Below are 144,179 nucleotides of genomic sequence, written 5' to 3'. Positions count from 1 at the left end.
GTCAGTGTGAATCTCACCACAAAGGACAAAGTACAGCACAGGAAGAGGCCCTTCGGCCCTCCAAGCCTGCTCCGACCATGCTGCCCGTCGAAACTAAAATCTTCTACACTTTCGGGGTCCGTATCCCTCTATTCCCATCCTATTCATGTATTTGTCAAGATGCCCCTTAAACGTCACTATCGTCCCTGCTTCCACCACCTCCTCCGGCAGCGAGTTCCAGGCACCCACTACCCGCTGTGTAAAAAACTTACCTCGTACACCTCCTCTAAACGTTGCCCCTCGCACCTTAAACCTATGCCCCCTAGTAATTGACTCCTCTACCCTGGGAAAAAGCCTCTGACTATCCACTCTGTCTATGCCCCTCATAATTTTGTACATCTCTATCAGGTCGGCCCTCAACCTCCTTCATTCCAGTGAGAACAAACCACGTGTATTCAACCTCTCCTCATAGCTAATGCCCTCCATACCAGGCTACATCCTGATAAATCTCTTCTGCAGCCTCTCTAAAGCCTCCATATCCTACTGGTAGTGTGGCGACCAGAATTGAACACCTTGACCACATCACAGAATCCGACTCTGCCTCACCTACCCAAACCATTTCTATGTGCTTTAAATCATCTCCAAACCACCTTCTCTGCAACATCACCTGTCTCTCCTGTCCCCAAAACCACCACCCCTCCCCCTCCAACCCCCACCATCCCAGCTCTTCTACTGCTGAAAACCTCGCGCATGTTTTTGTTACCTCCACACTCGACTATTCCGACACCCTCCTGGCTGACCACCGCCTTGCACCCTTCATAAACTTGGGATCATCCAAAACTCTTGTGCCTAGATCATAACTCAAAGCTAGTCTCATTGACCCAACACTCGAATGACCTATATTTGCTTCCAGAACAGCTGCACCCCAATTTTGAAATTCACATCCTTGTTTCCACGTTCATCCATGGACTCGCCCCTTCCTATCATTGTAACTTCCTCCAGCCTTACAACCCGCTGAGCTCTCCAATTCCAGCCTCTTCCACGCCCCTGATTTTAATCGTTCCACCATTGGCGGCCTTGCCTTCAGTTGCCTGAGCCCTAACTTCTGAATTACCTCCCTGTACCTCTCTGCGTCTCTACCTCTCTCAACTCCTTTAAGGCATCCTTTAAAACCAACCTCTTGTTGTAGTGTGCCTTTAAGAGATAGCAGCACAACATCGCGAGAGCGGATGTGTGTCATGAAATCCAGTCTCAGTTTCACTTCTATCTTTGGGCAGAGCACCCACACACAGATCTGCTGCGAATGTCTTCAAGCTTCCTACCTGTTGGGTTTGAGGAAGCAACCAAACAGGAGTGTAAGGGAACTAAAGGTTTATTGACAGAGACTGAAGACTCTATGTACACTGGTCCCAGAAGGAACTACCCACATGTAGCCCACACTCAGGCCGAGGTTTTTATGTCCTGATTTCTCCCCCGATGGTGAAGGATCTCTGCCCCTCAGCAGGGAAGCTCGTATTCCACGAGACTCAGGGGGAGCCTAATTGGCCCGGCCCCGTGGGCCTTGTGTAGGTTACAACACTACCATTTCTTTTTTTTTTCTTTTTTAAAAAATAAATTTAGAGTACCCAATTATTTTTTCCAATTAAGGGGCAATTTAGCATGGCCAATCCGCCTACCCTGCACATCTTTGGGTTGTGGGGGTGAAACCCACGCAGATACGGGGAGAATGTGCAAACTCCACACGGACAGTGACCCAGGGCCGGGATTCGAACCCAGGTCCTCAGCGCCGTAGGCAGCAATGCTAACCACTGCGCCACCGTGCTGCCCACAACACTACCATTTCTAAGGTGTTCTCATGTGCCTAGTTTATATCAATGAACCCAGAGCACATTTACATAATCCCTTATTAATAATAATAATAATAATAATCTTTATTGTCACAAGTAGGTTTACTGTGAAAAGCCCCTAGTCGCCCCACTCTGGCACCTGTTTGGGTAAACTGAGGGAGAATTCAGAATGTCCAAATTACCTAACAGCACATCTTTCGGGTCTTGTGAGAGGAAACCGGAGCACCCGGAGGAAATGCACGCAGACACGGGGAGAACATGCAGACTCCGCACAGACAGTGACCGAAGGCGAGAATGACAGAGAGACGACACTGTCCTGGCGTCTTGATATTTCACTTTCTCTTTGATTTCAATGAAGAAAGTGTGGCTGAAATATACAGGTGTTTGTCGGAAATAAATTGGGGAAAAAAGTGATTGAAGCAGAAATAAAGTAAAGCAGAGTGATACAAAGGTGTTCTTAATCAGGAGCAACAACTCCAGGGAGAATGGGTTTCAGAGCAATAGTCCCACTGAGGTTTTTGTTCATTTGTTCACAGCATGTTGGTGTCGCTGGCAAGGGGCAGCGTTTATTGTCCAGCCCTAATTACCCTGGAGCGAGTGGTAATCCACATTCTTGCTAACGGAATAGTTTTCTTGGCTATCTCAGAGGGCAATCAAGAATCAACCATGTTTCTGTGGACGTGGAGTCACATCCATGTCAGACCGGATAAGACCGACAAAGTTCTTTCCCGAAAGCACAATCGTGAACTGTGTTTTTACTGCAAACCAGTCCATGGTCACCATTACAAATACTTGCTTTTTAGCTCCAGATTTCATATAAGTAACTGAAATTAAATTGCCTGACTGCCATGATGGGATTTGAACTCATGAATTGAATTAATAGTTCAGTGACATAAGCACTGTGCTGCCATTCTGACCCAGTTACTTACATTTCCCAAATAATCTGTCAATATCCAAAGCCAAGCTTTATATATATTTGTTCGCATTTTTGCAGTGTTCATATGTTCTAACCAATTATCCAATGCATGCTGCAAACAAACAAATAATATCAATATCATATAATGATATGTTAATTATCAGTTAAGTTCTTGTATAGCTCCTCAGAATCTGACTCCTCAACTATTGAAAATTCCATTGACTATTTCATCAGTATGATCAGATCTCATCATGCCTTCCTTTCCACCCCACAGGCAGATTCACTGACCTTGACATTCCATCTATCCCTGCAGCCAACACTGCTGTTTACATCAATAGTTGCTCGACGATTCCACTAGGTAGTGAGGCTGATCAGGAGGTTATTGGTAATTGAGAAGGTTAAATGGGCACAACTTCTCTCACTCCGAGTGGTAAAGTCAGCAGCTCCTGGTTGAGAAGTGAAATTTGAACGTTTCCTGTAGCTTATAGCAAGAGGAGAGGCGAGGAAGAAAGGAAGAAACAATAAATAGGTAATAAATAGAGTAAAGCTCCCTCTACACTGTCCCCATCAAACATTCCCAGGGCAGGTACAGGACGGGGTTACATACAGTGTAAAGCACCCTCAACACTGCCCCATCAAACACTCCCAGGGCAGGTACAGCACGGGGTTAGACACTGAGTAAAGCTCCCTCGACACTGTCCCCATCAATCACTCCCAGGACAGGTACAGCACGGGTTTGATACGGAATAAAGCTCCCTCTACACTATCCCCATCAAACACTCTCAAGACAGGTACAGCACGGGTTTGATAGAGAGTAAAGCTCCCTCTACACTGTCCCCATCAAACACTCCCAGGACAGGTACAGCATGGGGTTAGATACAGAGTAAAGCTCCCTCTACACTATCCCCATCAAACACTCTCAAGACAGGTACAGCACGGGTTTGATAGAGAGTAAAGCTCCCTCTACACTGTCCCCATCAAACACTCCCAGGACAGGTACAGCATGGGGTTAGATACAGAGTAAAGCTCCCTCTACACTATCCCCATCAAACACTCTCAAGACAGGTACAGCACGGGTTTGATAGAGAGTAAAGCTCCCTCTACACTGTCCCCATCAAACACTCCCAGGACAGGTACAGCACGGGTTTGGTACAGAGTAAAGCTCCCTCTACACTGTCCCCATCAAACACTCCCAGGACAGGTACAGTACGGGTTTGATACAGAGTAAAGCTTCCGACAATCTGGACCTACCCTGTCACCTTCAACAATTTATGCTCATATACGGTACCTACAAATCTCCAAGCATAGGGTGGTCCACTGGAATCTGACATTCTGAATCTGAATCAGGAAAAGCTGAAACCTGACCAAGTGAAACAAACGTTAAAATACTACTCAACTAAAAAACAAAATGGTTTTCCAATATCCCTCTGGGGCAGTTAGGCGGATGTCCTTTTCTTGTCTGGGAGTTTACTCCAGTCCCATCCCAACATGTTTGTTGTTGAACTATCTGTGAAGTGACCTAGCAGATCATTCAATAGCTTCATTGCTACCTTCTCAGGGCAGCTAGGAAAGGGACAAGCCAATAAAAACTGGGCTTCCTGGCGACGTCCCGATCCTGAGAATGAATGTTGAAGATCCATTTAGGTGAGGGGACCACTAACCTATGGGGTGTTGAGACCGCAAAAACCAGTTCTGGCACAAGTGAAGAGACGCAGCTTTCTGCAACACAAACTGTTAGGTTCTTAACTGGTCACAACTGGAATGGAATGTATCAGGACTGTCAATTCTGTATGCATTTCCAGCCGCTTTCACCGCCTGATTTCCTGCTTTGAACCACCTACGCCTGGTCAATCAGCCTTTCCCTGCATCCCCTTCCCCAAACGCCACACCCCCCCCCCCCCCCCCCCCAACCCAGGGCTCCCCCCACCCCACCCATCTGCAACTAATAAACAAGGGAGATCAAAAAAAAGCATAACACACACACACATCCTTTAGAATGAGATATTCCCCCATTGGTGCACCCAGCATTGCCCTAGAGATTAACCTTTAAATCTCAGAGAATCCAGAACAATCCTGGTGGGATACTGACTGATTGCATCTTGATTTACAAGACGCCAAATTCATCCATCAGCCAACATAATTTACCAGATGTATTTGTGCGAAAGTCAATCTTGTGTAAAAGTCGACTAGCTTTTCAACGATCAACCCACATTGTGATTGTTAATATCTAACAAGTAATTACTCCGGTTCATTAATTTGATGGTATACAGAGGAACCTTTGGATTTACCCTCTGCTAATTCTAGTGGCAAACTCCCGGCCGATCGACAAGCCGAATGTGCACCACATGATATAGCATGGCGCCTTTGGTAAAACATGCCAAGTTTGTAGCTAGATTTTAAAAATGCTAGTTGCAGCATTCGCTGAGAATACTCATAATTCTGCAGCAACAGGAGAGTTTAATGTTTCTGAGAAAATAATTAAAGGCTGGGGAAAGATACCCAATCAATTGTAACAATCTTTATTCGTGTCACAAGTAGGCTTACATTAACACTGCAATGAAGTTACTGTGAAAAGCCTCTAGTCGCCACACTCCGGCTCCTGTTCGGGTACACAGGGGGAGAATTCAGAATGTCCAATTCACCTAACAAGCACGTCTTTCGGGACTTATGGGAGGAAACCGGAGCGCCAGGAGGAAACCCACGCAGACACGGGGAGATCATGCAGACTTCGCACAGACAGTGACCCTTCGAACCCAGGTCCCTGGTGCTATGAAGCAATGTGTTGAAGATTAAATGTGCCACCAGAGGAAAACCGAACAATTAGCTTTGCCTGGAGAAAATAAAGGCAGATTAGATTCACGAGCATCAGCAAAATGGCCATCATATCATCTGCACGCAGAGCCATCCGACCCAATGCTTTCGGAGAAACAAAGAAAAGATGGTATCCACGAATTCGAGGTCAAGTGACAATGGTGCGCAAGATTCACGAGAAGGCACAATTTAGTACTCTAACAGAAAAGAAATGCAGTAAGAAGTCTTACAACACCAGGTTAAAGTCCAACAGGTTTGTTTCAAACACGAGCTTTTGGAGCCTGAGGAAGGAGCAGCGCTTCCTCGGGTGAAGGAGCAGCGCTCCGAAAGCTCGTGTTTGAAACAAACCTGTTGGACTTTAACCTGGTGTTGTGAGACTTCTTACTGTGCTCACCCCAGTCCAACGCCGCCATCTCCACATCATAGAAAACAAATGGTTCACAGGAACTGCCCGAGAACCCAGGGATCATGTCACAAATTCCATCATTCAGTCATCTGACACCAGAAGAAGAATGTGTATCAATTGGCTTACATTGGAAACATGGATGAAATACTGATGAATTTTGACCTGCCAGCAAACTAAACTATTACCAAGGCTGGGGGGAAAGCTCATGCTTGTCAAGAGAGCTGACCATAAGAAGACATGGTTCACAGTGGTTCCCCCTGTATGACGAATGGCACAAAATGCAAGCCAATGGTGATATTCAAGGACAAAGCTCTCCCGAGACAAAATTCAGAATGGTGTTGTCGTCCACGTTCACCAAGACGGCAGGATGGATGAAGGCAGTTGCACAAAATGCATCAAAGAAGAGTGGAATTTCAGACCAGGAGGAAGAGGCAATGAAAAAAGATTTTTCATAGAATCATAGAATTTACAGTGCAGTAGGAGGCCATTCGGTCCATCGGGTCTGCACCGGCCCTTGGAAAGAGCACCCTACGGAAGCCCATACCTCCACCCTAACCCCACATCTCCACCCTATCCCCGTAACACCTCCTGACCTTTTTTGGGCACTAAGGGCAATTTAGCATAGCCAATCCACCTAACCCGCACATCTTTGGACTGTGGGAGGAAACCGGAGCACCTGGAGGAAACCCACGCAGACACGGGGAGAACGTGCAGGCTCCTCACAGATAGTGACCCAAGCCGGGAATCGAACCTGGGACCCTGGAGCTGTGAAAGAACTGTGCTAACCACTATGCTACCGTACTGCCATTCGACCCATCGAGTCTGCACCGGCCCTTGGAAAGAGCACCCTACTTAAGCCCATGCCTCCACCCTATCCCGTAACCCAGTAACCTCACCTAACCTTTTTGGACACTAAGGGCAATTTAGCATGGCCAATCCATCTAACCTGCGCGTCTTTGGATTTTTTTATTAATCAAGAACCTATCTATCGCTGTCTTAAAGACACTCTAGTGATTTGGCTTCCGCAGCCTTCTGTTGCAATGAGTTCCACAGATTCACCAACCTCGGGCTGAAGAAATTACTCCTCATCTCTGTTTTAAAGGATTGTCCCTTCAGTCTGAGACTTTGGCCTTGGGTTCTGGTTTCTCTTACTAGTGGAAAGATCCTCTCTGCGTTCACTCTATCTTGGCTTCTCGGTATTCTGTAACTTTCAATGAGATTCCCCGTCATCCTTCTAAACTTCATTGAGTACAGGACCAGGGTCTTCAACCACTCATGTGGCTAGCAGCATTGTGTCAATAGGGCAACACGGTAGCATAGTGGTTAGCACAGTTGCTTCACAGCTCCAGGGTCCCAGGTTTGATTCCCGGCTGGGTCACTGTCTGTGCGGAGTCTGCACGTTCTCCGCGTGTCTGCATGGGTTTCCTCCGGGTGCTTCGGTTTCCTCCCACAGTTCAAAGATGTGTGGGTTAGGTGGATTGGCCATGCTAAATTGCCTTTAGTGTCCAAAAAATGTTAAGTGGGGGTTACTGGGTTACAGAGATAGGGTAGATATGTGGGCTCCAGTAGGGTGCTCTTCGTAAGGGCCGGTGCAGACCCGATGGGCCGAATGGCCTCCATCTGCACTGTAACTTCTATAAATAGTCCAAGTGGGCAAATACTCCCGGAACACCTTGACCCACTTCAATTCGCATACCGTCGCAACCGGTCCACATCAGACGCCATTTCCCTGGCCCTACACTCATCCCTAGAGCATCTCGAAAACAAGGACTCCTACATCAGACTCTTATTTATTGACTACAGCTCCGCCTTCAACACCATAATCCCAGCCAAGCTCATATCAAAGCTCCAAAACCTAGGACTTGGCTCTCCACTCTGCAACTGGATCCTTGACTTTCTGACCAACAGACCACAGTCAGTAAGAATGAACACCAACACCTCCTCCACAATAGTCCTCAACACCGGTGCCCCGCAAGGCTGCGTACTTAGCCCCCTACTCTACTCCCTGTACACACACGACTGCATGGCAAAACTTGGTTCCAACTCCATCTACAAGTTTGCTGACGATACGACCATAGTGGGCCGGATCTCGAACAACGACGAGTCTGAATACAGGAGGGAGATAGAGAACTTAGTGGAGTGGTGCAACGACAACAATCTCTCCCTTAATGCCAGCAAAACTAAAGAGCTGGTCATCGACTTCAGGAAGCATAGTACTGTACACACCCCTGTCAGCATCAACGGAGCCGAGGTAGAGATGGTGAGCAGTTTCAAATTCCTAGGGGTGCACATCACCAAAAATCTATCCTGGTCCACTCATGTCGACGCTATCACCAAGAAAGCACAACAGCGCCTTTACTTCCTCAGGAAACTAAGGAAATTTGGCATGTCCACATTAACCCTTACCAACTTTTACAGATGCACTATAGAGAGCATCCTCTCGGGCTGCATCACAGCCTGATATGGCAACTGCTCGGCCCAGGACCGCAAGGAACTTCAGAGAGTCGTGAATACCGCCCAGTCCATCACACGAACCTGCCTCCCATCCATTGATTCCATCTACACCTCCCGCTGCCGGGGGAAAGCAGGCAGCATAATCAAGGATCCCTCCCACCCGGCTTACTCACTTTTCCAACTTCTTCCATCGGGCAGGAGATTCAGAAGTCTGAGAACACGGACGAACAGACTCAAAAACAGCTTCTTCCCCACTGTCACCAGACTCCTAAATGACCCTTTTATGGACTGTCCTCATTAACACTACACCCTGTCTGCTTCATCCGATGCCAATGCTTATGTAGTTACATTGTATATCTTGTGTTGCCCTATTATGTATTCTCATGTATTTTCTTGAATTCTGTTCAACTCCCTTTTCTTCCCATGTACTGAATGATCTGTTGAGCTGCTTGCAGAAAAATACTTTTCACTGTACCTCGGTACACGTGACAATAAACAAATCCAATCCAATCCAATCCAATCCAATCAATGGCAGGCGCAGTATAATTTGGATAAGTATGAGGTTATTCACTTTGGAAGCAAAAACAGGAAGGCAGATTACTACCTGAATGGTTGTAAATTGGGAGAGGGGAGTGTGCAGCGGGACCTGAATGTCCTTGTGCACCAGTCGCTGAAGGTACGCATGCAGGTGCAGCAGGCGGTAAAGGAGGCGAATGGTATGTTGGCCTTCATTGCGAGAGGTTTCGAGTACAGAAGCAGGGATGTGTTGCTGCAATTGTACAGGTCCTTGGTGAGGCCATACCTAAAATAGTGTGCAGTTTTGGTCTCTTTTCTGAGGAAGGATGTTCTTGCTCTCGAGGGAGAAAGTTTACCAGACTGATTCCAGGGATGGTGGGACTGTCATGAGAGGAGAGATTGCCTAGGTTGGGATTGTTCTCGCTGGAGTTCAGGAGAATGAGTGGGGATCTCATAGAGACTTATAAAATTCTAACAGGACTAGACAGGGTAGATGCAGAGAAGATGTTACCAATGATGGGTGTGTCCAGAACCAGGGGTCACAGTCTGAGGATTCAGGGTAAACCATTTCGGACAGAGATAAGGCGACATTTCTTCCCACAAAGAGTGGTGAGCCTGTGGAATTCATTAGCACAGGAAATAGTTGATGCTAAAACATTGAATATATTCAAAAGGCGACTAGATCTAGCACTTGGGGAGAATGGGATCAAAGGCGAGGGGGAGAAAGCAGGATTAGGCTATTGAGTTGAATGATCAGCCATGATCGTGATAAATGGCGGAGCAGGCTCGAAGGGCCAAAAGGCCTCCTCCTGCTCCTATCTTCTATGTATCTATGTATGTATCTATGTGGAAAGAACTTGATCCTAATATTGTCAAAACATCATCTCTAAAATGTAGAATATCAAACCCACTGATGATTGCTTGTGGAGTGATGATGCTAAACCTACTGTATACCAGTGATGGAGATGTTGATGAAGATCTATATGATGATGTAATACAACCAGGGTGAATTATTCATTGATTCAGATGGTGATCACGGCAATTTAGAAGGATATTAATGTGAGGTGCCGCAGTTAATTCGTTATGGTATGTATTTATATCCTGTTAGATGAAATGTATGCCGTTTGCAATGTTTAAAAATAAATAAATATTGGAGAATTAATATGAATTATTTAGTGTTGTTGGTTTTTTTTACTTCATTCCACTGCAATGGTCTTTTTTGGGCTCAAATCGAGCGCACATATCAATCCCTCAAAAACACTACCAGCTGAAAAGTTGACTTGACATTTGGTCTCAAGATTAGCCTCAGAAATTCAAATTTTTCACAATTATATGGAATATAAAACACAGGTGACCTGCTCATTTATCTCTCTGCTGTTTTTGTAAACTGACTGTGAACAAGTAGGCTGCCACCTTCCCTGACAGCACTTCGAAAAAAGTTCAATATTGGCCGTGAGCACTTTGGGACATCGTGACGAAGCTATTTAAATGCAAGTTATGTCTTCTTAACTGTTTGCCCTTCATGTGAGAATTAAAATCATCCAATTGTTCTGATTTTCTGGAGCAGAAAATTAAAATTAAAAACATGCAAGGAATCTTGGCAATACCGAATATTTGAATGAATAATGAATGCAGCAAATCCTGCTGCAAACTGCATCATATGCAATTAACGTACTGGTCACACATCCTACGGTTCAAAAACACGCAGCTGCAAACTGTTCAGTTCACCTTCTTAACCAATTTTATACTCAGCCTACATAAAACTCAGAATCTGAGCAAAAGACTGAAAGCACTTGATGGATTTCAAGTAATAGGGCATTGAAGAAGTATGCATCGTAACATTAAGTTATTGGAATATTTATTAAAGTTTTCTGATGTTAAGTATTTTCTTTTATAAATTTAGAGAACCCAATTCATTTTTTTCCAATTAAGGGGCAATTTAGCGTGGCCAATCCCACCTACCCTGCACATCTTTGGGTTGTGTCGGTGAGACCCACGCAGACACGGGGAGAATGTGCAAACTCCACACGGGCAGCGACCCGGGGCCGGGATCGAACCCGGGTCCTCAGTGCCATGAAGTAGCAGTGCTAAGCACTGCACCACCTTGCTGCCTTAAGTTTATTGACATTAAGACAGAACCGGTGTTTATAAATCACATCTTACAGCCTCAAGCTGTCCAAAAAAAACTCAATAATGACTCCCTTGAAGTGTAGACGGGGCAGCCAATTTGTGCACATCGAGCTGCCAGAAACAGCAATGTGATCATGACCAGATCATGTTTTTGGACGGCTTTTTGGGCTGGTTTAGCTCACTTGGCTAAATCGCTGGCTTTTAAAGCAGACCAAGCAGGCCAGCAGCACGGTTCGATTCCCGTACCAGCCTCCCCGGACAGGCGCCGGAATGTGGCGACTAGGGGCTTTTCACAGTAACTTCATTGAAGCCTACTCGTGACAATAAGCGATTTTCATTTTTCATTCATTTTCATTTCATTTTAGGTGAAAGATAATTCTTGCTCAGGACACCAGGGGGAATGACCCTGCTCGTCTTCAAAACAGTCTTCGTTCGACCCTTTACATCCACTTGAGAGAGCGGGAAGGGCACCGGTTTAACACCTCAACCCCAGATTCCCGCGCAAAGTAGTGAGCCTGTGGACAACATTGGAAGCTAGCATTGTGGGTGCAGACTCTGGATGTCTTCAGGGAACTGGACCGGTTCTTGATGGAGGCAGATCACTCCATAAGGAAGGAATTGGATTCACAGAGAACAAACAAATGGATTGACAGATTAACAGAGGTGGCCCAAGTGACCTCCTGACCCCAGCTCCGATCACTTGAGGGAATCAGAGAAAAACGTCCCCGTGTTTGTTTTCTCTCACTGGCCCTGGGGTTTCTCCGCTGGATTTCTCTCCCAGGGGACGATCTGGAGAATGGGGTTGGGTGGGAAGTGTTTCATCATAAAGCTCTGGCCAACGTGTTTTTTGGGGAGCAACTTGGTTACGAGCCCATCAATAATGCTTGTGCGTTTATACGTGTGTTTGGGTATGTTCCTATGACATGCCACTGTACCACACGGTCACCTGGTTGGCACAGATACTCTGTGGGGATGGCTATCCCCTCAGCTACAGAGCAATTTAATAGCAAAGCCAATTCTGGCCTGCTGTGCATCCCTGATTTTAATTGCTTCGCCATTAACAACCATACCTTCAATTTACAAGGCCCCATGTCCTGGAATCACCACCCCCCTCCCCCCTGCCCTGCCCCCCACCAACCACCCCATGCTACCACCCAAAATGTCTCTGCCCCTCTCTCTGCCCCTACCTCCTTGGCCAAGCTTGTGTAAGCTCTCCTAATAACTCAGTGCGTGCGCTTGGTGAGAAAGTTTGATTGAGAATGCTGCTGTGAAGAATTAGGATCTTTTATGACTTTGGAGGTGCAATGCAAATATGCACAATGTCGTTGCTGTTGGAACGCACGCAGACCACAAATTAATTCATTAATTGGAGGGGATTGGAGCGTAGAGCAGGGATGGCTAAGAAGAGAAATCACAGCTCCTGATCGTTGAAGAGGAATTCTATCTTTGCTGAGCAGTGAATAAGTGAAAGGATGTGTCAGCCAGTTGACATGAGCCCCCCGCCCCGGGCAGCCCCCAATCCTGGCACCCTCTCACCTTTCAGCAACGAGCTGACAAGAGGCAGATCCTGATCTGCTTCAAGAGGCACTGACAGAGACCACATTAAAACAGTCAGCGCCTCCTCCGCCTCAGTCTCCTGTGCACTCTGTCAGGCATCAAACAGAGCGAGGCATTAACAGAGGTCACAAGAGCAGCAGCAGTTCCTGAGAGTTCTCCCAACACAGCGTTGCACGTCCCTTTAAATTGTGCATTGATTAAAGAGGCAGTCATACTACAGACTGAAAAAGAAAGCGAGAAAGACTTGCTGTCATATAGTGCCTTGCAAAACCTCATGATGTGCCAAAGTGCTTTACAGCCACTGAAGTATTTATGAAGTGCAATAGTTATTGATGTTAAAATGTGTTGGGAGTATTTTAGGGTTTAGGGAGTTAAAGCATTGTGCCATTTATGAGGACTTTAGAGCATTACAATATTCATTAGAACGTACGGGATTTAAGACAGGTCTATATAGCACCTTTCACAATCTTAGGAGTCCCAAAGTGCTTTGCGGCCGATGAAGAGTAGACACTGTTGTAATGTAGGAAACACAACAGCCAATTTGCACACAGCAAGATCCCACAATGCGATAATGATCAGATAATGTGGGCGCGATCTAGCAGCCACGTCACGGCAGGCACAAAACCGAGCGAGATAGCAGGAGAGTCCGAAATCAGGAATTACGTCGGGTGTCGATCAGTTTCCGATATAACCGGTAACCCCCCCCACCCCCGTTGACGAGATACAGATCACACCATGGCACGGCGAGAAAACAGGAATCACCAATTAAGACCACTGCATTAACGGGAAGGGCCCCCTATCGAACGACCTCCCGTGATCTAACCGCCTCCTCAGCGAGTGGCTACGTGAACATCCTTCAGCTCCCCGATTTAAAATTTAAAGCTCACGCAATGGCTGCTGTGGGGATCCACGAAGTGAGTGGCCATCTTCAAAAATCGGGCAATCAGCCCAGAGGCAGGGGGCTCGGTTGGGAGGTGAGCCTCCATTGTTGGGGGGGGTCACCCCTGGCTGGGAGGGGCCGGGGAGGTGCAAGGGGACTCAGGACCACCATGCCACCCCCTCTGAATCGTGCATACCGATAACGGGGACAGCTCCCACTGGACACCCCATGCCAGAGCCCCTCCTGTGGTAGTATGATGAAGGCCACTGTAACCCTCGTTAACCGTGGTGGCCGCAGCCCACACAGCTGAAGATTATTGCTGATGGGGAATTGGCAATTCTAATAATATGAGCACTTCACAGCTCCCAAGTGGATCCACATGGGTCCACGTGCTATGGCGCAAGGGGTTCTTGCTGCCTGGCATCCCAATCAGGCTGTGAGGCCCAGACACTTATCCTGAACTCGGGAAGCATCAACACCACAGAGGCAGCTTCCCAACATCCGAGAGCTGGGCCTCTGTACTGGAGACATCCCTGCGACCAGAGGGTGGGTGTGTGGACAGAGGAGGGAACCAGCGTCCAGTCCAGAGTACGTACCTAGCGGGTGTCTGGAGTACAGGGTCTGGGGTCTGGTGCCCAGATGCCACTGCTGCGGCTGAGGACACATGTGCAGGGCGTGTTGGGTGGCACCCTGAGGGATGGTAGAGAATGTGAGGGTGGGGGGGGGGGGGGCGCATTGGGTGACCCAAAGGTACAGGGGTGGCAGCCATTACCGATTGTCAGTCTCACACCCTCTCCAGTACCGTACAGATATCACATTATGGATGATATCTTGGACCCTGGGAAAGTTGCTCTTGCATTGGTGTCGGTAAGCCAGGCGGCGAGATGCTGGCGAAGGCGGTGGCGGCAGCGTCGACAGAGGCTCGGGGCTGCCAATGTGCAGGACCCCGCCCCTCGCCCTGAGGACCTGGCCGTCCATCAGGCCAGGGAGGGACCCCGAGGGCGAGGCTGTCAACGGCCCAAGGTGTACAGGCATCTCTGGTCTTTCGACCAGATGTCAGACAGCGTGTGCTATCAACAAGGAGACGATACAGCACCTGTGCCATCTCCTTGCGGACCGACACCATGTGGAGGAGGAGAGGCCATCAATTTCACCATAACTCTGAAGGGTTATACTTCGTGTTCATTCCAGGGCTCAAGCAGGGACTTCTGTGGCCTTTCCCAACAAACGGGTCTCCACAAGTGCAGCCGACTACATAAACTTTAACATGGGCCAAGCCTATAAAGATGCCAGGGCAGCAGGAGTCTCTGCCATGGCCGGATTACCCCAGGTCCAGGGGGTAATAGATGGCATGCAAGTCGCCTTGAGCACACCAGGCAGTCTGGGTGTACCCTTCATCAACAGGAAGGGGTTCCACTCCCTGAACATCCAGCTCATGTGTGACCTCCACTTCAAGATCATGCATGAGGGTGCACGCTTCCCAGAGAGAATTCACACAGCTGTGTCCTGAGGCAGACAGAGATCCCTGGCATCTTCGAGGGTCACCCCAAGGGGACCAGTTGGCTCTTGGGGGATAAGGGGCACTTGCTTAGGACCTAGCTAATGACGTCAGTATGGAGACCCGATATAAAAGGCCAATGTGGCCACCCAGGCTGTCACTGAGCGGTGGATCGGACTGCTGAAAATGCAGTTCGATGCCTTGACCGTTCCGATGGTGCACTGCAGTACCCCCCCCCCCGAGGGTCACCCACTTTGTGGTGGTCTGCTTGGCCCTCCGTACCTGGCATTGCAGCAGGGCAACGTGCTGGAGGTGGGGGAGGAGGAACATGCGGGCACCGAGGAGGAGCATGACGAGGAGGGGCTGGAGAAAGAGTCCAAGGAGAACGTACGGGACAAGCTAAAGGGTGGAGAGCAGGCTCCAGCGGTGGTGGCGATCCGGCAGGCCTGGAGGACCAGGGAGGCCTTCGTCCTTCCCTGCTTCTCACAGGACATGGCAGGAGCTGGGGGAGGGTGATGGGTTACTTGGGCAGTGGGGTGCAGGCCGGCCCACAGTGCTGATTAACATGACAGAGGCATTGCATGTATCAGGAGTACCATGTTTTAATGTTGCACAATCATAACCCCAACTGCGCCTAGCTTCCAATAATGCTATTTCCGCACCTCCCCAACCCCCGTAGCCCTCTGTGCTCTACTGCTACATCTAGGTGTGTTCCCAGGATGCACATCAGAGGTGGAGGCAACCTGCTGTGCACCCATGGCATCCTCAGGAGGGCCCCGTCCAACTTTGCGGTGCACATGCCTTGCCGTCTCACTGTGTTGCACGCGCTGACCCCGTGACGTGCCGTTGTCAGGGTGGGTGGACTCGGGAGAGCTGGGGACTGCCATCATCACCCCGTAGACTCTAGGTTGGCCTCCAGTGCTCCCTACTCCCAATCAGTGCAATGGGGCCAGGGGGTCACCCCGGGACGGAAGGGCAGCTGTGTTCAGAGGCCCCTGCATCAGCTGGCTCTACCCCCAATGTCTGCACCATGGTGTCAGCGCCTTCAGCAACGCCCCTCTGTGAGCGGGTCATGCTCTGCAGTGCCTTGTCAATGTCCACCTGTACCGGGAACACGGTCCTCACCAACCAGGACATTCTCCGCAGCGCCTTGGCAATACCCATTAGGCTGGCACATGCTCCGCAGCATCACGGAAAGATCCACCTGTGTCATGTTCTTAGTGACTCAGACATGCAGTCAAGGTGCACAGTCATGGCTATCACTGACTGAGTTACGCCTTGGATACCACCACTTATGGTGCTGACGTCATGCTCCAGGCTGTCCTCTGCGGTCGCCACCCTAGCTGTGTTGGGCTCAGTGCCACGGATCGCTGGCACAATCTCCTGAGCCCATAGCCTTTGGGACTCCTCCAGTTGGCCAAGCACCTGCTGGAGTATCATTGATACCCCCTCTGAATCTCAGGGCCGCACCCTATCGACTGCATCATCTCGGGAGTCCAGAGGCTCAGCATCCGACTGGGACTCAGGTCCTGGGATCCAGCAGACCTGTGACTGCTCTCCCCCCCTGGATGTTGCTGCCTCCACTGAGGCGCATCAGCAACTGTGTGGCGCCCAGAAGGCTGCCCACTACCTTCACCCATCGAGATGTGTGTCTGCGCTGGTGGAGGGTGGGGCTGACAGCCGTGACGCATCGATGGTGGCATCCTCGGAGCTCTCCTCCGAGGTGTTCTCTTGGACAGCAATTTGGGGGGGGAGGGGAGCCCAACGGATTGGCCGGTGACAACGGATGGAGATCTTGCAGGAGAACGGACAAGTGGTCAGTCAGAGGAAAGGATCATCACCCTGGAATGAACAACTCACGTGCGGCAGGTCATCTGGGTGGGGGCCGATGGAAACTCACCGCTCGACGCCGGTCAATGATCTGTCCTCGGCCACCCCTGTGACCTCCAGGGACAGTTCCTCAAAGGGGGTGAGGACCCTGTCTGATGTGGGCCAACTTCTCCTGCATAGTGGGGAATCGTAAGTCCCGCGCTTCATGCATCGCGGGTGGGGGGGTTGGGAATGGCAGTGGACAGGCAAGTGTACCACGGTTGACCATGGCAGAGTGTGATGGTGGATGCCGGGTGTGCTGGGGCACGTCATGGTATTGTGCTCGGAGGGGGGTGGCAAGCGCAGGGTCCCAGAGAGGGGCTTGGTTTAAAGTTACATCTGAAACAGTTGAGGTCAAGACTTTGTGACCAAAATCTAACGTCTGCTCCGCACCCGGTAAATCCCGTGAGAGGTTACCTGGCTCACCACGCCTTGTGAGATCTAACAGGACCTCACAACACATTGCGATCTGGATCCCCCCCCCCCCCCCCCGCTCCACAATGGAATAAGCATCACTTGGATATGCATTCGCTGGAGTTACTCAAGGCGCGGGATCTAACCCCCTCGCCTTGAAGACCCTGAGCGAGCGCCGGTTAGTGCTGGTCTCCACAAAGGAGGACCAGGCGTACTGGCACTTGGGGGGTCTCCTCGGAGATCGGGGGCTACTGAGTGGTCGGGCTCTGGGTAGGCTGGTACCCTGGCACCCCCGATGCCACCCAGGCACCCTGGTACTGCCATCCTGGCACCCTGGCAGTGCCAGGAAACACCTGACTAAACACGCCCGGCACGGGACTGTTTCACTACCGTTAAATCGCACCCCATATGTCTTCAAGAAGCAGTTAGATACAGCCCTTGAAGCTAAAGGGATCAAAGGGTATTGGGAGAAAGCGGGAACAGGTTACTAAATCGGACGATCAGCCACGATCATAATGAATGGCGAAGTGGGCTCAAAGGGCCGAATGGCCTCCTCTTTCTACTATTTTCTACGTTTCTAAAATGTTATCGCTTAAGGGACATGGTGGGGTAGTAGTAATGATGTTGGATTAATAATCCAGAGGTCCAGACTGATGCTCAGGGGACAAGGATTAAAATCCCACCCCGGCAGCTGGCGGAATTTAAAAGAAATCATTAAATCTGGAATTAAAAGCTCGTCTCAGAAATGGTGGCCGTGAAACTATCACTGATGGTTGTCAATGGCCATCTGGTCGAATAATGCCCCTTCGGGAAGGAAATCTGCCCTCCTTACCCAGTCTGGTCTACAGCTGACTACCAACATCGTTGACTCTGAAGTGGCCGAGCAAACCACTCAGTTCAAGCGCAATTAGGGATGGGCCGCTTAAGAACGACACCCACATTCCGTAAAAGAATAAGGAACTTCCAACAGTGCAGCAGCCCCTCAGCACTCCACTGGGAGTTTCCATCTACATGTTCTCCGTGAACATTCAACCTTGAAGACAAGCTGCGCTGCGGCAGGCACCGCCGATCTCCGCGTGGCAAATCTCCGCTGCTGAGGAGCGGTGCCCAGATTTGGTCCCAGCTGAGGCCCACTGATTTATAACAAGTTCTATCAGGGAAGCCAGGCTGATTTTCAGATTCAATGGTTTCACACCTGGGCTGCAAGTTCAAAATTTACTTCACTAAAGATCGCTGTTGTGAAATATTCTTGCAGTTTTTCTGACCTCGTGTTGGAAATGTGGCAAAATGTTCGGACAAATCAGCTCCACAGTGGCACCTAGTGACTGGAGAGTGAAGCTACACAATCGCACAACAGGAAAACAAATATGACAGAATGAGTGCGCCTGGATTGAAACTCGATTAATATTTGATAGATACACTGAGTGCTAAGTGAAAAAAAATAACAAGACAGAACAATTTGCTAATAAATGTCATAATATGTAACTATATTGATATTAATTGATGGGGCAGGATCGTAGAATAGAAATTGGTTAAACCTTTTGGATAGCTAGCACAGATGAGAAGGGCAGATGGTTTATTAAAAATTCATTTATGGGATGTGGGCGTTGCTGACTAGGCCAGCATTCATTGCCCATCCCAAACCCCCCTCGAGAAGGTGGTGGTGAAATGCCTTCCGGAACCGCTGAGGTCCATGTGGTGTAGGTACACCCACAATGCTGTTAGGGAGGGAATCCTAAGATTTTGACCCAGCGACAGTAAAGAAAAGGCGAAATATTTCCAAGTCAGGGTGGTGAGTGACTTTGAGGGGAACTTGCAGATGGTGGCGTTCCCAGGTATCATCTGCTTTTATCCTTTCAGATTGCGGCTGTTATGGGTTCGGAAGGTGCTGCCTTAAGAGCTTTGGTGAGTTCCTGTGGTGCATCTTCCAGATGGTACACACAGCTGCTAATGAGCATCGGTGTGAAAGGAGTGAATGTTTGTGGGTGGGGTGTCATTCAAGCGGGCTGCTTTGTCCTGGATGGTGTCAAGCTTCTAGAGCATGGTTGGAGATCCTCAGCTGCTGTAAAATGGCTTGATTCCAGTCTATAAACAGGGGCTGATTTCCAGTCCAGAAATGAGAAGCGCTGAGGCCAGGTTTGGATGCCAAGTTTGGATGCAGGAGGCACAAGCTGAGGCCAGCTTGTTGTGATCATGTGCATCAAAATCTCACCCATTGTCTCGAATAAGCGCAGAGACTTGCTGGAAAATCTCAACAGGTCTGGCAGCATCTGTGGAGAGAGAAACAGATGTTTTAAGTCACAATTGGGTGTCCATTTGTGATGGCAGTCACGGGCCTTTGGCACCTACCTATGATTGGCAGGTAGTTGGAGTTAAGAAACAGTTTGTCGCATTCTAATTGAATCCAGAGCAGTTTCAAGGTGCTTAGTGGACGACATTAATTTTATATATTTTTACAAATGCTGATAATTCCAATGCAGCTCCTTTCCCATTTTCCGACATTCCCATATTCCTACATTGGACCACATCGGGCCTGGGACTCCTTGAAGCTCTTACTGTGTTTGAAAAAGTTCCATTTTCTGGACTCTCTTTAATGAACACATAAATATCAGCACAACAGATGGTGGATAATCCAGCAGTGTTATTATCCAATAAACAATTATTAGCCCACACAACACAAAATGATTCAAAAGTAATCAAATTATATGAAAGCTGACGGATGCCAGGGGACAGATACAGGGGACTTCTGAACGATTGTGTGATCAGTATCTTTGAGGAGCTGCAGGCCAGCGTCGGAATCAGGGATTTATAGCTGTAAAAAAATAGAACAGGTGCATTACGAGCATCATGGAAACAGGAGAAGGCCATTCAGCCCATCGGGTCTGTGTCTGACTTATCAGACCACATGAAATTATCAAAGGTTCCAGACAAATGAACCTTACGTAAATCAAGATTGGGTGAATTATTTTCATAGAATTTACAATGCAGAAGGAGGCCATTCAGCCCATCGAATCTGCACCGGCTCTTGGAAAGAGCACCCTACCCAAGTCCACACCTCCACCCTAGCCCCATAACCCAGCAACCCCACCCAACAATAAGGGCAATTTTGGACACTAAGGGCAATTTGGCATAGCTAATCCACCTAACTTGCATATCTTTGGACTGTGGGAAGAAACCGGAGCACCCGGAAGAAACCCACGCACACACAGGGTGAATGTGCAGACTCCACACAGACAGTGGCCCAAGCTGGGAATCGAACCTGGGACCCTGGAGCTGTGAAGCAATTGTGCTAACCACTATGCTACCGTGCTACCCAGGGAGGTCTGGCCAACAGCCTCTTGTATTCGAGCGGGGGGCGGGGTATGGAGTGCTCATGGGGCCATGATTCTCAACAATGACACTGGCGATAGAGCAACTCCCTCAATCGATACCCCTCCCATGGGACTCTGCATTGACCCATTCCCTTACCGGAGTACCGCATCGTGTGTCCAATGTACAGGATGCACAGCAGAGACTCCCCAAGGTCACTTTAAGTAGCACTTCCCAAAACCTGTGACCGACAGCACTTGAAGATGAGAGCAGCAATGTCGTGGGAACAGCATCACCTCCAGGTTCCCCTCTGAGTCACGCACCAGCCTGAGTTGGACGTGGACTGTCACTGGCACTGCTGAAATCCAGCTCACGTTGACACAGTCTCTTCTTTTCATCTTAGTCAGAACTGTATTGATTTTGTTCTGGGAATTAAAAGCGACCTTAGCCTTTTGAATCCCTTAAATTAAGACCTGTATTAAACGGTTTGCCTTTGGACTGATGAAAACTGACTGTTTAATCCTCTCTGTGCCAAGGTAATGAATCATCACTGAGAGTTGATTGAAGTCTTTAAGATAGGAGGAATTACAGACTTCCTTGTCACAGATGCTCCACTCCTCTCACTGGCTAAGAAGGGAAGAATTCGTACTCAGCGAGTGGTTGGGAATGGGCTGTCAGGGGTTTCATAGGATCACAGAATTATTACAATACAGATGGAGGCCATTCGTCCCATAGAGACTATGTTAGCTCTCTAAAAAATAAACATTTGGGGCCTCACGGTAGCATGGTGGTTAGCATCAATGCTTCACAGCTCCAGGGTCCCAGGTTCGATTCCCAGCTGGGTCACTGTCTGTGTGGAGTCTGCACGTCCTCCCCGTGTGTGCGTGGGTTTCCCCCGGGTGCTCCGGTTTCCTCCCACAGTCCAAAGATGTGCGGGTTAGGTGGATTGGCCATGATAAATTGCCCGTAGTGTAAGGTTAATGGGGGGATTGTTGGGTTACGGGTATACGGGTTACGTGGGTTTAAGTAGGGTGATCATTGCTCGGCACAACATCGAGGGCCAAAGGGCCTGTTCTGTGCTGTACTGTTCTATTCTATTCTATTTAGCCTTTTCCAGAATTGTTTTTTTCCCTTTAGATAATTATCCAATTTCCTTCTGAAAGCCACAACTAAAACTGCCTCCACCACACTCTCAGGCAGTGTATTCGAGATTCTAACCGCTCACTGTGTAAAAATGCTTTTCCCCATGTCGCCGGTACGTCTTTGGCCAAGCACTTTAAATTAGTGTCCTCTGGTCTCGATCCTTCTGCCAACAGGAGCAATTTTTCCCTGCCTGCTCTGCCTAGACTCTCCCTGAGTTGGAACACCTCTATCAAATCTCCTCGCAACCTTCACTTCTCTAAGGAGAACACCACAGCTTAGTGAATCTGTTCATGGAACTGAAGTTCCTCCTCCCAAGAAACAGTCCAGTGAATCTTTGAAATGAAGGCTCGAAACCTGAGCTGATGGGAAGGGGAGTTGGCAAATCGTAGCATCAAGGCTACGCAGCTGATGAGGGAACTTCCAAAGTAAGCAGGAAAAAAAATCCCTGGGGCAGACTGAGTGGTCACATGATGATGTGGTTCCTTAAAAGGTCACGTGAAGGGAGCGCGGGAGTTCTCCCTGAGAGAGCGCGGGCAGAGCACAGGTATGGAATCGCTGCTCAACTCGTGAATAAAGTATTGTTTGTTACAAGTCTTTGGTCGACAGTCCTTTGGAGCCCAGCATTTCTGCATAGTGTCAGGGATTAGTAGCATTGGACAAGGACTTTGCCACATCGACCAGTTTTGTGGACAACTAGGCCAGGTTTGCAGAGGAGTGGCACATCTATTACGCTTCTGGATTATCGGATAAATCTAAAAAGATACAAGCTTACACCTTACTGAATCCAGCGGCCCGGAGGTCATCGAGAAGTTTGTATCCTTTGTATTTCAAATGGAGGAGGAGAAAGAGGGCCCCAAAATAATTCTAAATAAGTTTGAGAACATTTGCCTGCCAGTGAAGAACATAATCCTCGAAAGGCAGGTGCTTAACTGTACAAACCAAAGATCCGGGGCTGGACTCTCTGCTGTCGGGACTCTCCGTTGAGCCGGCAGCACACCCACTCCTGGAGACTTCCCGACGGAGTGGGGCTGCCCACAATGGGAATCCCATCCCCGATGAATCAATACAAACATAGGCGGCAACTTTAAAAATCATAGCAAAGAAATGTGTATTTGCTACCCTTACTGATGAGCTGGTCAGAGATCGAATAGTCTGTGGGGTTCACAGTGATCTTGTCCGCCAGCTGCTGCTGCGAGAGAAAGATTTAACCCGGCAAACAGCCATCAGCATCTGCACTCTAAATAAACAGTCTGGAATAAGAGGCCAGGAGTTTAGACGGGGTGCAGAGCACGCCCTGACCTAATTGCGATGGCCATCACTCTCAGAACAGCATGTTTGGCATTTGGTTAAGGCTACAATAGATGTGGCAAGTGGAACCATTTTGCAAAATGTGGCAGATGAAAAGCACAGCAGCCTTCCTCTGCCACCAGCCACGTTGTAGCTGGTCAGTACTCCAGGGTTCGGAGTGTGAGTAAGGTGAACAAACTGGAGCTCAGTCAGAGCAACAACAATAATAATAATAATCGCTTATTGTCACAAGAAGGCTTCAGTTACTGTGAAAAGCCCCAAGTCGCCACATTCCGGCACCTGTTCGGGGAAGCCTGTACGGGAATTGAACCCACGCTGCTGGCATTGTTCTGCATTACAAGCCAGCTGTTTAGCCCACTGTGCAAAACCAGCCCCATGAAGCCCCCAACAACACTCTACTGTGAGAGTGTCAACACCGTCACAGAGAAGGGTGAGATTGTCACCATCCTGAACATGATTTACAGAAAGCTGAAGGTAAAGATTGACACTGGAGCAAAGTGTGATGTACTGCCCAGGCGAATACTACGGGAACTAGACCCATAGCAGCACCGGACCCGTACACCCAGGTGGACCGCGTGGCCTATGACAGACAAACCATCTGCACTGAAGGTGCAACTGGTCCAGAGGTACATGCTCTGCAACACCAGGCTGCAGAAATGAGAGAGTACAAAGATCTCTTCAATTGAGACTTCACTGGTAAGCTACCAGTACTTTACCACACGAGGCTAAATGATTCAGTACTACCGACAGCCTGTGCCCCGAGAAAAGTCCCAGCAGCCAAGAAGCGGAAAATAGTCAATAAGCTGCATCGTATGATGATGACACTGGGTGCCATAGACCAGGTTTCAGCAATAAACACCATAATAAAGCTGGATGGTGAGGTTAGGATACGCATTGATCCAGTGCACTTGAACAAGGCACTGCTCAGGCCTCATCACCCTATGATGCAAAGGCTACCAGTGCAAAGGTACCAGTGTAGCACCCACTACTTTGACAGTCGAGCATTCGTACTCATATCAGCAGACGCCTCCCAGCACAGGATTAACTCAGTCAGTATCCCGAATGGCAGACCAATAGCCTTTGCTTCAAGGGCCCTCACTGACACTGAGACTCGTTATGCTCAGATCAAAACTAAACTTCTTGCTTTAGTCTTCACCTGTCAGAAATTTCATGACTACATATATGGTCGTCGTACAACTGTTGAAACAGATCATCAGCCACTCGTAACTATCTTTAAAAATCCTCTTCACACTGCGTCTGCACGGCTGTGACGCACGATGCTAAAGCTGCAACGTTACAATCCCAGCGTCATCTACAAACGTGGTAAGGAGCTGTACCTGACTGATGCCATCTCGAGAGTCTTCCTACCCACAACAGATCAGGCAAATCATGAGGAAGACATAGACTTCATGACAACAGGAGCTGCCCTCTCAAAGATGCCTTACAGACGGACATCACATGCAGACAACCTCACAACATCATCATGGAGGGCTGGCCTGAGTTCATAAGGTAGCTTCTCCATGAGCTTTGTACATTCTTTGCCATCAGAGATGAACTGACCGTACAAGATGGATTGATACTGATTCATCATCCCTATTGCTCTTCAGAGGTACTACACCCAATAACTTCACCAGGGGCACCCTGGGTTGGAAGCAACCAGATACAGGGAAAGGAATCACTGTACTGGTGCTCCATGTATGCAGACATGGGTAGAAAAGGTTCCCGATGTGCATCATACAATGCACCCGGACCAAATCAAGCAAAAGAACCATTGCATTTATATGAGGTCCTGGACATCCTATGGTGGCTTACTGAAAGCTGACATCATTGAGTGGAAATAAAGAAACATATAAACCAGGAGCAGGAATAGGCCATTCGGCCCTTCAAACCAGCTCCACATTCAATATGATCATGGCTGATCCTCGCATTCAATGGCTTATTCACGCTTTCTCCCCATACACCTTGGTGTCATTAAAATCTAAAAAGCTATCTATCTCTTTCTTTGATATATTCAGTGGCTTGACCTTCTGTGGTAGAGAATTCCACAAGTTCACTACCCTTTCAGTGAAGATAGTTCATCTCAGTCCTAAATGATCCAAACTGTGAACAACATTTGGTCTTCGTCAATTTGTATTGAGGGTGGTTTGAACTCGATTGCCCGCCAAACGTGATGGGTTAACACAGTCATCAACAAGTTCAAGAATCACTTCAGCAGACCCAGCATCCCATAGAGACTCATGACACACAACGCTCGCCCATTCATCGCCACTGATTTAGAAAGTTTGCACCCACATGGGACTTTGAGCAGCCTCCGATATCTATAGTCCAATGGTTTGGTGGAACGGATGGTTCGCTCAGCTAAGCGCTTTCTAGAGAAATATGCCCGGGATCGCACAGATTACTGTGCTACACTCCTCATGCTGTGAAAAATGCCACAACAGGGTCTGCCCTCGTCAGCACAGTGACTCTTTACCAGGCAGACCAGGACCACAATTCCTATTGCCAAGGCTCTGCTGCAGCCCAAATTTGAAACCAATGTGAGTGATACTGTCATGGAACGCTGATGAATAGGGAAAACGCACTATGGTTGTAATGCTTACAGACTCGGCCTTCTAACACGTGGTCAAACGACCAGAATCCAGACCACACACGGCCATGACAAGTTGGCAATGCTACACAGCGTGTCCCACAGCCAAAGAGTTACGTGATAGCCTCAGACGGTACCCACTACATATGAACCCAGCATTAACTACTACAGGTATCGGAGTACCAGCACCAGTAGGAGCCACAGTACCCCAGCCATTAAGCCTGCTGCACAGGCCCCTACATCAGTGGAAATGGAGGCCCCTCCGGAGGCCTACGCAACAAGCCCTGAATCCGTTGGGTGCAACAAAGGAGCACCCCAGGTCGTCCACGGAGAGGACACCAGTCCAAGAACATCTAGAGCACAGGCAACTGTCACAATCACACGCTCAGAGCGTATGACCAAACCAAGTACAGGTTCCGGGACTGCGTGACGAACAGGTCTACAACTGGCCTTCATCTTTCTTCCACAACGAAGCAGGAAACGTGATGGGCTCTGGAACAGCTGCAACTGCTCAATCCATGTCTCACCACATGTAAATAGTTATGTATTGTTAGCCTGTTCAATCTGTACATCATAACATGGTTCATATACAGTTACTGTTCACGCACACTCACATCTCAATAACACCGGTTGTCCCAATGTAAACCGAGTGGTCCTGTGATGATGCGATTATTTAAAGTGTCATGTGATAAGAGTGCAGGAGTTCTTCCCGGGAGCACGGGCAGAGTACAAGCGTCGAGTAGCTAATCAGCTGGTGAATAAAGTATTGTTTGTTCCAATTACTTGGTCACCAGTCTTTGGCTCTGTCAGTGTGTTGGCTCACAAATGGGATTGTGTCAAATGTGAGACAAGAACATTAGCAGGAAACTGATTCATGCTTCAGTCAGAAATTGGCCATTCAGAAATCAGCAAATCTTTCTGTTGCTCCATCGGTCTCATCCAAACTGGACAGTAATCAATTCAGGAATTTCAACCAGCTGACTGCTAAAACTGATCTAGAACAAAGAACAAAGAAAAGTACAGCACAGGAACAGGCCCTTCGGCCCGCCAAGCCCGTGCCAACCATGCTGCCCGACTAAACTACAATCTTCTACACTTCCTGGGTCCGTATCACTCTATTCCCATCCTATTCATGTATTTGTCAAGATGCCCCTTAAATGTCACTATCGTCGCTGCTTCCACCACCTCCTCCCGCAGCGAGTTCCAGGCACCCACTACCCTCTGTGAAAAAAAAACTTGCCTCGTACATCTACTCTAAACCTTGCCCCTCACGCCTTAAACCTATGCCCCCTAGTAATTGATCCTTCTACCCTGGGAAAAAGCCTCTGACGATCCACTCTGTCTATGCCCCTCATAATTTTGTAGACCTCTATCAGGTCGCCCCTCAACCTCCATCGTTCCAGTGAGAACAAACCGAGTTTATTCAACCTGTCCTCATAGCTAATGCCCTCCATACCAGGCAACATCCTGGTAAATCTCTTCTGCACCCTCTCTAACGCCTCCACATCCTTCTGGTAGTGTGACGACCAGAATTGAACACTATACTCCAAGTGTGGCCTAAGGTTCTATACAGCTGCAACATGAATTGCCAATTTTTATACTCAATGCCCTGGCCAATGAAGGCAAGCATGCTGTATGCCTTCTTGACTACCTTCTCCACCTGTGTTGCCCCTTTCAGTAACCTGTGGACCTGTACACCTAGATCTCTCTGACTTTCAATATTTTTGAGGGTTCTACCATTCACTGTATATTCCCTACCTGCATAACCTCACATTTGTCCGGATCAAACTCTATCTGCCATCTCTCCACCCAAGCCTCCAAACGATCAAAATCCTGCTGTATCCTCTGACAGTCCTCATCGCTATCTGCAATTCCACCAACTTTGTGTCATCTGCAAACTTACTAATTAGACCAGTTACATTTTCCTCCAAATCATTTATATATACTATGAACAGCAAAGGTCCCAGCACTGATCCCTGTGGAACATCACTAGTCACAGCCCTCCAATTAGAAAAGCACCCTTCCATTGCTACTCTCTGCCTTCTATGACCTAGCCAGTTCTGTATCCACCTTGCCAGCTCACCCCTGATCCCGTGTGACTTCACCTTTTGTACCAGTCTACCATGAGGGACCTTGTCAAAGGACTTACTGAAGTCCATATAGACAACATCCACTGCCCTACCTGCATCAATCATCTTTGTGACCTCTTCTAAAAATTCTATCAAGTTAGTGAGACACGACCTCCCCTTCACAAAACCATGCTGCCTCTCACTAATACGACAACTTGCTTCCAAATGGGAGTAGATCCTATCTCGAAGAATTCTCTCCAGTAATTTCCCTACCACTGACTTAAGGCTCACCGGCCTATAGTTCCCTGGATTATCCTTGCTATCCTTCTGATACAAAGGGACAACATTGGCTATTCTCCAGTCCTCCGGGACATAACCTGAAGACAGTGAGGATCCAAAGATTTCTGTCAAGGCCTCAGAAATTTCCTCTCTAGCCTCCTTCAGTATTCTGGGGTAGATCCCATCAGGCCCTGGGGACTTATCTACCTTAATTTTTTTCAAGACGCCCAACACCTCATCTTTTTGGATCTCAATGTGACCCAGGCTATCTACACACCCTTCTCCAGACTCAACATCCACCAATTCCTTCTCTTTGGTGAATACTGATGCAAAGTATTCATTTAGTACCTCGCCCATTTCCTCTGGCTCCACACATAGATTCCCTTGCCTATCCTTCAGTGTGCCAACCCTTTCCCTGGCTACCCTCTTATGTACGTGTAAAAAGCCTTGGGATTTTCTTTAACCCTATTTGCCAATGACTTTTTGTGACCCCTTCTAGCCCTCCTGACTCCTTGCTTAAGTTCCTTCCTACTTTCCTTATATTCCACACAGGCTTCGGCTGTTCCCAGCCTTCTAGCCCTGACAAATGCCTCCTTTTCCTTTTTGACAAGTCCTACAATATCTCTCGTCATCCAAGGTTCCCGAAATTTGCCGTGTTTATCCTTCCTCCTCACGGGAACATGCCGGTCCTGAATTCCTTTCAACTGACACTTGAAAGCCTCCCACATGTCAGATGTTGATTTATCCTCAAACATCCGCCCCCAATCTGGGTTCTTCAGTTCCCGCCTAATATTGTTATAATTAGCCTTCCCCCAATTTAGCACATTTACCCTAGGACCACTCTTATCCTTGTCCACCAGCACTTTAAAACTTACTGAATTGTGGTCACTGTTCCCGAAATGCTCCCATACTGAAACTTCTACCACCTGGACAGGCTCATTCCCCAGTACCAGGTCCAGTAGAGCCCCTTCCCTCATTGGACTGTCTACATGTTGTTTTAAGAAGCCCTCCTGGATGCTCCTTACAAACTCTGCCCCGTCTAAGCCCCTAGCACTAAGTGAGTCCCAGTCAATATTGGGGAAGTTGAAGTCTCCCATCACAACAACCCTGTTGTTTTTACTCTTTTCCAAAATCTGTCTACCTATTTGCTCCTCTATCTCCCGCTGGCTGTTGGGAGGCCTGTAGTAAACCCCCAGCATTGTGACTGCACCCTTTTTATTCCTTATCTCTACCCATATAGCCTCACTGCCCTCTGAGGTGTCCTCCCGTAGTACAACTGTGATATTCTCCCTAACCAGTAGCACAACTTCGCCACCCCTTTTACATCCCCCTCTATCCCGCCTGAAACATCTAAATCTTGGAACGTTTAGCTGCCAATCCTGTCCTTCACTCAACCAGGTCTCTGTAATGTCAACAACATCATATTTCCAAGTACTAATCCAAGCTCTAAGTTCATCTGCACTTCAGGCCACCAGACCCGCTGTGTTCAGCAACATGTACTTGTCTGCTCTGCCTCAGAGCCATACTGGCCCTATTCCATAGTTCTCCCTCAATGCTTTCACCTTCTGACCTACTGCTCCGGTGCCCACCGCCCTACCATACTAGTTTAAACCCTCCCGTGTGACACTAGCAAACCTCGCGGCCAGGATATTTATGCCTCTCCAGTTTAGATGCAACCCGTCCTTCTTATACAGGTCACACCTGCCCCGGAAGAGCTCCCAGTGGTCCAGATAATGGAAACCCTCCCTCCTACACCAGCTGTTTAGCCACGTGTTTAGCTGCTCTATCTTCCTATTTCTAGCCTCACTGGCACGTGGCACAGGGAGTAATCCCGAGATTACAACCCTAGTGGTTCTGTCTTTTAACTTTCTGCCTAGCTCCCTGAACTCGTGCTGCAAGACCTCATGCCCCTTCCTGCCTATGCCGTTAGTACCAATATGTACAACGACCTCTGCCTGTTTGCCCTCCCCCTTCAGGATGCCCGCTATCCGTTCGGAGCCATCCTGGACCCTGACACCAGGGAGGCAACTTACCATCCTGGAGTCTCTTTCACGTCCACAGAAGCGCCTATCTGTGCCCCTGACTATAGAGTTCCCTATGACTATTGCTCTTCTGCGCTTTGACCCTCCCTTCTGAACATCAGAGCCAGTTGAGTTGCCACTGCTCTGGCTGCTGCTGTTTTCCCTGATAGGCTATCCCCCCCCGACAGTATCCAAAGGGGTATACCTGTTCGAGAGGTGGACAACCACAGAGGATTCCTGCACTGACTGCCTGCCCCTTCTGGTGGTCACCCATTTCTCTGCCTGCACCTTGGGTGTGACCACATTTATGTAACTGCTATCTGTGACGCTTTCCGCCACCTGCATGCTCATAAGTGCATCCAACTGCTGTTCCAACCGAACCATGCGGTCTGTGAGGAGCTCCAGTTGGGTGCACTTTCTGTAGATGTAGCCATCCAGGACACTGGAAGCCTCCCGGATCTGCCACATCTCACAGTCAGAGCACTGCACCCCTCTAATTGACATTGCGTCAATTAATTAGTAAATTAAATTTAAAAGTTTTTTAAAAAGTTACTGTTAACTATGTTTCCTATCACTGGATTTCTACTATAAATGTGAAAGCTAAATACAGTACTCTCCGATCTCTGACTTAGATACTATCAGAATCAGTAAATCTTTCCATTTTCTCTCAAAATGGGAGGAGGAATAAACGAGAATTAAAATGCAATATTATAAAATGTCAAATTCCCCACCAATTAAATACAGAGTTGCACACTCGCCCAATCACAGAGCCCGCACACTCACAGAGCCGATTGCAGAGCCCGCAAACACACACAGCCAATCACAGAGCCTGCACACTTGCCCAATCACAGAACCCACACACTCACAGAGCCTACCACAGATCTTGGACACTCACAGAGCCTATTACAGATCTTGCACACTCGCAGAGCCTATCACAAATCTTGCACACTCACAGAGCCTATCACAGATCTTGCACACTCACAGGGCCAATCACAGATCTTGCACACTCACAGAGCCTACCACAGATCCTGCACACTCACAGAGCCTATCACAGATCTTACACACTCACAGAGCCTACCACAGACCTTGCACACTCACAGAGCCTATCACAGATCTTACACACTCACAGAGTCTACCACAGACCTTGCACACTCACAGAGCCTATCACAGAGCTTGCACATTCTCAGCGCCTATCACAGATTTTGCACACTCACAGAGCCTATCACAGATCTTGCACACCCACATAGCCTACCACAGACCTTGCACACTCTCAGAGCCTATTACAGATCTTGCACACTCACAGAGCCTACCACAGATCTTGCACACTCTCAGAACCTACCACAGATCTTGCACACTAACAGAGCCTACCACAGACCTTGCACACTCTCAGAGCCTATTACAGATCTTGCACACTAACAGAGCCTACCACAGACCTTGCACACTCACAGAGCCTATCACAGATCTTGCACACTCACAGAGCCTATCACAGATCTTGCACACTCACAGAGCCTATCACAGATCTTACACACTCACAGAGCCTACCACAGACCTTGCACACTCACAGAGCCTATCACAGATCTTGCACACTCACATAGCCTTTCACAGATCTTGCACACATAGATTCAATCATAGAGCTCACCCACCTATGCCCGCCCAATCACAGATCATTGTGATTGGCCAATACTGGTGGACTCTGCTCTTTCTTCCTCCTCCATTTCCAGCCTTTATTTCTACTAATCATTTATACCAGTCTAGTTAAAGTTGAACAAGCTCAAAGGACTGAATGGTCTATTTCCTTTTCTTTATGTTTGAGTTGAGGATGAGTTAATAAGCAAATTGCAACAGCGCATTAATCGAGCTAATTCTGCTCTTACTACAAATGAAATTAAATGAAAACACTGCAGTCCAACAGAATATTAATCAAATGCAGCAACAAATTAATCATTAGTTGTTTGTTTGTTACAAGATCGTAATCAGTCATCTGTAGATCTGCCTCAATAATAGAGTGCATACAAGAAAATTAATAACCATATTCATTACACTTCTAATTTTCTTGCCCTTAAATATGAATATTAGTTGTTAAAATAATATCAAATCCCTCATTCACACGGATTTATTACTGTTATTCCAAATGAATCGCCGGCATTCTGTCATCTGTGGTCCATTTCCAATGCCATCCATGTATGCAGTTTTAAAGATAAGCTAATGTTTAATAGACTGTGATGAATGGAGGAAATGTTTATATAGATTGAAGTAATTATCTGTTGCAGTAATGTTATTAAATAACCTAGGTTCAGGTATCCAGATTCTGGGCCTGTTAAAGCTGCAATTAAGAGGTCATAAAAGGTGAGATCGCGCTTAATTTTAACCATTTGTTTGTTCACAAAGTGATGCGCAATAAAACTTTGCTTTGATTGCTGGTGATTCCCTGGAGAGTTAATGATTTGAGACATTGTGTTTAGCCAGTCATGGGACATCTGAGAGGGATAGAGATGATGTAGTTAATGGGCGAAGTCGGGTCTGTAGTAAGCAGTTTTGGATTTTTTAATATGACAAAGACAGAAAGATCTGCAAGCTGTTCCTGAAAGGTCTCTCTCTCTCGTCAAGCAGCCTTTCCAAGAAAGCTCTACATAAGATTACAGCAAGTATCCCTGTGTTTGCTAGCTTTACTTACATCTGGCTTTTGATCTGTAATGGGCTTAAGACCATAAGACCATAAGACATAGGAGTGGAAGTAAGGCCATTCGGCCCATCGAGTCCACTCCGCCATTCAATCATGGCTGATGGGCATTTCAACTCCACCTACCAGCATTCTCCCCGTAGTCCTTAATTCCTCGCGACATCAAGAATTTATCTATCTCTGCCTTGAAGCCATTTAGCGTCCCGGCCTCCACTGCACTCCGCGCCAATGAATTCCACAGGCCCACCACTCTCTGGCTGAAGAAATGTCTCCGCATTTCTGTTCTGAATTTACCTCCTCTAATTCTAAGGCTGTGCCCACGGGTCCTCGTCTCCTCGCCTAACGGAAACAGTTTCTTTGCATCCACCCTTTCTAAGCCATGTATTATCTTGTAAATTTCTATTAGATCTCCCCTTAACCTTCTAAACTCCAATGAATACAATCCCAGGATCCTCAGTCGTTCATCATATGTTAGACCCGCCATTCCAGGGATCATCCGTGTGAATCTCCGCTGGACACGTTCCAGTGCCAGTATGTCCTTCCTGAGATGTGGGGCCCAAAACTGGACACAGTACTCCAAATGGGGCCTAACCAGAGCCTTATAAAGGCTCAATAGCACATCGCTGCTTTTATATTCCAACCCTCTTGAGATAAATGACAACATTGCATTCGCTTTCTTAATCACAGATTCAACCTGCATGTTTACCTTTAGGGAATCCTCGACTAGCACTCCCAGATCCCTTTGTACTTTGGCATTATGAATTTTCTCACCGTTTAGAAAGTAGTCTATGCTTGGATTCTTTTTTCCAAAGTGCAAGACCTCACATTTTCTCACGTTGAAATGCATCAGCCATTTCCTGCACCACTCTCCCAAACTGTTTATTTTAATACACAATATCACTATTTGTGGATGGAATTACTCCTGGAGCGAGGTATCCTTTCCTCACAGTCTTACATATTAAATATGGACCAAGCTGAAGTTGTGGAGGGTGTTATATGAATGCAAAGTTTTCATAATACCCATAAACTAATTGTGGTAGCCTGGCCCCTTTAAGGGGCAATCCTTCACGGGGCACCTGGCCCGCCCAGAACCTACGGGGACGGAGCACCCGAGCTGCACCAATCGGCTGCCAGAGAATGGAGCCGGGTAGGGGGGATCTTCAGAGTAAGCCTGGGCGTCGAGGGAACTAGCCCTGCGTTGGAGTTGTGGCGATCAGGAAATAAAAGTTCTTCCTTTGTTAATAAATAACTATTGTGATTTAACACCACCTCATTGTACTATCTCACGTTACAACATTAATAAATATCCTAATACTGTATGACGATGCCCAATAAATGGTAGAATACCGTAACATTTTAATAACATAAAACCCTAAAACTTTATATAACCTAATACTTCTTACATATAGGTATCATTAAGTATTACCGTAATACCTTAATTTTGTCATAATATTTATACCCTAAGCCCTTACCATAGTATATTCAATTATATTCATCCTTTAATGCTGTAATAATAAATCACCTCAAGCTTAATTGTGCTGACATAGAAATAATTATTGTCAATGGAATATAAAAGAGACTCTAGCACAAACCTTTAAGAACCACAGGTCCCCCATCAAAGAAATCCCTGTTCACCTCACTCAATGGGCAGAATTGCGCAGTCCCTCCAAGGCAGGTTCTGAGGCAAGGTAGAGAGTAAAATTGAATGGACAGGGTTCCCCCCGGGGAATCCCCTGTCCATTCAAACCGAGACGCAATTTCAAGCTTGGGTAGGCAGGGCCTCGGGCGGGAAATCCGCCCATTCACCTATTAAGGCCCTGAAGTGACCATTTATTGGCCTTTTCATGCCCAGCCTCAATTTTTAGGCTGGCAGGAGTGGGTAGGGGAGGGTGGGGAAGGGACATTAAAACTTTTCCCTCCTCTAGGGTGGGAAGTGGGGAGCGCCTCGTTCGGGAGGCCCCCTCAGAGTTGGGGGAACCCTCCCTCCCCCACCCATTCCATCCTCTGGGACCCCCCCTCGCATCTCAGCCTACTCCTCATTGTAGTGAACGCCAATCGCTCACTATCCTTAACATTTTACCCAATAATGTTCTCCATCACCTTTCAATCCTCTATCCGTGTGACTACATCTCCATTAAAGCCAGCTTCCTTCATCTTCCTTACTATTCTCTAATGTGACACCTTCTGCAAGACCAACATTGACAAAAGTCTCTGCATTCGAGCACAAGTGATACGAGAAAACCTTCTTCACGCATCCAGTGTTTCGGGTCTGGAATGCGGCTGCCTGAGAGAGTGGTGGAGGCAGGTTCAATTGAGACGTTCATGAGGGAATTTGATGATTATCTGAAAATAAACATTCTGCAGGGTTACAGGGAGAAGGCGGGAGAATAGCGCAAGATGAAATGCTCATTCTGAGAGCCAGCGCAAATCGATGGGCCGAAAGGCCTCCTTCTGCGCTTTAACAATCCTGTGACTCTGTGATTTCCTTCGTCTATACGTTCGCCACAGTGAGTAATGGAGCTGCTGTGAACTTGTTCGACCAGCAGGTGTCAGCCTAGGAGTGGTTTCTCTCCCGGCTCCAGAAGCGGCTCCACGGGACACTCGAACAGAGCTTCAGATCAAATTGCAATCTTTGAGCAAAACTGTGAATATTCATCACTTCAGCGCCATTGGATACCACTCCTACCAGGGCAGCACAATGGTTAACACAGTAGCTTCACGGCTCCAGAGTCCCAGGTTCAATTCCCGGCTTGGATTACTGTCTGTGCGGAGCCTGCACTTTCTCCCCGTGTCTGCGTGGGTTTCCTCAATGTGCTGCAGTTTCCTCCTACAGTCCAAAGATGTGCAGGTTAGGTGGATTGGCCATGCTAAATTGCCCATAGTGTTCAAAAAGGATAGGTGGGGTTACTGGACTACGGGGATAGTGTGGGCTTAGGTGGGTTGGTCTCTCCGGTGCGGACTCGATGGGTCACATGGCCTCCTTCTGCACTGTAAATTCTATGTCCATGTCTACCTCTTGGATCAAAAGGTCATGAGTTCAAGCCCCTCTCCAAAGACTAGAGCAGAAAATACAGGATGGCGCTCTCAGTGCTGTACTGAGGAATGGGACGGTCAAAGGTACCACCTACAGGACGGGGCAGTAAACTGAGGCCCTGTCCGCTTTCCAGGGGTATCATAGAATTATCATAGAATTTACAGTGCAGAAGGAGGCCATTCAGCCCATCGAGTCCGCACCGGCTCTTGGAAAGAGCACCCTACCCAAGGTCAACACTTCCACTTTATGGAACCCCATAACAGCAACCCCACCCAACACTAAGGGCAATTTTGGACACTAAGGGCAATTTATCATGGCCAATCCACCTAACCTGCACATCTTTGGACTGTGGGAGGAAACCGGAGCACCCGGAGGAAATCCACGCAGACACGGGAAGGGTGTGAAGACTCCGCACAGACAGTGACCCAAGCCGGAATCGAACCTGGGACCCTGAAGCTGTGAAGCGATTGTGCTATCCACAATGCTACCGTAGATGCAAAAGATCCCACTGCACTATTTTGTGAATGAGCAGCGGTGATATCCCCAGTGACCTGGGGCCCAAATCTATTCATTTGAATATAGAACAAACAGTGCAGAAGGAGGCCATTCGGCCCATCGAGTCTGCACCGATCCACTTAAGCCCTCGCTTCCAACCTATCCCTGTAACCCAATAACCCCTCCTAACCTTTTTGGACACTAAGGACAATTTAGCGTGGCCAATCCACCTAACCTGCACAGCTTTGGACTGGTTAACCAAAACCGCTAAAAACAAGAGATGATGTATGTGGTCATTAACAGGTCACTGTTTGTGGGATCTTGCTGTGCAAAAATTGGCTGCTGCATTGCTCAGCTTGTTAACAATGATCAAACGTCAAAGGACTTCATTGGCTGTGGTGCTGTTCAGGGCCATCCAGAGGTGATGAAAGACACTCTGTAAATATAATCCTACCCCCACCCACCCCACATTGCATTCTCTAACAATCCCCCCCCCCCCCCCCCCCCCCCCCCCACACACACAAACAAAACCTCCCCCCACCAACCCCTTCCCCTCCCGAGTTCAGGTAGTAACTTGCTCTGAGTGATTCTCCGAGCCTCAGTTGCTCTCTGATACCTGTGCCTGTACCTTTAACACCCGGCCAAGAGGGTTGACGGGATCTTGATTTAATGTCTCACCTCTGAGTTAGCGCCTCCGGCAGTGCAGCTCTCCCTCAGCATGCATGGGGAGTTTGAGTCTAAATGCTCCAATCTTGGGTGTGGTTTAAACACACACTAATCTGACTCACCAAATCGAGGTGATGGGTAAATAGCGCACAGTCAATTATATGATTGCCAGACAGTGCATCACCTCAAATCAAAATGGACTAATCACTGGATAAATCTTATGAAACCCTTTCCAAAGAAAAAGTCAAAATATCTCCTTTCGGAACTAAGCCTGACAGGTAACACAGATTTTTAGCAGGTTCTGTATTCCCTGTTCACAGTAGAGGGCCTCCTGACACCCACTCATCCTCACACCCACCATCTTCTTCTGTTCCCTGCCCTGAGGCAGCTCCGACCCACAGCCCCTGCCACAGGGAGCGTCCGATCCACCCCAGTCAGAATGGGGATCAAACCCCATGCTGTTGGCATCAATCTGCTCCCCCCTCCCCACAAAGAGTTGCCATGGAAACATGCACTTTCCCATGTATGTTGCAGTCTGGAGCTATGGACAGTGATGGCGGAGGCTCCAACTTTCTTTCCATCACACGGCTGACCAGGTATTCTAACAATAAGGATTTTGTACGGGAGAGGAAGGGTTAACAATGTTATGTAAATACATCTAACCACCAGATGGTGACCGAGAGCAGTCACGTAGATCACGTGACACCCTTGATTCTGGGAGAAGGTGTTGAGGCGTGCGAGAGAGTAGTGTATTCTGGAGCTCTGTAGATAGAGTTATAGCATAGTTTATTGAGCAACCTTTTTACTTAGGGCGACATTTGAATCTAGTTATAAGCAGTGTTGATAAATTAGCTTTGTTAATCAACATAGCTTGATGTTCTTTGTTGAAGACTACACATCAAAACCATCCTTACCAAGAAAACAGAGAACATCACAGGCATCTCTCCCACTCTTACCATCTGCTATTGGAGTGTGATGGGGGATTCACAGGCTGATACTCCAGCTGTTTGACCACATTATGAAAGCATATTCCATAGTCATCGAGTCCTGGAGTGCGATTTGAACAAGAACATTCTGGTTCAGAGGGAGGGACGCTACCCATTACGCCTCAAACACTATGGGCGCGATTCTCCCAAAACGGGAGAAATCGTAAAGCTGGCATCAAACCCGGGCGGGTTTGACGCCAGCGCGCCCCTTCCCGACCGGGAACCGATTCTGGTCCCCGGTCGGGGCTAGCAGCCCGACGCCGTAGGCTCCGGCATGACGGGCTTAACGAATATCGTTAAGCCCGCTTGCCGGAGTTAGTGCCGGCTGATGCGTCATATGACGTCAGCCGCGCATGCGCTGATTGGAAGACTCCAACCCGCGCATGCGCGGATGACGTCATCGCATATTTGCGCGAAACCCGCGCATGCGCGGGCCGGGTTGCCCCTCAGCCGCCCCGCGAATGGAAAATGCGGGGCGGCGGAAGGAGAAAGAGTGCGCGGGCATCGGGCCCGCTGCCCGCGATCGGTGCCCACCGATCGCGGGCCCATGGCACCCTTGGCACGGCCGTGGTACTGCCGTGCCAATCGGTGCCATGGTTATGAAAAGCGAGTTTGTGACGCCGTTTTTACGAACGGCCAGACCAGGTGTATTTGCCGTTTGTAAAAACGGCGTAAAGGGCTGGGACTTCGGCCCATCGAACAGCTGTGAATCGCTGCCGGCCGTAAAAAAACGGCGGCAGCGATTCGGGTCGGGAGTTGGGCGGGGGGTGGGGGAGAATAGCGGGAGGGCGGGAAAAATGTCGGGAAGGCCCTCCCGCTATTCTCCGACCCGTCGTGGGGGTCGGAGAATTTCGCCCTATAACTCCCAATATCCCATCATCCCTTTATCACATTGTAATCTGACTCTTCTAAAGCCCAATATCCTGCTGTCCCATCGTGGGACAGCTCCCATCTCTGCAAATGATCTATGTGTTTCTTCAAAAACTTGTCCTGCACTTTCACTTCATAGGGCAGTGACCTCATTCTGGCCATCTCGACTCCCGGGAACCAACTTGGTCCACTTCCGAAAAGTCTTTGCAAAAACTGGGTCGACGACCTCAAAAGCTCTTTCCACATTTGCCGAATCATGGTTCCTTTTCTGACAGCTCTTCCTTGGCCCCGCCTTCCTCTCCAAATTTGGAACCAGGCTGAACCTGGTTCTCAAGAATCAGCAACTCAGCTGGGGCTAAGCCTGCCACGGTATGTGGGGTGGTTCGGTAGGCTAACAGGAACCACGCTGGCTTGGTTCCTACTAAATCAGGTGATTGTGTCTTGAGACCAGCCTTGAACGTCTGTCCTGCACAAACGATGAGGGGGCGATATCATGCGGTGCGAATATGTTTTATTCCGTTAAACGTTAATGAACTGCTGGAACTCCGTACTTGTGAACGCAGTCCCAATATCTGAAAGAAGTACTTCTGGCACACTGTGGTTCATGAAACAGTGGCACAGTTTCTTAACTGCGTATGAAGCCGTTGACTTAATTTCAAATACCTCCATCCATTTTGAATGGGCGTCCGCGAGCAAAAGGAACAGAGCGCCCATAAATGGGCCAATGTAATCGACATGAATTCTCACCCATTGTCAATCCGGCCATTCCCAGAGCGGCAGGGGAGCTACAGCAGGGAACGTCTGCTATAACTGGCATGGGGCACATTGTTTCACAACCCTTTCTATATCCACATCGATTCAAAGCCACCACACGGGGTGTCCCATCAGCATTTTAGTCTTAGAGACAACCGAATGGGCGCCCTGTAATTCAACAAGCAGTGATTCTCTTGTATCCTCGTAACTAAGCTCATCTTGCCTGAGCTGATTGGGCTTCATTTCTGTTGCTAATTGTGTTTTACACTTAATTGCTCCATTTAATAACCTTTACTCTAGAGTCGCCAGGTATCTTTCTGATACCACCACGAGGTTCAAAGCCAAGTGCTGATCAATAACTCAATACACCAGTTAGTAAGTTTCAAACCAAAACACATTTATTATACACACAGTCAATCACTATGCATGCATACAACTCTACTTACTGGACTATCACTAACACTAAAGGCCTATACTTAGCTTTTGGAATGGCCCACCAGGTCAGAGGAACAATGGCCTTTGTTTGGTTCTGAGGCCGCAGGTTTCAAGCTGGTATGGAATAGTAGCTAGGAGCGCCCATCTCGTAGCGTGCATTGACTGGAGACTTACTTGGTTGGTGCAGCTGCTAGGCAGGTCTCTCCTTGTTGAGAGTCACGGTCAAGAGTTCTTCAGAGCTGCTAAGGGAACCTGCCAAGAAGGACAAATTGAACTTGGGGACTCTGTTTTATAGTCCCCAGGGAAATGCGCCCTTTTGGGCGGACCCTGGACCTGGTCCCAATCAATTGGACCAAGTCCCAATCGTTTGGATCGATTTCTCCAATACTGGAGCTGTTCCCTATGTGTCCGTTGGCCTTCCTTTGTCCTGGCTCCTGCTGGCGCCAGGGAGTCTGTCTTGGTCCCGATCGTTTCAATGTATCTAATTGTTCCTGGGGATTGCTCATTAGTATGTAGATGGCTACTGGCTTCGGTTCTGTCTGGGTTCTGCAAGTCTTAATACACAGGAAACCTTGCACCTGCTTGTTTTCCTGTGCCTGGCTGAATTTTCCTGCATTCTTTGCGGGCATTTCATTTTGGAATCGGGAAGTGGCCACCCCAGGTGGCTACATTTCCTCTGAGTTTTTCCCATTCTGCCATCCATGGTTGATGACACCAGGGGTTGAACTCCTTCTTGGAAAAACCGGTATGTCTGTTCTCTCACTACACTAGCTGATGTCCTCATATCCACTTCCATCTTCAGTGGCTGGCCGTTAACTAACAACAGCACTGTGATGGGGGCTACCTTTCCCACTCTCGCATTGTGCAGGGACCAAACATTCCGTTTATCTGCTGGGCAATCCTCCATACTGTGTAGGTGGGGCTGGGTTATTCACTCTGCTGGTACTGGGCAGGCCCTGCTTATTTTTGAGCCTCTGCCTCAGATGTCCTTTTTTTCCATACGTGAAGCACTCTGCTTCTCTAAATCTACATGTTTCTGTAAGTTTTACAACACCAGATTAAAGTCCAACACGTTTGTTTCGAATCACTAGCTTTTGGGGAAGTGGGAAGCAATGGGGAGAAAAGGTAAGGAAAGGGGGTAAGATAGCAGGAGGGTGGTAAATATATATAAAGAAAGAAAGAAATGGTAAAAGACAGTTAAAATTAAATGGAATGAAAACAAAGTGGTCGAGGTGGGGTAGAGATAATCATCTGAAGTTGTTGAATTCGATGTTGAGACCGGAAGGCTGTGGCGTGCTGAATAGGAAGATGAGGTGTTGTGCCTTCAGTTTGCGTTGAGTTAGACTGGAAACATTGCAGCAGGCCAATGACAGACTTGCGTGCATGGGAGCAGGGTCTTGTGTTAAAATGGCAAGCAATGGGAAGGTCAGGGTCCTGACTGCGCACAGACCAAAGGTGCTCAGCAAAGCAATCACCCAATCTGCGTTTGGTCTCTCCGATATAGAGGAGACCACGTTGGGAGCAGTAAATGCCTTACTTTTTCTCCCCTTTGCTTCCCCCTTCCCCTCCCCCCACATCTACATCTGTCACAGTTTACCCTCTGATGTTAGTTTCACTGCTGTTTGGCCTTTCACGCCTTTTGTTCTCCCTAGGGACTGCCATTAGCACTTTTTCCCTTGGTTTCTGTGGCTATTAGCACTCTGTTCCCTTGGTTTCTGTGGCTATTAGCACTCTGTTCCCTTGGTTTCTGTGGCTATTAGCACTCTGTTCCTTTGGTTTCTGTGGCTATTAGCACTCTGTTCCCTTGGTTTCTGTGGCTATTAGCACTCTGTTCATTTGGTTTCTGTGGCTATGACTCATCTTTCATTCTCTCACTCCATAGTATATTTCCCACTTTCTATGTCTTTTAGCTTTGACAAAAGTTCATCTGGACTCAAAACGTTAGGTCTTTTCTCTCCCTATAAATGCTGCCAGACCTGCTGAGATTTTTCAGCATTTTCTCTTTGGTTTCTTAAAGGTTAACTCTGATTCAACAAACTTTTTTTTTGTACAGCTGCATGGTTTGCATTACATACCAATCGAATCCTTAACATGTCATTCAATGCTGGTCCAGAATCACAATGCTCCACGATTTGTCTTAGCTTTGCTACAAAGCTAAGTGTTAAAATGGCAAAATCTGGTGAACTGGTGCGACGACAATAATCTCTCCCTCAATTTCAACAAAATGAAGGAGATTGTCATCGACTTCAGGAAGCGTAGTGGAGAACATGCCTCTGTCTACATCAATGGGAACAAAGTAGAAAGGGTCGAGAGCTTCAGGTTTTTAGGTGTACAGATCACCAACAGCCTGTCCTGGTCCCCCCCATGCTGACACTATAGTTAAGAAAGCCTGTCAACGACTCTACTTTCTCAAAAGACTAAGGACATTTGGCATGTCACCTAAGACTCTCACCAACTTCTACAGATGCACCACAGAAAGCATTCTTTCTGGTTGTATCACAGCTCGGTATGGAGCCTGCTCTGCCCAAGACCACAGGAAATTCCAAAAGGTCGTGAATGTAGCCCAGTCCAGCAAACCAGCCTCCCATCCATTGACTCTATCTATAATTCCCGCTGCCTCGGAAAGGCAACCAGCATAATTAAGGACCCCACGCACCCCGGACATACTCTCTTCCACCTTCTTCCCTCAGGAAAAAGATACCAAAGTTTGAGGTCACGTACCAACTGACTCAAGAACAGCTTCTTCCCTGCTGCCATCAGACTTTTGAATGGGCCTACCTCGTATTAAGTTGATCTTTTCTCTACACCTTGCTATAACTGCAACATTATATTCTGCAATCTCTCCTTCCTTCCCTAAGTACGGTATGCATTTTTTGTACAGCATGCAAGAAACAATACTTTTCACTGTATATTAATACATCTGACAATAATAAATCAAATCAAATCAAATCAAAGGCAGCGATGGTCTCCCCCGGACTTCTCCCGGTGGAGTTAAATTTGTACCGTTGTAATATTATTGAGGGCTTTGGGCAGTAATGCCTCTTTGCTAGCTCAATGAACTCTGCAAATGTTTTTGTGTCGGAAGCATCTGGGGATGTTAAACCCGGGATCAAGTTGCACGACTTTGTTCCTATCCTCCCCCACTATTCCATTAGCCCGGAAAAAAAATTCAAATGCACCTCATACTGTCCCCTTTGCTCTGTCGCAGCGTCAAACGCTTCTAATTTTCGGAAGAGGGGCACGACTGCTTTGCTCCTTTATCAGGCTGGACCCGATTGGACTTGCATCTTATAATCGGACTTGCCTTCCAAACTCTTTTCTCCGGTGCAATTTGAGTTGCTGTTGTTTTTCCTTATTGCCAGTGCAGTAAATGCAATGATTGGCGACCACCAGATGGCTAACGAACAAAGAAGAGTTTATATACAGAGCACGATCAACGATAACTTCATTCTCAGCACAAAGCTCATAACTTTTGGGCAGCACGGTAGCATAGTGATTCGCACAATTGCTTCACAGCTCCAGGGTCCCATGTTCGATTCCCGGCTCGGGTCACTGTCTGTGCGGAGTCTGCACGTTCTCCCCGTGTGTGCGTGGGTTTCCTCCGGGTGCTCCGGTTTCCTCCCACAGTCCAAAGATGTGCAGGTTAGGTGGATTGGCCATGATAAATTGCCCTTAGTGTCCAAAATTGCCCTTAGTGTTGGATGGGGTTACTGGGTTATGGGGAGAGGGTGGAAGTGTGCGGTTGGGAAGGTTGCTCTTTCCAAGAGCTGGTGCAGACTTGATGGGCCGAATGGCCTCCTTCTGCACTGTAAATTCTATGAATCTATGAAAAACTGGCTGCACTGCCCCAGGATCCCATGCTTGTTCTCCATTGGCCAATTGGGTCACATGACCCTTCCGATGCACCCCCACTAAAAAGGGACGAGCTCCTCCGAGGTGCATAACAGGTCAGCCAGCATCTGGAAGAGACAAGACAGATTCATTTTGGGTCTCTCTCTGAACTCCCAGCTATGTGGAGGTAGGTGCCCCTTTGCCACATACCTCTCACGATGCCAAGTCTGTCATCTCTCTTAGGGTTGCCAACTCTTCCAGGTTAGCTCTAGAGTCTCCAGGAATTGAAAATCAATCTCCAGGACACTGCTGGGTGCAAGGGGCCGCTCTACCGCAACATTGGTAAAAATAATAGATTTCCTGGCTATTATCACATTGCTGTCTGTAGGAGCTTGCAGCTGGTAAATTGGCTGCTGTGTTTCCTGCAGAACAACATTGATATTTTTCACCAGCACTTCATTCGCTGTGAAATGCTTTGTAATATCCTGAGGTCACGAAAGGTGCAACATAAATGTAATTGTTTCTTTTTCTTCCTTCATGCAAATTCAACCGGAGAGGTAAAAGGTTGATGTTTAGCTCGCTTTGCAGTGTTGGCTCTGTGGAGTTTGAGTTGATCTTTGAACAATCCTTCAATTAACTATCACAATCAATTATTACAAATCCCTAGATGTCCATGTCAACTAGTAACCTGCTCTTCTAGATATTGGCCTTCACAACAGCTCTGGTGGACCTGTGAAAAATGGAAGCATCATTGTTTGAGAATCAGCACTCAAAGGATGATGGGAAGCTAAAGTTACATCACTCACCGATTTACAACACTTTTTTAAAAATGTTTTTATTTTCCATTTTCACATTTTCATTCAAAATGTACACCCCACCCACAGACAGTAAACGGTAACAAATACAAAATCAATCCCCTTAACAATAACAACGATCCCATCCTCCCACCACCCCAAACAACTGCCCACCTGTCCATATATGCATCCAATAAAACAAACCCATGGTGGAAACAAAAAAACAAAGGAGAAAAAGAAAAAGGAGTCCGGGACCGCCCATGGTCACCATAGAGTCCGCTTCCCCCGCCCCCCCCCCCCCCCCCCCCCCCCCCCAACACTCAGCACCATCCAACCTCTGAAAGAGTACCGTACATGATACCCAAGAGTTGTAAACACGCCCCCCCTCTCCAATACCTCCCATCCACTTGTAAAACTCCTCCCCCCAACCTCGGTTCCTTCCTCCCAACTTTCCACCCCAGCTAGACCACTCGGACCCTGTTCTGCCAGGCTCCGATGGCCGCAGCCCCTCCCCCCATCTCACTCCCGTTCACTGGCCAGCTTAAACCGGCCAGCGTGGAGGCCCCTGCCCGGGTCCCTTTCCCCCTTGCCCGGCCCTAGGAAAGCCCAGAAATCCCCTTTTAACACACAAACCCCGCATATCCACCTACACCCAAAAGAGCCCTCACTTCGAGTGAAAGTCCCATCACTTCCCTTGTCCAAATATATACAACATTAGCTCCTTTAGCCCATACACCCGCACGCAGTGAAACAAAAAAGAAGAAAATACAGTCATGAGGTTACATCGGCACATGGCCATTTCTCAATTTCTCAGTTCTGACTCAGTCTTTCTGCCTTCGCAAACTCCTCCGCTGCTTCTGCCGTTCCAAAATAAAAGTCCTTGAGCTTGTAAGTCACCCTTAGCTTCGCTGGATATACAATGCCGCACTGCACCTTGCTAATGTACAGTGCCCTCTTCACCTGGTTGAAAGCAGCCCGCCTCCTCGCCAGCTCCACCATAAAGTCCTGGTATACACGTATACCAGCTCCAGCCCACTACACCACCTGCTTCTGCTTGGCACAGCACAGGACCTTCTTCTTCACACTGTACCTACGGAAGCATAGAGTCACTACCCCTGGCGGCTCACTCGCCTTTGGTACAGGCCTCCATGACCGATGGGCCCGATCCAGTTCATACCGGGAGGGATCCTCCCCCTCCCCCAATAGTTTCGCCAGCATCGCGGCAAAATACTCAGTCGGCCTCGGCCCTTCAGCTCCTTCGGGCAGCCCCACAATCCTCAAATTCTGTCGCCTGGACCTGTTTTCCAGGTCTTCCACGTTTCCTCGCAGATCCTTGTTAATCTCCATCACCTTCCGCATCTCCTTCCCCATCGAGGTAAGTTGATCACCGTGCTGCAATAATGTCTCCTCCACTTCCTTCGGCACCTTTTCTTGCTCCCGCACCTCTGCCACTGCGCTCGCCACCGCCGTCTTCACTGGGGAAATCGCCTCCTCCACCAGCACTCTCAAAACCTCCCTCATCTCCTTCCTCATTGTCTCCACGTATTTTGCAAACTGCCTTTCGAATTCCGCAGCCATCACCTTAGTTATTTCTTCAGCCGTAAGCAATGTGGCCTCCCCTGGTGACCCCACGGTGACCTTTCCACTCCCCGACGGACCTTCAGCTGTTTTTTTAACGGCCGTTTGTTTGCTCACCCTCAACATTTTCCTTTACTGTGTCTTCACTGTGCCTCCTCTGTGCCTTCTCCCTGCTTTTGCAGCCTCGTGGACCCTGGGACAGGGCCTAAAGCCCCGAAAATTCCGTTCCCCAACGGGAGCCCTCCATTGCGCGGCTGCCTCCCACCCGCCGTCACTGGAAGTCCGATTTACGACACTTAATGCTACATCTACACGTCAGTAGATCACAAATCATAGAATGATACAGCACCGAAAGACAGCCATTCAGCCCATCAAACCCGTGCCCGCTCTCCTTGCAAGAGCAGTCCAACTTGTTCCAGTCTTCCAGTTCCTACACAATTAATCTTCAACTATTTATCCCATTGCTCTTTTGAAAGATCCTAATGAATCAGCTTCCACCGCCCTTTCAGGCAGTGCCTTCCAGGTCACAACTCCTTACAGGAAAGAATATTCTCCTCACATCACCTCTGATCCCTTTGCCAATGATCTTAAATCTGAGCCCTCGGATCGTGACCCTCCCTTCACTGGAAACATATCTCATTACTTATATCAAAACTCTTAATGGCTTTCAACACCTCCATTAAATCACCTCTGAACCTTCTAAGCTGAACATTGACCCTGACAGATCTTTAGACAGAGGAAGTTGCAGCAGTGAGTGGGTTACGGGTTTTATTTTATAGGTTTAAAGACAGCGAGTTTATAACACTGATTGCTTTCAAGATTACACTTTATTACAGATTAAAATATTGGTTGAGACAAGGAAAGTTGAACACAGTGACACTGAATCCCCTGTTTAGACCATTAGAAATTAACAGGTCCTTATAAGCGACTTGAGGCAATATTTGCAGGTGGGGGGTGAGCATATTCACATGACTGAGTCAAGCATTTAAGCAAAAGGCATTAAGTGAGTCCGAAGAACTCTATCTCCAGGTATATAAGCACCCATTCACTGATACCAACAACAGATACATTGAAGCTTAACAAATAATCCAGGAAGCAGCCTAGCTGGAATGCGTGAAGGTTATGAATCAGTGAAGTGAGTATTACTGATTTTTAATACATGGCTCCTCTCTTCCAACCCTCCCAGATCTCTACACTCCTCGAATTCTGGCCTTTTGCGAATCCCCTAAATTTCATCGTTCCACCGTGAGCGACCATTCCTTCAGGTGCCAGAGCCTCAAGCTCTGGAATACCTTCTCTTTTGTTTTGTGAAAAGTATTTTTATTTCATAAATTTTCAACAATTTTACAATTTACAGCAAACCCATAAACCCCCACAACCACCCCCCACCCAACCCATTAGGCCCCCAACCCCTTCCCCCACCCCTCCCTCAGCAGTCAACAGCAAGCGTCTCCCCAGAATGCAAAATAAACAACCCCCAACTGCTGTAGAACCCATCACTTTTTCCAGGGCCCAAACCTCCGCCGCGCCGAGGTACAGGGTGGAGAAGCTGACCCCCACCCCAACAAGACTCGCTTGCGAGCAATCAGTGAGGCGAAGGCTAAAACGCCTGCCCCCACATCTGCCTGTAACCCTGACTGGTCCGACACCCGAATATGGCTTCCAGAGGCCTGGGCTGCACCTCCACATGTACCTCCGAAATGATGCTGAATACCATCCTCCAATACCTTTCCCGTCTCGGGCATGCCCAAAACATATACACATGGTTCACAGGGACCCTCCCACATTGCTCAGACATCCTCCACCCCTTTGAACGGCTCGCTCATTCTAGACTTTGTAAGGTGTGCCTTGTACACCACCTTCAGCTGTATCAGCCCAGCCTCACACACAAGGTCGAGGCATTTACCCTCCACGGCATCTCTACCACAACCCCTCCACTAGCGCCGCCTCCAACTCTACCTCCCACTTTGCTTTAACCCCCTCCATGGACACCCCATCGTCCTCCAAAATCCTCCCATAAACCCGCTGATAGCACCCCCGGCCAACAACAATGAGGCAGGTGTTATCGGGAGGGTCGGGAAGACCTTCCTCGTAAAGTCCCGCACCTGCATACTGCATATACCTGAAACCCTCACCCCGTGCCAGCCCAAGCTTCTCGCTCAGCTCTTCCAAACTCGCAAATCCTTCATTTCCTCGATTCCCCCTCTCTTCCCGACCCCGGAACCTGGCACCTATCCTTCCCGACTCGAACCCACGATTCCCCCTAATTCTGCAAGTCCGTCTTGATCCCTTCCAATCTCTCTCAACCACATTAAAATTTATCCAGGCTCTTTATTGCTTGTCCTTTTATCTCCTGATGTGACTCGGTGCCAAATTCCACTTGATTTGCTCTCCTGTGAAGCACTTTGTGACGTTTTGCTGCCTGAAAGGTGCTACACAAATGCAAAGTGGGTGTTGTATTTGTTTCACAGATTCTCAATTCATCCCACTTCCCTATCTGCCCGGAGACCAACAGCTGACCCTGAAACATCAGCCCGCCCACCTCGCCACACCCCCTAATCATTCACCGCACGTCTGGCAACTACTGCTTGCCGGAAATATTGAAATGAAGCCTGGAGCACAATGAGCCTTGGGCCTGTCATGCTGTTTATTCTGGTTATGGAAGGAGACTAACACAGGTCAAAACAGAGCAGATGATTTAGAGCTTTCGCCTTCGGATGCTGGCCAATTATATTCCATAAGGTTTCAACAAAAGAACAAAGAACAAAAGGAAAGTACAGCAAAGGAACAGGCCCTTCGGCCCTCCAAGCCTGCGCTGGCCATGCTGCCCGTCTAAATTAAAATCTTCTACACATCCGGGGTCCGTATCCCTCTATTCCCATCCTATTCATGTATTTGTCAAGATGCCCCTTAAACGTCACTATCATCCCTGCTTCCTCCACCTCCTCCGGCAGCGAGTTCCAGGCACCCACTATCCTCTGTGTAAAAACTTGCCTCGTACATCTCCTCTAAACGTTGCCCCTCGCACCTTAAACCTATGCCCCCAAGTAATTGACCCCTCTACCCTGGGAAAAAGCCTCTGACTATCCACTCTGTCTATGCCCCTCATAATTTTGTAGACCTCTATCAGGTCGCCCCTCAACCTCCGTCGTTCCAGTGAGAACAAACCAAATGTATTCAACCGCTCCTCATAGCTTACGCCCTCCATAACAGGCAACATCTTGGTTTAATCAGTTTCTTCTAATACAGTGTGTTACCCACTACATTTACAATTGCGATTAATGTTTACTCATCACGTGTCGAACAGACAGCCCAAAGGGTTTTTCACAGTTTCATGCCCCTCTGTGTCTTATACAGTGGTATTTCCCTATTGGGCCTTTGTGTGCGGCTGTCCCAAGCTTTAGTGCATCTCTCAGCATGTGGCCCTGGACTGTAGAATGTGCCTGTCTGCTACACTGTGGACATCTCTTTGCACCGTGCCCCAGTTGAGGTGGGAAGGATAATATAAACACATACATACGTCAACTGGGCTGCTTTGTAAAATTAGCATTTTTGTTTGTAAAAACGGACTAGGCTTTGCCCTGACTAGCCATGACTCATACCAGAGGAATCTCTAACTTTCAGGCAAACCTGCAGAGTCTCGTTATCCTTAAAAAGGAGGGAAAGCCCCATTCCTCGAGCTGCACAAAACATCGTTGCATTTCTAAAGAATAATTCAGACTGCCAGAGGACAAAGGCAGCTGTTTGCGACTCCTCATACCCAATGTGGTGCTAATGGCCTGATCGTTGTCTGCTCAAAAACAAAATAGGTTTGAACCAGGGGCTTAGTCAACCCAAAACCACACAGTTACATGGCCGAAACGCGAGCTGTCTGAGTTCCTTCAATTAATCAGCTGTTGGATCTTATCTTCATTCACTGTTTGACATCAGAAGAGAACAAGACACTAGGTAGCAGCCAGTGTCAACCTGCCATATTACCATTGAACAGGTAGCAACAGAAGGAGCTATGTCCAGGTACAATCTTTTTTAAAATAAATTTAGTGTACCCAATTCATTTTTCCCAATTAAGGGGCAATTTAGCATGGCCAATCCACCTAGCCTGCACATCTTTTGGGTTGTGGGAGCGAAACCGACGCAGACACGGGGAGAACGTGCAAACTCCACAAGGACAGTGACCCAGAGCCGGGAGCGAACCTGGGATCTCGGTGCCGTGAGACGACAGGGCTAACCCACTGCGCCACCGTGCTGCCTATGTCCAGGTACGATCTCCTGCCGCTCATCCACACTGTGTATTACAGGAATACTGGAACTGGTACCTTCCAGACTCATTCAACTCTATGCTCCTTCTCCCCCGGTGGAGGGCCTCACTTCAGGAAAGACAGATCACCCTGCAACAGTCAACCAACTTACCCTCTGAAGAAACCCTCCATGAGACTTCCACTTCTGGATTCACGTAAAACCGTAACTTGCATTTGCATTGATTGTGGCCTGGCCTTGTCCCCTCTCTCTTTCCCTTATTTCTCTTTGACTGCAGGAGTGGGAAAAGGGGCAGATGTTGCGAAACCCCTTTCCCGCATTTTGTGTGTGTGAAATAAACCAACCCTTTAATTTTACCTTATCTCAAGATCGTTGTGCGAGTTAGTCAAAGAGGATTGGAACACTCACATCTAAAGGTTGGGGAAAACATACTACCACTTACAAAAAAATCCAAAATACCTTTCTGTTTACAGACGGGCAGCAAGAGGAGAAATCAGGTCTGCTTAAATGAATCCCCCTTCTGTGCGTAGCAGAAATTGTGGACTCATCAAGGAACACCCTGCGGTGATATGCATCACTGTATATACACAAGGGGTTAATGTAAATGTACTACAACTAAGTAAACACTAGAGGGAGCACCGGAGATGTCATGACATGCAGACATACAGCTAATGAACACATAGAATAGGACACGACCAACGGGCAGTCAATACACCCAGAGGTGACACTACCACAAGGGGGCTACCCATATAAAAGGGCCGGGCACACATGCTCTTTCTCTTTCCACAGGCGACACTCCAAGAGAAGTACAGCGGCAGATCAGAAGCATTACACCCACCGCATGGCTCAGAGCAGACTGGTTAGTTAGATTGAGTTACTATAGCAAGATTAGCAGGAGAGTCGAACTCAAGTAGGAGAATTGTTAACTGTTCAATAAATGTGTTAAACCTATCTCCAAGTCGGAACCTTCCTTTGTCAGAGCATACATCAAGGAAGCAGCCTATGCTACATGAAGAAGCAGAACACAACACACCCAATTTGAACTTGACCAGAATCCAAGTTAAGTGACGAGCCAATTTAGAGACGAAAGACTCAATTAGAAACCAAAAGAGGGAAACTCGGTAACTGGAACTAATTTTAAGGAACTTACCACAGCAAATTCCTGACCCTAATACTAAGAAAATGGCAACACCTGATACCCAAATGTTTATTAAGCAAGAGAATTTAAGCATTGGAAGTTTGGAGATCCTTAGCACAGATAATTGAAACCTTTGGCCAGGGAGATACAGTTCAAATTGCCCAGAAAGATCCAAAGCAATGAATCCATCCTGGCATTGGTCAAACGTCTGGCGTTGGTCAAACGTCTGGCGTTGGTCAAACGTCTGGCATTGGTCAAACGTCTGGATCCCACATTGCCAGCAGAGCAGTCAGAGGAAAAGCTCAATCATGATTCCAAATCCCCGGCCGCTCCACCTCGCCAGTGTTGAGTTAGAGAAGCTTAACTTGTCGTTAGAGTTTCAGGGGAGGGAAAGAGAGAGAGAACGGGAATTCCAGCTCCGAATACTGGAGATGGAGCTAGCAGTGAAAAGGGAGAGAGAGGCCAGAAAGGTGGAAGTGGCGAGGCTGCTGCAATTCAGATATATTAATTACAATCGGTCACAACTCTTCAAGAAGTACTGCCTGGCATGTTGAGGTTATGACAGGCACTTTAACAATGAAAGCTCATTCGCCCTTTCCAACATGCTCAGTTTGGCAGATTGCAATGATTTAAGAGGACTCGCTGTTCAATGGTGAGCTTGAGATCCACTTGCCGAAACACAGAAATAAGACGCAGTTTTACTAGAATGGCACCTGGAATGAGCGGCTTTATTTACACTGACTAGAGAAACTGGAGTTATTCTCCTTAGAACAGAGACGGTTAAGAGATGATTTAATCTCAGTAGCATAGTGGTTAGCACAGTTGCTTCACAGCGCCAGAGTCCCCCGTTCGATTCCCGGCTTGGGTCGCTGTCTGTACGGAGTCTGCATGTTCTCCCCGTGTCTGCATGGGTTTCCTCCGCGTGCTCTGGTGTCCTCCCACAAGTACCTAAAGATGTGCTGTTAGGTAATTTGGACATTCTGAAATCTCCCTCTGTGGAAGCCGGAATGTGGCGAATAGGGGCCTTTCACAGTAACTTCATTGCAGTTTTAAGCCCACTTGTGACAATAAAGATTAGAAAAAAATAAAAGAAAATCTCTCTCTACCCTGATCAGTGGAGTGAGAGGGGGATCTGTGTTTTCAGCCCGCCTAGAGTGTGACCTTGTTTCTGGCCATGCTCCGGTGGGAATTGTCCCTGAACAACCAGTAGCAGGAATCGAGTTCCTCCTTGGGAATGATTTGGCTGACAGCCAACTGTTAGCCAGCGAAAGACATCAAGCAGACAAAATTGACCAAAGGGCAGAAAGCTGGAGAAGGTCAAGGGGCCCAACAGGGTGGGCCAGCCCGCACAGAGTTCGGGTGAGAGCTGCTGGAAGGTGGCAAGGCCCAAACCAGGCCGGTAAAATTAAACCAGGTCAAGAAAAGGCCCCTAGAATCTGTCATGGATTCAAATATCACCAGGTTGAATAGCCACTAGAGAGGTTCTCAAGGAGCGAAATAAATAATGAAGCAGATGGCCAAGTAGCCAAAGAGCCAGGAAGAAAACAGGGTATTAAGCCCGGAAAGGAAAAAGTTAAGAACTTGCCTGAACTATGGCTAATCGTCATAACCCCCACGAGGGTAACCGGGAAACCATTATTGGACTCCCTGTGGGACTTGTGGAGTACAGGCTTGCCAGGTAGTGGGCGGAGGCCAAACACCTGGGGCTCGTTATGAGCCCAAAATAGGCCTGATGTGGTTAATCCTCCCAGCTCGGATTGTACTGGGATTGAAATGCTGTGTTTTGCATACCTTTGTAAATAGTGTAAATAAATCTATCTCGTTTACCACCAGCCACCTCTGAGCCATTAAACTGGCGACAAGGATTAAAAGAAACTACAGATTTGTTCAGAGATTCCCCTAGCCACCGGAAGTTTGCAGTTTGGGGATGTCACGTTGTGCCGGTTAAGATGCTGTTATTCGCAAAGTCGGAAGCCGTTGACACGTGTTTGGAAGATTGGAACCAATATGCGGAGCGTACTAGGTCCTATTTTCCAGGTGAATGGGATTACGGGGGAAGACCAACAGAAAGTTCTCCTCCTGACCACCTGCGGAGTCCAGATGTTTGGGATCATAAACAGTTTGACTGTAAATTTGCATTGTAAATTCTATGATTCTATGATTCTATGCCTTACCCAGCTGCATCAAAGGGCAAGTCTTTTGATGAGCTGGTCGCTTTGGTTTCAGAACACTATAGAACTCCTACAGTGCAGAAGGAATCCGTTCAGCCCATTGAGTCTGCATCAACCCTCTGAAAGAGCACCCTTCATGGGCGCACTCCGAGATGGACGCAGAGGAGTCTGTGCTGGCGGACAAAGGGGTGTCCGGAATCAAGGTCCTGGCAGTGACTCTTCGGCGGTCAGCCAGCAAACAGCACTCAGCCAATCGTTCCACCCAACCCAGAGCCTCCGGAGGCGAAGCAGTGCAAAATGCCCCTATCGTAGGTGGCTGATGGGGGATTTTCAGACTTTGGGGGGAGGAGGTGTCATAACTCCCACAAAGACCACAGGGAAAACATTAACGATCTCCCAGATAGGGGGGCCATGGCCAACCACCTGGGGGCTCGTTATGAGCTAACATAAAAGCAGGCCCAAAACAGGGTCTGGTGTGTTTAATCCTTTCAGCTAGGATTGTACTGGGAGTGATATGTTGTGTTATGCAGACCTTTGTAAATAGTGTCAATAAATTTATGTTTGTTTACTGCCAGCCTCCTCTGAGTCATTAAACTAACAGGATCCTTCCTTTTTGACTATATAACAGGCACAGAAAGTCCCCAGACCCAGCCAACAAATGTAAAACGATGGGAGTCTGCTGGAGGAGCCAGGGTCTGGTTGTCTGACACCTTCTCTTCACTTTTCAAAGAAAGATGCCCGGAAAATCCCCAAACAGACTCTTCTTTGGTGAGGAATGTACCTTCGCCAGATTTACATCAAAAGGAGCCTATACCCCTGCCGGGCGAGCAGGAGGTCCGGCTAGCCAAACCCAGCTCTCCGGATCTGGAGAAAGATCCGGGAGATTCCCAAACACCCCCAGGGCTGGTGAGGAAACTGCCTCCCCCAGTCGAAAAGCCACCAGGGAGCATAGTTGGAGAGGAACCTCCACTAGAGGGCAGCGATGTTCCAGGGGACTTGGGACCTGTCAAGAGAGAGCCCCCTGGCTCCGACTAGGAAGCCAATATTTGATTTCGCTAACAACATATTCAAGGGGCGGAATTTTCCGAGGAGGGCGGGTGGCGTCACTGGGATAGGATTTTCCGGCCGACATGAAGCGCTGGTAAATTCCGCCCAACATCATTACACTCACTGATGACAAACATTAAAGTGCATGAGAATCCCATATAACCGCCCTGGTTCCATGATCCTTAATCCCTTTGCCTAACGAGGATTTGAAATTCCAATGGTTCGGCTCCACATCCCATCCCAGCCGTTTGGGTTTGCTGTCTCACTTCTGTTTAGTGAGTGACAAGTCTAATCTGGCCTTTTCAACGCCCTCCTTGACAGCTTTGATCCCATCTTTGGAGTACATGTATCCCCCCTTGGGCAACATACATAGGTTATTACGGTAGGTGCACATTTTATCATCGTTCGCAGTACAAGCAATAAAAATACCTGTTCGCAATTCAGAGTTTTATGAAGACACTCAGTTAAGTTAAACCATCCTTGTGGGGCGGGCGACTGTTTATCTCAATGTAATGACACAATAATTGCAGGATTACTGCCCGACACTCTCACAATTATAATGTGCGTATCAAGTTGATTTAACAATAAACTACCCAATTAAATGCGAGGCTCAATGAATGATCTGGGAGCTTTTCACTTCCGTTCGCAACACAAATTGGAATATTTCAAAGGTCTCATTTTGCAGCCACCAATTTAAAAGATGAGATATTCATCTCTCAAGTATTTAAAGGCCCAATTAATGTTTTGTTCATTCATTTACGGGATGTGGGTATCTCTGGTTAGGTCAACATTCATTGCCCATCCCTAGTTGCACATCAGAAGGTCTGATGTGTTGGCTAATGTAGACTTGAGAGATGAACAGACACTTCCAACACCGATGAAGGTTCAACTCAATTTTATTAACTATTTCTAACTAACTAACACACGATGACTGTGGGTCTAAATGATGCTAACTGAAACTAGAGACCTAAGCCTTGTCCGAACCAGTTGATTCTCTCAGCACGTGTTGTGAGTCCGTGCTGGGCTGAATAAGTTCCTGTTACACTCAGAGGCAGCACCCAGAATGAGCGGGAACCGTGGTGCCCTCTGCCTTTATAGTGTGTGTATTCTAACTGGTGATTGGCTGCGGTGTTTGTTCATGTTGATTGGTCCCTGTGTGTGTCCATCAGTGTGTGGCTGCACCATGATATACTGGTGTATATTATGACAAGGTCATGGTGAGCTGCCTTCTTGATCAGCTGCAGTCTCTGAGGTGTAGGTACACCCACTGTGCTCTTAGGGAGGGAGTTTCAGGGTTTTATCCCAGTGACAGTGAAAGAACAGCGATATATTTCCAAACCGGGGTGGTGAGTGACTTGGAAGGGAACCTCCAGGTTTTGGGGTTACCAAGTATCTGCTGCTCTTGTCCTTCTAGATGGTAGTGGTCATGGGTTTGGAAGATGCTGCCTGAGGAACCTTGGCAAGTGCACCTTGTAGATGGTACACACGGCTGCCACTGTTTGTCGGTGCTGGAGGGTTTGAATGTTTGTGGAAGGGGGAGCAATCAAGCAGGCTGCTTTATCCTGAATTGTGTTTAGCTTCTTGAGTGATGTTGGAGCTGCACTCATCCAGGCAAGTGGAGAGTATTCCATTACACTCCCGACTTGTGCATTGCAGATGATGGACAGTGAACAGTGAGTATATCCTAGAGCATTAATAAAAAAATTTAACTCCCCATCTCCTCCATAAAATCATGAATATTCCAGCATAGAAAGTCAATTAAGCTGATCTTGATTGTAGCAGTACTCTGGTTCATAAAGCCTACCGTATCTTATTCACACCCTTTAACGTCACCCCCATCCCCCCTAGTCTAATCCCACTCCTCGCCCTCACTCCCCCCACCCTTTAATATCCCACCCAGTCTAATCCCACTCTCCCCCTCATTCCCCACACCCTATAACCTCCCACCCAGTCTAATCCCACTCTCCACTCACTCCCCATTCCCTTTGATATCTCATCCAGTCTAATCCCACTCTCCCCCTCACTCCCCACACCCTTTAATATCCCACCCAGTCTAATCCCACTTTCCCCCTTACTCCTCCCATCCTTTAATATCCCACCTAGTCTAATCCCACTCTCCCCCTCATTCCCCACACCCTATAACCTCCCACCCAGTCTAATCCCACTCTCCACTCACTCCCCATTCCCTTTGATATCTCATCCAGTCTAATCCCACTCTCCACTCACTCACCATTCCCTTTGATATCTCATCCAGTCTAATCCCACTCTCCCCCTCACTCCCCACACCCTTTAATATCCCACCCAGTCTAATCCCACTTTCCCCCTTACTCCTCCCATCCTTTAATATCCCACCTAGTCTAATCCCACTCTCCCCCTCATTCCCCATTCCCTTTGGTATCCCATCCAGCCTAATCCCACTCTCCCACTCACACCCCACACCTTTTAATTTCCCATCCAGTCTAACCCCACTCTCCCACTCACTCTAAACACCCTTTAATATCTGCCATCAGTGAGTGCAACAATGTTTTGCCATATGTTATTTTCTTCCCTCTTCTCTTCTCGAGGTGCTGACTGATGAGGTGATAGTTTGAGATAATTTACTCCAGTGTTCTTCAAACTTTTTTTCCGGGGACCCATTTTTACCAACCGTCCAACCTTCGGGACCCAACCCGGCCGACCATCGCGACCCACACCATCCGACCTTCGCGACCCACGCCGGCTGACCTGCGCGACCCACCATTTTCTCTTACCTTGTTTGCTCCTGACAAAAATGGAGGAAATGGCTTTGGGTCCCTTTGGCCCTCGTACACGCTCCTCCAATGGAACCTGTTGGATGAAGGTGAAGCCTTCCTGTGTCGGAAAGTATGGAGTCTCCATCTGTCCAAAGTTCTGCATTTTATTCCTGTACACTTTTACCAAATGAAACCCCCCGAACTTGTAAAAAAAAAGAATAAAATAAATGAAAAAATGAATAAAATCCCCCCGAACTTGTAAAACAAAAAGCTGCGACCGTCTTTAAAAAAAGACGGCCGCACTGCGCATGCGGCCCGATCATCAGTGCGCATCCGCGTAGTTTTGCGCATGCCGGCCAATGATCTGGCATGCATGCGCAGTGCGGCCGCATTTTCTTTACGTATTCGTGGCCATTTTGAAGGCCGCTTGCAGCCGGCATTATTAACAGCTGGCTGCTGCGGCTTTGCATGCAAATTTGCTCGATCAGGAGCGTCGCGACGGATGGCTCCACAACCCTCCCGACACCCACCCGGCCCACCTGCGGGTCACGACCCCAAGTTTGACAATGCCTGATTTTGTCTGCCTCAATTATCTCAGTCCCACACAGTTCTTCACAGGGGTGGAGCTCTGTCACAAAGACCACCAGGTGTCAGAATTTTAAAACGAGATCACTATGTTTTTGCTAGCCAAGGTTATTAAGGAATATGGAGCCAAGGAGAGTTGGTGGGAGTTAAGATACAGATCAGCCATTGAACAGTGGGACAGGCTCGCCTGATTGAATGGGCTCCTCCTGAAACTAGTTACGCATTTCTAGAATTAGTGAATGAAACAGAGACTATGGCGAGAGCACAGTGTTAGATACAGAGTAAAGCTCCCCCTACACTGTCCCCATCAAACACTTCCCGAACAGGTACAGCACAGGGTTAGATACAGAGTAAAGCTCCCTCTAAACTGTCCCCATCAAACACTCCCAGGAAAGGTACATCACGGGGTTAGATACAGAGTAAAGCTCACTCTACACTGTCCCCATCAAACACTCCCAGGACAGGTACAGTACTGGGTTAGATACAGAGTAAAGCTCCCTCTAAACTGTCCCCATCAAACACTCCCAGGAAAGGTACATCACGGGGTTAGATACAGAGTAAAGCTCACTCTACACTGTCCCCATCAAACACTCCCAGGACAGGTACAGTACTGGGTTAGATACAGAGTAGAGCTCCCTATACACTGTCCCAATCAAACATTCCCAGGACAGGTACAGCACGGGATTAGATACAGAGTAAAGCTCCTTCTACACTGTCCCCATCAAACAGTCTCAGGACAGGGGCAGCAGGGTAGCATGGTGGTTAGCATAAATGCTTCACAGCTCCAGGGTCCCAGGTTCGATTCCCGGCTGGGTCACTGTCTGTGTGGAGTCTGCACGTCCTCCCCCTGTGTGCGTGGGTTTCCTCCGGGTGCTCCGGTTTCCTCCCACAGTCCAAAGATGTGCGGGTTAGGTGGATTGGCCATGCTAAATTGCCCGTAGTGTCCTAATAAAAGTAAGGTTAAGGGGGGCTTGTTGGGTTACGGGTATAGGGTGGATACGTGGGTTTGAGAAGGGTGATCATGGCTCGGCACAACATTGAGGGCCGAAGGGCCTGTTCTGTGCTGTACTGTTCTATGTTCTATGTTCTAGGTACAGCATGGGGTTAGATACAGAGTAAAGCTCCCTCCACACTGTCCCCATCAAACACTCCCAGGACAGGTACAGCACGGGATTAGATACAGAGTAAAGCTCCCTCCACACTGTCCCCATCAAACACTCCCAGGACAGGTACAGCACGGGATTAGATTCAGTGTAAAGTTCCTTCTGCACTGTCCCCATCAAACAGTCTCAGAACACGTACAGCACGGGGTTAGATACAGAGTAAAGCTCCCTCTACACTGCCCCCCTCAAACAGTCTCAGGACACATACAGCAGAGGATTAGATACAGAGTAATGCTCCTTCTACACTTGCCATTTTAACATAAGACCCTGCTTCCATGCCCACATGTCTGTCCTTGGCCTGCTGGAATGTTCCAGTGAATCTCAATGCAAACTGGGCTGGAGGAACAGCATCTCATCTTCCGGTTAGGCCTTCTGGTCTCAACATCGAATTCAACAACTTTAGATGATTAGCTCTACCCCACCTCGAGTCCTTTGTTTTCATCCCATTGCATTTTAACTGTCTTTTACCTTTTATTTCTTTTTTGTCTTTCTTCATATATATCCCCCCCACACTCTTTCCCCCTATCTTATTCCGACTTTCCTTACCTTATCCCCCCTTTGCTTCCCTTTTCCCCCTTTTTCTCATTTTACCGCTCTCCCACACATGTCCCCCCCCCCCCCCATCTACATCTGTCGCAGCTTACCCTCTGATTTTAGTTTCTCTGCTGTTTGGCCTTTCACACCTTTATGTGAATTGGATATTCTGAATACTCCCTCTCTGCACCCAAACAGGCGGCGGAATGTTGCGACTAGGGGCTTTTCACAGTAACCTCATTGCAGTGTAAATGTAAGCCTACTTGTGACCGGTGGCGGACCTACATTTTTGGGGCCCTGAAGCTTGAACTGTGATGGGGGCCCCTTCGCAATCAGCAACGAGATCTGGGTAGCCACTGTTATCTTCTTCAATGGGATTGTTCCACGACAGATCACCACAAAGTTTTTAAAAATTTAACCACTACATCTCAGATTTTGATTAAAATTGCTGTACTGGATTATCTCACATGTCAAAGTCACTGGTGTGAATAAAAATGTCCTATGCCTTATAGTTTTCGAGTTATGGGGGGATGAAAATTAGGGAAATGTTATATACATGCATGATGCATCGTAGAATGATGAAATAAAACATAGAAAAGACCACAGTCAATATAATCTTTTATTTTAGACACATATGAGAATACATACTACATGAAGCACATTTTACAAAATACCCTTTTTTCTGTTTTTTCTAGCTACATATTCACGTACGGTTTTGTCATATGAGAGCTTCCGTGCAACGTCATTTTCTAGAGACAATATGCATAAAGAATTTAAGCGCTGGTAGACCGAAATTTGTTCTTTATAAAGGATAGCTTTGAAAAATTCCTTTCTGCTTCACAGCTCGTGATAGGCATTGTCAAGTGCAGCTTAAGCGCAGCAGTAATATTGGGGAACACTTCAATTAGGTGTTGCTCACAAATAAGCTGAAGAACTTCTGGGCATTGCATTTTAGATGGCGTGTTTTCTTCTGTGTTCTGGGATTTCCTAAGGTGCAAATGTTCTTTGAACTGATAATACTCGTTTACTAATTTGTGGTCAATATCATCTTTGTAATACGATATTGTAAGTTTAATATTGTCCTCATCAATTTCAGAATTGTTCACCAATTGCGAGAGGAACTTGAACCTGTTTGCAATCTGCTCATATGGGTCAATCCTCTTGTGTAACTGGATTATCAAGCAGTCATAGAGTTGATATAGAACTTCTATCCTAAATTTGTCAGCTCCTCTCGAAGAAGCAATACCACTTGTTCCATCTGAAAATGTCCTTGTAACAATGCGTTTGGAATCATCAGAATAACTTGAGGTGATATCTTCACACAAACCTTTTGCTTCTGATTCATAGTGTGCAATCCTATCGGCTGAATTTTCTCTGAGTTCTTTAACAAACGAAAGTAAAGATGATAGCAGAAGATAACCTTCAAATACATTAAAACCAGGGGTTTGGAGTTTCTTACTTGTTTTGTTGAAACGCTCCAGCACTTCTTCCCAAACGACTGTTAAAATAGCATATTCCAGCTTTACCAACTTGTGGTATAAATTCTTTGCATCTCGTTTACATTCAGGTTTCTCTTCTGAGTCTTCAAAAATATGTTTGAGAGTTTGTAAAATACCCATATATCCATTTTTAATTGCCCGGACTGCTTCATAGTGTGCAGACCATCTAGTTACACTTAAGCTCTTTAGAGAAAAATGTAGACTGCCCTGTGTGTGTTTTTTTTTAATAAATTTAGATTAGCCAATTATTTTTTCCAATTAAGGGGCAATTTAGCGTGGCCAATCCACCTACTCTGCACATTTTTGGGTTGTGGGGGGTGAAACCCACGCAGACACGGGGAGAATGTGCAAACTCCACACGGACAGTGACCCAGAGCCGGGATCGAACCTGGGACCTCAGCGCCGTGAGGCGGTTGTGCTAACCACTAGGCCACCGTGCTGCCCTTGCCCTGTGTGTTTAAAATCCCCCACCTTCGTGGAGATCCAGAAAAGAAAACAGACAGCTCCTGCAAAATGCCAAAATAGTGAACAACTTCAGGTACAGTAGACTCTGCCTTTTCTCCAACAAGGTTAAGTGAATGGGCTACACATGGTACATAGTCTGCGTACCTGTCAATGTTTTTAAAGAGTGCTTTCAGCCCTTTTTCACCTGTATTACTTACCTTACTTTTCTAAATATAACATTTATTTTTGAGCAGGGGTAATTAAAATATTGTATCCTTATGAACACTTTATTGAAAAACATTCTTGTCTAGATCGCTATCACGAGTGCTATCACGTTGAAAATTCACGTTAGCAGTGTGATTGCCTTTTCAACGGCTCCCCTTTTTTGTTACGACACGTCATCTACCGTTTGAATTTCTGTCATAAATGTTAATAGTGTTTTAAATTATTTATAATTATTTTATATTAAATATATTTAGAATGAAACATCCTTAATTTGAAAAAATTTTTGTTTACGGCTAGCCTACATGATACTTTAATAACCTTTTAATTTTTATTTTAACGATTATTTTGTATTGAATTACTCTATATTATTAATATTATTATTTTTTTAAAACCCCTTCTCATACAGTAGACCCAAAATTTTTAAGCAATGTAGACTAAAGTCGCTTCTGGGGCCCCTCCGGGATTAGGGGCCCTGAAGCTTAAACTTCAATAGTTTCATAGTAGATCCGCACCTGCTTGTGACACTAATAAAGATTATTATTATTATTCTCTCTGGGGACTGCCATTAGCACTCTTTCCCCTTGGTTTCTGTGTCCGTTAGCACCCTGTCTCCTTGCTTTTTGTGGCTATGACGCATCTTTCATTCCTTCACCCTACAGAATAAATATCTCCACCATTCTATTAGCTTTGACAAAGGTGTGTTGTTCCTCGTGTCTTAATAAAGCTCGTAGTCTCAAAGGTGGAGAAGATGCTTTATTGTGAATTCGTTCTCTCTTCAGAGCTTAACTTACGGCCTCCTCAAATGCTGCCTGCTTGTGTCTGTGTCCTGCTTTCAGTTCTGCCTTCCGTGAAGTGTGACCTCACTTCCTGTCCCTGTGTATATATAGCTCTCCCGTGCTCCCTCTAGTGCTTGCTCAGTTGTATTGCATCTAGTCAGATCTACAATCACCACAAAATGGTGAACTGGACTCGAAACATTAGCTCTTTTCTCTCCCTACAGGTGCTGCCAGACATGCTGCGATTTTCCAGCATTTTCTCTTCTGGAGAGAAATTCAACTCCATTTTGGGCTGACAAAAATGGCTTTCTGGTCGGAGAATCACAACACCCCCTTGATTCTCAGGGCCCACATGTTGCCATGTTCAGACAGGCCTGTAAATGGGAAGCCTACTTACCATTGCGGGCTTGTTGAGTTGAATATTCTGAGCAGTTCTCTTCTGGGATTTGCTCGCTATGCAGTCTCTCTCTTCACTGCATGCTCACCCGGTTAAAAATCAGTAACCGTCACATTGTCTGGAATCCAGTCCTCATCAGAATCTTCAAACTAGAACTCTTTACCCTCCCTCAGTCTCCAGCTTCCCTTCCTTCTTTCATCCATATAGAAGTAGGATCATTTATGGCACAAGGGGAGGCCATTACACCTGCAGCTATGATGAATTTAGACCTCTCACTTCTCTGCCACCCCCCACCCCCTCCATATTCATATTTGTGCTTTATCCAATATAGGTAGTCCTCGCCTTTACAGCATTTGAATTACGACAGATGGTACTAACATCATTTATAAATCGACACCCCATTTCAACTTTACAATGCCATGCCAACACGTTCATAGATGCACATCAATGCTCTGTGCCACCCATCTACTTGACTGGACAAGGTCACTCCACCCACTGCACAATCTTTATTAGGTGGCAAACAAGTGTTTCATTCTGTTAATCCACCTGTAAACCAATGACAGGTTACTTTTGACGCAACCATTGCGTCAGTGCTGAACCCATCGCCTGATATGTGCTCAGTTAAACCAAGTTAAACAGGCAACTGACTGGGATCAATGGCTTCATTATAATCCCCCACACTAGCTGAGCAACTTTGGCTAAGGTGTGCAGGCATCAACAGTGGCCTCAATGGCTTTACAAGGCAAGAGTCGAGCATTTAGCACCTCTGGAATGTCCAACCCCTCAGTTATACCATAATGTGGTTAGCACTGTTACTTCCCAGCGCCAGGGACCCGGGTTCAATTCCCAGCTTGGGTCACCGTCGGTGCGGGGTCTGCGCGTTCTGCTCGTGACTGCGCGGGTTTGCTCCCGGTGCTCCGGTTTCCTCCCATAAAGTCATGAAAGACAAAGTCCCGAAAGCTTGTTAGATGAATTGGACATTCTGAATTCCCCTTCTGTGTACCCGAACGGGCACCTGGGGTATGGAAACAAGGGGATTTTCATAGTAACTTCACTGCAGTGTTAATGTAAGCCTACTCGTGACACTAATAAAGATTATTATTAATGTTCCTGCAGGGAAATCGATTCCGAAAAACAGAGTTTAGATTTATCACGCACTTTCAGGAACCAATTGTGCCCAAGATCCAAGGACTGCCTGTATATTCAAAGCTCCTTTCATTATTTATAAAACTCACGAATAGTAAATAACTGATTGAGAATTTAATTAACTCAACCTGACAACATCGGAGGCGGAATTCTTCCATCCCTCAGCCGAGTTTCTCGGCGACACACTGTTCACTGGCAGGGGTGCACTACCAGCCGGAAAAGTGAATCCCAATGACTGGACAATTCTGGCAATGATCGATGGACTTTAATACAAAATGCAGAACACAGTATAGCTTTCATTTATATTGTGTAAATTAAGGAGACCTGCATTTTGCTGCGTATTCTAATTATTGGTACCAAATGTTCATAATGGGAGGCACGGTGGCACAGTGGTTAGCACTGTTGCTTCACACGCCAGGGTCCCAGGTTCGATTCCCGGCTTGGGTCACTGTCTGAGCAGAGTCGGCACGTTCTCCCAGTATCTGTGTGGGTTTCCTCCGGGTGCTCCGGTTTCCTCCCACAAGTCCCGAAAGACGTGCTTGTTAGTTGAATTGGACATTCTGAATTCTCCCTCAGTGTACCCGAACAGGCGCTGGAGTGTGACAACTAGGGGGTTTTCTCAGTACCTTAATCGCAGTGTTAATGTAAACCTACGTGTGACAATAACAAATAAATATTACATTATAATTGGGAAATGATTTTATTTCATGCTTTTTAATTTTAATGATCAACTATAGCTAAGTTATGAATTATGATTACTTGTTATTTGCATCGTCATCCCAATTTGGCACCAGGCAATAAACAATTATCTATCTTATCTTCTCCCCTTTGATGTGTCCAGTGCTTATCCTGGGAGTGTGACCTTATGTCCCTGATTTATAATCAATATCCCCCAACCCGGGACCTCGAACACTAGGAGGATAAAGGGCAGTGAGTGAATGGGGGCACCATGGCTGCGGGCCCCCGTTTCCCTTCACTGCTTTCACAGTCCGGTGCATTCACCGTCTGTTCCTGCACGCTTGATTTATTCCAGCAGTGAATCTGCCGTGACACTCCATTGCTTCCTTCCTACCCGTGCTTGCACTATTGCGTTTCTCATGGAATGAACGTTCTGATGTCTCTCATAGAATCAGGGCAGGCACGGTCGCACACTGGTTAGCACTGCGGCTTCACAGTTACATAGTCCCAGGTTCGATTCCCGGCTTGGGTCACTGTCTGTGCAGAGTCCGCACGTTCTCCCCGTGTCTGCGTGGGTTTCCTCTGGGTGCTCCGGTTTCCTCCCATAATCCAAAGATGCGCAGGATTGGTGGATTGGCCATGCTAAATTGCTCCTTAGTGATCAAAAAAAGGTTAGGTGGGGTTACAAGGATAGGATGGAGGTGTGGGTTTAAGTGTGGTGCTCTTTCCAAGGGCCGGTGCAGACTCGATGGGCCGAATGGCCTCCTTCTCCACTGTAAATTCTTGATTCTCACCCTACACCTGTAACTTAACCTCTACGTTTCCTGCACACTAAGGGACAATTTAGCATGGCCAATCCGCCTAACCTGCACATCTTTGGACTGTGGGAGAAAACCGGAGACCCCGGAGGAAACCCACGCACACACGGGGAGAACGCGCAGATTCCGCACAGACAGTGACCTAGTCTTTGGACTGTGGGAGTGCCCGGATGAGACCCGCGCATTGACTCGTGTTCCTTCTGGATGGAACTATCTACATTCCACATTGGCCTATCGTTGTTCCTTATCAGACTTCAATCAATGTAATATGTACATATTTACTCTTATATACATTGGCAGACGGCCAAGCTGACCCAAGTTCACAGTCCATGGGCGGGATTCTCTGATCACCCCCGCCGGGCCGGAGAAATGCGGGCCGGGGGGGGGGGGGGTGCGGGGGGCAGCGTGAATCCCGCCCCGCCGCTCTGACGCCAGCTGCCGAATTCTCCGGGGCTGGTTTTCGGGCGGGGGCAGGGATCACACTGCGCCGGTCGGGAGCCGTTGGCAGCGCCCCCCCCCCCCCCTTCCCCGCAATTCTCCGGGCCCCGATGGGACAAATGGCCGCACAGTTTTCGGCCAGTTCCGCCGGCATGAAATAGACATGGTCCATCCCGGCGGGACCTGGCTTGGAGGGGGCGAGCAGATTCCTTGGGGAAGAGTGGGGGGGATTCAACCCCGGGTGGGGGGGGGGGGGGGGGGGGGTCTGTAAGGCTCCGCCATAGCCGGCCGGCGTCAGGCCATCCCGCCAATTGCGGGAGAATCCCAGTCCATATCTTTCTGAGTTCCAATATTCTTTCCCTTAACTACTGTTGTGCCTTTATCATTTTAAAACGGGGACAACCTGTTTTGGTAATGCAGGTGACAGTGACCCCCTCTTTAACTCTTATAATTCAAGCTTCTCTTAATCGTGACTTTGACAAAGGTCACAGTTTTACCCACAACTAGAGGGGAAAAGAACTTGCATTTCAATAGCGCCTTTCACAACCTTGGGATGCCCCGGTTTGTTTCACAGCTGATGAAGGGCCACTTGAAGTGTAGTCACTGTTGTAATGTAGGTGATGCGACAGCCTACCTGTGCACAGCAAGCTCCCATGAAAGGAGCAGCAGATTTTGTTTTTATGTACGTGTTGGTTGAAGTATAAATATCGGGCAGGACGCCATCAAGGACTTCCCGACCCTCCTTCAGGTCGGGCTGCGAGTTGTTTCGAGAGGGTAGATGTGTTTTGATGCTTCATGTGCCGCTTCAGCACCTTCAACAAGCGCAGCGGTTCCTTTGTACTTTACTGGCCTAGATAACGGGGACAAAGTCTGTGGGGTCGAGGCTTGGGTACATTCTGACTCAGCGGCAAGTTCATTGTGACAGAGCTGGAGTGAGATTCATTACTTGTCTGCCTCAATAAAAGTTCTTATGTAAATGGAAATCCAGACCAGTGCCAGCCTGCTCAGATCAACAGGTACGAAGTTCCTATGTGGTTGAGGGCAAGGTCTACAGGCTGGATGAAAACAGTGACCGCACACACTGTGCTACAGGAGGCCATTCAAATAGAGCACTGAAAAGGAATGTCATGGTAATAGAAGACATGGGGTGGGGTGGAGGTGGGGGGAGATGGGAGGGGGGAGAGGACTACATACTATTCTCTGCAGCTGACGCTCGGAAGTTTGTGTTTGCCTCCCTGGTGCCAGGGATTAAGACCTAATCTCACAGCTGGAGACCAACCTGGAGTGGGAGGGGAGGACCCTGTTTGCTTGGCCCATGTGGGAACTGACGACATGGGTAAAACTAGGAATGAGATTCTGCTGGGAGAGTGTAAGAAACCCAGGCTACTCCATAGGTACAACATTTCTAGTTTGGTGGGAAGAGTGAAAGCTGATCTGGCGAGGTGGGATGGTCTCCCTCTGTCACTGGTGGGTCGGGTACAGGCGGTTAAAATGAATGTGTTGCCGCAATTCCTGTTTATTTTTCAATGCCTGCCGATTTTCCTGTCAAAGGCATTTTTTGGAGCGATTGAAGGGATGATTACCTCGTTCATATGGGGAGGGAAGGTGGCCAGAATTTTAAAAGGTGCTACTACAGAGAGGAAGGCAGGCAGGGGGTTTGGGTCTTCCGAACCTGATGTATTATTACTGACCGGTGAATGTGGAGAAGGTGCGGAGCTGGGTCAGAGGGGTTGATTCCCAGTGGGTCAGAATGGAGAAGAATTTGTGTAGGGGGTCTGGATTGAAGGTGCTAACGACAGCGCCGCTCCCGACGGCCCCGGGAAGATACTCAGGGAGTCCGGTAGTAATAGCTTCGTTGAGAATTTGGAGGCAGTTTCGACAGCACTTCGGGTTGGGGGCAGGGTCAAGGGAAATGCCGATTCGGGGGAACCACTGATTTGAGCCAGGGAAGCGGGATGGAAATTTTCGGAGCTGGGAGGAGAAAGGAATTAGAACACTAAAAGATTTATTTCTTGGGGGTGGTTTTGCGGGATTGAAGGAGTTGGGAGCGAAGTATGGGCTGAAGCAGGGGGAAATATTTAGATACATGCAGGCTCGAGACTTTGCCAGAAAGGAGATACAGAGCTTCCCAGTAGAGCCGGCTTCCACATTGCTGGAGGAGGTGCTGACGACAGGGGGACTGGAGAAGGGGGTAGTATCGGCGGTTTATGGGGCAATTTTGGAGGAGGAGAAGGCACCACTAGAAGGGATCAAGGCAAAGTGGGAGGAAGAGTTGGGAGAGGATGTGGAGGAGGGGTTCGGGTGTGAGGTGCTCCGGAGAGTGAATGCCTCCACCTCGTGTGCGAGGTTGGGGTGAATACAGCTGAAGGTGGTGTACAGAGCGCACCTTACAAGGGCGAGGATAAGCCGGCTCTTTGAGGGGGTAGAAGATGTGTGTGAACATTGCGGGGGAGGCCCTGCAAACCACGTTCATATGTTTTGGTCCTGTCCAAAGCTGGAGGATTACTGGGAGAAGGTGTTTAGGATAATTTCTAAAGTGGTGCATGTGAAACTGGACCCGGGCCCTCGGAGGCCATATTCAGGGTGTCGGACCAGCCAGTGTTGGAAATGGGTGTGGAGGCAGATGTTGTAGCCTTCGCCTTATTGATCGCCCAAAGGCAGATCCTGTTGGGGTGGAGATCAACCTCTCCACCCTGTGCCCTGGCGTGGCCGGGGGTGGGGGGGGGGGGGGGGGGGGGGGGGGGACCTGCTGGAATTCCTAACGCTTGAAAAGGTCAAATTTGAACTGAGGGGAAGGATGGAGGGGTTCTACAATTCATGGCCGTTATTCATTATGCATTTTTGAGAATTGGATCACATCGAACATTCGGGGGGTTGGGGGATGGGAGGGCTGGGGGGAGGGGGACTATGTGTTAATGGGTGACTATGGGTGATTCCTGATTCCTTTTTGTCATTTGTTTATGTTAACATGCGGGCCAATGTTTGGGGTTTGGTGGGAGGATGGGATCGTTGTCAATGATATGGGGATTGACATTACATTCGTTACTGATTATTGTTTATTGCTGGGTGTAAATTTGGGAGAAAATGTGAAAAAGGAGGAGAATAAAAAAATATTTTTAAAAAAAGAAACCCAGGCTGGGATGGTCAGGTCTCACTGTAATGGGACTCACTGTGGGAAATTCAGCAGCTCTGCCAAAAGCCTGTTGACTTTCGGAAGGGGCAGGCAATTTCAGCAGAGGGTGGGGGCGGACCGGGGAGGGAGGGGATGGGGGTGTTCGGTTCATGGGACACTGGCAACAGCACTGAGGAAACGGGCGCTGACACAGTCGCCATGCAAACCAGTCCTCGCTTATCAAATAACTAAGATTGTAGGTAGTGCTTTAAACTAAAAAGGCGAAGGGGCAGGGTTTAGGTGAAAGTTGAGTTATAAATCTAAAAAGAAGACATAAGGCCACAAGACAGTGTTAAATCTGTTTTAGGTAGCAACCGAGGATGCCTGAAAATTGAGGTTTTGGAGAACTTGGTGTGGGGTGTGGAACTTTGGTTCCCTGAAGGTTTGTGCCCATTTCGTACCCTTCCCGTACCAGCCTCCCCGAACAGACACTGGAATGTGGCGACTAGGGGCTTTTCACAGTAACTTCATTGAAACCAACTTGTGACAATTGTGATTATGAAAACAATGCACTGAGGTTCAAACACAAAATACATTTAAGTACTCAACAGACTTCCAAAAAGCCTCTCTGCTCTTCCACAATCCATACTTATCTCACCACCAGCTCAAACTATGGGCGCTGTACCAACTATTAGCTCAGATTGCCCAGCGTCATTCAGTTATCCATGTGCACAGCACATGTTTGATGTGCATTTGCAGCAACATTTCAAAAGCCCTGGTGGTAAGTAATCAAGTTAAAATCAAAGGAGATAATACTTTCAAAACCTCATGAAAGAAATAGCTGAAGTGTTGGCCCTATAAATATTCTGTACGCAATGGTGTTTACCATTGTACAGTATTCCACTTCCAGTCATACTTTGTAAAATCTTAAATTGCCGGAGCAAGAAAGACAAAGGTTTAAAAACATCATTATGGAATTATAAACCATTCTGTGTGTTTCATTTATTAGCATGTTGTGGTGCATTGTGAAAATGTCTCGTCTGAAAAATTAGTTCTCATTGAAATGTTTATTATTATTCATTTGTGGGATGTGGATATCGCCGACTAGGCTAGCATTTATTGCCCCTCCCTAATTGCCCTTGAAAAAGTGCAGAATTCCCCCAATCGGCATTTCCGCAGCCAGTTCCAGTGAGGCAATAGATAGGATCTCATTCACGCACTCCCCAATGAGCAATATCACTATTACTCATGCTGCAGTCCATGTAGGTACACCCACAGTGCTTTTAGGGAGCAAGTTCCAGTATTTTGGTGAAGGAGTGGTGATATATTTCCAGGACAGGATGGTGAGTGGCTCGGAGGGGAATCTGCAGGTGGTGGTGTTCCCATGTATCTCTTTCCCTTGTCCTTCGAGGTGGTCGTAGTTGTAGATTTGGAAGGTGCTGTCAAAGGAGCTAACTGGAGCCAAGGGATTCCATTTTTGGAATTCTCACTGATGGCTCTCTCATCCCAAAGGAGAATTCCCTCCAATCGGCATTTCCGCATTCAATCCCAGTGAGGCAAAGAATAAGACCCGTTCGCGCACTACCCAATGAGCATATCACTATTACTCACCCTCTAATGTACAATACCACCATCATGAATCCCCAGCCAGCAATACCAGCATCACCCAATGGGAAATACCAGGATTGAGCTCCTCCAAACTGGGTAATACCACCCTTGAACTTCTCCCAATGGACAATACCAAAGTCTATCCACCACCTCCCCCCCACACCCGCCATGGACAATTCCAAAATCTAGCTCCTCCAGTGGACAATACCGTTATTGAGTTTAACCAATAGGAAACTCAACCATTAAGCTTACTCTCCACCATGGGCAATGCCATTAATGAGCTCTCATAGCAATGAAAATTTGCATTGATGTATCTGGACCTCCTGTGATTTTTTTTTTTTTAATTTAGATTAGCCAATTATTTTTTCCAATTAAGGGGCAATTTAGCGTGGCCAATCCACCTACTCTGCACATTTTTGGGTTGTGGGGGCGAAACCCACGCAGACACGGGGAGAACGTGCAAACTCCACACGGACAGTGACCCAGAGCCGGGATCGAACCTGGGACCTCAGCGCCGTGAGGCGGTTGTGCTAACCACTAGGCCACCGTGCTGCCCTTGGACCTCCTGTGATTAACGAGGGTCAACAACAGTGATGTAGCTCAAACTGCTGCCCACCCAACCCTGACTCCGATATTCTCTATCAATTGTCCCGATAACTCTCGACCCCGGAGAGTTGGTCATTCTCATACTGAGCATCAGACCACCAGGTGAAGCACCTTCTAATGGTCAACAGGATCCCTGCGGAGATCCATCCCCTCAAAACTTATCTATCAAACAACTTCACTGAAACAGATTACCAATTAATTTACCTCATAACTGATCGTGGGATCTTGCTGTGTGCAAATTGCTTGCCGGCGTTTCCCTTCCCACTTCCCTCATTTGCAACAGCGACTCATCTTCAAAGGGCCTTCAGTGAAGCATTTTGGGGCACCCTGAGAATGTGGCAGATGCCCCATGAAGGCATTCCACTCTTTCTTCATCAATTCGCTTTCCCATGATAATGGAAAGCAGGGGAAATCGCTCACAGTTGGGGGGCTTCAGGGTTCGAAGGTGATGCCAGCCCAATGACTGAGAGCAAGAGAGAGTCTGGTGCCAATTGTTTTCTGTGCGTTGCTCCTGATTCGCATGGAGCTATTTGGCACAGGGAACAGACTTTAAAGTGTTTGTCAGATTGAATACTAAAATAGTAACAGATGTATGTAATATTTTCCAGATTCTCTGTGTGCTGAAGAAGAGAGCTACGGCCAACAGCTGGGCCTCATCCCACAGCTCACCAGCAAAACTTGAAATTCAGGATGTTGCATCACCAGAATCCTCAGATTGGTCGATTGGTCTTACCCAGGAAACCGGACCCGGGGGGGGGGGGGGGGGGGGGGGGTGGGGGGGGGGGATAGCGCTGGGAGAGGTGGGGGGAGAGTCTGGAAGAGGAGGGGAGACTTTCAGGAGAAAGAGTGGAGGGGGTGAGGCGGGAAACGGGGGAAACAAGGAAGCAGGGAGCATGGTTTTGGAAGAGGGGAATAGGGAAGTGAGAGACTAGGAAAGGGGGAGACTGGGCGACGGAGAGGCTGGGAGAAGGCGAGACTGGGAGACTGGGAGATGGGGAGGTTGGGAGATTGGGAGGCTGGGAGATGGATGGAATGGGAGAGGGGCAGACTGGGAAAAGGCGAGACTGGGAGGGGCAGACTGGGAGATGGGCAGATTGGGAGACTGGGAGAGGGGCAGACTGGGAGATGGGCAGGCTGGGAGAGGGACGGAATGGGAGAGGGGCAAATTGGGAAAAGGCAAGACTAGGAAAAGGTGAGACTGGGAGAGGGACAGACAGAGAGGGATGGAGGAGGGAGTAGTGGTTTTTGGAAGACTATGATTTTAAATGTTGTCGGGGTTCCTGCACATCCTGACTCCAAATTACGGTGGTATTGTTTAGTGAGTAGCCTGCAGCAGCTCTAGAGCCTCAGTTCAGGCTTGTGGGCCTGGATCCTGTTAAGGAAAATGCCTCTTCCGCACAAAGTGCCAACCAGTTTGTTGAACAGAACCTCAGGCAGACATTAGACTCTTTATTGGTGACACAAAGGGCCTCACATCAGTTTCATCCTCGAGCACAGGAAGCTTCTCGCCGTGCATTAACCAATAAAGCGACTGTTGCAAATGTGGCTGAGAGAGATATGGCTCACACAGGCTGCCACGATGGAGACTGGCACCAGTCCTACATATTCAACTTTATTGGCCATCAACCTTCAAGTTGAACATGTAAAGTTCACAGAGATTTCTCAAAACCATTGAGGGAGACACGGTGAAAGTTCACTGTCCACTGGCAGGCGCTATTCTTACTGCTGTCGTTATAAGGAGATATTAGGAACATGTGTCCAGAAATGGGGGCCGGGATTCTCCCTTCTGGGGCTAAGTCCCCACGCCGGCGGAAAAACAGGCGCCAACCACTCCGGCGTCAACAGCCCCCAATTCCGCACTTTTGGGGGCTAGGTGGATGCTGGAGGGGTTGGCGCCGCTCCAGCCGGCGCCGAAGAGATGGCGCGCGGTCGCACATGCACCGAAGAGACGGCGGGATCTCGCGCATGCACAGAACGGCCATAGTGGTTCAGCGAAGACCGGCCAGCATATTCTGGTGCATGCACGGGGGTTCTCTTCTCCGCGCCGGCCATGGCGGAGCCCAACAGGGGCCGGCGCGGAAGGAAGAAGTGCCCCCACGGAACAAGCCCGCCCGAAGATCGGTGGGCCCCGATCGCGGGCCATGCCACCATGGGGTGTCCCCCCTGGGGTCGGATACCCCCCCGCCCACCCTCCCGCCGACTTACCTGCCAGGTCTCGCCAGTACGTGAATTGAGTGATTCACGCCAACGGGACTGGCCAAAAATGGACGGCCGTTCAGCCCATGGGGGCACAGAGAGAAACACCGGGGGGTGGGCCGCTGCCAACGGCCTCTGACCGGCGTGGCAGGAATCCTGCCCCCGCCCGAAAAGTGGCGCCAGGGAATACGGCAGTCGGCGTCGGGTCGGGGTTCGCGCCGCCCCCCCCAGGGATTCTCCGGGGGGGGGGGGGGGGGGGGGGGGGTCGGAGAATCCCGACCCGGGGTCTAAGATGAAGCAGGCAATTTACGGGTTAAACAGACTGAGGGAAAAGACTGCTAGCAGCTGAATCAGAGGGATATGCCCACTGAGTTACCTTGTCCCATTCAGACTTAATCACGTTCGTGGCAATACCAGGGTCATTTTGTTTAGCCCGTTTAAGCCCTAAATTGTCTGCTACATCTGGACCCACGTTCCTAATACCTCCCTATCATGACAAATCGCAACACTTGAAATCCACAACTTTATCCCCCACCCCACCCCGCACCATATCCCTGCTCCACTGTTCCTCTGTAACTTGCAAACCCTACAATCTCAGTTTTCCTCCATTTCTGGCCTTTCTCCCCCTACTTTAATCAATTCTCACTTGGCAGACATGCCTTGAACCTTCTTTGACCCGAATCTCTGGATTTCCCTGCCGAAATCTCTCGACTTCTTTCTCCTCCTTTAAGGTGCTCCTCAAAACCTGTCTCTCTGATCAAGCTTTGCTGACCTGCTCTGATATCTCTTTGCTCAATGCCAAATTTTGTTGCTCCTGGTAGGTACCTGTTATTACATTAAAGGTGTTATATTAGTGTAAGGTGTTGTTGTTGCAGTCAGGTGTTTGATCCCCAGATGTGTTTCTATCATATGTACCGTCTGGGAGGGTGTTGCGTGTGTCACCTCCTTCTGATGAGTGCAGATGTAGGGCCGCGCCCGCCTTAGTGACACATCGAGGCCGTCGAATCATGCGAGAGGTCTCTCACGAGATTCACGGCGCTCGGGACATCTCGTGAAACTTAACAGAATCTCACCAGATGTCGCGACTTGGATCTTGCCCTCTCTGGGCCATTTAAATATGTCTGCGCCGATTCTCCCGGCAACTGGGAGCTACCGCCTGACCTGGAAAACCTCACCAGGCGCCCTTTAGCACTGGCTTCCACAAACATAGATCAGGCGTAATGGCTCCTGGGGGCGTCTCCCAGGCCATTAAGAGACTACCGGGTGGTTGGGCACTGGGCAAGGTGGTACCCTGGCACTGCCAGTGCCACCCTGTCACTGCCAGAATGTCTGGGTGGCACTGAAAGGGTGTTGGGGTACCACTGCCAAGGTGCCAGCTTGCCCATGCCAGGGACAGGACCGGGGATGCCTTACCCTTAAGAGATGGGGTGAGGGAGGGGGGGTTCAAGGACCCTGGAAGAGGTAAGTTGAGTGCACTGGGAGGGGAGGCTGCCCGAAGGCCGCGTTGGGGTGGCTCCCAATCTACAAGTCATCCTCCAGCACTGGAAACCACGTGTGTTTCCCGGGCAACAGGAGGAAGCCTGCCAATGGCCCATGACGGGATCTTCAGGTCCCTCCGTTGTTAACGGGATTTCCCGTTGAATGCTCCCCTTGCCACTGGGAAACCCACGGCGGTGGGTGCATCTTCGGCCTGAACGGCCGGAAAGTTCCGGCCCATGGCTGATTTTCCACCGTAGCTTCACCTTTCAGCGCTAAAACCGCAAAATCTTTCATTCCCTCGTCAACGAAAAGTCTGCCAACCTCTGCCTTGAATATAGTCAATGACTGAGCATCCACATCTCTCTGGGATAGACGATTGCAAAAAAATCACAACCGTGAAGTCCCTTCATCTCAGTCCCAAATGGCCAACGCTTATTCTGACCCCACGTTCTGCAGTCTCTCAGCAGGGGAAACATTTCCTCAGCGGCTACCTTGTCAAGCCCCCCAACAATTTCATATATTTCAAATAGATAACTTCTCATTCTTTTAAACTCCAAGCGAATACAGACCTGGGCTGGGATTTTCCAGTCCCTCCCCCATGGCGGGTTTCCGGTCAGCAGAGACAGGACGCCATTGGCCGACGGCTTCCCCGGCCACCCAGCCGGCGAGCAACGCAAACGGCCATTGACTTCCCGCCACCAGCCAATGGGGAGCTGCCACCATCGCTAGAATACCCTGGCCCCAGTCTCTCCTCTTAGGACTATGCCATCAGCCCAAGAACCAGTCTCGTGAACCTTCACTGCTCTCCTTCTCCGACAGGTGTGTTCTCCCTTAGGTAAGGGGGCCATATGGCCCACAACATTCTAGATGCCACTTTGTCAAAGCCCAATTTCAATGGATCCTCACAAATCTCCAATGGACAAACGGTTCTGTAACCTTCAGATCACAGAATGCCCAGAATTGCACAGTACTCCCACGTGACCTAACAAATATCTGCAGGCGTTCTCATTTTTAAGAATTTCATGAATCTCATTTCTTTTAAAGTAATCTGCAGGTGACCTAACAAATATCTTATACAAACTCAATATTATTTTCATATATTTTATATTCAATTTCTGGTAAATGAAGGAGAGAGCAAAAATATATTTACATTGATTGTCACAGATGGAAATATCGGATATTACAATGTTGAATATTAAATTCACATCCACATGAGGAACTGAGTGGATTCTGATCTTGGTTCTGAGAAAATGAGGTAGTGATTGTACATCCCTCATGTGTATTGAGACAACACAGAGTATCAAACCATCACTAGCTTACACCATCCACAGCACTGCACCATATACTGCACAGGGTAGATGAAGGGTCGTAGAGGGTGGCATAAATACTGAGGGGCTTTGGAGGATGGATATAAATATTGTGCGTTGCTAGGGATAGAAGGGTGAATACTGGGCAAGGCAGTCGAGATTCACTGTTCTAGCCCATCAAAGGAAATGGGATTCCAGTTCATCAACAGCACGCACCCCCTCCTCAGCACCCACAGAGAATGGGAAATTCCGGACGCACTGTGGGAATGGGGAAATCCCAGATGGACTGTGGGAATGGGGAAATCCCGGACGGACTCTGGGAATGAGAAAATTCCGGACGGATGCTGGGAATAAGAAAATCCCGGATGGACTCTGGGAATGGGGAAATCCCAGATGGACTCTGGGAACGGGGAAATCCCAGGCGCACTCTGGGAATGGGGAAACTCCAGACGGACTCTGGGAATGGGGAAATTCCAGGCGCACTCTGGGCATGGGGAAATCCCAGACTTATTCTTGGAACGAGGAACTCCCAGGCGCAGTCTGGAAACGGGGAAATCCCAGGCACACTCTGGGAATGGGGAAATTCCAGGCGCACTCTGGGCATGGGGAAATCCCAGACTCATTCTTGGAACGGGGAACTCCCAGGCGCAGTCTGGAAACGGGGAAATCCCAGGCACACTCTGGGAATGGGGAAATTCCAGGCGCACTCTGGGAATGGGGAAATCCCAGGCACACTCTGGAAATGGGGATCTCAAGAGACCCCCTACTATTCCCATTGTCTCACTGTAGCTGGTGCCTAGTTCTCCATCAGTTAGTTTTGGCTGGAGTTGAAAGATAAAATCCAGGGGTGACAAAGCCCGACTCCACTAGCTCCTGATCCCTGAAGCCTGCTTGGGTTCAATAAATGAAAGAGTGGAGTAGGGAAGAGGGAAAGTGTTGCAATCCCCTTAGATCCAATTGAGGGACATAACATTGTGGCCAGCTGCAGTGTATTGATATAAATCCCAGATACATCCATCTCTGGTGAAATGACTCTGTACCACTGCATTACTCTTCTGCCCTTCCTCACTATGTTGTAATCATTAACTGCACTGTGTCACTGGCATTTATTACCCATGTCGAGCTATCCTGAGAAGGTGGCTGTGGATCTTCTTCTTAAATCACCAAAGCAATTTGACACAACAGTGACATTACTCAGCAGACAGCCAGGAGTTAATCACACTGGTATGAGATTGGAGTCACGCAAAGGCCCGGAACCAGTAAGGACAGCAGGATTCCTTCCCGAAAGGAACATTATTTATGACAGCCTAACAGATTCATGACCACTGTTACTCATTTATAAATTCTGTTTAAAACTGAATTTTCAAACTCCCCATCACCACTACAATAACAAGGCCATAAAATATTTTTAAAAACAAGCTCTAGTTTCATTTCCAGAGAGACAGCATTGTTCTTACGTTTTTATAGTAAAAAACAGAGAAGTTCTTTTAAACGTTGGTTAGGCCACACTTGAAAAACTGAACAGTTCTGATCTCCATATTGCCAAATGTATACAGAGGTACCGGAGAAGGCAAAACACAATTTGGAAGAATGACAGTAGAACAGGGAGGTTATACCTATCAGGAAAGGCTGAACAGTTTGAGACTCTTCTATCTCATAAAGAGAAGTCCAATCAAGGTCTTTAAATAGAATAGAAAAGTATAGAATAGGTTTCCATTTGAACATAGAACATACAGTGCAGAACGCCATTCAGCCCATCAAGTCTACACCGACCCACTTAAGCCCTCACTTCCACCCTATCCCCGTAACACAATAACCCCCCTAACCTTTTTAGTCACTAAGGGCAATTTAGCACGGCATATCCACCTAACCTCCATGTCTTTGGACTGTGGGAGGAAACCGGAGCACCCGGAGGAAACCCACGCAGACACGGGGAGAATGTGCAGACTCCGCACAGACAGTGACCCCAGCCGGGAATTGAACCTGGGACCCTGATGCTGTGAAGCCATTGTGCTATCCACTTGTGCTACCGTGCTGCCCAATTGTGGGGGTCAAGTGAGGGGCAATCAAAATTAAGGGCCGTAAATATAATATAGCCTTTTTTTCATATATTTATAGTACCCAATTCTTTTTTACTTCCAATTAAGGGGCAATTTCTCATGGCCGCGTGCTCTGCACATCTTTGGGTTCTGAGACCCACACAGTGACCCGGGGCCGGGATCAAACCCAGGTCCTCGGTGTCATGAGGCAGCAGTGCTAACCTCTGCACTACCGTGCCATCCCTAGCATAGGATAGTCACTTCTAAATCCAATAGGAAGTTTAGGAGAAACCTGGTGAGAATGTGGTACACAGGGATTGGTTGTGGAGACTAGTGTCAATCCATTTATAATAATAATCATTTTTATTAGTGTCACAAGTGGGCTTACATTAACACTGCAATGAAATTACCGTGAAAAGCCCCTAGTCTCCACACTACGACGCCTGTTCGGGTACACAGAGGGAGAATTCAGAATGTCCAATTCACCTAAAAGCGCTTCGTTCGGGACTTGTGGGTGGAAACCGGAGCACCCGTAGGAAACCCACGCAGACACGGGGAGGACATGCAGACTCCGCACAGGCAGTGACCCAAGCCGGGAATCGAACCCAGGGTACTGTGAAGCGACAGTGCTAACCATTGTGCTACCGTGCCGCCCTTTAAGAAGAAGCTGGATAAAAATGTGAGTGGGGGAAAGGAATAGGATGTGTTGATAGGGTGAGATGCAGAGTGAGAGGAGGCTTGTGTGGAGCATAAGCACCAGCACGGGCCACTTAGGCCGAAAGGCCTGTTGCTGTAAATTCCGCACAACCTACTGATTCTGGCAGTGGTCTCGCAATGGTAAATTTCTAAGTTAAAGGCCCACCACAACAAGGCATGCATTCCAGCATGGGACAGCATCAAGAACAGAAAGCACGAGAAACCCACTTAGCTCATTAATATCTCTCTGTACTCCAGTGTCAGAACCAAGTGACTGAATCTCAACCTAACCCTCAGGCCGACTAGTTAACAAGGCCCAGGTGTCTGGTTATTGGGAAATAATTTCACGACTGCACTTAATTCTGACCTCTCAATCAGATGGTGCATCTGTTACAGGCCTCGTTGCTCTGTCCAGGTGACCGATCCTGATTACCCATGATTCATCAGCAACTGCTCATCCCCCGCTCTATACACCAAACAGAAATTCACGCAGGAGTGGCAGGGGATGGGGGCGGTTTTGCTTCACCCTCCAATCTGATGTGGAACGGGGCTGAAAAACTTTTCACACTTTCAGTCGTCGCGGGAAAGTGACGGCATTACTGGTATCGTCACGGTGTTAGCATTCCAAAGACTCACCACGGCAGATGGTGAAATCTGAATATAAAATTCAGTAAAAATCTGGAATTACAAAAAAATCTAATGATGACCATGGACCAATTTCTGGTTATCGTAAAAACCCATGTGGTTCACTAATGTCCTTAAAGGAAGGAAATCTGCCATCCTTACATGGTCTGACCTACATGTGACTCCAGATCTACAGAAATGTGGTTGACTCTTAAAATGTCCTCTGAACAAGGGCAATTAGGGATGGGCAATAAATGCTGGTCTAGCCAGCGACACACACAGCCCACAAACAAACAAAGCAACATGTATTTGGTTGCGCACAAAGGCCTGAGCTGTCAAGGTTCAACTATCCGAGGGTGAGGTTCACTTGACACTATCATCAATAGGGGCTGGTTTAGCATACTGGGCTAAATCGCTGCCTTTTAAAGCAGACCAAGGCAGGCCAGCAGCACGGTTCAATTCCCGTACCAGCCTCCCCGAACAGGCGCCGGAATGTGGCGACTAGGGGCTTTTCACAGTAACTTCATTAAAGCCTACTCGTGACAATAAGTGATTTTCATTTCAATATGGAGAATCCCTGGTACTAGATGCATAGTTATATTAATTATTGTTATGTTATTGAACTGTGAGGCGAGCAGATCCTATTTTCACCCAAGGTAGCGCTGGGGTTGCAAAAGGTTCTCGGTGTGAGGCGTATCATAACATGGTCGATGTGAGGGATGGATAGAAGTGATGGGGCATCGAGGGGGGCGGGGGGGGGGGGGGAGACATCACAATTTTAAGATGCAAAATCCCAGGAGGTGGTTCCTTTTCCAATGCGGACTGGCCAGTGTGAAGGACACTGACTTTGTTGTAACCCATCAAGCGAGAGCTGGAGCCGTTTCTAGCTGGGGCTGAAGATCACCTTGTACACAAGATAGTGTAGCCACCTGGGGTGGCCACGTTCCGATTACAAAATGGACACTTTGCAAAGAATGCAGGGAAAATGGACAATGCTGAGAAAGCAAGCAGGTGCAAGGTTTGTCTGTTGATTGGAGCTGTAGCTCCCCGACAAGACCGATATTGCAAAGCCATTAGCATACTAATGAGTCATCTCCAGGGACAAAAGAGAAACATTTAGGTAAACGATACTAAAGCAGACACCCCGGTGCCAGAGGAGACTAGAACAAAGCAGGCCAATGTCCACCTAGGGCCCGCCCAGCAATCAGGGCAGCCACCCCTTTATTGGAGAAAATCGATACCGATGATCAGGATACGGTCCAATTAATTGGACCACCTAGGGCCCGCCCAAAAGCACGTGAAGCCCCCTTTGGGTATAAGAAGAAACCCCCAAGAGAGAATCGTTCTTCTTGGCCTTGGCTCTCAGCGACGAGAGGCCTGCCCAGCAGCTGCACCAGAACAATTAAGTCCAAAGTCAACGCACGCTACGGGATAGACGCTCCTAGCTACTATTCCGTACCAGCTCAACCCTAGCAGCCTCAGAACCGGACAACGGCCATTGTTCCTCTGACTGAGTGGGTGCCCGAAGCTAAGTATAGGCTTTAGTAGTACGAGCAACAATAGGCACTGTGTGGAATGATCTGATTCCTGGATTACTTTAGGATCTGCGCAGTGGGGTCAGAGTGGAATTTTCCCAGATTTATTTTGCCCCGAAATCGGTTGAAGGGTTTTTAAAGTCTGGTTTTGCACCTCTCGAGGAGATCAACGGTTTTGGGGGGAGATGTTGACTGACTAAGAACTTAACAAATAGGTGCAGACCATTCAGCCCATCGAGTCTGTTCCACCACTCAATGCGATCAGGGCTAATCTTCTGCAGCAAAGCCATTTTGCCACCAGATCCCTTGATTCCCCGAGAAACCAAACATTTGTCTGCCTCAGCCTTCAGTGTATTCATCGATGAAGCATCCACAACCGCCTGGGTGAGTGAAAATGAATTCTCCTCATTGCGATACACATCTCAGCTATGTGGGACCACCTGGATAGGCCAGAGGGTCTAAAGCCCACTCACAGTGCCCACCTAAAATGAGAAGAGTTTGTGTCTCATCCCCAATCAGAATGAGGATTAATTAGTGTTGACAATTCTGTTTGGACAGATTCCTGGAGGTTTCAACATAATTAATCATGCCCCACCTGCTCAAATAGCTATTTAGCTCCATATCCAATAATTTTAAGCATTGACAGAATAAAAATATGCAAAGATAAGGATAAAAACGTTGAATCATTTTAATGCCTCTGTGATTTTTTTTTTTCTTTGCTCACAGCAGGGTCCAGCTGATCCGTTCCTGGAATGTCCAGGACAGCGCTGGATTGTTGGTAACCCAAGGGAGAATGGAAGCAATGGCCAACGAGGGGGCGGGGCGAGTGGGGTGAAGGCTGACTGGGGGAGGGGGGGGGGGGGGGGCAGCAACTACATTGATTATGGCCCCTTGATAAATATTCCCCAACACCAACACTCCATCAATCGCTCACTGCACCTCTCCGGAAATACGAGCATGGGAGAGAATCTCAGTGAAACCAAATGTATCGAATAAACCAGAACCCCTCCCGCCCTCAAATAGTTGTGTCCTGCTCCGCGGTTCCATCGTGCTTTTCTTGCTCCGTGGATGAAATGTCAGGTTTGGTCTCGTTCAAGTCAATCGTCGCTTCGCGTTTCGAATTCTGCTCTTCCGCTCGCCTCTCCTTCTCGAGGAGACGGTAGTTTATCGCATTGCCGATGAACAAGTAGATACTTGCGACGATCAAAACCACTCCGCACGCAAAGTACACGTAGCCGAAGTTATTGTATGCGTCCTTCAGCAAACCTGCAACAAAAAGACAGCTCTGCGATCACCCTGGGGCATTCCTGCGATTCAACATCAAGTTAACAGGGAAACATTTTAGGAATCCATTCCCCCCCCCCCCCCCCCCCGCCCCCCAACTTCCCACTGAGAAATTACTACCCCCTCTCCCAATGCATAGACGTTTGCTGTCCCCAACCCTATTTCCTCACCCACCCACCCCTATCCCCATAGGTTTAAGGGTTTGGTAAAAGAAACAGGGGGTTGCGAGGCAGAGCCTTTATGTACAGAGAGGGGTAATGACCTGAAACTCACTCCACGCTCGTGTGCTGGAAATGGAGATGAAGAATGATTTCAAAAGTAAATTGGATGGGAACTTAAGGGAAATAATCTTGCAGGGCGAAAGGGATAGAGCGGGATGGCATGGGAGTGGACTGGGTTTCTCTGGAGAACCAGCCTAGACCTGATGGACCAAATGACCTCTTTCTGTGTCATGACGACTTTATGGCAACATATGGATCCAATTGGAAATTGACTGTCGAAGGGACCTAGTTCTCCGGTTAGAACATAGAACAGCACAGCACAGTACAGGCCCTTCAGCCCACGATGTTGTGCCGACCATTTATCCTAATCTAAGATCAACCTAACCTACACCCCTTCAATTTACTGCTGTCCATGTGCCTGTCTAAGAGTCGCTTAAATGTCCCTAATGACTCTGACTCCACCACCTCTGCTGGCAGTGCATTCCACATACCCACCACTCTCTGTGTAAAGAACTCTGACATTCCCCTATACCTTCCTCCAATCACCTTGAAATTATGTCCCCTCGTGGCAGCCATTTCCACCCTGGGGAAAAGTCTTCAGGCTATCCACTCTACCCATGCCTCTCATCACCTTGTACACCTCTATCAAATCACCTCTCTGCCTTTTTCGCTCCAGTGAGAAAAGCCCGAGCTTCCTCAACCATTCTTCATAAGACACGCCCTCCAGTCCAGGCAGCATCCTGGTAAATGTCCTCTGTACCCTCTCCAAAACATCCACATCCTTCCTATAATGAGGCGACCAGATCTGGACACAATATTCCAAGTGTGGTCTAACTAGAGTTTTATAAAACTGCAGCAAAACCTCGCGGCTCTTAAAACTCAATCCCCCTGTTAATGAAAGCCAACACACCATACACCTTCTTAACAACCCTATCAAACTGGGTGGCACCTTTGAGGGATCGATGTACGTGGACCCCAAGATCCCTCTGTTCCTCCACACTTCCAAGAATCCTGCCTTTAACCCTGTATTCAGCATTCAAATTTGACCTTCCAAAATGAATCACTTCACATTTATCAAGGTTGAACTCCATCTGCCACTTCTCAGCCCAGCTCTGCATCCTGCCAATAAACTGTTGTAACCTGCAACAACCCTCAACACTATCTACAACTCCACCAACCTTCATGTCATCGGCAAACTTACTAACCCACCCTTCCACTTCCTCATCCAAGTCATTTATAAAAACCAAAGCGCAGAGGTCCCACAACAGATCCTTGCGGGACACCACTGGTCATCGACCTGCGGGGGGAATACTTTCCATCCGCTACCACTCGCTGTCTTCTTTCGGCCAGCCAATTCTGTATCCAGACAGCCATATTTCCCTGCATCCCATGCCCCATAACTTTCTGAATGAGCCTACTATAGGGAACCTTATCAAATGCCTTACTAAAATCCATATACACCACATCCACTGCCCGACCTTCATCAATGTGTCTCGTCACATCCTCAAAGAATTTAATGAGGCTTGTGAGGCATGACCTGCCCCTCACAAAGTCATGCTGACTATCTTTAATCAAACTATGTTTTTCTAAATAATCATAAATCCTGGGCGGAATTCTCCGCTCCCGGGAAAAATCGGGAGGGCCGCCATGAACTCGCCCCCTATTCTCCCCTCCCGACGGGGCTAGGAGTGGCGCTCTATAACTCTCGGCTGCAGGGGCGTCGCGCCGAGAATGACGCGGCCAGCGCGCCTAATGACGTCAGCCACGCATGCGCTGGTTGGCCGGCTGCAACCCGTGCATGCGTGGCTGACGTCACGACGCTGACAGCTTGAACCCACGCATGCGCAGTGGCCGTCTTTCCCCTCAGCCGCCCCGCAAGACGTGGCGGCTTGATCTTGTGGGGCGGCGGAGGGGAAATAGTGCGTCCGATTGAGACGCCGGCCCGACGATCGGTGGGTACCGATCGCGGGCCTGTCCCCTCCCGAGCACAGTCGTGGTGCTCATTCCCCACCAGGCCCCCTACAAGCCCCAAACGGACATCTCCACACCCGTTTCACGACGGCAGCGACCAGGTGTGTTTGCCGCCATCGTGAAACGGCCACGAACGGCAGGCCGCTTGGCCCATCCGGGTCGGAGAATCGCCGGTCGCCGTGTAAACGGCGAGGGGCAATTCGTCCGAGCCCGGGGGGGGGGGGGGGGGGGGAATCGCGAGGGGGACATGAAATTTGTCGGGGGGCCCATCCGTGATTCTCCCACCCGGCGTGGGAAGCGGAGAATCGCGCCCCCTATCTCTCAGAATCCTTTCCAATATTTTGCTCGCCACAGACGTAAGACTGATGGGTCTGTAATTCCCAGGGATTTCCCTATTCCCTTTCTTGAAGAGGGAACAACATTCGCCTCCCTCCAATCATCCGGTACTACGCCAGTGGAGAGTGAGGACGCAAAGATCATCGCCAACGGCGCAGCAATCTCCTTCCCTCGCTTCCCGTAGTAACCTTGGGTATATCCCGTCAGGTCCAAGGGGACTTATCTATCCTGATACTTTTCAAAATTTCCAGCACATCCTCCTTCTTAATATCAACCTGTTCAAGTCTATTAACCTGGTTCACACTGTTCTCATGAGCAACAAGGTCCCACTCTCTAGTGAATACTGAAGCAAAATATTCATTTTGGGCCTCACCCATCTCTTCAGACTCTAAGCACAAGTTCCCTCCAGTATACCTGATCGGCCCCACTCTCACTCTGATCATCCTCTTATTTCTCACATAAGTGCAGAACGCCTTGCGGTTTTCCCTAATCCTTCCCGCCAGGGCTTTTTCATGCCCCCTTCTAGCTCTCCTCAGTCCAGTTCTGCCGCAGCTGCCGAGGAATTCTTTCCTTTCCCGATTCCAGGAAGAATCTTCAGTTTCATTGGAGAAACTGGAGAGACTGGGGCTGTCCTGCTCCGAGTCGAGTTACTAAGGGGGGGATTTAATAGAGGTGTTCAAAGTAATGAAGTGCAGTGATTAGTAAGGAGAAATTGTTTTCAGTGGCAGGAAGATCAATCGCCAGGGGGCCCAGATTTAAGATGATTGGCAACAAATATGGGGTAAGGGGGAATGAGAAAAAAAAATGTCTTTACAAAGTGTTATTGTGATCTGGGATGCACTACCTAGAAGAGACGCGGATTCAATAATTTCACATCGAATTGGATCAATAATAGAAAACAAAACATTCACAGAATTATGGGAAAAGAGCACAGACAGTGTCACTAATTAAATTAAATTGGACTAGTTGTTCCAGGACTATGCCTTCCAACACCCATCCCACCCCACTCCCCAGTTTTCCCAAGACACCACACAAAACCCAGTTTACCTAGGAGAGGAGGGTCCCAGTAACACGGGACAACACTCCACTATGGTCACCAGTCCCACAGCGCTGGAGAACCTCTGTGCCCCCACAATGTCCATCAAGGTCTCGAACAGTACGGAGCTCAGCATGCCAAAGGCAAACCCGAAGAAGATGGTGTAGATCACCAGACCAATATAGTCCTTTGCCAAGGGCATCATGATGTGGCAGACCCCATTGTAGAGGACGGAGAAGGAGAAAAAGTATTGGATCTTAGGCCTCACCCACTTGGTGTTGGCGAGGAGACCCATGGATGGCCGGGCAAACATGTCCACAAAGGCCAGGATGGAGAGGAGGAAAGCTGCTTTGTATTCATCAATGCCCATATTCTTAGCATAAGAGGACAAGAAGACCAGGGGTGCAAACAGACCGAAGAACATGATGACGTTGCCGGACAAGTAGATCAGAAAGCCCCTGTGCTTGAAGAGTGACAGGTCCAAGTAGTTACTGATGGTTTGGAGAATGGTGAGCTTCGGTTTGGTTTCACCGGTCAGAAGGTCAGATTTGGCGTCAGCCTCATGCTTGGTGTCCACCGGTGATTTGGATGCAGTTGTCTGCTGAGTACTTAAAGGGCGCATGAGGGCTCCGGCCACACAGCAGTTGAGCAGGATCCCCCCCAGGATCAGGAAGCCCCCTCTCCATGAGTAGTTGTCAAAGAGATACTGGTTAAGAGGAGCCAGCGTGCTGAGGATCACTGGGCTTCCGGCCATCGCTAGCCCATTAGCCAAGGGGCGTTTCTTGTAGAAGTATTTGCCAATCATAGTCAGCGCTGGTTGCAAGTTGAAGGCGAGTCCGAGCCCTGGAGAGAAATTAATTTTGAAAGGTCAATCGGCTGCTGCTAAACGTTACTCCATGTAAATTCACACTTGGTTTTAAAATGAGAGGTGGATGTTTTAAGGGGATGTGTGTTCATTCAAACAACACAATATTGACAGTCCAATTCTCTAAGAAGTCTTACAACACCAGGTTAAAGTCCAACATGTTCGTTTCAAACACTAGCTTTCGGAGCAGGGCTCCGAAAGCTAGTGTTTGAAACGAACATGTTGGACTTTAACCTGGTGTTGTAAGACTTCTTACTGTGCTCACCCCAGTCCAACGCCAGCATCTCCACATCATCAGTCCAATTCTGGCCATTTGGGCATTGTCGTTTCTCAGCTTTATCTTCAAAACTCTCTCTCTGCACTCATCCAAATCTAATTCCTTCTAGCCCTTCAACCCTCTGTCTTCTCTACACTCCGCCTTTTACACTCTTCGCGCACATTCTCAATTTTAGCCTCTCCGCAATCGGTAGCTGAGCCGTCGATTGCCCGTGTCCTAACATCTGGAAATCCTGCCCTAAATTCTCTCTCTCCTTTTAAGACGCTCTAACCTCTTTGACCAGGATTCTGTTCACCGGCCCTCCTTCTGTGGCTCGACTCTTGTTTAGCTACGCCCCTGCAAATTCACTTGGGGAATATTACTCCATAAAATGGTTCTATAAAAATGTAAGCTGTAGTTGTAATGGGTCTCTAATAAAGGGCCGGGGGGGGGGGGGGGGGGGGGGGGGGGGGGGGGGTTCTTCTGAGTTATGTAATCCTGATTCGCCGGGAGTTCTCCCTGGTGAACTGCCAACTCACTAAAGAGATGGTCTGATTATCGTCACGTTTCTGTTTGTCGGAGCTTGCTGTGTACAAATTGGCTGCTGTGCTTTCTACCACTGTGACCCCATCAAAAAGTACTTCCATTTGCTGTAAAGCATTTTTTTTTACATAGAATTTACAGTGCAGAAGGAGGCCATTCGGCCCATCGAGTCTGCACCGGCTCTTGGAAAGAGCACCCTACCCCCTACCCAAGGTCAACACCTCCACCCTATCCCCACTACACAGTAACCCCACCCAACACTAAGGGCAATTTTGGACACTAAGGGCAATTTATCATGGCCAATCCACCTAACCCGCACACCTTTGAACTGTGGGAGGAAACCGGAACACCCGGAGGAAACCCACGCACACACGGGGAGGATGTGCAGACTCCGCACAGACAGTGACCCAAGCCGGAATCGAACCTGGGACCTGGAGCTGTGAAGCGATTGTGCTAACCACAAGGCTACCGTGCTGCCCCAAATGGAAGGGGCCTTCCTTCGAGCCGGAATTTTGGGACTTCCCAACATGGTGAAAGATGTTGTATGAATGCAAGTCCTTTCCTAACACTGGTGTGATTCAGGTATTTGCTCCCGTATAATCAGGATTGTGGGCCTGAGTCTAAACCCAGAGCTTAATGAAGATGTAAAGTGCTATCAGCACTCAAAAGGACGCCATCAACCTCAACGCAGAACTCCAGTAAGGGCCTGGAATTCAGTGAAGAGAGTTCAGCTCTGCATGGAGTGTCTGTAGTGAGTATGAAGCAATCAGATGGTCGGGTACATTGGTTAATAGGAAGAAAGGTTGAGCGGTTTGGCTCGATACCTGTCATGATATGCAGACATGCAGATAATGATATACAGACAGGCACAGACAGGCAGCGAATGAACACAGAGAACAGGACATGACCAATGAGCAGGCAGAACACTCAGAGGTGGTATCTCACTAGAAAAGGCACAAGGCACTCACACTCCACCTCTTTCCACTGATGAATATCTACAGAGTGAGTCAGGGTGTATGTACAGTATCACACCTCCAGCATGTGGCTAAGAGCTAGTCTGGTTCAGTCAGACAGAGTAACCAGACTTAGGTTAGCAGAGAGTCGAACTTATAAAGAACTGTGCTAACTGTGCTACTGGTTCAATAAATCAGAATGAACTAACTTCAAGGTCTGGAGTATATTTTGGTCAAAGCTGCATCCAGTTGCAGCCTGTGTTATCCCAGAGTACATAACACAACAATACCTATTGGAGTTCAGAAGAATGAGAGGTGATGTGAGGCTCTGAGGAGATTTGACAGGGTGGACACTGATAACGTGCTTCCCCTTGTGGGAGGGTCTAGAACTAGGGGACACAGTTTAAGAATAACCCGTTGGAATGGGGACAAGGAGAAGTTTTTCTTTCTGAGGGTCATTAGTTGGTGGAATTCTCTTTCGCAGAGAGCAGTGGGGGCTGGGTCACTGAATATATTCAAAGCAGAGGTGGGCAGATTTTCATAGACAAGGTAGTCAAGGGTTACGAGGGAGGGGCGACAGGAAAATGGAGTAGTGACCATGACCAAATCAGCCGCGATCATATAGAATGGTGGAGCAGGATCAAAGGGCCGGCTGGCCATCCCCTGCTCCTTAGTTCGATGCTCCAATAAAAGTTGAAACTTTGCGAGGTCGAAAGTGGCTGGGAGTGAAATACATGAAAGATGCATATCCCGAAAGGGAAATCAGAATATGTTTTTATTTTCGACAATCATGCTGCTCGGGTTTTAATGAAAATCTTAGTTGAGAAGAGTGTTGAGGCTTGGGCAGTTGTGGGAGTTCTAGCACGGTGAGATCTGGATGCTGGTCATCATCAGAGGTTGATAATAATCGCTTATTGTCACAAGTAGGCTTCAATGAAGTTACTGTGAAAAGCTCCTAGTCGCCACATTCTGTTGCCTGTTCGGGGAAGCCAGTACGGGACTTGAACCCGCGCTGCTGGTCTTGCTTTACAAGTCAGCTGTTTAGCCCACTGTTCTAAACCAGTCCCCGCAGGTTACTGCGACACAGGTCTTTTTTACAAACTGTCAGCGGAAGGGGTTGGTGTGAGAAGCGCGTCTAATCTGTGGACTACATCCTGTTGAAAATTGGGCAGAATGTGAGGGCAGAGAGTGAGGGCAGAGTGTGAGGGCAGAGTGTGAGGGCAGAGAGTGAGGGCAGAGAGTGAGGGCAGAGAGTGAGGGCAGAGTGTGAGGGCAGAGAGTGAGGGCAGAGTGTGAGGGCAGAGAGTGAGGGCAGAGTGTGAGGGCAGAGAGTGAGGGCAGAGAGTGAGGGCAGAGAGTGAGGGCAGAGTGTGAGGGCAGAGAGTGAGGGCAGAGTGTGAGGGCAGAGAGTGAGGGCAGAGAGTGAGGGCAGAGAGTGAGGGCAGAGTGTGAGGGCAGAGAGTGAGGGCAGAGAGTGAGGGCAGAGTGTGAGGGCAGAGAGTGGGGGCAGAGAGTGAGGGCAGAGAGTGAGGGCAGAGAGTGAGGGCAGAGAGTGAGGGCAGAGTGAGGGCAGAGAGTGAGGGCAGGGAGTGAGGGCAGAGAGTGAGGGCAGAGAGTGAGGGCAGAGTGTGAGGGCAGAGTGTGAGGGCAGAGTGTGAGGGCAGAGAGTGAGGGCAGAGAGTGAGGGCAGAGAGTGAGGGCAGAGAGTGAGGGCAGAGTGTGAGGGCAGAGTGTGAGGGCAGAGAGTGAGGGCAGAGTGAGGGCAGAGTGTGAGGGCAGAGTGTGAGGGCAGAGAGTGAGGGCAGAGAGTGAGGGCAGAGTGTGAGGGCAGAGTGTGAGGGGGATACCAGATAAAGGGAGCTCATTCAGAATACAGGAAGTAAGTGTTAGAGAGTCACTGAGTGCAGAACGCCAAACAATCCTCTTCACACCCACCAAAAAGATGAGCTGCACACGGCTGAGTTCCTGACTCCTATTAATGTCATCGAGGATAGTAATCTTTTGGTTTGGTGTGGGGTTTCTGGTGATACAACAGAGAGGGAGCAAATGTGACAAAATGGGTATTAAAATCTGCTGCCGACTCTCATCCGCAGTCCATCGTTGGTCACCAGGCGAGGTTGAATAGACTAGGACTGTACTCGTTGAAATTTAGAAGGATGAGCGGGGGGAATCTTAAGAACATAGAACATAGAACAGTACAGCAAAGAACAGGCCCTTCGGCCCTCGATGTTGTGCCGAGCATTGTCCAAAACCAAGATCAAGCTATCCCACTCCCTGTCATTCTGGTGATAGAACACAAAACAGTACAGCACAATAAAAGTATGAAGGGAATAGATAGGATAGATGCAGGCAGGTTGTTTCCACTGGCGGGTGAAAGCAGAACTAGGGGGCATAGCCTCAAAATAAGGGGAAGTAGATTTAGGACTGAGTTTATGAGGAACTTCTTCACTCAAAGGCTTGTGAATCAATGGAATTCCTTGCCCAATGAAGCAGCTTCATTAAATGTTTTAAAGATAGAGATAGATAGTTTTTTGAAGAATAAAGGGATTAAGGGTTATGGTGTTCGGGCCGGGAAGTGGAGCTGAGTCCACAAAAGATCAGCCACGATCTCATTGAATGGCGGAGCAGACTCGATGGGCCAGATGGCCTACTCCTGCTCCTAGTTCTTATGTTCTAATTAGCGCGTTAATACTCACAGATCATTAATTCACAAATTAAACAGAAAACAGCACAAAAGCCAAAATGCGAAGAATGATTTGAGACTTACCCCCGATCACTCCTATACAGAAGTAAAGCTGCACAATGTTTCTGCAGAATGAAGCCATGATCATTCCTGAGCTCGCCAACATCCCGCCCAATAACACCACAGGCCGACTTCCATATCTGTTCACCAGGATACTGCTGACGGGACCTGAAGGAGGATAGAAGATGGATTGGTAAATATGGGAGCCCGAGGGGTGAGGGGAGCCTACATTCTGCGTTTGTCAGTGTAATGGAATGGAAGTCTCTCTCTCTCTCTCACTGAAGTCAGCTGGAAGGTTGTGTGGTGCTGAGATAGTTCCAAACTCTCACCCACGGAGCTCTCATTCTGTCAGATACTGCAGCGATGGAGAAGGTGGAAGGTTCGGCCAAGCTGGTAGAAGAGGTGCTCTTCTGTGCTTCAGTTCTTCCACAGCACCTGATCACAGGCTCACTAAGACAAGAGCCTCACCCACTCCCCTCCCCTCGAAACATAGGAACAGTGGGAAGCCATTCGGCTATTCAAGCCTTTTCCACCATTCAATGTGATCATGGCTGCTCTCCATCCATCTACCTTGGTCCCATAACCCTTTATTCTCGGACTGAACAGAAACAGCTAAAAACAGCTCCCTCCCTCTCTTTACACCATGAACCAAACTGAGCTCATTGATCCAGACCCATCCTGTCACCACTCAGAAGAATTAAATGTGTCTATCCTACTCGAGATGCGCAAAGGTCGGTAAGAATAGACGGCAATCCCGAGAAGATCCCAGCCGTGCAGGGTGGAAGCGATAAATGGCATGAATAAAATGTTCCGGGACAATTAAATTTCCTGAATATCACGGGTAACCACAAAATCCACCGAGGAGAAATGAGAGTTGATCAATGCCTCTGGGTAACCCTGGAACATTAACCAGTTACTAACTAGTTACCTGTATCATGGGCATAGAGGTTTTGAGGGGGGGGGGAAAAAAGATACAAGATTGCACCATGGAAGAAAGCCATTCAGCCCAAATTGCTGCTTACTCTCCATGAAAGCAAGGCGTCCAATGCACTTTTGTACTTCACAGCTGCAAGGCATTTTTAGTTGTCAAAATATCTGTTTAATTTACCAGCTATTTCCTTATTATCCATTACTGGTTACCTAGACTCAAGGTCAAAATTGAGTTTATTTACTCCTTCCCTTTTTTAAATGCCTGTAGAAATTCTTACACTCAGATATATTTCTAGTTAGCTTTCTCTCATCCTCCACTTTTTCCCTCTTTATTTTTTTTGTCAGTGAATATTTGCTTTTTTTAAATATTCTGTCCAGTTTTCTATCCTGCCACTCATCTTTGTGGAATTATATGATTTTTAATTCAATTTGCTACTATCTTTAACTTCCTTAGGTAGCCACAAATGGTAGTCCTTCCTCTAGTCCTCCTTTCGCACTGAAATTTATCTTTGTTAAGTATTATCTCTTTAATAGAAGAGTTATATTTGCAGTTTTCCAATCTGATGGGATCATTCCAGAATATATCTCCTTAAATGTCTGCCACTGCATCTTTACAGAACTATCCCTTAACCTAATTCCCCACTACGCTTTGGATAGCTCTGTCGTCATACCCTCACATTTGCCCTTATTTAAGTTCAAAACATTAGTCTTAGACCCACCCTTCTCTCCCTCGAACTGGAGGTGAAATTCAATCATGGTGTGATCGCTGCTGCCCAGGGGTGCCTTTACACTGAGGTTAGGAATTAATCCTGCCATTTTGCACAATGCCAGATCTAGAATAGCCTGCTGACTGGTTGGCTCTAGCATATGCTGCTCTAAGAAACGGTCTTGAAAACACTCTTATGAACTCATCCTCCCGGCTACTTTGCCAATCTGAATGTCTCTATAATGGTTATCAGATCATAATTATTTATTTCTATTTGAGCTGTCGGCTCATCTGTTCTGTTATGAGTGCTCCATGCATTGAGATACGGAACCTTTAACTCTGTCTTTTTACCATTTTTTGAAATATCTGGCCTTATCTGCTATCATTCTTCAGTGACCATGGGATCTTTTACACCCACCTGAGAGGGTAGACAGGGCATCAAATGTAATGGCTCAACAGCATCTCCACCAGTGGTGCACCCCGTTTACTGCAGTGGGAGGGTCAGCCTTGACTGTGAACTCAGGTCTATGGACTTGTAAGTGAGCAATCTACCTACTCAGTCACGGTGTGATGAATATATGAATTTCAGATATATTGTATCATATGCATTTGGTGCCGTAAGGGTCAAACGCCTAGGATAATGTGTGACTGCTGCAGTCATGTTTTTGTAAGTTCTGGTTTGAAAGGCAGCTAGACTTTTGGAGACAAACATACAATTAAAGCATCTTAAAAGTGAGATCATAATTCATTCCAGCCATGGATATTGTTTATTGAAGTTGGGCGAATGGAATTTGTTTATATTCAGAAGGTTCCCTGGGGAGTAGGTGAGTAGAGACATGTGTTATATACTAGTAGAATGATGTAGTTAATGGGAGGAGCCAGGGGCTGAGGCAGTCAGGTTTGGAGGTTGCAGTTTTACAAAATTCAGTTTTAGATTAGGGTGTGACCAGAGAAGCTGTTGATCTCAATACAATGAGTTTAGACCTGTCTGTGCACAGACCAGAAGTTTCTGGGAAACTAAGTCCTGGGAAATTAAGTTAAAGATTTGACTAAGGCAAGACCAGACAAGCAGCTGTTCTCAGCCAGTAAGTTAAAGATTTCCCTGCGTACGGGACAGGAGCAGTGTTTCAGGCTGGCAGTTTAAACAATAGTTTGAGGCGGGGAAGAATCTGTAGTTGGTTACTGAAGGGCCTCTCTTTTTCAAAGCAAGTATGCCAGGGTCTGCTAGCTGTATTTAAAGTGGATTTTGACCAGAGATGGGCTTTGTTTGCGTGGAGATAAAGATAGCAGTTGAGGGTTATTGTGTCATTGAATTGTTAAGCATTGTTTGATGGGTAATTGTAAGCTATTTTTCTTTATGATGCTAAAGTTGGTAACACTGTGTGAGTAATAACGTTTGCTGAAATATACCATATGCCTATTTGTGTATGGAATCACTCTTGGAGCGAAGAATCACCGCAACCAGCACGAATTGCGCCACACCGCCCCAACGCCAGGACACGGATTCTCTGCAGAGAATGGGAACCTGGCAAAGAATCCGTGTCATTGGCACCACTGTGGTCGGCGCGGCGCCGGTCGGGGGCCACTCTGAACGCCCCCCCCACCCCATTGATTCTCGACCAGGGATGGGCCAAGTGGCTGTCGCAAAAAACCCCGAGTCCCGCCGGCGCCATTCACATCTGCTCTCAGCTGGTGGGACCTCAGCGTGGAAGGCTCCGGTGCAACCTCCGGGGTGGGGGGAAAAAATATCCACTCCGGTTTGGGGGGGGGGTGGCCCTCCGATGCGGCCTGGCCCGCAATTGGGGCCCACTAATCGGCGGGCTGGCCTCTCTGGCTGGGGGCCTCCTTTCTTCCACGCCGGCCCCTGTAGCTCTGCGCCATGTTGCGTCGGGGCTGGCGCGGAGAAGGGAGCCACTGCACATATGCGCGTTGGCACCAGTGCCACTCCGCATGCGCGGACCCCGCAGCGCTCAGGTCACGCCAGGATCAGCAGCTGGAGCGGCGTGGTCCACTCCAGTGCCGTGCTGGCCCCACCGGCTGATCCTAAGGCCGTGTTGACGCCGTTGCGAAACGCAACAGCGTTTCCGACGGCGTCAACACTTAGCCTCAGGATCACAGAATCCCACCCCCTGTTCTCACAGTCTTCCCCAAGATGCTCTCATACCTTGTCCAGGCTTGGTCAGCCATCCACTGGGGGAGGTCCTGTCCATCTCAGCACCTCAGCATCAATGATTAAGTACAGAGAGACTCTGGTGACCACTGTCACTGCCTGGTATTGCATCTCTGCCGTTAATAGATGCCAGGTTCCCATTCTTGGTTGTGTGTGCAACCTCTGCTGAAACCTGTAGTTAATCAGCCTCACTGCAAACACATGATCTGGCAAATAACATTTAAAAATAAGAGGCCCCTCACACAGTTAGAGCTGCTCTGGTTCACACTCCATAATCTCACACTCCCTTCATTCAGGAATCAGACCTCCAGTACCGTGAGCATGTGTTAGCCATGGATCAGTGTGCAGCACCCTCACGTTGGAATCAGAACGTTCTGGGTTCAAACCCCACACTGGATTCTTGTGCTCAAACAGGCTGATACCCCCAATCCAGTATTGAGAGAGTGTGGTACTGTCAAGGATGCTGCTTGTCTGATTACACATTAAACCAGGGTTCTTTCGGCTTTTTCTGAAGGAGGAAAATATCTATGGAATTATGTCAAGGCACATCAGTAGAGTTCCCCTTCAAGCCAATACCCCTAAGTCCACATTTTTAAAACATGCTCTTGGGTTTAGGGGAGGCAGTGGGTATATTGTCACTAGACTCGCAAGCCAGAGCAAGATCTGGGAATACAGGTTCAAATCCCAGTATGGCAGATGGTTTCAATTTGAAATCATTAAAAACCTGGAATCAAAAAGTCTAAGGACGAACATGAAACAACCATTGTTGATTGTTTTTAAAAACCCATCTGGTTCGCTGATGTCCTTTCGGGAAGAAAATCTGCCCCCCTTACACAGATCCACAGCAATGTGGTTGACTCCCAGATGACCCCTGGAGGGCAATTAGGGATGGGCTGGTGGAGCCAGATACGCCCACATCCCGTGAAGGAATTTAAACCAAACAAATCACATTGCTTTGCGCACATTGTCTTGCCGTGTCTCCTACATTACAAAAGTGGCCATTTCAAAAGTACTTAATTGGCTGGAAAGCCCTTTTTGATGTCCTGAGGGTGTGACAGGCACGACAGAAAAAAACATTCTTTTCCGATTTACATCAGTTTACGGTGGATTTCTTCAACCTCCCATTGAAGTTTACAGCAATGAAATCCACAACAAAAGGAAAGCTGGTGGGGGCAGCAAGGACCTGGTTTCGATCCCGGCCCTGGGTCACTGTGTGGGGTTTGCACATTCTCCCCGTGTCTGCGTTGGGGGTCCCCCCCCCACCACAACCCAAAAATGTGCAGGGTAGGTGGACTGGCCACGCTAATTTGCCCCTTAATTGGAAAAAATAATCGGGTGCTCTAAATTTATTTTTTATAAATGAAAGCCTGTTGTTCTGGAACAAAGAACAAACAAAGAACAAAGAAAGGTACAGCACAGGAACAGGCCCTTCGGCCCACCAAGCTTGTGCCGACCATGCTGCCCGTCTAAACTAAAATCTTCTACACTTCATGGGCCCGTATCCCTCTATTCCCATCCTACTCATGTATTTGTCAAGATGCCCCTAAAATGTCTCTATCATCCCTGCTTCCACCACCTCCTCTGGCAGCGATTTCCAGGCACCCACTACCCTCTGTGTAAAAAAACTTGCCTCGTACATCTCCTCTAAACCTTGCCCCTCGCACCGTAAACCTATGCCCACTGGTAATTGACCCATCTACCCTGGGGAAAAGCCTCTGACTATCCACTCTGTCTATGCCCTTCATAATTTTGTAGACCTCTATCAGGACGCCCCTCAACCTCCATCGTTCCAGTGAGAACAAACCGAGTTTATTCATTCGCTCCTCATAGCTAATGCCCTCCATACCAGGCAACATCCTGGTAAATCTCTTCTGCACCCTCTCTAAAGCCTCCACATCCTTCTGGTTGTGTGGCGACCAGAATTGAACACTATACTCTAATTCGTCATCTGTTGATCCTTGCCGAAATGACTGCCAGACTTGTCTGAAAAACAACAGTGACTAACACTTTAACAACATTAACTTGCAGTTATATAGCACCATCAGCACAATGGCTCTTCACAGGGGCAACTATCAGACAAATTTTGTTCATGAGTCAAGTAAGGAGATAGATTAGTAGGCACATCTTAAAGGAGCAGAGAGAGGGGGAGGGGGTGAGGGAGGGAATTACACTTCATATGAATGTCTCCTGTGTTTCCATGAGTACGACCAGTGGTGTATACAAACCCTGCTCACAGGCTGAGCTGAAGTTTCATGGGAAACTGGTTTCACACTTAGCTGGGAGGCCAGGTACCTGCGCCGTCATCACACAGCCGTGATTACACATCCCGCCCGCCCACATCCAAAACATGAGACTGTATCGGCCTCATCCCAATACCCTTGGCTATTCATTTATTCTCCAACCAGTAACCTTCTGTACAGTTAAAAAGTCAGTGTCTCAGTGTCCCCCAGTGCAATGGCGGAACAGCACCAAAACTACCAGCTGTGTTTCAGCCGGTTGTACTCAGGAATAAGAGGGTTATAGGTTCAAAGCTCACTTGAGCACATGGCTTCGGCTGACACTTGGGTGGGATTCTCTCCTAACCGGCGGGGCGGCACGTACCGGCACCGAGGAGTGGCGTGAACCACATCGGCAACTTCAGGGGCTAGGCTGGCGGCGGTGGGGTTGGCACAGCGCCAACCAGTGCCGAAGGGCTCCACCGGCCGGTGCCAGTTGGGGCATGCACGGGAGCACGCCAGCACACCGCAGCGCATGCGCAGGGGGGTTCTTCTCCACGCCGGCCATGACGGACCGTTACAATGGCTGGCGCGGAGGGAAACAGTGCCCCCACGGCAGATTGGTGGGCCCGATCGCAGGCCAGGACACCGTGGGGGCACGCCCTGGGGCCAGATCCCCCCCCCCCCCCCCCCCCCCCCACCGAGGACTCCGCAGGCTGCCCACAGAGCCAGGTCCCGCCGGTAAGAACCTTGTTTGATCGATTCACGCCAGCGGGACAGTCCGAAAACGGGCGACCGCTCAGCCCATCGCGGAGTGAAGGGTCGTCGCGGGGGCGGGGGGGCACTGCCAACGGCCCCCGACCTGTGCGACGCGTTTCCCGCCCCCACCGAAAAACTGACGGCAAATGATCCGGCAGCCAGCTTTGGGGCGGGATTCACGCCACCGCCCCCGGCGATTCTCCGGCCGGGCGGGGGAGGGGTGTCAGAGAATCCCGCCCTTGAAGTGCAGTACAGTATTGAGTGAGTACTATACACTCTCCAGGCAGGAACACCACAGGTTAGATGCAGAGTAAAGTCCCCTCTTCGCTGCCACCATCAAACACTCCCACAGCAGGTTTCACCCCCACAACCCAAAGGTGTGCAGGGTATGTGGATTGGCCACGTTAAATTGCCCCTTAATTGGAAAAAACTAATTGGGTACACTAAATTTATTTTAAAAACACTCCCACAGCAGGTACAGCACAGGGTTAGATACAGAGTGGTTGTTTTTGTGACTGGAAGCCTGTGTCCAGTGGGTCCCTTGTTGTTTGTAGTACACATTAATTATCTGAGTGTGAATGCATGAGAAGTAAGGTTTCAGATGACACAATGAAATGAAAATCGCTTATTGTCACGAGTAGGCTTCAATGAAGTTATTGTGAAAAGTCCCTAGTCGCCACATTCTGGCGCCTGTCCGGGGATCGAACCGTGCTGCTGGTCTGCTTTAAAAGCCAGCGATTTAGCCCAGTGAGCTAAACCAGCCCCAATTGGTGGTGTGGTAAATAGTGAGGAACAAGGCCTTAGATTACAGGGCTGGTTCGATGGGGAGAAGAGTGGCAAATGGAATTTAACCATGGAAAAAGTGTCAGGTAATGCAGTTTGGAAGGACTAACAAGGCAAGGGAATGTATAATAAGTGGTCAGACCCAAGGAAGCACAGAGGATGGTGTGCAGGTTCACAGATTTCTAAAGACAACAGGACAGGTGGAAAAGGTGGTTAAGAAGGCCTATGGGATTTTTCCCTTTATTAACCAAGGCATTGACTATAAGAGCAGGGAGGTTATGCTGGAGTTGTATAAAACGCTGGTTAGGCCCCCTGCTTGAGTACTGTGTGCAGTTCTGGTCAGCACACTATCAGAAGGAAGTGATTGCACTGGTGCAGAGGAGATTCACCAGGATGGTGCCTGGGCTGGAGCGTTTCAGCTAGGAAGAGAGGCTGGATAGGCTGGGGTTGTTTTCCCTGGACCAGAAGAGGCTGAGGGGGACCTGATTGAGGTGTATAATATTATAAGGGACATAGATAGGATGGATAGGAAAGTAATTTTCCACTTCAGGGAGTGATCAATAACCAGAGGGTATAGGTTTCAAATAATGGACAGGGGGTTTAAGAGGAGATGTGAGGGAAAAAATGTTCACCCTGAGGGTTGTGGGAATCTGGAACTCACTGACTGAAAGGGTGGTCGAAGCGGAAACTCTCACAACTTTGAAGAAGCATTTAGATCAGCACTTGAAATGCCATAGCATACAAGGCTACGGGCAAGTGCTGGAAAGTAGGATTGGAATAGTTAGGTGCTTGATCGTCAGCACGGTCGTGATGGGCCATAGGGCCTCTTTCTCTGCTGTAAACTTTGTCTCTAATGCTCCCTCTACGCTGTCCCCATCAAAAACTCCCAGGGCAGGTACAGCACAGGGTTAGATACAGAGTAAAGCTCCCTCTACGCTGTCCCCATCAAAAACTCCCAGGGCAGGTACAGCACAGGGTTAGATACAGAGTAAAGCTCCCTCTACGCTGTCCCCATCAAAAACTCCCAGGGCAGGTACAGCACAGGGTTAGATACAGAGTAAAGCTCCCTCTACACTGTCCCCATCAAAAACTCCCAGGGCAGGGACAACACAGGGTTAGATACAGAGTAAAGCTCCCTCTACACTGTCTCCATCAAACACTCCCAGGGCAGGTACAGCACAGGGTTAGATACAGAGTAAAGCTCCCTCTACACTGTCCCCATCGAACACTCCCAGGGCAGGTACAGCACGGGGTTAGATACAGAGTAAAGCTCCCTCTACACTGTCCCCATCAAACACTCCCAGGACTGGTACAGCACGGGGTTAGATACAGAGTAAAGCTCCCTCTACACTGTCCCCATCAAACACTCCCAGTACAGGTACAGCACGGGGTTAGATACAGAGTAAAGCTCCCTCTACACTGTCCCCATCAAACACTCCCAGGACAGGTACAGCACAGGGTTAGATACAGAGTAAAGCTCCCTCTACACTGTCCCCATCAAACACTCCCAGGACTGGTACAGCACGGGGTTAGATACAGAGTAAAGCTCCCTCTACACTGTCCCCATCAAACACTCCCAGTACAGGTACAGCACGGGGTTACATACAGAGTAAAGCTCCCTCTACACTGTCCCCATCAAACACTCCCAGGACAGGTACAGCACAGGGTTAGATACAGAGTAAAGCTCCCTCTACACTGTCCCCATCAAACACTCCCAGGACTGGTACAGCACGGGGTTAGATACGGAGTAAAGCTCCCTCTACACTGTCCCCATCAAACACTCCCAGGGCAGGTACAGCACGGGGTTACATACAGAGTAAAGCTCCCTCTACACTGTCCCCTTCGAACACTCCCAGGGCAGGTACAGCACGGGGTTAGATACAAAGTAATGCTCCCTCTGCACTGTCCCCGTCAAACACTCCCAGAACAGGTACAACACAACGTTAGGTATAGAGTAAAGCTCCCTGTAAATAGCATTGAGTACTTTCCAGTTACAGCAGACTTCCAGATTTCTGGCACCAGGTCTCCTCTTAGACTCTTGTCCAAGCTTAGAACATTGCAGATTTTCATGTGTTTCTAATTTGATGTACTGACTGCACTGCAAGAGTATGAAGTCTGTAAACACTCCCGCTGGGTCTTAACTCCCACATCATACAATTGGCATAAAATGAAAATATGGCTTGTTTATTTATTTATTTTTAAATGGCATTTGGGGCCTTTCTCAGAACCAGCCAGCTGAACCTTAACGTTGGCCATCAGTCCATGCCACAGTACAGGTCAGAGACGGTGAACTGTGCTTCTCAGTGCGTCCTTAACGACCAAGGTGTCAAATGTCAACCATGCCCGCCTGGGTATCACACACTCACCTCCGAGGCAGAAGACTGTTTGTTCAAGTTCCAGTCCAAAGACGTCCTGAACCACTAATAGATCAGCTGTTGACCCCCTCTGTTCGAAGGAAAACACTTCCAGCTTTCCTACCCTGTGTAACTGAAGTTCCTCATACCTGGCAATGTCCCAGAAAGGCATGTTTTCCAGCGGCTGACACACACGCACATACCCTCCTTCCCCCCCCCCCCCCCCCCACACAACCCCTCCCGCTAGCCCAGCACCCACTCTTCCAATGACACATTTGACACAGCTACAGCTACCCACAAACTGACAGAAGGAAACCATCCCCCCTGCCCCCCTCCCCAATATGCCCACATGCAGACACACTAAATGGCAGGAGGTGTCATTTTCTTGAAGTGTAATGTCTCATAATTACAGCAGTGAATACACCTCCAACTGACTTAATTGGCTGTAAAGTGGTTTGGGATTTCCTGAAGTCGTGTAAGGGGCTGCCTAAATGCTCATTAGACCATAAGATATAGGAGCAGAATTAGGCCATTCGGCCCATTGAGTATGCTGTGCTATTCGATCATGGCTGATATGTTTTTCATCCCCATTCTCCTGCCTTCTCCCCGTAACCCCTGATCTGTTCCCTGTTTAATTCATTGACATTTCCAGTGGTTCAGGTTAATCAGTCTATAAGCAGAGAGGGCAATCTGCTCTGCCGCTACCTTCCCCCAGTTTGAGTTCATCAGCGCAGCTGAGAGTCTGTCTGTGAACATAACGCAGCCTGGAACTGACACCATGTTCACATCAAATGAATCCAGTTTTTGACAAGAAAAAGCTTCTGCTTCAGTCGCACAATGAGGCGAATGTTGCAACATCACCACCTCCCCCCCCCCCCCCCAACCAACCCTCATCACGACCTTCGCTCATCTGACCTTCTCTGTTTTTGGAAAAGAATTGCTTATCTCCGATCCTAACTGGCAATAACCCAATCGTGTTAAATGTCAACGGCCCCCATTGCTGCACTCAATGTGGTCATGCTGGCTTCATGTGACAAGATCATGAGGCAATATAATTACGGGCTTTGACTTTTGTTGTTGAACCAAATGTGCAGAATGTTTGTGTGTGTCTGTGGGGGTAAGACAAAGTGGAGAAAGCAGAAAATGGCACTTCCTTCCAAAGTGTGTGCCTGGACATGGGCATACTGGGGGGGGGGGGGGGGGGGGAGGGGAGAGGGAGCGTCCTTGTGTCAATTTGTGGGTAGCTGCGTGAATATGTGCATATGGGGACCGGGCTAGAGAGGGGGCGGGTAGTGTATGGGGGTATGTGCGTACCTCAGCCACGGCTCAGTGGCTAGCAGTCTCGCCCCAGAGTCCAACCGTTGGTGGGTGCACTTCAGGCTGACACTCCGGTGCAGTATTGACCAGAGGGCTGAACTGCTGGGGGTGCTGTCCTTTCGACTCGACATTTAACTCACCTCATAGATGGATATAAAACATCCCATGACACTGCTTCAAAGAATAGAGGAGTTCATCCCAGTGTCCTGGCCAATATTTACCCCTGAACCAACATCACAAAAACAGATTATCTGGTCATTATCATATTGATGTTTGTGGGAGCTTGCTGTGCATACACTGGCTGCCAGGTCTCTGACATTACACTTCCAACAGTACGTCATTGGCTGGAATAATAGGTGCGAGTGAAATGCTAGACTTTCTTTATTTGTGATATGTGTGTGTGTGTGTGTGTATGTGTGTGTGTTTAGCATGTCTGGCACAGTATGACTGGCTGGATGGCTTCCTCAGCTGTATCCATTCTATGTGCATGTGTGTCCATATCAGGTTCGCTGGCTGCTTGTACGTCTCATGTGCTTGAAGCTCAACGATGCCAATCCCACAAAACCACCAGTGATGATGTGTTGACCTCATTTGGTTCAAAGTTATGAAGAATATGAAACCGTCTTTGAAACACTGAGTGATTCTACAGCTGGGCAATGTTAAAAAGGCACGATTTCAAAACCGGCCTGTTAAGATCTGATAAACCCCCATCACCCAATTTGTGCCCTAGCTTATCGTCACAAAGAGTTACAGCATAATAATCAAATAATAACTTCACAGTGTGTCTTATCAATACTGTTATCAAGTATTTAATTTATTTATTGTACTTCTATTATTCACTTTATTATTTACTTATGCTTCATTACACTTCTATCATTAACACTCCTGGACCATCGAGACCGAGAGGGAAGCATTCAGGAGAAAAATCGGGAAACACTTTATTCACTGATGGGGTAGTGGAAATCTGGAACACGCTCCCTCAAAAGCTGGATGATATGGATCAATTGAATCCATATCACACGCACGCAAGCAGACACACAGATGCATGCATGCAGATGCACAAACACATAGACACATGAAAACAAAAAAAAAAGCACACGCATGCAGGGCACACAGGCAGACGTACACTCGTGCAAACACACCCATGCGTCTGAGTGCACATGTGCAGTGATCGGGAAAATTGGCGTTAATATGTTAAAAGTGATTTGGGGTAAACCGCAATGGAGGAGGAGGAGGGCCCTTTCCTGGAAAATAAAAGAAAAACACAGCTGGAGCCAAAAGGGGGGTGGGGGGGGGAAGGATGGGAGCGGGGGAGGAGGGGGGAGGATGGGAGCGGGGGAGGAGGGGGGAGGATGGAGCGGGGGAGGATGGGAGCGGGGGAGGAGGGGGGAGGATGGGAGCGGGGGAGGAGGGGGGAGGATGGGAGCGGGGGAGGATGGGAGCGGGGGAGGAGGGGGGAGGATGGGAGCGGGGGGAGGAGGGGGGGGGATGGGAGCGGGGGAGGAGGGGGGAGGATGGGAGCGGGGGAGGAGGGGGGAGGATGGGAGCGGGGGAGGAGGGGGAAGGATGGGAGCGGGGGAGTAGGGGGGAGGATGGGAGCGGGGGAGGAGGGGGGAGGATGGGAGCGGGGGAGGAGGGGGAAGGATGGGAGCGGGGGAGGAGGGGAGGGGGAGATAACGGGGAAGGGGGAAGGAACTATAGACCGATCCAGAGGGCAGCAAAGTATACATAGGGTCAGTTAAACGAAGGACAAAATAAACCTCTCTGTACAATAACGTTAATTAGCGCGGGCAAGAAAAATGTGAGGTATATAATACACAACTGTTTATAAATATGAGAAATGCCAATAAAAAGATTTTTTTTTAAAAAAGTGATTTTGAGTGAGTCGAGGTCACAGAAATGCAAATGCTCATCTCGGGACTTGTTCGTGCGCACAGTGTAACACTGAGACCTTATCCTCACAGAGAGCAAGCACAGGTTGATGGGCCAAATGGCTGACTTCTGTGATGTGACCATTTTGCATTTGGATAATTCTATGTTAAGAAACGTGCACTACAACTGTTAGCATTGCTGCCGACAGCGCTGAAGACCCGGGTTCGAATCCTGGCCCTGGGTCACTGTCCGTGTGGAGTTTGCACTTTCTCCCCGTGTCTGCGTGGGCTTCACCCCCACAACACAAAGATATACAGGCCAGGTGGATTGGCCCCGCTAAATTGCCCCTTGATTAGAAAAAAAAAAATTGGGTTCACTAAGTTTATATTTAAAAAAAAGAAACGTGCACTGTGGAACTTTAGCATACTGGCAAGCTGCCAATCACAGCAGTGATTAGAACCTGTAGGTCATTGAAAAACACCATTCCCAGAGCAAAATAGAACAAGAACATTGTTGAATATAATTAAAGATTTGAAAAAAACTGTTTTCAGCCAGCAAGTGTGTGTTGTCTGGGAACTCAAGTGTGACGGTGAACCTGTTACAGCAACCCCGCCCCCTGCTCTGACTTCATTAAGAAGACAGAGCATGCTGGGATGGAATTCCGTCCAGAGCTGGCAGGATCTAGAATCAGCTTGAAATAATTCTAATTGTTTTAAGCAGCTTGGGGCTTTGGCCTATCGCTTTGCATCTTTGTTGAAGCTTGTTTGACTGCATTGGCAGCTCAGTCAATTCCCCGGCTCACCTCATGGAACAGGAGGAGATCCTGAGACTCTAATCGCAGGGCAAGGCAGTGTTTGCCCTCTCCCCGCCCCGCCAGAACTACTCCGATGTCAAGCCCAAGGTCTCCAGGACCGCTATGTTCCCCTTTTCAATTTGAAAGGGTACTGGCATTCCTTTATTCCTGGCATTCCGAGTTCATAAGCAAGGAAAGTGGGCTAACATTTAGAAGTCGCTGTTTGCTTGGCGGTGCAGTGGTTAGCACTGCTGCCTCACGGCGCCGAGGATCCGGGTTCGATCCCGGCCCCGGGTCACTGTCCGTGTGGTGTTTACACATTCTCCCCGTGTCTGCATGGGTCTCATTCCCACAACTCAAAGATGTGCAGAGTGGGTGGATTGGCCATGCTAAATTGCCCCAGAATTGGAAAAAAAAAGAATTGGGTACTCTGAATTTTTTTTAAAAGTCACTGTGTGGGTTTCAGCTGGATGATTGGGTCTCCTAGGCACCACACGTTTGAGAAAATGTCAGGACCCTGAAGTAGGTGCAGAGGAGACCTACTATTCGTCAATGGGTTAGGATGAGGTACAGTAGGGGAGGCTCAAGTGCAGCAAAACCATTGCTATAAATCAGTAAACTCAATGGAAATATACCAGGGATGAGGGTTTCCAGCTAATGTGGAGAGACAGGAGATGCTGAGATTTTTCTCCTTCGAGCAGCAAAATCATAGAATCATACAGTCGAGATGAGGCCCTTCAGCCCATCAACCCTGCACCGACAAAAAAACCACTTCTCTAACCTACACTAATCCCACTTCCCAGCACCAGGCCCACAGCCTTGAATGTTATGATATTTCAAGTGCTCATCCAAGTACTTTTTAAAGATTCTGAGGTTTCCTCCCTCAACTACCCTCCCAGGTGGTACATTCTAGATTCCCACCACCCTCTGGGTGAAAAGAAAACTCATCAAATCCCCTCTAAACCTCCTGCTTTGCACCTTCTCCTCCCGTACCAGCCTCCCCGAACAGAGGCCGGAATGGGGCGATTCGGGACTTTCCACAGTGACTTTCTTCATAGAATTTACAGTGCAGAAGGAGGCCATTCGGCCCATCGAGTCTGCACCGGCTCTTGGAAAGAGCACCCTACCCAAGGTCAATACCTCCCCCTATCCCAATAACCCAGTAACCCCACCCAACACTAAGGGCAATTTTGGACTCTAAGGGCAATTTATCATGGCCAATCCACCTAACCGGCACATCTTTGGACTGTGGGAAGAAACCGGAGCACCCGGAGGAAACCCACGCACACACGGGGAGGATGTGCAGACTCCGCACAGACAGTGACCCAAGCCGGAATCGAACCTGGGACCCTAGAGCTGTGAAGCCATTGTGCTATCCATAATGCTACCATGCTGCCCTACTTGTGACAATAAGCAATTTTCATTTCATTTAGGTCAACTAAAGGGAACAAGCTGCTTTCTATCCATCCTGTCCAGGCCCATCGCAATCTAATACACGTCAATCAGGTCCCCTCTCTGCTCCAAAAGAAGATTTGATAAAAACGTTCAGAATCATGGTTGGTTTTGGAAATTAAGAGAAGCTGCGTCCATTGGCTGGAGAGTCAATAGCCAGGTTGAAGCCAAAAACCTGGGAGAAGATGAGATTTTTTTTTTTTTACTTACAGCGAGTTGTTGCGATCTGGAAGATGCTGCCTGAAAGTGGAAACTGATTCAATAGTAACTTTCAAGAATGAAATGTACAAACACTGGAAAGGGAAATGCTATGAGGGTGACAGGAACTGAGCAGAGTAATAATAGCTAACCGAATGGGATCTTTCTGGCAGCTGGTCAATGAGCTGAGTGGCCGCCTTTGATGCGTTAGGATCAATCTCATGTTCCTAACGATTACAAAAAGCAGTTAAATTGGGCTTCAAAAACATGCAGTTCTGTGCTTTGCAGGCAAATGTTTGAAATTTTATGCAAATCAGTTTTACCACATAGACAAAAGTCCCTGTCTTCTGTTAACACACAACAGCTGTCAGTGGTGGTTTGGTAAGTTGCATTCTCATCTCAGAGTCCCAGTGCAGGAATTGGACACAGAAACTGAGGCTGTTCATGCCCACTGTGGTAAGGGAGCGGCGCGCCGCCAGGGGGCAGCGCAGACGGAGTGCCGTCGGTTTGAGGGGCAGCAAAGCGCAGAGGGAGCGCCGTCGGAGGGCCATGCTGAGTGAGCTCTGCATTGTTGGAGGTGCTGTGTTTTGGGATGAGGTGTGAAGCTGGGGTCCTGAGAGCTCATGGCAGCTCTTCAATGAAGAGCAAGTTGGAGTTCTCCACAGTGCTCAGGGCCAATATGTGCCTCTGAAGTGGCAACACTTGAAAGAAGCAGATTATCTGGGTTGTTTACCTCATTGCTCTTTGCAGGAGCTGGCTGTGCCCAAATAGGCTGCCGTTTCCTAAATTACAATCGTGACTACGCTGCAAAAAAACGATCAGCACTTGATTGGCTGGTTAGAGCTTTAGGACATCCCGAGGTAGTGAAAGGCTCCACATAGACAATGGTTCTTCCTTCCCACTGAGCTAGTCCGAATCTGCTTCCCACATGCAATCCCACTCACCTCCAGCATACATCACCGCCAGCATTATGGAGGAAATCCAGGACACCTGGCTGTCGGTGGAATGGAAGATCTCCTTGATTTCCTTGAAGAAAACGGTGATGGCTTTGGGGAAAGCGTAGGAGAATCCGATGGAAATGAAAGATGCCAGCACCACAGCCCAGCCCCATCCACCATCTGGGGGGGTGTTCCCCTGGGGTCCTCCCACTGCCGAAGGCATCCTTGTACCTCACCAATCACTGGAGCCGAGAGTTACTGAAAGAAAGTGAGGGAAACATTAATAAAAGGTTACAAAAGCATGGAAACCAGACTTCAGACAAGGGAGAACATCTTACTTGAAATGGAACAAAAACACCCAGGACCCACACACAGCATGGGTGCCATTAAAGCTGATTTGGGAATGTTTGATGGGATAGTTTCTTTAAATTGATTCATGGGGTGTGGCCATTCTGTTAGGGCAGAACGTATTGCCTATCCCTAATTGACCTCAAGAAGGTGATGAAGAGCCACCATCTTGAATATACTTTTGCAGCCAATAAGAGTCAACCACATTACTGTGTGTCTGGAGTCCCAGGTAAGGACGGCAGATTTCCTTCCCCAAAGGAATGAACCAGTTGGGCTTTCATGCCCACCATTTTTGGAGGTTACTTTTTGTTCCAGATTTATTTAATTAATTGAATTTAAACACCTCAACTGGGATTTGAGCACATGTCTCCAGATCTTTGCTCAAGCTCTGTGGATACCTGATCACAGCAACGTAAATGTTATGTTGCCTTATGCACTTGTAGGGGGAGCTTTACTCTGTATCTAACCCAGTGCTGTTCCTGAACTGGGAATGTTTAACAGGGAGTGTAGAGGGAGCTTTAGTCTGAATCTAACCCCTGCTGTACCTGTCCTGGAAATGTTTAATGGAGAATGGAGACAGTGTAGAGGGAGCTTTACTCTGCATCTAACATTATGCTGAACCTGTACTGGGAATGTTTAATCGGGACAGCATAGAGGGAGACTTATTCTGTATCTAACCTGGTACTGTTCCTGTCCTGGGAGTGTTTAACGGGAGTATAGAGGGAGAATTACTCGGAATCTAACCCTGTGTTTTCCATGTCCTGGGAATGTTTAATGGGGACAGTGTAGAGGGAGCTTTACTCAGTATCTAACCCCTGCTGTATCTGACCTGGGAGTGTTTAATGGGGACAATGTAGAGGGAGCTTTACTCTGTATCTAACCCTGTACCCATCCTGGGAGGGTTTGCTGGGGACAGTCCAGAGGGAGTTTTACTCTGTATCTAACCCTGTACCCGTGATGTACGTGTCCTGGATGTGTTTGATGGGAAGCTTTACTCTCCACGGAATAGATCATAGAATTTACAGTGCAGAAGGAGGCCATTCAACCCATCGAGTCTGCACTGGCTCTTCGAAAGAGCATCCTACCCAAGGTCAACATCTCCACCCTATCCCCATAACCCCGTAACCCCACCCAACACTAAGGGCAATTTTGGACAGTAAGGTCAATTTAGCATGGCCAATCTACCTAACCTGCACATCTTTGGACTGTGGGAGGAAACCGGAGCAAACCCACGCACACACGGGGAGGATGTGCAGACTCCACACAGACAGTGACCCAAGCCGGAATTGAACCTGGGACCCTGGAGCTGTGAAGCGATTGTGCTATCCACAATGCTACCGTGCTGTCAGAATCTGTGATGCTGACCCTGACCGACCAGTTCATTGACCTCTTGTTAGCAGAAATTCATTCCTTCCAAGACGATTGCCTGTGATTCAGAAGGAAGTCACATTCTGCAGGCCCAGTTGTGTGTCTCACAGTTTTCTTTCCACTCATACCCAGAATCAACAGTCTGTTCACTCCTGGGTCATACAAAACTCAAATATTGACTCCTTTCCCAGAAGCTTTCACAAATATTTATCCCCCTTTTCGAATCTGACGTAGGGTGAACCCAGTACACTGGTTGCAATTCTTCACTCTGACCACTGTGTTATATAAATAATACTCAACACAGCAGAATGTGCATGATAATTGGCAGCAGAAATACAGACTCTGACAGCACTGCCACATGTCAGGTTGTTGACTCAGCTGAGTCCCCTTGCCCGAGACTCTGGACCCACAGCAACGTGGTTGACTCTTAATAGCTGCACAATTGTATTCAAGATGGTGCCTCACCATAAAATCAAAGCAAATTACTGCGGATGCTGGAATCTGAAACGAAAGAGAAAATGCTGGAAAATCTCAGCAAGTCTGGCAGCATCTGTAGGGAGATAAAAGAGCCAACGTTTGGAGTCCGATGACTCTTTGTCAAAGCTAGCAGACAGAGAAAGTGGGAAATATTTATACTGTGGAGTGAGAATGAAAGATGAGTCATAGCCACAGAAACCCAGGGAAACCGGGTGCTAAAGGCCACAAAAAGGACTCTCCCGGCAGGCCCATTGTGTCAGCATGCTCTTGCAACCAAACTTATTTCCTCTTATCTTGACTCCATCCTCACTCCTCTGGTCCATTCCCTCCCCACCTAGATCCGGGATTCCTCTGATACACTGCGTCATATTGCCAGCTTCCAGTTCGCGGGCTCTAACCGCATTCTATTCACCTTGGTTGTGCAATCTCTCTACACCTCCATCCCACACCAGGATGGCCTGAACGCTCTTTGCTTATTTCTCGAAAAGAACAAAGAACACAGGAGGACCGGGCCATTCCCACCCACCACCACTCTTCTCCGCCTGGCTGATCTCGTTCTATCTCTCAACAACTTCTCCTTTAACTCATCTCACTTTCTCCAAATCAAAGGTGTAGCAATGGGTACCCGAATGGGTCCCAGCTACATTTGCCTTTTTATGGGCTATGTGGAACATTCCTTGTTCCAGGCCTATCCGGGCCCCCTCCAACAACTCCTTTACCGATACATTGATGACTATTTTGGTGCCGCGTCATGCTCTCTCCCGGACCTGGAAAAATTCATCAGCTTTTCTTCCAGTTTCCACCCCTCCATCATTTTCACCTGGACAATCTCAGACACTTCCCTTCCATCCTTGATCTTTCTGTCTCCATTTCCGCCAATAGACTATCAACTAATATCCACTACAAGCCCACTGACTCCCACAGCTATCTGGACTACAGCTCTTCGCACCCTACACCCTATAAGGACTCCATCCCTTTCTCTCAACTTCTTTGCCTCCGTCGCATTTGTTCCGATGATGCCACTTTCCAAAATGGTGCTTCAAAAATGTGTTCCTTCTTCCTCAACCGTGATTTCCCACCTACAGTTGTGGACAGGGCCCTCAACAGTGTGCGGTCCATCTCCCGCGCCACTACCCTCGCCCCCTGCACTCTCTCCCAGAACAAGGATAGAGTCCCCCTCGTTCTCACATTTCATCCCACCAGCCTCCGTATTCAAAGCATAATCCTCCGCCATTTTCGCCAACTCCAGCGTGATGCCACCACCAAACACATCTTCCCTTCACTCCCTCTGTCAGCATTCCACAGAGACCATTCCCTCCAGGACAACCTCCTCCACCATACCCAGTACCTCTCCCATCACCCATGGCACCTTCCCATACAATCACAGAAGGTGTAACACCTGCCCCTTTACCTCTTCCATGCTTAACATCCCAGGCCCAAACACTCATCCCAGGTTAAGCAGTGTTTCACTTGCATCTCTTCCAATTTGGTCTATTGCATTCGCTGCTCCCAATGTGGTCTCCTCTATATCGGAGAGACTAAACGCAGACTGAGTGATCGCTTTGCTGAGCATCTTCGGTCTGTGTGCATTCAGGACCCTGACCTTCCTGTTGCTTGCCATTTTAACAAAAGACCCTGCTCCCATGCCCACATGTCTGTTCTTGGCCTGCTGCAATGTTTCAGTAAAGCTCAACGCAAACTGGAGGAACGACATCTCATCTTCCAGTTAGGCATGCTACAGCCTTCCGGCCTGAACATCAAATTCAACAACTTCAGATGATCAGCTCTATCCCACCTCGACCCATTTGTTTTCATTTAATTTTAACTGTCTTTTACCATTTCTTTCTTTCTTAATATACATTTAATTTCCCCCTTCCCCCAATTTTATCCACCTTTCCTTCATCTTTCCCCTCTTTGCCTCCCCCTTCCCCCCCCCCCACATTTACAGTTCATTCTCTGAAGTTAGTTTCGCTGCTGTTGGCCTCTCACACCTTTTGGCCTCTCTGGGGACTGCTGTTAGCACTCTGTCCCCATGGTTTCTGTGGCCATTAGCACCCGGTTTCCCTGGGTTTCTGTGGCTATGACTAATCTTTCATTCTCACTCCACAGTATAAATATTTCCCACTTTCTCTGTCTGTTAGCTTTGACAAAGAGTCATCGGACTCGAAACGTTCGCTCTTTTCTCTCCCTACAGATGCTGCCAGACTTGCTGAGATTTTCCAGCATTTCCTCTTTTGTTTCTGTTGCCTCACCAACACCTTCTCAAGGACAATTAGGGGTGGGCATTCCTGGGTTAGCACTGGCCTAGAGAAGTAGCCAATCTGCACAATTATCTGTACGTTTCTGGGCTGATTGGGGACACCATTGAAAAGGTCACTGCTTGGGGCCAGACCTGCCAGGTGCCTGGTGACAGCTTGCTGACAGCCTCCGCAAGCCTGCTGTTTTAAGAACTCCCCCCCCTCCCCTCCGCCCTCCACCACCACCAGAGCCACTGCCATCAATGGGCCATAGGGGTCACCTCACAGTTGTTTTATTTTATCAAGTTCATGCTTCTTCAGAGGGTTCCTCAAGATAGAGGCGGCCTTGCCTTCCTTCTCCAGTAGTGACAGCGCCTACTTCACCCACTGGGACTGCTGTCCCTCTGGATGGACTTGCAGCTTCAAGGATCTCCCCACCATCCTTAGCTGCATGGCAGACATGGGGGCAGCCTCTTAGTTAGCTGCCCTCAGGAGGATTGCCCAGGCTGACATCCTGAGAGCCAAAGCGAGGTCGAGGCCATGAAATGGTCCCAATGCACACTCGGGTGCTCAGCATATAGCACCTTTAACATCGTAAAATTTCCCCAAGGTGCCTCACATGAGCACCAGCAAACCATTTGACACTGGAAAACAATGTGCTATTAGGGCAGTTGATCAAATGTTTGGCCAAGGATCTAGGATTTAAGGAGCGTCTTAAAGGAGCAAAGTGGGGTCGACAGGTGGAGAGGTTTAGGATGGAATTCCAGAGCTTGGGGTCCAGGCCGTCAACGGCAGAGCCATTAAAATCGGGATGCGCAAGGGACACGGATTTGAAGTGTGCAGAGATCTCGGAGGGTTGTGGGACTGGAGGAGATCAGAGAAAAGGAATGGGAAGGCCATGGAGGGATTTGAAAACAAGGATTGGAACTGTTAAATTGAGGCACTGCTGGACAAAGAGTAAGACTAAGGGTCCAGAGGAGGTTGACAAGAATGATCTCCGGAATGAAGGACTTGTCATAAAAGGAGGGGACGAGGGCTCTGCTGGGTCTGTACTTGGTGGACCTTAGAAGGATGGGGGGGGAATCTCATTGAAATTCACAGAATACTGAGAGACCTAGATAGAGTGAACGCAGGGAGGATGTTTCCATTAGTAGAAGAAACTAGAACCCAAGGGCCCAACCTCAGGCTGAAGGGATGATCCATTAAAACAAAAATAAAGAGGTATTACTTCAGCCAGAGGCTGGTAAATCTGTGGAACTCAATGTCACAGAAGGCTGTGGAGGCCAAATCACTGAGTGTCTTTATGACCGAGATAGATAGGAGGTTCTTGATTAATAAGGAGATCAGAGGTTATGGGGAGAAGGGAAGAGAATGGGGATGAGAAACATATCAGGCATGATTGAATGGTGGAGCAGACCCGATGGGCTGAATGGCCTAATTCTGCTCCGCTATCGTATGGCTCTTCAGAGCCATCGTAGGTCAGTGAGCTCAGGTAGCAGAGCTTTGGATGTGCTCATGTTTTCTGAAACCCAATAATGGGGTTTGCGGAGAGCCTGGGCAAAGCTTTTCCAGTCTAGCCAGCAGCAGGCATCGTCGCAGGCGGGATGGGAAAATCTGGGAAGCAGCCAATTGGAAAATCCCTCCCCTGTTCAGGAGGGAGGTGATTGGCCAACAATTGCCTCCAACACAGGAACGACATGAAGATTCCAACCCACCCAGATCCACCGGGTTCAATCCCGCAGCCAGAGGAAGTGGGAGAGACAGGTTGTTTGGGAGTATTCTCGTTGGATTTAAAAGAATGAGAGGTGATCTTATTCAAACATTGGGCTAGATTTTGCTGCACTCCCCCCGCCAATGGCATGTTATTGGTGTAAAATCTAAAGGGAGGCTCGCCCAACAGCTTCGCCCCAACCCCAGCGCTATCCCCCATACTCTGGATGGCGGACGGGCGCTCAAATTGGCAGCCTTTTCCCATATTTAAATAAATCATTAATCGGCAACTGGTTTTGTCAACAAACCTATTGACCCAGATAATAGTTGGCACGTAGACGCAGGTGGGAGCAGATAGGACTACTTTTTAAACACACATCTTTGGGAAGGGGGGGGGGGGGGGGGGCTGCCCCCGTGATTATACCCTTTGTTCCCTCCCACCCGGCTTCCAAAAAACACATCCACACTCCCCCCCGGCGTCTTCCAGCCCTAAAAGCCCAGGACTTAGTTAATTCAGGGCGAGAGAAAACGGGAGTGACAGAGGACAAGAGAGAAAAAGAGAGTAACAGAACGCAAGAGAGAGTGAGTGACAGAAGGCGAGAGAGAGTGAGTGACAGAAGGCGAGAGAGAGTGAGTGACAGAAGGCGAGAGAGAGTGACAGAAGGCGAGAGAGTGACAGAAGGCGAGAGAGAGTGAGTGACAGAAGGCGAGAGAGAGTGAGTGACAGAAGGCGAGAGAGAGAGTGACAGAAGGCGAGAGAGTGAGTGACAGAAAGCAAGAGAGAGTGACAGAAGGCGAGAGAGAGTGAGTGACAGAAGGGGAGAGAAAGTGAGTGACAGAAGGCGAGAGTGTGAGTGACAGAAGACGAGAGAGAGTGAGTGACAGAAGGAAGAGAGAGTGAGTGACAGAAGGCGAGAGAGAGTGACAGAAGGCGAGAGAGAATGAGTGACAGAAGACGAGAGAGTGATTGACAGACGACGAGAGTGAGTGACAGAAGGCGAGAGAGAGTGACAGAAGGCGAGAGAGAGTGAGTGACAGAAGACGAGAGAGTGATTGACAGAACACGAGAGAGTGAGTGACAGAACACGAGAGAGTGAGTGACAGAAGACGAGAGAGTGAGTGACAGAAGGCGAGAGAGTGAGTAACAGAAGGCGAGGGTGAGTGACAGAAGACGAGAAAGTGAGTGACAGAAGGCGAGAGAGAGTGAGTGACAGAAGGCGAGAGAGTGAGTGACAGAAGGCGAGAGAGAGTGAGTGACAGAAGACAAGAGTGTGAGTGACAGAAGGCGAGAGAGTGAGTGACAGAAGGCGAGAGTGAGTGACAGAAGGCGAGAGTGTGAGTGACAGAAGGTGAGAAAGAGTGAGTGACAGAAGGCGAGAGAGAGTGAGTGAGAGAAAGCGAGAGAGAGAGTGACAGAAGGCGAGAGAGAGTGATAGAAGGCGAGAGAGAGTGAGTGACAGAAAGCGAGAGAGAGTGAGTGACAGAAGGCGAGAGAGAGTTACAGAAGGCGAGAGAGAGTGACATGAGGCGAGAGAGAGTGACAGAAGGCGAGAGAGAGTGAGTGACAGAAGGCGAGAGAGTGAGTGACAGAAGGCGAGAGAGAGTGACAGAAGGCGAGAGAGGGTGAGTGACAGAAGGTGAGTGAGTGAGTGACAGAAGGCGAGAGAGAGTGACAGAAGGCGAGAGAGTGAGTGAAAGAGGGTGAGAGAGAGTGAGTGACAGAAGGCGAGAGAGTGAGTGACAGAAGGCGTGAGAGTGAGTGACAGAAGGCGATAGAGTGAGTGACAGAAGGCGAGAGTGACAGAAGGCGAGAGAGAGTGACAGAAGGCGACAGAGTGAGTGACAGAAGGCGAGAGAGAGTGAGTGACAGAAGGCGAGAGAGTGAGTGACAAAGGCGAGTGAGTGACAGAAGGCGAGAGAGTGAGTGACAGAAGACGAGAGTGTGAGTGACAGAAGGCGAGAGAGTGACAGAAGGCGAGAGAGAGAGTGTGACAGAAGGTGAGAGAAAGTGAGTGACAGAAGGCGAGAGAGAGTGACAGAAGGCAAGAGAGAGTGATTGACAGAAGGCGAGAGAGTGAGTGACAGAAGGCGAGAGAGAGTGAGTGACAGGAGGCGAGAGAGAGTGAGTGACAGAAGGCGAGAGAGAGTTTCAGAAGGCGAGAGAGAGTGACAGAAGGCGAGAGAGTGAGTGACAGAAGGCGAGAGAGAGTGAGTGACAGAAGGCGAGAGAGTGTGAGTGACAGAAGGCGAGAGAGAGAGTGACAGAAGGTGAGAGAAAGTGAGTGACAGAAGGCGAGAAAGTGACAGAAGGCAAGAGAGTGACAGAAGGTGAGAGAGAGAGTGACAGAAGGCGAGAGAGAGTGACAGAATGCGAGAGAGAGTGTGACAGATGGCGAGAGAGAGTGAGTGACAGAAGGCGAGAGAGAGTGAGTGACAGAAGACGAGAGAGAGTGACAGAAGGCGAGAGAGTGAGTGACAGAAGACAAGAGAAAGTGACAGAAGACAAGAGAGAGTGAGTGACAGAACGCGAGAGTGAGTGACAGAAGGCGAGAGAGTGTGAGTGACAGAAGGCGAGAGAGTGAGTGACAGTAGGCGAGAGTGAGTGACAGAAGGCGAGAGAGAGTGAGTGACAGAAGGCGAGAGTGAGTGACAGAAGGCAAGAGAGTGTGAGTGACAGAAGGCAAGAGAGTGAGTGACAGTAGGCGAGAGTGAGTGACAGAAGGCGAGAGAGAGTGAGTGACAGAAGGCGAGAGAGAGTGAGTGACAGAAGGCGAGAGTGAGTGAGTGACAGAAGGCGAGAGAGTGTGAGTGACAGAAGGCGAGAGAGTGAGAGTGACAGAAGACAAGAGAGTGTGAGTGACATAAGGCGAGAGAGAGTGACAGAAGGCGAGAGAGTGAGTGACAGAAGGCGAGAGAGTGTGTGTGACAGAAGGCGAGAGAGAGTGACAGAAGGCGAGAGAGTGAGTGACAGAAGGCGAGAGTGTGTGTGACAGAAGACGAGAGAGTGTGTGTGACAGAAGACGAGAGAGAGTGAGTGACAGGAGACGAGTGAGTGAGTGACAGAAGGCGAGAGAGTGTGTGACAGAAGGCGAGAGAATGAGTGACGAAGGCGAGAGAGTGTGAGTGACAGAAGGCGAGAGAGAGTGAGTGACAGAAGGCGAGAGAGAGTGTGTGACAGAAGGCGAGAGTAAGTGACAGAAGGCGAGAGAGTGTGAGGCACAGAAGGCGAGAGAGTGAATGACAGAAGGCGAGAGAGACTGACAGAAGGCGAGAGAAAGTGACAGAAGGCGAGAGAGTGTGACAGAAGGCGAGAGAGAGTGATAGAAGGCGAGAGAGAGTGAGTGACAGAAGGCGAGAGTGAGTGACAGAAGGCGAGAGAGTGTGAGTGACAGATGGCGAGAGAGTGAGTGACAGAAGGCGAGAGTGAGTGACAGAAGGCGAGAGAGTGAGTGAAAGAAGGCGAGAGAGAGTGAGTGACAGAAGGCGAGAGTGAGTGACAGAAGGCGAGAGAGTGTGAGTGACAGAAGGCGAGAGAGATGAGTGACAGAAGGCGAGAGAGTGTGAGTGACAGAAGGCGAGAGAGTGACAGAAGGCGAGAGAGTGAGTGACAGAAGGCGAGAGAGTGTGAGTGACAGAAGGCGAAAGTGAGTGACAGAAGGCGAGAGAGTGTGAGTGACAGAAGGCGAGAGAGTGTGAGTGACAGAGGGCGAGAGTGAGTGACAGAAGGCGAGAGAGTGTGAGTGACAGAAGGTGAGAGAGTGTGTGACAGAAGGCGAGAGTGAGTGACAGAAGGCGAGCGAGAGTGATAGAAGGCGAGAGTGAGTGACAGAAGGCGAGAGTGAGTGACAGAAGGCGAGAGAGTGTGAGTGACAGAGGGTGAGAGTGAGAGTTACAGAAGGCGAGACAGAGAGTGGGTGACAGAAGGCGAGAGAGTGAGTGACAGAAGGTGAGACAGAGAGTGACAGAAGGTGAGGCAGAGAGTGACAGAAGGTGAGGCAGAGAGTGACAGAAGGTGAGGCAGAGAATTACAGAAGGTGAGGCAGAGAGTGACAGAAGGTGAGACAGAGAGTGACAGAAGGTGAGACAGATTGGCAGAAGGTAAGACAGAGAATGGCGGACAGCCAATACCAGTTACAAAGACAGATAGACAATAATGCAGAAACAATGAGGTCGACACAAATATACATGGAGAGGAACCTAATGATATCACAGGGGGTAATTGTTTGAAGGGATAGAGGCAGGGGTCATTCCGACAGGAGCATGCCATCTGCATGCGTATTAGTTGTGTGATTTCTAAATGCGTGCCAAACTGAGCCAGCAGTACAAGAGGTCAGAGCTTGGGGAGGACGCTGTTGTCGTGGAACCATTGCCTTTGGCAAACTAAACACTAATTACAGTTGTCCGAGTGCTTTGTCAATCATTAAATCTTTAAGAGGATGTAATTCCAATATTCTGTAAAGTTAATCATTGCATAACCATGTGGAATGTGTCAAATACACCTCAATCAGCCTAATGACCAAAGGCAGCTCTGGGCCATGCCTGCCTCAGGGTTATTGAGGGGCCAGAATAATTTCAGAGACAGTCAGACTTCACTCAAGACTCTTGGTCTAGACAATGGATGTCATATGGCTTTTTGGCCACAGGAGCAAGGTGGGCGGGAGGTGGAATTAATGCTCAGAAGGCGAAAGCGAGACAGTGACAGAGGGCAAGAGAGAGAGTGAGAGTGTCAGAGGGTGAGGGAGAGTGAGAGAGAAAAAGTGACAGAAGGTGAGAGAGAAAGAATGTGCGAGAGAGAGAGAGTGACCAAGTGAGAGAGAGGGAGAGAGTGACAGTGGGCGAGAGAAAGAGAGAGAGATGGAGAGGGAGAAAGAGAGAGTCAGAGGTGAGAGAGAGTGTAACAGAAGGCGAGAGAGAGAGCGCAAGCGAGAGATCCAGAAGGCAAGAGAGAGAGTAACAGAAAGCAAGAGAGAGAGTAAGAGACAGAAGGCAAAAGAGAGAGAGTGAGGGAGAGGGAGGGAGTGAATGGCAGAAGGCGAGAGAGAGAGAGAATGTGAGCGACAGAGAGAGAGAGAAGGCGAGAGAGAGAGACACACACAGATTAGGCTCAGCCTAATCTTGGCCTACTCTGATGCCACAGTCAGCACAACACAGCAGCAGATCTCAGAACAAGGGTACTGAGGCTCATTGTAGCGCCCCAACACTTCAGGGGTCATACCTTAGTGACCGGCAACATCTGTACGATAGGTGATGAAACAATGAAACAATTTTAAACGCGCACAAATCCATTGTGATATGGAAGCAAGCAACTGAGGTAATATGGGCCGAAGTTAGAAATAGGAAAGAAGCGGTCACATTGTTAGGAGTTTTCTATAGGCCCCCAAATAGTAATAGAGATGTGGAGGAAGAAATTGCAAAACAGATTATGGATAGGTGTGGAGGTCTCAGGGTAGTTGCCATGGGTGACTTTAACTTTCCAAATATTGATTGGAACCTCTATAGGTCGAACAGTTCGGATGGGGCAGTTTTTGTACAGTGTGTGCAGAAGGATTTCCTGACACAATATGTGGATAGACCGACAAGAGGGGGAGCCACCTTGGATTTGGTACTGGGTAATAAACCAGACCAAGTGTTAAATTTGTTTGTGGGAGAGCACTTTGGAGATAGTGACCACAATTCGGCGTCTTTCACTATTGCAATGGAGAGGGATAGGGCCATACGGCAGGGCAAGGTTTATAATTGGGGGAGGGCTAATTATGATGCGATTAGACAAGAATTAGGGAGCATAAGATGGGAACAGAAACTGTCAGGGAAAGGCACAAATGAAAAGTTGAGCTTGTTCAAGGAACAAATACTGCGTGTCCTTGATAGATATGTCCCTGTCAGGCAGGGAGTAAATGGCCGTGTGAGGGAACCATGGTTCACAAAAGAGGTTGAATGTCTTGTCAAGAGGAAAAAGGAAGAGTATGTAAGGATGAGAAAACAAGGTTCAGTTGGGTCGCTTGAGGGTTACAAGGTAGCAAGGAATGAGCTTTAAAAAAAGGGCTTAGGAGAGCTAGGAGGGGGCATGAGAAGTCCTTGGCAGGTCAGATCAAGGAAAACCCCAAGGCTTTTTACTCTTATGTGAGAAATAAAAGAATGACCAGGGTGAAGATAGGGCCGGTCAAGGACAGTAGTGGGAACTTGTGCATGGAGTCAGAAGAAATAGGAGGTGTTGAATAAATATTTTTCTTCAGTGTTCACCAAGGAGAGGGGCCATGTTTTTGAAGATGAGAGTGTGATACAGGTGGGTAGGCTGGAGGAGGTAGATGTTCTGAGGAAGGATGTATTAGCAATTTTGAAAAACCTGAGGGTCGACAAGTCCCCTGGGCCAGATGAGATATATCCAAGGAGTCTTTGGGAGGCAAGGGATGAGATTGCAGAGCCTTTGGCTTTGATCTTTGGGTATTCACTGTCCACGGGGATAGTGCCAGAGGACTGGTGAGTGATGAATGGTGTTTGTCTGTTCAAGAAAGAGAATAAGAATTACCCTGGTAATTATAGGCCAGTTAGTCTTACTTTGGTGGAAGGTAAGTTAATGGAAATAGGATTTCCTAAAGGATAGGATTTATGACCATTTGGAAAGATGCAGCTTAATCAGGGATAGTCAACACAGATTCATGAAGGGTAAGTCTTGCCTCACAAATTTGATTGAATTCTTTGAGGAGGTAACGAAGTGTGTAGATGAAGGTAGAGCAGTTGATGTTGTATACATGGATTTTAGTAAGGCATTTGATAAGGTTCCCCATGGTCAGCTCATGAAGAACGTAAGGAGGTGTGGGATAGAGGGAAATTTGGCCAATTGGATAAGTAACTGGCTATCACATAGAAGACAGAGGGTGGTGGTGGATGGAAAATGTTCAGACTGGAGACCAGTTACCAGCGGTGTACCACAGGGATCAGTGCTGGGTCCTCTGCTGTTTGTGATTTTTATCAATGACTTGGCGGAGGGGGCTGAAGGGTGGATCAGTAAATTTGCTGATGACACCAAGGTTGGCGGAGTAGTGGATGAGGTGGAGGGCTGTTGTAGGCTGCAAAGAGACATTGATAGGATGCAGAGCTGAGCCGAAAAATGGCAGATGGAGTTTAACCCTGATAAGTGCGAGGTGATTCATTTTGGTAGGACAAATTTGAATGCGGATTACAGGGTCAATGGCAGGGTTCTGAGGAATGTGGAGGAACAGAGAGATCTTGAGGTTCATGTCCACAGGTCTCTGAAGGTTGTCACTTAAGTGGATAGCGCCATGAAGAAGGCTTATACATGTTATTAACGTGTTAGCGTTAATAACAGGGGGTTTGAGTTTAAGAGCCGCTGGGTTGTGCTGCAAATATACATGACCCTGGTGAGACCACATTTGGAGTATTGTGTGCAGTTCTGGTCACCTCATTATGGGAAGGATGTGGAAGCATTGGAAAGGGTGCAAAGGAGATTTACCAGGATGCTGCCTGTTTTGCAGGATAGGTCTTATGAAGAAAGGTTGAGGGAGCTCGGGCTTTTCTCTTTGGAGCGGAGGAGGATGAGAGGCGACTTAATAGAGGTTTATAAGATGATGAGGGGGATAGAGTGGACGTTCAGAGACTATTTCTTCGGGTGGATGTAGTTGTTACAAGGGGGCATAACTACAGTAGTCCCCCGTTATACCGCGCCCCGCAATACCGCGGTTCGCGATATACGGTGGGGGGGCTTATGGACCCCCAACTTACTTGTACTGGGACGGAGCTGGGGCAACTTCAGGTTTCCAGTCGGGGAGCGGATTATTTTTAGCAAACAAGCCTGCTGACAGCAGCGAGAGTGATGGGCTGCATTCAGGAAGGGGAACCCTTATTCGCGGGCATTGGGGAGTGGGCTCAGTTTTAAAGCTTGGATGTTGACATCTGCAGTCACTTGCCCTGTGGTCTCTGCTCCGCTTCGAACAGTCTGTACGCCTCCGGGCGCAGTGTTGCGAGGCTTTTTCTCAGTACTCCTTCAAAATGTGTGATGTCCAAATCCTGTTTCTCAAATTACAGAATTCCTGCCTCCACACTTCTACCCTGCGTTGTTGCTGATGATACGTTTATATGAGTTTAGTTTAAGTTTATATAGTTTAAAATTCCAAATGACTGTTCGTATGAGTTTTGAATGATAAAATGATCCGCGGCTCGGATGTAACGCAGGTGGCTGTCTTGGACCCCAACACCCGCGTTATAACGGGGGACTACTGTATAAGATTCAGGGTGGGAGATATAGGGGGGATATTCGAGGTAGGTTCTTTACTCAGAGAGTGGTAAGGGTGTGGAATGGACTGCCTGCTGTGATAGTGGAGTCGGACACTTTAGGAACTTTCAAGTGGTTATTGGATAGGCACATGGAGCACACCAGAATGACAGGGAGTGGGATAGCTTGACCTTGGTTTCGGACAATGCTCGGCACAACATCGAGGGACAAAGGACCTGTTCTGTGCTGTACTGTTCTATGTAATCAGGTGGTTTATATGTGATATAAAACACAACGTTCGACAAATCCCCCAAAGAAACAGAAAGCTAATTCTTATTTCTACAAAATTAAAGTAAGTATAGCCCTCAAATATTAAGTAAAATTACCCGAATCCCTGAGTATGTGAGACGCGTTAGAACAGATCTGAGTCTAACAGATCTCAAATGATTCTAATTTGGGTTGAGCTATTTATAATTACCTTTTGGGGTTGCATAATTAAGGGTTAGGTCTTGTGACGCAGTGGGTAGCGCCCCTGCCTCTGAGACAGAAGCTGTGGGTTCGAAGCCACCCTGGGTCAAAACAATTCATTTTATTTTGACTTCATTTCAGTACCCAATTCATTTTTTCCAATTAAGGGGCAATTTAACGTGGCCAATCCACCTACCCTGCACATCTTTGGGTTGTGGGGGTGAAACCCACGCAGACACGGGGAGAATGTGCAAACTCCACACGGACAGTGACCCAGAGCCGGGATTGAACCTGGGACCTCAGCGCCGTGAGGCAGCAGGGCTAACCACTGTGCCACGGTGCTGCCCTAGAAGGTGCATTCATAACGCGGTCAAAGAGGTTGAGTGCATCAACCTGTAAATCCTTCCAAACACGGCAATGGCTGGCAGTGAGAGTGGGAGAGTCTCCTGGTCAGCCACACTTGGATGTGAAGTGGCGCCCCTCCAAGATCTAAACCAGGCATTTTCAAAGTTGGGGGCGTGACCCGCCGGTGGGTTGCGAGCGGGTGTCGCGGCGCTCCCGATTGCACAAATTTGTGCACGACAGCCGCAGCAGCCGGCTTTTAACAATGCCGGCTGCAAGCGGCCTTCAAAAAGGCTGCGACCATACTAAAAAAATGCGGCCGGACTGCGCATGCGTGCCCGCTTATCGGTGCGCATGCACAGGGTGGCCGCATTTTTAAAAATATGGTCGCAGCCTTTTTGAAGACCGCTCGCAGCCGCCATTGTTACATGCTGGCTGCAAAAAATTTGGGGAAAATGATGTGATTGGTTTCTTTCTGAACTTTGATGTTACTCCAAGAATGGTCAGGATCTGGGTGTCACATTTAAGATTGGGAAAGACAGTCTCGCTGACAGAGCCTTATTTCCGCATGTTCTGTGCCACAATTGAGCTGTGTAGCTTAACTTTAGACAGATGGAGACTCCATACTTTCCGACACTGGAAGGCTTCACCTTCATCCAACAGGTTCCATTGGAGGAGCGTGTACGAGGCCCAAAGGGTCCCAAAACCATTTCCTCCATTTTGTCAGCAGCAAACAAAGTAAGAGAAAATGGTGGGTGGCAAAGGTCGGCCGGCGCGGGTCGCAAAGGTTGGTCGGTTGGTAAAAATGGGTCCCCGGAAAAAAGTTTGAAAAACACTGTTCTAAGCCCCTGGCAACAGACTAGCGACCTATTCCAGTAATAACTAGCTACGGAAACAGACAAAAGTTTTGCCTCAGAGCACCACTAGGTGTGGGAAGAGAATTGGAATGGAATAGTAAAGTAGAAGATGAAATGAAGTTAGTGTGGAAATCCGCTAGTCGCCACACTCCGGTGCCTGTTCGGGTACACGGAGGGAGAATTCAGAATGTCCAAATTACCTAACAAGCACATCTTTCGGGACTTTTGGGAGGAAACCAGAGCACCCAAAGGAAACCCACACAGAGACGGGGAGAAAGTGCAGACTCCGCACAGACAGTGACCCAAGCCAGGGATCGAACCCAGGTCCCTGGCGCTGTGAAGCAACGGAGCTAACTACTGTGCTACTGTGTCGCCCATAATCTTGAAAACTGGATCAAAGGCAATGGTACGTTGATCAAATTTGCTCAAAGTACAGTGTCCAACATGATAATAAAATTCAAGGCTCGACATTCTTTTATCGGATTGTGGTTTTAATTATCAGGGCTAGCACTATATTCTTATGTGCTAGTGTAGTCAATGAATTCATTACTGTGAGAGGAGTAAACCATAGTTTTTTTACTGGACATTTACTCAAAGTAACTTTTAACCTAAAATTCCTGTATTAATTCCATATAATTTGATCCTTATTCCTTCACAGCGCATTCCAGACTTTAAACACTAAATGAAAACTTCTTTTGCCAATCAGTTTAAAATCTCCACCCTCTCGTTCTCAATCCTTTCACGAGCAGGAACAGTTTCTCCCGATGATCTATTCTGTCCAGATCCCTCATGATTTTGAACACCTCAATCAGATCTCCTCTCAGCCTTCTTCCCTCCAAAGGAAACAGTCGTACTTTCTCCAACCTATCTTCATAACTGAAGTTCCTCATCTCCGGGAATCCTTTCTGCACGCTCTCCAATGCCATAGTCAATTCCACCCTCCATAGTGTGCGTCAATCTCACTATCGCTCTCTGTCTCGCTCCCTCTACCTGTGTGTATGAACCTTGTGTACAAGTCCTCCCAACTCTTCTATATGACTCAGAAACCTGGGACTACCAGAAACCTCAAGACCCTGGAGAGGTACCATCAATTCCGCCTGAGACGGATTCTCCGCATCAGCTGGGAGGACAGGCATACTGACAACGGTGCCCTTAAAAGAGCCAAGAGCACCAGCGCGAGGCCATGATCATCCAAAACCAACTCTGCTGGGCCAGCCACGTACTTAGGACGTTATAGAGTCACAACTGTCAAAACAAGTTTTCTTTCTCCATGTCAAGAAAGGCTCCCAAAGAAGAGGAAGACAAAAGGAAGCACTTCATAGACACCCTGAAGGCTGCCTTCAAGAAATGCAATATAGATGTCAATGCCCGAGAGAGCCTAGCTCAGAAGAGACCTACTTGGATTGTGTCCTAATCAAAGGGACACAATTCTTCTCGGACACCCGATGGCAAGAGAAGGCCGAGAAAAGTGGCCTGAGAAAGGAATACCAGCGATCTCAAATCCCAAGGACCTATCCCACCTCCCAGAAACACCTGCCAAGGTGCCAAGGTCGGAGATGTGGCTCTCGGATCGGGCTCATCAGCCTCGCAAGGTCCCAAGCAACCATGACCAGTAACGCTGAGTTTCTCAGGTGGAAAATCAAACTCGTTAGCGAGTGGTTGCCGAAGAAGACCGATGTGCACTTCTCACTTTTTAAACTCTGTTTTGGTTTGTTCCTGGTGGTGTTCCTCTCCGTCCCAAACACCTGTGACAGAATTTTACAACCCCACTGCGACGGGGCAGCAAAACGTGACAGGACGTTCAAATATCCATTGACATCAGTGGAACCAGCCCTAAAATTCTGCCCTCGGTCCGCGTCCTGCTCCTTGCCTTTGTCTCTGTTGCTCACATTATTCACTCTGTCCCTGCCTCTCTCTCTCGGAGTCTGGGCAGCAGAAATGTTGTAGAAATTTCCTACACATCCTACCCAGGGCAGAAGTTGTGCTGGGGGGGGGGGGGGGGGGGGGGGGAGCAATGACCGAGTTTAGAACAACCAAAAGAATTTCCAATGCTAAATTAGGTCGTTTGGTCCACCCTATTTGCTTTGCGCTAACTCTTTGCTGAAGCAAGGCCGAGCTCATTTCACTCCTCCGCTCCCTCTCACTTCGTATCTTTCTCTGTTTCAAATTAAATTTATAATTTTCACCAAAGGATCCAATGGTTTCTGTCACAACACGTTCCTGGGGTAAAATATCGCAGGCTCAGGGCAGCACGGTGGCCTAGTGGTTAGCACAGCTGCCTCACGACGCTGAGGTCCCAGGTTCGATCCCGGCTCTGGGTCACTGTCCGTGTGGAGTTTGCACATTCTCCCTTGTCTGCGTGGGTTTTGCCCTCACAACCCAAAAATGTGCAGAGTAGGTGGATTGGCCACGCTAAATTGCCCCTTAATTGGAAAAAAAAATTGGGTAACCTAAATTTTAAAAAAAATATTGCAGGCTCTCACACACCACCCCACCTTCTCCTAAACTCTCACCTTCACTCCTGCTGTGGTAACTTAAAATTGAACAGCCCTCACTAAAACGTTAGGGCAGCACGGCAGCACAAGTGGCTAGCCCCTTAATTGGAAAAAAAAATTGGGTAACCAAAATTTTTTAAAAAATATTGCAGGCTCTCACACACCACCCCACCTTCTCCTAAACTCTCACCTTCACTCCTGCTGTGGTAACTTAAAATTGAACAGCCCTCACTAAAACGTTAGGGCAGCACGGCAGCACAAGTGGCTAGCACTGCGGCTTCACAGCGCCAGGGTCCCAGGTTCGATTCCCCGCTGGGTCACTGTCTGTGCAGAATCTGCACGTTCTCCCCGTGTCTGCGTGGGTTTCCTCCGGGTGCTCCGGTTTCCCCCCCCCCACAATCCAAAAACGTGCAGGTTAGGTGGATTGGCCGTGATAAATTGTCCTTAGCGACCAAAAAGGTTAGGAGGGGTTATTGGGTTACGGGGATAGGGTGGACGTGAGGGCTTAAGTGGGTCGGTGCAGACTCGATGGGCCGAATAGCCTCCTTCTGCACTGTGTGTTCTAAAACCCCACATGATTTATCTATACACAGCCAGAGAGTGAGACACACATTAAACAGGTTTGGTTAGGCACAATGAGTGTGCATTTGGTTAGGTACAATGAGTAGGCATTAAGATTCAATCTAATAAAGCCATCTGGAAATTAAAACTGTGTCAGTCGGAGCGAAGGGTGTGTCCAGGACATTGAGAAATATTCACCAAAATTACATATTAGAAAATGATTCCCACACACATTGGGAACACTTCCTTAATAAAGAGGTTACCAGTTTAAGAACGTTATGGCACAGTTTTGGCACAAAGCATTTGAGATTTCTAGGGAGTAAATTTCCCAGTGCATTTTCCCAATTGCATACTCCCAACTTAACGAATGGGAGCAAAGGAAATATTTAGCCACAGGCTGATTTTTTTGCTATTATCTGTGTTTTGGAGCCAAGCATTTTAAAGTTTTGCTGGGACTACTTATAAGAACGTCAGAATTAGGAGCAAGAGTTGGCTACACAGATCCTCAAGTTGACTCCACTGTTCCAAGATCATGCTGATTTTCTTTAATCATTGCCAACTTCCCCATCCTATTGCCAACCCACTTATCAGCATTAAACAACAGATTATAAACGGTCCCAACCGGCACGGTAAATCCCTGTGACCCCTAACCTAGTCACCACTGTGACCCCTAACCTGGATCTCACTTTGACCCATGGCTAAACCCTCTGAATGATTCATAGCCCAATGCTCACCTTGACCCCGAGCCCATACTCCAGCTCATGACCCCACAACCACCATTCATTACTCTATAATGTTACCCAGAGGTTAAAAATGTACATAAGCAGTGGAAGATTGATGTCAAAGACAGGGCCATTCGGCCCATCATGTCTATGCTAGCCATATAGAGTCATCCTGCCTAATTCTTCCTCACAGCTTTTAGTCTGTAGCCCTTTATATTACTGTTAATTTATACTGCTGATTTTATATAATGCACAAAATGCAACATCCCTCAGCTTTCTTTTCTGTGCCGTGGACTTTTACTGTCCTTTGCTACCTTCATTAAAGTGAAATGGTTCATGTAGAGGCACGTGTGGGAAAATTACAGCAGAGGCTGGGAATTCTACGGCAAGTAATCCCTGATTTCTCAACGACTGTTGGGGAGTGGCATGGTGGCACAGTGGTTAGCACTGTGGGTTCAATTCCAGCCTTGGGTCACTGTCTGTGTGGGGTTTTGTAGGTTCTCCCCGTGTCTGCGTGGGTTCCCTCCGGGTGCTCCGGTTTCCTACTACAGTCCACAGATGTGCAGGTTAGGTGGATTGGTTATGGTAAGTTGCCACTTAGTGTCCAGGGTTGTGCAGGTTAGGTTATAGGGACAGAGTGGGGTGGACGGGGGAGCGGACAAGGTAGAGTGCTCTTTCGGAGGGTGGGTGAGACTCGATGGGCTGAATGGCCTCCTTCTGCACTGTTGGGATTCTATCTATAATGCACAAGTGTGATGCAATACTCTCCACTTGTCTGGATGAGAGCACCTCCAACAACACTCAAGGAGCTGAACACTATCCAAGACATAGAAGGCCATTTGATTGGTACATTGGCATACAGTGGCAGCGGTGTGTACCATCGACAAGATGCACAGCAGAAACTCACCAAGCTTCCTTCAACAGCACCTTCCAAACCCACAGCTTCTAACACCTAGAAGGATGAGATCAGCAGACACACGGGAACACCACCACTTCCAAGTTCCTTTCCAAGCCACTCACCATTCTGACTTGGGAATATATTGCTGTTCCTTCACTATCATTGGATCAAAATCCTGGAACTCCCTCCCTAACAGCAGAGTGGGTGTACCTACACCACATGAGCTGCAGTGATTCAAGAAGGCAGCTCACCACCACCTTCTCAAGGACAACTAATAGAACATAGAACATAGAACAGTACAGCACAGAACAGGCCCTTCGGCCCTCGATGTTGTGCCGAGCAATGATCACCCTACTCAAACCTACGTATCCACCCTATACCCGTTACTCAACAACCCCCCCCCCCTCTAACCTTACTTTTTAGGACACTACGGGCAATTTAGCATGGCCAATCCACCTAACCCGCACATCTTTGGACTGTGGGAGGAAACCGGAGCACCCGGAGGAAACCCACGCACACACGGGGAGGACGTGCAGACTCCCCACAGACAGTGACCCAGCCGGGAATCGAACCTGGGACTCTGGAGCTGTGAAGCATTTATGCTAACCACCATGCTACCGTGCTGCCCATAATGAAGAGCAACAAATCCTGCCTTAGCCACTGATGCCCACATTCATGAAAGAATAATTTTTAAAGTCTCACAAGAGCAGAAACCCTGCTATAGGGGAACTTGACAAATTATTGTATTGGCACTCTCAGCATAGACCAGAGATGGAACCGGATGTCAAAAAGCACCTCCTCACACAAAGGGGAGTGAAATTCTCAATCAAAACTGAGACTGATATATTTTTAATTGGTTTATTTGGTAAGAGTATGGGGATGTCTTGTGCTGCAATGGTTAACTTCCCTTCCTCTGGGTTCAAGTCCCACTCCAGGACTCCTATGACCAAGGAAGATACATTCATAACGTGGCCAAACAGGTTGAGTATCAGTCTGCAAATTGTCCCAACACACTCCAATGCCGAGTTGGGGACACTCCTGGTCAGACATGTGATGGAAGGAAATTAGAGCCTCCACCATCACTGTCCATAGCTCCAGACTGCAATTTGCATGGCAAAAGGAAAGTTGCCAGAGGAACTTGCATTCCTGGGTAGCCAGTGTGGATCAGATTGATGTTAACAGCACAGCTGTATGATTCACTTTCTGGCCGAGGTGGATTTGTAACCTGCCTCCTTAACCTACCTGTGGTGGGGCCACGGGTCAGACCTACTGGGTGGGGAACAGGACTAAAAGACTGAATGGCCAACTTTTGTTCTATGTTGCTTCCTATGTGGAGATCTTGCTCTACTTTTCAACCACTCACTGAATAGGGAAAGCTGACAAGCCAACACTTTCTTGGTCACTGAATGCTCAGTTTAGGAAAAATGTGGACCGACACATGTCAAAATAGACAAAGATCACCACAGACATCATCACAAACAGAGGAAACCGTAATGATGTCAAACAGAAATTCATGCCCCTCCCAAAACAAACCTTCACACCCTCTCCTTCAACACCACTATAAACAATTGTCCCTTAACCAAACATTCACCCAGGGTCACTGTCCATGTGGAGTTTACACATTCTCCCCGTGTCTGCGTGGGTCTTAGCCCACACGACCCAAAAATGTGCAGGGTAGGTGAATTGGCCCTGCTAAATTGGATAAAATAATCGCGTGCTCTAAATTTTAAAAATCCATTTACCCCCTCTCCTTCAACAAGCCCTTAACAATTACCCCCTCAACTAAACATTCACCCCCCTCTCCTTCAACATCCCGATAAACAATTACCCCTTCAAACAAACATTCACTCGCTCGCCTTTAACAATTACCCTTAACAACCCCCAAATGTTCATCTCCTTAACATAAATCATCAAACCCAATAGATTTCCCCCCCCCCCCCCCCCCCCCCCCCCCCCCCCTTTAAAGAGATTCATCCCGTGGATTAGCACACTGGGCTAAATCGCTGGCTTGTAAAGCAGGCCAGCAGCAGGGTTCGATTCCCGTACCAGCCTCCCCGGATAGGCGCCGGAATGTGGCGACTAGGGGCTTTTCACAGTAACTTCATTGAAGCCTACTCGTGACAATAAGCAAATTTCATTTCATTTCATTCAACACCCCCCTCCCCACATACACACCCCCACACAGAAAAATAAATGACTGCGGATGCTGGAATCTGACACAAATACTGGACGATCTCCGCAGATCTGGCAGCCTTCCTGAGTGCGGATGGCTCTTTGTCAAAGCTGCAACTATCCCTGGCTTCCCCCCCCCCCCACTCCCCACTAAAAATAATCCCTCCTTTCCCCCATCCCCTCTGACAGGTATATGAGACCCACCGACTGCCCCCAATATATTCACTCCAGACCCTCCAACTAGCAACTAGCCGGTCCCCAGTGGCTGACATCGCTGCGGACTGTGTGTCTCATTCCCTTTGTACAACTGTACACGTGGCCCACATGCGGCACCAGGAACTCGGCTCAGAGAGTTCCGGAGCCCAGAGCAGCCAGAAATACCGGGCTGAACCCAGCAGCCCCCAATACAGCAGCCTCCACCAAGGCACCCGGAATATGGGGACCATATGGGGAATTGCCCTCAACACAACACAGACAGCTCGGGGTCTCTGAGAGGGAGGGGGCAATTCTCCAACACCAAACAGGCTGTCTGCCCCTCTCCCCTCCCCAACTCAACCCAACTTCCAAACACATCAAACTTCGCAGCGACCAACACGAGTGAGAACTGTTCCTGCAAAGCGATCAGCTCCACTCACGCTGGGACAAAACTTTTCCAACTCTGCTGGGCCAGAGTGAGAGAGAGAGAGAGCAGACAGTGAAATAAATCCAGCAATACAAAAAAAACATCTCGCGCTCAAGGTGGAGAGACAGGAAATCATTGAAGGTTTGCTCACAGTGAATTTCAGGGCAGGGTTTACACTTCACGAACCCTTTCCCTGTGCCGAGCTTGCCGAGCGCCCTAACGCTGCCTCCCTGGCTCCATTCTGTGTGCGGTGCATTGTTAAAGCGGCGACATGAAGTGGTGCTGGAGCCCCACTCCTCCCCCTCGGCTCACACACATTGCCATAGCGATCTGGCCAAGCAGACCATTGCACCCTCTGTTCCCCAGCGCTGACACTGGCAGGAAACTGACACTCCCTCCAACAGACTGGAATCAGAGCTGCTTTCTCTCACTCACACACACCCCACTGGTGACTTCTCTGGCAGTTTGTAAACCTACATCAGGGGTATCCAGAGCAGCGTGCACCCAGCTCATGGATTGTGGCTGAAACTCCAAATGGTTCGCTTTCAGGGGGAACCTGTGTGACTGTCAGTCCCACACCCCAACCATTGCGATCTGAAGCGGCAGGAACACTTACAGATCCCAGTCCAGCCACTTGTACACCCACCACAAGGAAATTGGCCAGGATTAATGGGACCCTGCAGAAACTCTGGGCGCGATTTAATGGCCGCGTTGTGCTTAAGAGGGAGCGCGACCAAGCCGTTGAATCGCGGGAGAGGCGAGAACCGCGCCGGGCGCCGGTCTGGTTGCTATCGAGCCAGTATCAATCCCGTTGGCGTAATCAGGAGCCAGCCTGACCATGGCGAGAACCAATAATCACCACTGAAGCCCAATCTCCATACACTTAATGGCCTCCCGTGATCGAACCGCCTCCCCAGCAAGTGGTCACGCGGGTACCGATTTGTCCTCCTTTTTAAATACATGAAGCTGGCAGAAGAAGGGCTGCTGCTCACCCGAGGAGGTGAGTAGCCATTTTCACTCACAGGGGGCACTGGGGTTGCTGCCCCAGTTCTCAGACTGGGGTGGGGGAGCCACTGGGGATCAGCCTCGGTCAGGGTGAATCGCCGTCACGGGGGGGGGGGGGGTGTTCCGGAGCAGTGGAGGTGGCCTCCCATGGCCTGGGCTTGTCTTGAGGCGGGGGGTGGGAAGGTGGGCGTCGCAGCACCCATGGGTACACCATGCCAGCCGCTGGACCGTGTGGGCCATTCTGGGGGCAAGCCCAGTCCAAGCCCACCTGCCCCACCGACCATCCATAATTCCCACTGACCATGGAGGCCTCTGGCCATGCGGCTGAAGGCTTTGGTTAATTGGGAATTGGCAATGGTAGTTAAGTGAGCACTTCACACATCCCAGGTGGATCCCCGTGGGTAGGTGTGCCATGTAGGGAGTGGGAGTTATTGCCCAGCATCCCAATCAGACAGAGATGCCTGGTCACTGCGGGAGGTAACACCTAGGACACAGCGGCCAACATCCAAACACCCAGGGGCTGGGCTCCAGCACTGGGGATATTTCAGCGACAAAAGGGTGGATGTGTGCACCAGGGAGGGGACCAGCACCCAGTCCAGGTAACTTCATGTGAAGGTGTCTAGGGTGCAGGATCTGGGGTCCGGTGATCAGGGGCCACCGCTGCGGCCGTGGGTACGTGGGTCGGGTGTGTCGATGGGGGAGAGGGGAAGAGCAATGGGGGAGATGGAGGAGCAATGGGGGAGAGGGAGGAGCAATGGGGGAGAGGGAGGAGCAATGGGGGAGAGGGAGGAGCAATGGGGGAGAGGGAGGAGCAATGGGGAGAGGGAGGAGCAATGGGGGAATAGTGTGTTCCGGGTGGAAGACACCACTTGTTGTGAGCCTCCCACCCTAATCCCTTACAGATATAGTAAGAAGTCTTACAACACCTGGTTAAAGTCCAACAGGTTTGTTTCAAACATGAGTTTTCGGAGCACTGCTCCTTCCTTAGGTGAATGGAGCAGTGCTCCGAAAGCTCGTGTTTGAAACAAACCTGTTGGACTTTAACCTGGTGTTGTAAGACTTCTTACTGTGCTCACCCCAGTCTAACGCTGGCATCTCCACATCATGCCTTCCAGATATTACATGGGATGGACGATATCTTGGACCCCACGTAACTTGCCCTAGTCGTGCTGCTTGCAGGCAAGGCGGCCAGACGCCGGAGTAGGCGGTGGTGGCAGCAGCGTCGACTGAGACTCGGGGAGGCATAATTTTTTTCATGTGCATAATTTTTTTTTATTCATTCAAGAGATGTCGGCCTTGCTGACAACGCCAGCCATTATTATCCCTAATTGTCCTTCAGAAGGTGGTGGTGAGCTGCCTTTTTGAGCCGCTGCAATCCACGTGGTGTAGGTACACCCACAGTACTGTTAGGGAGGGAGTTCCAGAATTTTGACCCAGCAACAGCAAAGGAACGGTGATACAATTCCAAGCCAGGATGGTGTGTGGCTTGGAGGGGAACTTCCAGGTGGTGGTGTGCCCATTTGTCTGTTGCCCTTGCCCTTCTAGATGGCAGAGGACATGGGTTTGCAAGTTGTTGCCTAAGGAGCCTTGATGAGTTCCTGTCGTGCAGTGATGCACCACTGTGCATCGGTGGTGGAGGGAGTGAATGTTTGTGGAAGAGATGCCAAGCAAGTGGGCTGCAGCTTCTTGAGTGTTGTTGGAGCTGCCCTCATCCAAGCAAGGGCAGAATATTCCATCACACTCCTGACATGTGCCTTGTAGATTGTGGACAAGCTTTGGGGAGTCAGGAGGTGTGTTACCCGCCACAGGATTCCCAGTATCTGATCTGCCCTCGTAATCACAGTATTTATATGGCTAGTCCAGTTCAATGTCTGGTCGATGGTAACCACCCCAGGATATTGGTAGTGAGGGATCAGCAATGCTAATGAATGTCAAGGGACGGCACTGCATCAGAGCATCACAGTATCAGAGATCTGGGTTTATTTCGGCCTTAGGTGACTGTGGGGCGTTCTCCCCGTGTCTGCGTGGGTTTTCTCCGGGTGCTCTGGCCTCCTCCCACTGTCAAAAGATGTGCAGGTTAGGTGGATTGGCCATGCCAAATTTCACCTTAGTGTCCAAAGGTTAGGTGGGGTTACAGGGATAGTGCGGGGGAGTGGGCTTAGGTAGGGTGCTGTTTCGAGGGTCGGTGCAGTCTTGATGGGCCGAAAGGCCTCCTTCTGCATTGTAGGGATTCTGTATGATTCTATGTCCAAATGCAGCAAGACCTGGACAATATCCAGACTTGGGAGTGACAAGTGGCAAGTAACATTTGTGCCACACAAGTGCCAGGAAGAGAGGACCTAACCATGGCCATGCACTCCATACAGTGCAGAAGGAGAATCATGAATAATGCTGAACATTGTGCAGTCATCAGCAAACATCCCCACTTCTGCCCTAATGATGGAGAAGGTCACTGATGAAGCAGCTGAAGAAGATTGAGCCTAGGACACTACCCTGAAGAATTCCTGCAGCGATGTGCTGGAAATGAGATTATTGACCTCCAACAAATATCATAAGTAAATAATGAATTTCTGCCAGAAACCAAAGTATAGGCTTTTTCATATAAGAAACATTAATACGGCAAGAGAACATGTTTATTTGAAACATTCAATAAAATGAAAACCTTCTTCTAAGAAACTAATACTTACCTTAGATCAATATTAACAAAACAAAATTAACAGTTACATAAATCTTGCTTATAAAACTGCATGTTTGTTTCTCACAGTTATGACCACACATGCACATGTGTCATGTTGTATGACTTCACATGATGCATCGGAAGCAGTTCAGAGAAGGTTTACGAGAGTAGTACCTGGAATGGGTGGGTTTTCTTATGAGGAAATGTTGGACAAGTTAGGTTTGCATTCACTGGAATTTAGAAGCGTGAAGAGGCAACTTGATTGAAACCTTTAAGATCCTGAGGAGCCTTGACGTGGATGTGGAAAAGATGTTTCCCCACGTGCAAGAATTGAGAACTCGGGGTCACTGTTTAGAAATAAGGGGTCGGTCATTTAAAACAGAGATGGGCAGAGTTTGCTTCTCTCTCTCATTGGATTGTGAGTCTTTGTCACTCTCCTGCTCAAAAGGCGGTGGAAGCAGAGTCCTTGAATATTTTAAAGACAAAGCTGGATAGATTTTTGATTAACAAGATGATAAAAGGTTATCGGGGATAGGTGGGAGTGTGGAGTTGAGGTTATAATCAGACCATCTATGAACTAATTCAATGCTGCAGTAATTTTGAGGGACCAAGTTGCCTACTCCTGCTCCTAATTCATACGTTGGTATAAGTGAGGGTTCCAAGCTGTTCCCTCCTATAGCCTGGTATGTAGCATGGGCGTTATGGTAGCACATTGGTTAGTACAGTTGCTTCACAGCTCCAGGGTCCCAGGTTCGATTCCCCGCTGGGAACTGTCTGTGCGGAGTCTGAACGTTCTCCCCGTGTCTACGTGGGTTTCCTCCGGGTGCTCCGGTTTCCTCCCACAGTCCAAAGATGTGCAGGTTAGATGGATTGGCCATGCTAAATTGCCCTTAGTGTCCAAAAAGATTAGGTGGAGTTACTGGGTTACGGGGATGGGATGGAGGTGTGGGCTGAAGTAGGGTGGTCCTTTCAAGACGGCCGGTGTGGAATCGATGGACCGAATGGCCTCCTTCTGCACTGTAAATCTATGATTCTATATGATTCCATGGTTTAGGCCACGGATCACCTGGATGACCCTCTCAGACCCTTTACCGTTATAAACTCTGCAGTTAGACCACCACTCAACCTTGTAAAATCAAGAAAATACAGGACCGCTGTATGGACCGCTGTTGTCTGCAATGCCCAAGTACCTAGAATTAATTTGAAGAAAAGGATCTGTTAATGCAGAATGCCTCCAGTCACAGAGATTCAAATGAACCACTTTGTATCTGGTGTTTCAAACTGCTTCAGGAAGGAATGTCACGGCACACATGTGTAACCTTACACTACACAATTTGTCACGCTTCCCCAGAAAATAATTCTCACTTTCATTGTCTGCAATGCATTGCAGATAAATCCTGTTGGGCGAAAATCACAAACCTGGCATTCCATTCGAAGACAGGGCTCCCAAGAGATCATAGTATAAGGGATTAATTCTAAGTGCGTGAACTCCCGTCTGTTCTGGGCTACCTTTTCCTGCAAAGTAAAATTTTTGAGACGGGGAGTGGGTTGGGGCTCCCTGAAAGGGGATGCCATCTCATGGTTTCCTCTTCCCTCTCCCTACTTAACAATAGAAAATAGATAATTGTTTTTTTTTTAAATCTAACTGCATGATATGCAAATTGGTCACTGGCTACATTATCACAGGAAGTGATGCAATGTCTTATGCTCTCCCTCTCAGTTGCCTCATGACAAGAAAGCCACTGGTGTCTTCCAGCAACGTTAAATGTTCCTTACCTGTCAGCACAATGGGGTCAACAATAAGAAAGCATAATCAGACAGAGGTGGCTCCAGTGGATCAGGAACCGGATGAAATTTGGTCACATACCCGAGGATCATCTGTGGTGAGGCAGGCAGAGCCAGATGATCAATGGGGCATCCAACGTTCCACTTCAAGGATGCTCATGGGCATGACATGGAGGCCTGAACATCGACTACAGCACCTGGGAGCCACAAGCTGGCATAAAAAGGCACCTCCTGTGAACAGGTGCGCAACACCATGTGACCAGTGGTTACACCCAGCTTTGACAATGAGTCATCGGACTCAAAACGTTAGCTCTTTTCTCTCCCTACAGATGCTGCCAGACCTGCTGAGATTTCCCAGCATTTTCTCTTTCGTTACATCCACAGTTGGCCTTGCAAGCAATGAAGCACAGTCACTTGGTGGTACAGAACTTGAATACTACTGAACTGAGAGACATGTTGTCAAAAGTTTTCATCGCGCATTCATCAGGACAAACACAAGAATGCCAAAGTTCAAACGATTTCCAAGTTTATACAAGAGTAAAGGGTGCTGATTGGTTGCCCCTCGATTCTGACTGGTTGAGCTGTTGCTGTGGAGAAAGCAACGGGGAGTTCTAGCTAACTATAGGTCAAGATTTTCAGCAGTTTGGGTACAGCAAGATCCCACAAATAGCAATGAGTCACGTGATCAATTACAGTGCTTTTAGTGAGTTGTTTGAGGGCAGGGCACTGTGGAGAACTCTCCTGCTTTTTTTCAAAATAAAGGCCACGGATTGTTTTATTTCCAACTGAGAGAGCAGGAGGGGTATCATCCCAAAAGACAGAACCTCCAACTGTCCAGCACTCCCACAGCACTCCCACAATATTGCAGCGGGAGTGTCAGCCTGGACACATGGGCAGGAACGTTCTGGCCGTTCTCGCCAGCAGGATCTTCCAGTTCTACCGATGCCGAACCAACGCCCCGGGTTTCCTGGCAGGACGGGGTACATAGAATGGGACCAGCCAATGACAGGCCACCTCAGCCACCACAAAACACACCACAGGGTGTGCAGAAAATCCTGCCCCTGGAGTGGAACTTGGACCCACAATCCAACTCAGAAAAGATGGCATAGTCGTGGGCGGGGTGGTGGGGGGGGGGATGTGGATTGTGTTGGTGACTCTTAGAAGTCAAGATGTCAGACAAAGTGTTATGTATACATCCTAGGGCAGCACGGTGGAAATTCAATCAGTTAATAAATCTGGGGGCAGCATGGTAGCATTGTGGATAGCACAATTGCTTCACAGCTCTAGGGTCCCAGGTTCGATTCCGGCTTGGGTCACTGTCTGTGCAGAGTCTGCACATCCTCCCCTTGTGTGTGCGTGGGTTTCCTCCGGGTGCTCCGGTTTCCTCCCACAGTCCAAAGATGTGCAGGTTAGGTGGATTGGCCATGATAAATTGCCCTTAGTGTCCAAAATTGCCCTTAGTGTTGGGTGGGGTTACTGCGTTATGGGGATAAGGTGGAGGTGTTGACCTTGGGTATGGTCCTCTTTCCAAGAGCCAGTGCGGACTCGATGGGCTGAATGGCCTCCTTCTGCACTGTAAATTCTATGATAATCTATGACGGTGGCACAGTGGTTAGCATTGCTTTTTTAAAAATTCGGAGTACCCAATTCATTTTTTCCAATTAAGGGGCAATATAGGGTAGGCCAATCCACCTACCCTGCACATCTTTGTGTTGTGGGGGCAAAACCCACGCAGACACGGGGAGAATGTGCAAACTCAACACGAACAGTGACCCAGAGCCGGGATCGAACCTGTGGCCTCAGCGCCGTGAGGCAGCAATGCTAACCACTGCACCTCCGTGCTGCCCTGTGGTTAGCACTGCTGCCTCATGGCGCCAAGGTCCCAGGTTCGATCCCGACTCTGGGTCACTGTCTGTGTGGAGTTTGCACATTCTCCCCGTGTCTGCGTGGGTTTCCCCCCCACAACCCAAAGATGTGCAGGGTAGGTGGATTGGCCACACTAAATTGCCCCTTAATTGGAAAAAAATGAATTGGGTACTCTAAATTTATATTTAAAAAAATCACAGATACATTCCTGTCGGTGGAACGTCATGTGATTTGTAGTGACGTCAGTAGAGTGTTTGCGCGGGGTTTAGTTCTACACCTTAACCCTGTGTGAGCAACATTTCCTAATAAACCACTCATCATGCTTGGGAGAAATCCAAGTGTGTGGCACCTCCAAACTTTTTCTCTTTACAGCAACTCAGATAGAACACAAAGGAATCTTCAGATAGCGACTAGGGGCTTTTCACAGTAACTTCATTTGAAGCCTACTTGTGACAATAAGCGATTTTCATTTCATTTCATATAACAATGTTCCAATAACATCTGTTTGCAATGAACACAAGGCAGGAGCTGGGTTTGTGACAGATCCAATCAAGCTCACAAAGGAGTTTAAAAGTTAAAACAAACAGTTGCATTGATAATTTCAGCTTTCCTGACTGCAGCCACTCGTGGATGTGAAAGCGCTCAGTCAGGGAAACTTCTGACCACAAAGGAAGTGAAGAGTCTGTACCCCTCGAGAGCCCTGCAGCAAGCCTGTGGGTTGAACTCTTTGAGAGGCGTTCTCATTGGCTCCCCCGCTAACACACCCTCTCTCTAAAAAAATCATACAATTGCATGTTGACAGATGTGTGCGGTACGGATAGTTTTCTCACCCACAGTGGTTTCCGATCAACGCAGACTCTGCTGCATGAAGATGTGTGCAGCAATTAACTGAAGGGAAGGCAAGAATAGAACATTTAACCCTCGCCTCACTGTACTTCGGTTCCTGTCTGTTGCAGCCATTTACACAGGAGCTCAGCATTCAAATGAGCTTGCTGACTGGTTCCAGCTGGCCTGTGTTTCTCTGCGGCCTCATCCTCCCTCAGTGTTTCTGACACTGGATCTTCACAATCTGGGCTTGATGGAGCTGCTCTATTGAAGGAAGGTGCAATGCCCAACAATTTCATACACAGGAGTGGCTGCAGCCAAGGAAGCTAGAATTACCAATGCAACTGTTTGCTTTTTTTAAAATCAGTGCATGAATGATAACCCTCCTGCTCTCTCAGGTGGAAATAAAACAATCCGTAACAGTGCACTTATGCAAAAATAGGTTTAACGGTTGGTGCTCCAGCATCTGAATTCCCATGCCTTGCTAACCACTGCGCCACCGTGCCGCCACTGTGCCAGTGTTAGCGTTCTGCACAAACCTCTTTCCAGTCCTCTCCATCTCACCCAATCGGTGTATGCTGCTTCCTAATGTGCTTTTCCAAATTCTCCTCGAAAGCATTCGTGCGATGGGGAGAGGAGAACCAGTTAGGGCAGGGGAAAGGATTTACCTGACTACAATTACAGTAATTATTTTTTAAACAGTGACATTCAATGTGGAAATATGCCTCCCGGGCCCTTAACAGGATCGTAAAACAGTCAAATTGACACTTGAGTCACACTGAGTCAATGAGACTTACATCATATTACATCAGGCACCGGGCAACATGGCGGCACAGTGGTTAGCACTGTGGCCTCACGGCGCTGAGGCCCCAGGTCCGATCCTGGCTCTCGGTCACTGTCCGTGTGGAGGTTGCACATTCTCCCCGTGTTTGCGTGGGTTTTGCCCCCACAATCCAAAAATGTGAAAGCTAGGTGGATTGGCCACGCTAAATTGCCCCTTAATTGGAAAAAATGAATTGGGTACTCTAAATTTATAAAACAATCAGCCATACAGTGCAGTAACAGACTGTCCAGCTCAACTGGCCTATGCTTCACATGTGCCCCCCACCCTACTTTTTCCCATCCAATTAGGACAAGTGGTCAAAACTTGCTCAAAGAAGTAGATTTTAAGGAACTTCCTAAAGGAAGAGAGAGATTAAAAGTTTTAGGATGGGAATTCCAGATGGGGCGTAGATAGCCGAAGATACGGCCACCCATGCTGGAACGTAGGGAGAAGGGAGTAAGTATGTCCTTCAACCACCTTCAACCATCCTATCTGATCAAACAGAGCAGCCCTTTATCCGTATCTTCGGTAATTTTATATTTCTGTGCATATGTGTGTTTGTCTGTGTATATGAGTGTGTGTGAATGGAGTATGTGTCTCTCTGTATGTGAGTGTGTGCGAATGGCATATTTGTGACTGTGTATATGAGTGTGTGTGAATGGTGTATCTATGTGTATATGAGTTTGTGTGATTGGTATGTGTGTGCCTCTGTGTATGTGAGTATGCGGCTAGCTCTGTTTATGATTGTGTTTGAATAGTGTGTGTGTGTTTCTGTGTACATGAGGTGTGTGAATGGTGTATATATGTCTGTATATGAATGTGTGTGAATGGTGTGTGTGTGTCTCTGCATATATGTGTGTGTGAATTGTGTGTATGTATATATGATTGTGTGTGAATAGTAAATGTATCACTGTGTATATGAGTGTGTGTGAATTGTGTCTGTGTGTCTCTGTGTACAGGGCCGGCCCAAGGCACCGGCAACTCGGGCAGTCGCCCGGGGCGCCATGTGCTAGGGGGCGCCAGAGACTCGGGTCCCGCGCATGCGCAGTGGGGCCGGTGCCAACCAGCGCATGCGCGGTGGCCGCCCTCCCCCAGGGCGGCCCCCTCCGCCCCCCTCCGTCCGCCCCCCCCCGCCTCGCCCCCGCCCCCCCCCGCCCCCCTCTCGGCCCCCCCTCCCTCTCTCGCCCCACCCCTCTCTCGGCACCCCCTCGGCCCCCCCCCCCCCCCCCCCCCCCCCCCCGAAGGGCGCCGAAGTTCAGCTTGCCCGGGGCGCCAGCAACCCTAGGGCCGGCGCTGTCTGTATACATGAGTGTGTGTGATATAGTGTATGCATGTGTGTTAAAGATCGGGGCACCCTTTCAAATGGTGTGTCTGTCTCTGTGAGTGTGTCTGTGTTTATGAGTATGTGGGCCCGATTCTCCCAAAGCATTTCAACGTTAATTTGTGGCGTGTTTTTCAGTGAGTTCCACACTGCTATTCAATGACACTTAGTCACTATTTTGGGCCCTGGGGAGTTTCTCAGCGGTTTAACCCACACTTAGAATTTTTTTTAGCACTGGGGAGTTCAACTCAGAGATCGGGCCGCCATTTTGAAAGGGTGCCCTGATCGCTAAGTGAGCTTGTGGATCGCCCACCCCCCCCCCACGCATGGGCAAAGTCAGCCCCCAGACACATGGACACTAACCCACACCCCCCCCCCCCAAGTGAGGACACCCCGCTGTGGGGTCCCTGAGGTCCCTTTTTCAGGCTCCCCCAACTCCCTTACAGCACCCTCTTCTAGGACCCCCACCCAACATCCCAGAGGCCCCTATTTACCTGCCCTGCACTCCCCCACCCTTAAAAACACCCACCACCCTTATTTTATGGGTATGACCCCCTTGCCATCTGGCCCTTGGCAGTGCCACCCTGGCACTTGGGCACACTTACAGTGTCACCCTGGCTGGTGGATCCAGCACAGGTAGGTCGTAAGTAGTTTTACGATCTATTTCTGCGAGTATCATTTGGTCCCGCCCATTTGGGATGGGGTTCCGACTCCGATGTCTCGCGGGGCTCTGGAGAATCCCGGGACATGCGGAGCTATCAGGAGGCTTGCTAGAGGCCTTTCCCAGCATTGTCTGGCCGCAATGCGTTCAAGCGAGAGCCCAACGTGGCCGGAGATTTGCGCACTGTGTGAGTGGTATGTGTGCCACTGTGTGTATGGGTATGTGAGAATGTGTATGTCTATTTGCGTGTTTATATATGTGTGTATGCCCCTGACTGTAGTCACAAATTAACAATCAACAGATCAGTAAACATGTACCTCAGTAAATGCGTCAGAGTAACAAAGGAACTAATGAAAGTTGGATTGAGAGAGTAAGTAGATGAGGTTGCGGAGGGAGGACAGGTTGAGGAGGAGAAAGTGGAGGATAAGAGGAAGAGGAAGGTTCGGGGAGTGGGAGAGTAGGTAGGAAGAGGAGGAAGAATGTAGGTAGCAATCCATCCCACAGCAGTGGGTATCTCCAGTCCCCTCTTAGACTAGTCGCTGGAGCGTACAACAACACCTTGCATAAATATAGCAACTTTAAGAGAGAAAAAGACCCATGGTCCACAGGATAGTAATCAAACAATGTTTGACTGATCTGAGAAAAAAATTAACGTTGACAAAAAGTTGAGCTGAAGAGATGAGTTTGAAGGAGAATCCTCAGAGAAGCGAGAGAGAGGTGGAAAGTTGAAGAGGTTTATGAGGCTGCCTTTTGGTGGCTGTGATAAAGGCTGCTTGAGGGCTGTGGCGGGAGCACAACAGATAACTGGAGGGGAGTTCCGGTGGCACGATATCAGGGGAGGAGGCGCATGAGGTGGCTCCCTCAAGAGAACTGATCTTTTTGCTCTTTTTCTTGGCGCCACAGGTCGTTTATCCTTTGGAAACTCATGAAAGTTATTGGGGTAGAGTTCTCTCTTTTCTGAGATGCCCAGAAAAAAACAAAGCTAAGGACATTTTGAGCAGAAACCCGTTGACGAATTCCGAAGCCTCTCAGGGCTCAATGGGAAGTAAGATGGCAGAGTTAACTTCTTTCTCTCCGTCCACTCCATTTTTTTTTTTTTTTAAATAATTTTTATTGAAAGAGTTTTTCCATACAAACATTTACCCCTACTAATTTTTAAATTATTTACAACACAATCCCTCTAGGCAAATGTCCCTCCCTCGCCCGCCCTCTCGCGCGCACCAGTCCTCCCCCCCCCCCCCCCCCCCAGGCAACCTTAACAAACAAGGCAGCCTACAGTTTCAGACATGAGCAGCGAGCAGACTTGCCCGCGTTACAGTCGTGCATGTCCCCCCACGACCCTTGCTGCCCCCCCCCCCTCCCTCCCCCCCCCCTCCCTCCCTCCCCCCCCTCCCCCCCCCCCCCCCCGGGTTGCTGCTGCCACGACCCCGAACGTCTATCTCTGATCTAAAAAGTCAAGGAAAGGTTGCCACCGCCTGGAGAATCCCTGTACCGACCCTCTCAGGGCAAATTTGATCCTTTCTAGCTGAATATAGCTAGCCATATCGTTAATCCAAGTTTCAACGCTTGGAGGCCTCGCGTCCTTCCATTGAATTAATATCCTTCGTCGAGCCACTAGGGATGCAAAGGCCAGTATTCCGGCCTCCCT

General features: G+C 48.5%; 2 protein-coding genes across 3 annotated transcripts; both read right to left on the bottom strand.

Moving 5' to 3' along the window:
• Window positions 1–60,345: 60,345 nt before the first annotated feature.
• Window positions 60,346–67,329, bottom strand: LOC119979080. 2 transcript variants are annotated; one of them, XR_005463638.1, is made up of 2 exons: window positions 66,798–67,329; window positions 60,346–61,123 (listed from the first exon to the last, which is right to left on the bottom strand). XR_005463638.1 is itself a non-coding variant. In XM_038821076.1 (2 exons), the coding sequence occupies exons 1-2, from the start codon at window positions 61,359–61,361 to the stop codon at window positions 60,516–60,518; spliced, it is 768 nt and encodes a 255-aa protein (XP_038677004.1). In that variant the 5' UTR covers window positions 61,362–61,450; the 3' UTR covers window positions 60,346–60,515. The 2 variants fall into 2 exon arrangements, 1 of the variants encoding a protein (XP_038677004.1); XM_038821076.1 differs by lacking the exon at window positions 66,798–67,329 and adding an exon at window positions 61,202–61,450.
• A 14,700-nt stretch (window positions 67,330–82,029) lies between these two features.
• Window positions 82,030–131,976, bottom strand: LOC119978680 (monocarboxylate transporter 1-like). The gene is given in 6 exon segments (XM_038820470.1): window positions 82,030–82,631; window positions 86,225–86,237; window positions 86,239–87,056; window positions 91,598–91,741; window positions 108,068–108,319; window positions 131,720–131,976. Coding segments are annotated over 5 exon segments (1,443 nt in total). The 5' UTR covers window positions 108,285–108,319; window positions 131,720–131,976; the 3' UTR covers window positions 82,030–82,380.
• Between the last annotated feature and the right edge of the window lie 12,203 nt (window positions 131,977–144,179).

Source organism: Scyliorhinus canicula, chromosome 15 (genome assembly GCF_902713615.1).
Source record: "Scyliorhinus canicula chromosome 15, sScyCan1.1, whole genome shotgun sequence".
Classification (NCBI taxonomy): Eukaryota; Metazoa; Chordata; class Chondrichthyes; order Carcharhiniformes; family Scyliorhinidae; genus Scyliorhinus; species Scyliorhinus canicula.
This window is presented reverse-complemented; position numbering and strand designations above follow the sequence as displayed.

Coding starts and splice junctions, on each gene's coding strand:
- LOC119979080 (XM_038821076.1), bottom strand. CDS start 61,361: ATGGGTATTTTACAAACTCTCAAACATATTTTTGAAGACTCAGAAGAG. Junction 61,124..61,201: donor GGAGCGTTTCAACAAAACAA/GTAAGAAACTCC, acceptor CGTTTGTTAAAG/AACTCAGAGAAAATTCAGCC.